Below are 124,732 nucleotides of genomic sequence, written 5' to 3'. Positions count from 1 at the left end.
GTCCAGCGCCTGTGCTGGCAGGATGGTCTCTTTTAGCACACTCTCATGGTGTGAGGACATCTCTCCTTCAACCTGCCTGCTAAGTCTCCCAGTCCTACCAGTCCACGGGCAAAGAACAGCAGGAAGATGGCAGCTCTGACACTTTGGATGTCTCAGGTTTATCACAGGAAGGTAATGCTGGAGGATCACCTCTGAAGAGAATGGGGCAACACATCCATCCACCTGCAATGCAAAGGAAGACCTAACTCCTGCGGTCAACTGCTAAGACAGTTTGGTTTGTGTTGTCTCCAGAAGACAGAAGCACCTCTGCACTTGGCCTTCCTTGATTTCTGTGACCTTGAACACCTGCAATGTGTGCCTTTCTGCAAAAACTGCTCCCAGTTCCTTCCCCCCACATACACACCACAGAAATACAATGCTTGGGAGAAGGCCAGCTGCAGGTCACCGTGCACAAGGGTACAGCCACCACTTCCATCACTGGAGAAGTCTTTTCCAAATTAGAGTAGAAATAAATCTGCCTGTGAGCTACAGACAGTCAGCAAATCTCCAAGGTTTCTCTCAAAGACTCATGATGAGGGTCATGATGTTTAATGGGATACAGAGCACACTCATAGCCCCTGGGAGGCAGTTCAGAGCCAGCCAGCCAAGTCAGAGTCACAAAACTATGGGGGCAAGGGGGCAAAGAGATCCCTGGAATAAGGGTGATCAGGGCCTACAGCTTCATGATCTGCAGCTATCTCCTTTGTCAGGAGGATCATTTTTACGTCTAGTTGCCCTGAGGTTTGTGCCAGACCAGGATTTGACATCCCTCTGAAAGAGAGTGGTGCTGAAGGCAGAAATTATTTAGGATCCTGTTACATTTCTCTTCACCACTCTTCAGAATTGCTGGAAGTTCCCTCACTGCTAAGAAAACTCTTTCCTTTACTGCAGCTCTAAATCACTTGTTCCAAAATGCATTTTGGAATCTCTAGTGATTTTCTGGTGATGTTTGGAAAGTATTGTTTGAAATCAGTAACGATCCCTGTTCATTAACATCTTTCAGGTGTAAGGGACCTAGGTGTTGCCTCACCCATGCAGAATGTTTCCGTGGCTACTGGAAGTAGGGTGTGCAATCAGCAAAGCAGGGTCCCCATTGGCACTGCCCATGAGGTGCACGTTGTCCCAGGCATCTGAAGTGGTTTGGAGAGCCCAGATACACAGAGTAGTCTCAGGCGTGATGCCGGGGCATAGAATCATGGAATAGTGTGGGTTGGAAGGGACCTTTGAAGATCATCCAGTCCAACACCCCCTGCAATGAGCAGGGGCATCTTCCACTACACCAGGTTGGTCAGATGAGCTGCTGTGAACCAAGCAAGGGAGAAAGAGGACATTAAAACAAGATGGGGGCTGAAATGCAAAACCTCAGTAAAATGGGGATCTCTGCAGCACCGGCAAAATTGGCAGCTGGGGCCAGTCTCCTGGTGAAACACTTGGCAGTCTTATTTTGCCAGCTCAAAATCCAGAAGGTGCTTTGGTACCCCAAAGAGAAGACACTGAAAGAAGCAGAGCCTTGCCTGCCTTCCTGCACCTCTGAAGGAAGCTGGCAGGGCTGAGGAGGGAAGGAGGAGCAATGTCCTTACATGCACCATCATTGAACATCATGGGACTTCTTTTGTGCTTAAACACCTAGTTGGAGTGAACAAGGGAACATTTTCCACCATCCTCTTCTTTATATTCTTTGAGATTCTATAGAGGGATCAGTTATCCTGATCAAGGTGTGTGCTATTGATCTTTCAGACTCCGCCATCCCTATTTGCAGTACTTGCTATAAGATCTCAGCTACCCTTTAATCTTGCCACACCTCAGCGAGTCAGAGACCAGCCAGGGTAGGATCTGATTCCAATGTTAGGCTAGAATTATTTGCTTTGAAATTGAAAACAAAATCACTGACCACTTGCAAATGAAATCAAGCAAGTCTTTGACAACAACATTTTTATTTTGAGTGGCTTGGATGGATTTTAGCATGGGGAAGGTCTCTGGGTTACCCCATCACATTATGTGCTTAATTTGGACTTGCTCCAGTGAGGATTTTTGGTGATTTTGTATGTCCTTCTCTGTGTTTTTCAGGATTGTGTACACATGGCCATTGTCCTGGGGATGGGATATGGTTCCCTCTGAATGCCTAATTAAGCTCCGATTAGCATTTCTTCTAGGAGCAGATGCAGCTTTTCCAGCCCAGCAAACAATGCCATCTGTTGTTCCCTGGCTGGAAGTTCTATCCCAAAGTCTGCTCTGCTTCTATATTTAATTGTGAAGTTTCCTGCTGCCAAAAAAGTAAGGTCGTTTAAATTTGGCATCAGGAGGAAAAGGCAGAGAGAGAGGGAGATTGGATTTTTATTGTTACTGCAGGGAATGCTAAATTGGTTTAATCTGATTGGCAGCTCTGCAGTCTGCCCTCCTGTGCAGGACAAGCCAAAGGGTGAAACCTTTGATCAACACTCCCACTACCACTTTGCCTCCTCTCCTTGATGTCAGGGCTGCCTCTGCAGGGAGTCTTCAGCAGCTTTTCCCACCTTTGCTCCCACCAGTTCCCTGGACAGCTGGATTTGGGGTGACAGCATGGTCCTCAGGCACTAGCACTCATGGCATTGTGCTGTGACCTTCTCTGAAGACTTTTGGCATTCACAACAGAGGAAAGTATTCACAAGCAGCCTAGTCTATGTTCCTAGCCTCAGGGAAATGCTGAATTTGCATGGCCTTGACCAACTCACTGTGACTGCCAGCAAGGAAGCCAGTTGGAGTACTGATTTTTGGGCATTTGTCAACTGGCTTCTGGTTTGAGACCCACTAAACTAATTTCACTCAGACCACTTAGCAGCCATTAGCTGGTTGTGACACGACCTGTGATGGACTGCAAACAATGACCTAGAAGAGGTCTTTAACCCTTTGGAGAGTGGGGTATTGTAGGATGGAAATGTTCAGGGGAAAATAGAAATATATATGCACAGAAGTCAACTTGGTTTGTTGGCCAGATTTTATCCCTCCTGCTACTTCTACGAACGTCAGCTACTTAGTCAGCTACCTCAGGATCTATATCTATGGTATAAATGGATAAAACCTGCTAGTGAACTTTGGCTAGGGTAAATCTCTTGACTCTCCATTTTTGGGAAAGTGAGGATGTAATGGGAACCATGCAATTAGTGCTCATTTCTGTAACAAGTTAAATCAAATGTTTAACTTTGCAAATGTTTAAATTTTCCATCCATAATAAATGTTATCCTAAACATGTATGGCCAAAGGGTAAACACTATTATTTAAAACTTTGGGGTTTGGTTTTTTTTTTTTTTCTAAATTTTTAAAAAATTAACTCTTCCCTTTGATGGTTCATGATGAAGGAAGGAATCTCAGTCAGCAGTTTCCCAACTTATTCTTAAAATGCCAACAAGTTGCAGAATCCTGTCTTCCCAGCTGGCTGACATCAACTACACATCACGTACATCAAACCAAAGGCCAATGCAGGGCATGATTTGTTTAATAACGCACGAGAATTTCCCCTTTACACTGAAATCATAACCACAGCACTAGTCCCTCACAAACCCTCAGGGATGCTCGAGGCAAGTACCATATGTAAGGAGTTGGTATTAACATTCATCATAAATTAAGCTTCTTTCCTCTACATACGCCTCATTCTTAAATCCTCTTTAACGAGAGATTTAAAAACATTTTAAAATGTCTGCCAGGTTTTTTCCCTCGCTATTAAGCATCCCCATTGTGCTGCCCCTGCCTTCTCAGATGTCTGGCTCCCCACCTCCTTCACGGTGTGGAGCTGGTTGCCAGTCTGTATGTCTGGTGTGCCCATCACTGCCCTGTCTGGCCTTCTGCTGCTCCCCGGGAACAAAAGATAGGATCCTAATCCCATCTGTTTGAGCATCTTAACACCAGATGTGTGTACTGCTACAGCACAGGATGTTTCCTGCAGTGTTTCCTGGGGCTGCCCTCTGTTTAGCTCTGTCACAGATGGAGAAGTGAGGGAGTTACACAGCTCAAAAGCTGGTGGGTGGGAGATAAGCGACAGACATTGTGTCTTAGAAGCATCTTTTCAGGTAGAGTTTTGCAGGGAGCTCTCCTAAGCTTTGTAGGTCCCTATGACAGGCAGCTGCCAGAATTCCCCCTGCCAGGTTGCAGAGGACAGGCTGGGTTCACCCACACAGGTTGCTGGGATGGCTTCCTGCTTTTGTAGCAGCACCCTGAAAGTGCTTCGGAATTAAGAAATATGGCCTTGCTTTTCTTCGCAGCTCTTTCATACTCTGGAGCAGCTGGGCGGAACCCAGCAGGAAAAGGGAAAATCAATTTAGTCTTTCGTGTCGTTGTTGTTGAACAGATGTGTTCAGGATGCCACCACACCCTCCTCTTGCACAAATCCCTGTCGTCTTCCTGAACAGCTCATTAAAGTCATTAGCAAGCTACAGGACAATTTTCAGCCTCTTAAGAGTAGGTGTGCTTGTAGCTGGGAAGACAGCAGCAGTCCAAGAGTTAAACTGTAATGAACCTGGAACAGCACGGATCCAAAAACCAGGAATTTGATACACTTCAACTTCTTCGGTGTACTTTGTTATTTACCGTGCACAGACTCTGCCAGCTGTAGCTGGCCCTTCTGTTTCAAGCCGGGAAGAAGAGAAGAGACTTTATTTTGTAGGTTTGGGAATTTTTGTTTCAGTATATCCCCATAGCAGCAACCGTCCAACTCCTCCCATGCCCACAGCATATAAAACTGGCCATGCAGGCAGCACTTTATGCAGTCACTGATGTGAAACAGGGACAAGAAGTGGTAGTTACTTCAGCGGGAAATGGGAGAGATTTCCTTCACTAGATGGGAAGGAAAAGCCCTTAAATAGTCCATCCCTGGGTATACGGGAGGTTCAGAACAATTTGAACCCGGATATTCCCATTAGCTATTATCTGAGGAGATACATGTAGCAGAACCATTAGTTTTTCACATGAATATTATTACAGCACATTTGTGACTGAGTATAAGGAGTAAGGCCCTGGAGAAATGGGGTCATGAGAGAAGATAAGGAACAGCTCTTCCCCGCCTCCTCTGTGTATTCAAAATTTCTGTAGATTAAAAAAAAACTTTTTAGCTTCTTTTTTCTGGTGGCTGGAGCGTTCCACATATCCCAGGGAAGGCACAGCCACTCACAGTGAAATTATCCAACAGGGCAGGTCTGCAGGTACCTGCTGTGCTTTGCTCTGGAGCAGGGGTTGGAAAACAGGGGTGGGATCCGAGGCCCTGCTGTTTCCAGCTGCTCTTGCCTTATGTGAAAATGTTATTGTTTTGAAAAAATGTTATTGTTTTGGAAAATGTTATTGTTTTGGAAAATGTTATTGTTTCTTAATGAGTTTCCCTGGCTCATCCCGCGGGTGTTGCTGAAGCGAGCTCTTCCAGGTCCCCCTCCTGCTCCTTCCAGATGACGGCACTGCCCCACGCGTGGTCCCCACGCAGGGACTGGACCCTGGCCAGGCTCCATCTGACCCCAAGCTGTGCCGCTCCCCGCAGGCAGCGGGACCCCGGGGGCGCGACTGGTGACCTCCACATTCCCCACGCACTCAAATTCTGCTGAGCCCGGCGGTTTCACACATCTGCCTGGGTTTTTAGGAGAGTTTCGCTGACTTTCCCTGTCCCGCTGCAGGCGTGGGTGGGAGGTGGGTGGGTGACATCACTCCGTGGGATGCCGATCCTGCGGGACACGCGCAGCCGGGGGGGCGCTGACTCAGAGGGCAAAGGCTGGGGCAGGAGGGACTGGTCCGTGCCATGGGGGCGACACGGGTGCCTCCACACAAGCCCGAGGGGCGGTTTTCCCCCCTCGTTCGGCCCCCTCGGGAGCGGAGAACGCTCGGCCGGGCTCACCCGGCCTTTAGGACCCGGGGCGTTACGGCTCGCACAGAGCCCGCCCACAAGTCGCCTCTTCTTTCTCCTATTGGCTGCTGCTCCCGAAAGGGGCGTGTCTAAGAGGCGCGTCACGGGCGCGGCGCTTGCTGATTGGTGGCGGCGGCAGCGGCCGGCCCCGCCCCCGCGGTCCCACGCGCGGCCGGTCCCGCCCGGCGGGGACATTGTGCGCGGGGAGCGCGGGGGCCGCGCAACGCTCCGCGCTCCGCCGCCTCCGTCCCACATCCTTCCTCCAGCCCTGCTGCCAGCCCTGCTTCCCTCCTCCGGCCCTGCATCCCTCCCCCAGCCCTGATTCCCTCCTCCAGCCCTGCATCCCCGCCCCCCGCGCCGGGGGCTTTGCCGCTCCCGGAGGTTTCGCTGTGGCCAAGAGAACGGTGAGTGATTCCCCCCCACCACCAGACCCGCTCCGGCCCCCTCCGAGCAAGGGGTTTGCTCGGGTGGGTTGGGAGCCTGGGGGGCTCGAGGATGGGCCGGACCTCCGGAGTGCCGCCCCCCCACCCGGTACCGGCCCGGGGCTCGCCGGGGTTCGGAGCATCGTGTGCCATAGGCAGGAGGCGGCAGGGAAGGGTTTAGGGAGGGGAAAGGCTTTTCTTTTGCAAAGGAATAAAGAAATAAATAAATAGAAAGCATTAAACCCAGCTATTAACCTTTTGGATATGAAAGTAGAGTGGCGTTGCTTTTTGGTTTTTTTGTTTTCTTTTTTTCTCCCCTCTCTCATACATATATATGTATATATATATAAATCAAAGCTGTGCTCTGAGGGACACAACTTCCATGGCCTCTGATGAAATCGGTTCGAGCAGCCCTGTCGAGAGAAGTGAGCAGGTTCGTGTGAGTGACTGAGCTGAACTGACAGAGGAGAATAAATAGTTCTTCCTGCCTTCGCTGTCCTCACAGTCCCCTTGACATTTAAACAACTTAGAAGCCTGTTTCGTAGTTGTTCTTTTGTTTCTTTGTTGTTGTTGATGTTTGGGGTTTGATTGTTTTATTTTATTTTATTTTATTTTATTTTATTTTATTTTATTTTATTTTATTTTATTTATTTTATTTATCTATCTGCTTATAGTTATTCAGATGGGGGGCTTAGACTAGCCAAATCTGTGCTTGGAAAATCTGTCCTCAGCCTTTCATAAGCAGACAGCCGAGTGTTTCATGCTGTTCCTGTGGAGAGCCCCAGTGTCAGGACAGTTTTCTGTTTTCCTTCCCTGGCGATCTCTGTGTGTGTTCCCTTGTGATCTGCAGGAGTGACTTTCGCAGTCCGGGTGCTGTGCAGTCTTACCCTGAACAAACCTCTTCCTCTCCAGGACAGATCCAGAACCACAAGAGAAACGAGCAACTCTATAACCTTTATACTTTCGCAACTTCCCTTGTCTTTCCTTCTTCCTTCCTGTGTCTTGTGACCCTGTTTTTTATTGAACTTACCTTAGGAGCAACTCGAGCTGTGTGTAACACGCCCCACGTGTTCCTGGTGGTGGCCAGCTGCTGCTGTTGGCTCAGCTGCTCTGGGGACAGTCTCCTTCCAGAGTTCTGAGCTCTCCTGTACTTTCTATTCTCTGCCCACCTCTCAAGGGCTCTGACTCCTTAGTTCCCTGGGACCCTTTCTGGGGCCTCTCTGTTTTCCTTGTTCTGTTTGCTGCTTTGGATCAAATCTTGTCTGAAAACACATTTTGTCTCCTTTGTGTCTTAAACCCCAACCATCTGCTCTGGTTTATCTCCGTGATAAGGCCGAGTGAAGCACTAGGGGAGGAGGCATAGGTGGAAGTTTGCTCTGCAGCAGGAAGGGGTGAGGTGGGCACAAGATTCTCAGGTCTGACCTGAAGTGAAAATTGCTGCAGGAGCAAGTTGGTTGCACCATAATATAGACGTGGGAGACTGTAGGCAACTTCAGCACGGAGGAACTTAAATGTCCCATCCCTTTTTTTGTTCATTTTTTTAAGTATTTGAGGATTGTTATCTGAAGTCCTCCTGCCTCAGCCTGTGTGCAGAGCGTGGTATCCTCTCATGCTGTGCTTGGGGCAGGTTCATGTAGCTCAAGCAGAGAGGATGGTGTCTCAGATGTGCTTTCTGAGAGGAGATAAGGCCCGTTGAAAAAGGTTTGACTGGAAGAGCTAGGCAAAAGAAATTTGTGAAGGTGACAACTTGAGAACAGATGATAAGATGTTGCATGACATGTATGCCACATGTGTGAAAATGAGAAAATGAGCACATGTCTGATACATAATGTGGTCCCTCCAGCTCTGGACAGAGTGCTGGACATGTTCTGGGGTGGGGACAAGGAGTGTGCCCACTTCTATGTGTACATATGCATGTGTGACTTAAGATGGCATTTTTGTCCCTATGGTGGTAACCAACCGCTCCCCAAAGCCCACAGGAGTTCAGGTCCTTCTTAGGAGTCAGAGGAGGTTTTGGGCAGTGTTAAGGAGGTGGAAGACAAAACAGGAAGGGCAGGATGTGGCCATCTGTGGAGGTGGAAGAGGACAATGCAGCATGTTGCAAGGTGGGGAGGGAAGTGGCAGCATTACAAAAGAGTGTTGAGCAGTACCTTGGCTTGGGTGTGAGTAGGTGGAGCAGGACAGGCAGAGCTGGCCGGGGGTGTCCAGGGCTGCTGATGCTCAGGGACTGTGGAAGGGGCAGGTTTGAAGCAGTGTCAGCAGTTGAACTGAGGGGGAGATTTACTCCCGCCTTTTACAGACTGTAATTGAATTGAGTGAGTGTAGCTGGCTCTGCTGAAGCAGTGGCTGCAGGAAAGCTGGCTAGGAAGCATTTAGCTGTAACAAGCCACTCCAAGCCCCCTGGCCTGACCTTTAACCACCAACACATCGGTCTGTCTTTGCTTATCAGCTTTATATCCCCGTAGTGACTATTAGTATCACTCCAGCCAGTACAGACAGCTCTGTCTTCCCTCCATCACTCAAGCCTGGGAATGTTGCATGTGCTGTAACCACTGTCTGTTTGCTGACCATTAGACTTTGCAAAGACTACCAGTTTTATATAGCAGCCTGTCAGATTGTGGTGAGGCAAATTTATTACCGCACCACACTGGCAATCACTCTGGTTTGCTTGCAGCGTGTGCCCAGATGCCCAGGACAGCCTGGGCTGCTGCAGTGCTCACACAGTGGCCCAGAACTTGCAGGGTGAGTGTGTGCTTTGATGCTGTGGGAGTACTGAAACGGAAGGAGATGGGTGTCAGATTTGTTCCTTCTGTCCAGAGCCAGAGGGCAATGAGCAATACCCTGCCTTGCAGCCCCAGACCCTTCAATATCTGTCAGTGCTTTACAATACAGTTGGGAACTGCTGTCCTCCGTGCCCATCAGCATCAGGGGCTAATTGCTTCAGAAGGCATGAGGGCCTCCCATCTCCATGGCTCTGAACTCCAGCCAGAATTGCAAATGAGCACACCAAACCTGGCAGTTGTACCGTGATCTCCTGCCTGGCAGGGGAGTGGGGACGGCAAAACAAAACCTCAGCTTAACTGGCCAGGCCCAAAATTACAATCCTGCCCTGACAGCAGGCAGACAGACCTGTTTGGTATGAGTGTCCGTGGCTTATGGTTAGCCTGGCCACCGGAGCACTGGGCTCTGCCAGCCTCAGCGCCGGGAGCTGGGCACAGCACGCAGAGAGTGGGAGGATCTGAATACGATCTCTGGAGTCAGCAACTGCTGTGGTTTTTCTGGTGTTAATTTGACGTGTACCACATCTTGTCTCCTAAACTCTCCCTGGGAAGTGGCATGTGGTTCCGTGAAGTACCAAGGGCCTTTTGCCTTTGCAGCACATCAGCAAGTTGGGTTGCTTGAAAAGGACTTTATCCTGCCCAGACGGGGCTGGGGTAGACACTGCAATCAAGCAGGCTGTTTCCATTCTGGAGCCTTTTTGAGTATGATCTGGGAGATGGGATTGCAAATGCTTGCCTCCTCTGCAGCCCCTCATTCATTCTGCAGAGCGACTGTGATTGATCTGGCGGAATGGGGTGTATTCAGGAGCGGAGCTGGAGGGCAGGCGGGGAGGACAAAACCCCACCGCAGCCTCTGAAATGAATCACAGGCTCTGAAAAGATCCGCTGGGGTTGAGGCGAAGCAATGAAAAGCCATTGTCTGGACCCTGGACTGTGGCTAAAAGCGTTATTTATCCCGATTTGGGTAGTGGTTGTAAGAGGGTGTGGTATTCCCAGGAGTGGCAAAGCCAACGTGCTTCATGATGAACAAGAACATTATGTGATTGCCTCCCAGGTAGTTCAAGAACCTTTATGGAGTATCTCAGTTGCAGAATGGCAAGTCCAATACCTGATTTGCAAATAAAACTGCATTTATTGTGTGCAAAGTGGATTTCCTATGGGTATTTTTATTGTGGTTGGAACATGATCGCCTTTGGCTCAGATTTGTTCATGTCATAGATTTGAGGCACTGCTGCGCCTTCTGCCAGTGCTTTTGCAAGACAAAACAAGAACCTCACTAATCGGTACAGATTGGCAATGCTGGTTTTGTTTTCTGTGTTAGGTGGCATTCAGGACATTCTTGTGGTGGCTTTGGACTCAGAGTGGGGATTGGGTTTAAAGGAAGTAATGGTGGGTACTAGTGAGAATGGGATATCAGAATATGAGTGGGATATGAAACTCATACCGAGTTTCTGAGACTGAGTTTCAAAACGTTCAGATATGCACCCGGATCTTCTCCAGACAATCTGATTCCTGGAGCCTACAGAATTGGGCTTGGAAATCCTCCCAGTTTCTGTCTGAGCCAACAGAAGGAGCCTTTCACATGGTCTTTCTGTTTTCTGTCTAGGATGTACAGGCTAGACTAGGAAGTGAGAAAATGAGAAGAAATGATAAGGATGCCTTCCATTCTCAAAGGCTGGGGCAGGATCAGAAATTCTGCGCTGGGGGAATGGAGTCAGCTGCCTTTCCTTTGCTTGCCTATTTGCAAGTATGATGAAACATGAAGAGTTTGTCAGGAAGGGCAAATCCAGAGCGATAGCCTCTGATTCATGGCAGTTATGTTGTCTGAATTCCAGTGTGCAGAATCACAGTTGCATCTTTGCTGCGTTAGTCATCTTGAGGAGAACAAGAACAAATTTGGCTGACACAGGTAAACCACTAAATTCACCAGAATTGCTGGAGATGAACCCAGCTTGTTAGACAGCAAAGTCTGCAGCCAGGCACGCAGGAGCATGGACAGAACAGAGAGCGTGCCTGGGAGATGGTGCGGTGAAGGTCCTTTGCTGCCCACCTGGCAGCAGCCCAGGCTCCACGCTCAACAAGTGTGGTGCTGCACTAAATGCCAGGTGCTATTTAATTCCTTTAATCTCAAGCGCTCTTTACAGAAGGGCATTATTAGTGTCGAGCACTTCAAGCAGCTCTAGGCTGTGTAGCTGACAGTCCAGTGTGTTATGCAAGGACAGGAAAATCATCTGAAAACATTGTTACATTTGTTCCTTCCCTCTTCTTGTTTTCTATCTCCCTCCCCCACCATCTTGTCCTGTTTTCTGCTGGATTTTTTTCCGCTTTTGAAGCTCGAGCAGTGTCTGAGTACGTGAATGTCTGCATGTAACAGATCCACTTTCTCAAACCTTTTGATGGTCTCCAGTGCTGGGAAATCGCATCTGAAACAGCTGTATCTGGCTCTGTGTTTGACAGTGTGTTTTCTCACTGCTCTTTCTTCTAAGCAGCTTTGCAAGGAGCTCTTCCCTCTGAAGAAAACACAGTAGGTGACTTTATGTTTCTTGTTTGCAACTCTCTACAGTAAAAAGGGGGAAGTTGATTCTATACCAGTAATTTTGGCCTGTGATAACGCTGCTGGCCTAAGAACCAGGTTGGAAAAGTCCAGATATTTGGGATGAGGGAGCAGGCGCATTTGTAATGGGTAGAGTTGAACTTTGGCTGAGTTCAAGATGGTGTTTCACCCCACAGGGTCGATATTGTGAAACGGAGAGAAAATGAAAATGGATTTTATTCCTGTTGTCTCTCCCTGCTTAAGGTGGGTCTGCTCTGGTTTGGAAGGAGCGACTCTAGGCTGTAGTGCAGCCCATACATGGAGGGCCTGTATATGTCTGACTGCTTGGGAATGAATCTCGGCTGCAGCATGAGCAGCTTCTTCCAGGTCTTCGGAGCTGAGCCAGCTGGGAACCTCACTGCTTATTTATTTACTTATTTACAGCTTTAAATAGTTCATGGTTGAGTGGGGCAAAAAGAAATGCGTTCTGGTTTCTGCTTCTCTGATTGGCAAACAGAAAGCGCCCAGTTTGAGATCATGGGATTTGGGCTCTTTGTTGGTGCTTAGCCAACCTTTACAGTCTTGGGAGAACACGTATAAATCCTGTAGTTTTGCCCTTCTTAGCAGAAATTATTCTTGATCCCCTGAAGTCCCACTGGGGAGCATATTCACTCTCAAATGTCCTCTTGAAGGAAGCAGGATCTCAGCTGGAAATTCCCTGCAGATAGTGAATGAATTTGCAGATTTGTAGAGAGGCTGGTGGTTTGAGATGGAGGGGAAGCCCCAAGCCTGGCTAAATATAGTTCATATATCAATAGTCCTTTTGAGCTGTCCTCACATGTGCAGTTCTTTTGTGGCTGGGGACAGGGCCTGATACAGCTTCAAAGTGTCTATCTAAGACGTGTTTGGATTTTTCAAGAGGTGATAAAGTGTTTCCCAAAGTTCTCTAGATGACCCATTCCAGCAGGGCTCTGACATGATGACCCACCAGCCTGAGAGGGGCAGCTTTCTCCTGGGGCATGGTTTGGAGGAAGCAAGAGGCTCTTGGATAGGAGAGTTGTGCTTCTTTGAGTGGGAGTTTGGCCAGTTCTGTGCTTTTGGATTTGCCCCTTATCTTTTTTAGCTTTGTCTTGTCCAGAGAGGTAGCTGGGGTTTTTTCTTCATGAACTGAGATTCGAGAGGTCTTTTCTCCCTGAGCAAACTCCTTCCCTCCTTCAGGGTTGCTGTCTGCCCTGTCTGGGTGAGTGGAAGGATTTTCAAAGCATCCTTATCTTACTCTGCTGGAAAAAGCCTGTCTTTCCTATCCTGGCTGTTCAAAGACTGCAGACAGCCAGGGGAATACTACAGCCAGCAGACATCGTTGGATAGCTGTCAAAAAGCTGATGCCCCTCTGCCCTCATCCATATGGAAGAAGGATTATCATCTGCCTCTGCGTGCAGTTAAGATCCTTTTAAAAGGTTATGCAGTAGATATTTATTTTTTCAATAACTGCCTTTCGAAGTTAAAAAAAAAAATGAATGCAGCATGGAGAAATCCAAGCCCCAGTTTGTTCAGGTCATGCCTTCTGCTATTCTCATTGACACAGCTGTTCCAGCGACAGCTTCCTGCCTGATGGAAGATGCAGCTGGGAGCTCCGATAACCCCTGAGCACTCGCAGAGCCGGTGGGAGCTTGGCAGGAGCCACTGACAGGTTGCTTTGAGTAAAATATTCCTCCTTCTGAGTGGCTCTGCTTTTTCTCTTCAGCTCAGAAGTTGGGTAAGGGAAGCAAGGAATGTGGTAGGGGCCAAATTCTGCTCTGCATGTGTCTGCTTCAGAGAAGTGCACACGTCATGGGTCCGGCCTGTTCATCGCCGCAGTTAAACATTGCTTAAATCGAAGCACGCTTTTGTGCACATCATGAAATTGTAGGAGATCATTTACCTACAGGCTTCTGAGGTTTGTAAGCTGCTAGAGTTTGGAAGAAACCCACCAGATGAAATAGCTGCTGCCTGCAGTTTCTGTTTTTCTAATAGGGGTGAGATGATGCCAAGGTCTCTGGTAGACTGAGAAATGTGGTGAGGTGTGTTTGTGAGGGGAAGGATTAGTACCTGCCACTTTTCTGCTTGTGCCACTCTGGCAGGATTCAAGAAGCCCTCAGAAAAAGCTGTCTGGAAGTTGCTGGAAAACCACAAGCAAGGCTTGCTGGGGAGATGGCTGCAGCCCAGAGGCTGCTTTAGTTTCAGTTTAGTGGTCTGTCTAGCCCTGCTCATCTGTGACCAGTAGCATCCAGTGTCATAACCTGGCTCTAGGAGAGGCCAAGGGGCTATGACTGTGACCTCTTTAGGTTTCAGACTTGCAGCTGCACTGGGGATCAGTTGGTGCTTGTAGTGGGACAAGGTGATATGAAGAGCAGTGCTGGGAACTGAACTGGAACCTGCCAATTTATTCCCTGAATGTTGGTCAATACACATAAGATAGAAATATTGTTTGCTAACAAGTTCCTTGGGCTAGATGTTTGATGGTAGAAGCCTGAGATTTTATATATATATATATATATATATATATATATATATATATGTGTGTGTCTGCACAGTATATGTATCTGTATGTGTATATATATATGTATAAAATGGCTGTGCTGTGGCTTTTATATAGACATTTTAATTTCTAAATGACCTGCTCTTTCTGTTCTGAGTAGTGATTTTTTAATCTTAGTGTCAGAAAAATCATTGCTGCCTCCCTGCAATCCTTGTGTTTGTTTCCATAGCTGTCCTATATACATGGCTTCATTTTTTGTGCATAAGGAAATCAAAGGGTAACACTGAGTAGCTGACCTGAGCTGTGAGCAAAGAAAGCAGAGGCAACGGCAGGGTGGTTTCTGAGGTTGTAGGAATAGGAACCTAAATCAATAGCTTTTAGCAGACTCATAAATGTTTCATTTGTATTCCTCGCTTCGGCGTTGACATGGGAATCCATATAACCTCCTAAATTAGTGTTGTTCCTGCGCTGGGTGTAGATGTTGGAAACATTTCCTTCAGATGCACTTCAAAGTGCTGTTCCATAATGGCATTTTGCTTCCTGTTTTGGAGCCTTAATTCTGCACAGCCTCCAATCAGGAGTGAAATGAGCTTGTCAGCCTCAACCCCAGGCTGCAGGGATTTGGTGATGGCATGTACATATCCAACCCAATTACCTGCGTCGATGCTCCTGCCACGACTCAGAGGCTGAGCAGGAATTGTGGCTGCTTGGGCAACCTGTCATTTCTGCATGGAGAAGCACAGAGATTTTTCCCTGGACTATGACACAGCCCTAAGGAATGAGTGAGGCCTTGGGAAGACCAACCTCAATAATTCATGGCAGTGGGTGGGGAAGGAGCGACATACCCACAATTGTTTGTCTAATTTGGACTCTCTTGGAGGTGCTGGAGAAGCTGGGGTAGGAAACATATGAGCAGAGCCTGAGTCAAGCAGCTTATCTGGCCATCCGCCTCTGCTTGAGGTCATCCACCCGTGGAGTGTGGGAGGGTTGTGCAGCTCCAGGTCATCGCCAGGTCACGGCTGTGACCTGTGGCAGCCTGGGAGCGCTGCGTCCGTGCTCCCAGCATTTCGTGGTTTCCCCTGAGACCCCCCAACACTGGGCTGGCGTGATGGAGAGCTCAGCCTGGCTGGGGAGGATAGGGTTGAATTGCAGCCCTTGTGTTTGCAGGGTAGAAAGGCCCTTGAGAAGCCTCAGGTTATGAAGAGGAACTTAAAAAAAAAAAAACAAAAACACATCCAACCAACATCAACATAAAGAACCCATCTGAAAAACCTTCCCCAGCTGTCTGGCTAATGGCTGATTTCTAAACATTTCAGTGGCTGGAGTAGAGGGACAGCAGGATGAGCCCATTTTTCTCTTTTTTTTGGGTTCATTTTTCATACCTTGGGACAATTGTGCTATGAACTTCAGTATTGACTTTCTTCTGTAAGAGAGGGCTATTTGCTTACCTGTCTGTCTGCTTTAGTCAGACAGGGAACAAAATACAGCTGGCTAAAATATTTTGGAGTAAATTACTTGCATTTTATCATCTAGGTAGTATTAATTTGATTACTCCAAAGGGGTATTCTTCTGCAGGCAAAGAACGGTATCAGGTAGCATTTAAATGAAATAGTAGCTAATAAAAGCCTTGTGTTTGCTTCTGCCTGTCTGGTAGAAGGCGTAATTGGGCTGTCTCTTTTGTTTTGCTCTGATGTGAATCTGTCCTGCAAAATGTTTAAATCATATGAAGTGTGTAGTGAGTTTCATCATCAGAAGCTAAAAGGAATGGCTTTGGTAAAATTTATTCAAAACTTTTGACTTGTGCTGGTAGTTAAATATTCCATAAATAAAACGTCTAGCAATTGCCTTTCCTAAACCTGCAGCAATCTATATGAAAATCAGAAGCCAGACTTGATTTCTGCTGAGCCAGGAACAGACCGATGCCCTTTACCCTGGATAGTCTGCTCTCTCGATGCTGTTTTCTAAGGAAAAATAACTCTTCTGTGGTTTGCCAATACCCTCTAGGGGCTGTTGAGACAATCTACCACCAAGTTTGGGGGTTGATTGCTTCACTTTGTTGCTCTGTTGCTGAAACCAAAGTGGAGAATTCCCCCCTTTACCCTGCTCTGCCTTCCCACCCTGTTCAGCCTGAGTTAAATTTTTTGGAGGATGTGAGGGTGCAGGAGGCATGGGCTCAGCAAGTCGGGGTGCAGGAGCACAGGGGCATCTGCTGGTGCCTCTCATTTGAGGTCCATTGGCAGCGTACCAGGGTTGGATAGCAAACGCACATGTTCTCCATGCCATACATCAGTAAGGACAAGGGAATAATGGTCTTCCTGTTTGTTCTCCCGCAGGCAAGAGCTCTGCCATCATGTCAGTCAGCGTCCACGAGAACCGTAAATCCCGGACTAGCACCGGCTCCATGAACATCTTGCTCTTTCACAAAGCTTCCCACCCGGACTGTGTCCTGTCCCACCTGAACACCCTGCGGAAGCACTGCATGTTCACCGATGTCACCCTTTGGGCAGGTAACAGGTCATTCCCGTGCCACCGGGCAGTGCTGGCTGCCTCCAGCAGGTACTTCGAGGCCATGTTTAGCAACGGCCTCCGGGAGAGCCTGGACGACGAGGTGAACTTCCATGACAGCCTCCACCCAGAGGTGCTGGAGCTGCTGCTGGACTTTGCCTACTCCTCTCGGATCATCATCAATGAGGAGAACGCTGAGTCCCTCCTGGAAGCTGGAGACATGCTGCAGTTCCACGACGTCCGAGATGCGGCGGCCGAGTTCCTGGAGAAGAACCTCTACCCTTCCAACTGCCTGGGCATGATGCTGCTCTCGGATGCTCATCAGTGCCGACGGCTCTATGAGCTCTCCTGGAGGATGTGCCTGGTCAACTTTGAGACTGTTCACAAGAGTGAGGACTTCAACAACCTTTCCAAGGACACTTTGCTGGACCTCATCTCCAGCGATGAGCTGGAAATTGAGGATGAAGAAAAAGTCTTTAAGGCTGTCATCCAGTGGGTGAAATACGATCTGGATGAGCGGAAGGCTTATCTCCCAGAGCTTCTGAGGAATGTTCGTCTGGCTTTGCTTCCTTCTGAATGCCTCAAAGAAGCCTTGGCTTGTGAGGACTTGATCATGGTGGATGAAAGGAACAAGCTTGTCTTGGATGAAGCTATTCAATGCAAGAAGAAGATCCTCCAGAATGATGGAGTCGTCACCAGTCCCTGTGCCAGGCCTCGCAAAGCTGGGCACACCTTGCTGATCCTGGGAGGACAGACCTTCATGTGTGATAAGATTTACCAGGTAGACCACAAAGCAAAGGAAATTATCCCCAAAGCAGACCTGCCGAGTCCACGGAAGGAGTTTAGTGCCTGTGCCATTGGCTGCAAAGTGTATATCACTGGAGGCAGAGGCTCAGAGAACGGGGTCTCCAAAGACGTGTGGGTGTATGACACTGTGCATGAGGAATGGTCCAAAGCTGCCCCGATGTTAATCGCTCGGTTTGGACACGGCTCGGCCGAATTGGAAAACTGCCTGTATGTGGTTGGTGGACACACTGCAGTGGCTGGAGTCTTCCCTGCATCTCCTTCTGTTTCCTTGAAGCAAGTGGAAAAGTACGATCCCATATCCAACAAATGGACAATGGTGGCTCCTCTGAGAGATGGAGTGAGCAACGCCGCGGTGGTGAGCGCCAGGCTCAAGCTTTTTGTCTTTGGTGGGACCAGCATTCACCGGGACATGGTGTCCAAAGTCCAGTGTTACGACCCAGCTGAGAATCGATGGATGATCAAAGCCGAATGCCCGCAGCCCTGGCGCTACACGGCAGCCGCTGTCCTGGGCAGCCAGATTTTCATCATGGGAGGGGACACGGAGTTCACGGCGGCGTCCGCATACCGCTTCGACTGCGAGACCGACCAGTGGACACGCATCGGGGACATGACGGCGAAGCGCATGTCGTGCCACGCCTTGGCCTCGGGGAATAAACTCTACGTGGTGGGGGGTTACTTCGGCACTCAGAGGTGCAAAACGCTGGACTGCTACGACCCTACATCAGACACGTGGAACTGTATCACGACGGTGCCTTACTCGCTCATCCCCACAGCTTTTGTCAGCACCTGGAAGCACTTGCCATCATGATGAGGGGCGGGGCTCGGGGGCTTGTATCCAGGAGGTCAATAAGGTAAGGGTCTTCTCCTCTTAAACTGAAACTCACTGTCTTGCCTCAATTGCGGCTGCACCCCCCGCGCTGGAGTCACGGGTTCCAGGTTGTTCAGGAGGTTGTTTTAGGGGCAGGGAGCATTTAAAGGTATGATGCAGAGCCAGGAAGCAGCAGCCAGTCCTGCAGTGCTGTAAGCTTAGCTAGCTCCCAGGGTTCTCTTTTTTCCAGCTGATTGTCCCTATTGTCTTTAGAGGTACATCTACATAGATGGTTGCAATCAGGCCATGGCTCCTTTCCCTCTTCTCCGAGGTAGCTGGATGTGGCAGAGTCACCCTTCTGTGGTTGGGTGGGGAGGGAAGGGCAGATGTGTTCACACGCCACGACACTCACCATGGAATACATCCTGTCCCTGTGCAGTTGAGGGAGTTAAGGTTTCTAAAAACACTTGAAGGTGAGTCCTGGGAGATACCAGGGCCACAAGTGCTTTGGAAACATCTCAGTAGTCCAATATTTTTGCTGATTTTCTGGGTGGTTTATTCAGAACTGATGAATATTTAGGCAAGTGACCCTTGGAATGCCGGCAAATCCTGGATCTCTTTTTATACTCTGTATTTACATTTCAGTGGGTAGCAGAAGCAAAAGCTCAGAAGCCACGATGCATTTGATGGTCCTAGTGTTTATTTATCATTCGAACTGTTGCTTGTTAAATCAGAACTTCTGAGACTTCTGCGTAAGACCTGAGTGGGAGGGAAGGGGTTTTGTAACCAGAAGAAGAATGTGTTTATCAGTGTTTTGGGGTATGTGAGAATAAGAAAGTTGGTGGAATCTCACGATGTCCTGTCTCATTCTGGTGCTCCAGTTCTCGCTTGCTCAGGGAAGGTGCTACTGCAGTGCCACTGGGATAGGACTGCTGGTCCTCTCTCCTCCCCAGTGGGATGTTTGGTTGCCACTCTGGTTCCCAGTGTAGCTCCATGGAGTTTTGCGTGTCTTCACCAACCTGCTGAGATACAGCTGGCCAGGCAAGGGCCAAAAACTCTTCTCACCTTGCCTTGTAAAAGCAGATAGTGATATGGGCAACAGTTGGATAGCATCATCTCATCAGGAGGTCTGTAACACCTCTTCTAGCTCTGTCTGCAGGTTTCACAGAGCGAGCAACACACACAGAGCCCTGCTTTGGTGGTCGGAGCCTACACCCCAGCCAGCTGTAGGAGCTGGTATGCATGTGGGATTGACAAGCTTCACTTACAGTTTTATTTGGAAAGTGGGGACTGTGGGGAGGGAAATTCTTCCACAGACTCATCAAAATCCACTTCACTTAATACAGGGAAGAAAGAATGCTGCCCAAACCCTCTAACACCCTCTCACTTCCCTGCTTCCCACTTGGTGTGGTTGGCGTGCCTGGGAATCACCCAGCGGGTGAAATTGCTGGCACCTCCCAGTGATCGTTTCTTTTGATGCCAGCTGGGAACCAAGGAGGAGTTCCTGGCACATCTGCTGGTTATTTGCCCAATGTGACCACCTGCTTTTCTCAGGTGGGAAAAAATCACCCAGGGCATTGCTCTGGCCTTTGTGAAACACCTGGTTTTGACATGGGTTGGACCACCATGAGGGCAGGGCGAGAGTGGAAAGGGTTAAAATGAGATCTGGGAGTGTTCCCAACACTGGAAGATAATGACCTTTCCAAATTCTCCTCCTCAGGCGTTGCCTAGCATCTGTCACAGTGGCTCAGTAATCTAATTAACTGCCACTTGGCTATTAAATATTGCACCAAAGAGTGTGAGGACTCCATCATTTTCAGCTCAGGTCAATGGGGCCTCTCTTTAAGAGACATCCTAGAGCTGAAAATTAATTTTCTCTGGTAGCAGATGCATCTGAATATTAAAGTTCAACACCAGCCGTGCTCCTGGGAATAGGATAGGGAATAGTTTGAGGTGGGAGTTGATTCTTCAGCCACTGAATAAAAAAGCCTCCAAAGTCACTGTGGTGTTATTTTCCTCTCCTTCCCTTTTTCCTCCGTACTGTATGTGGTTTGTTCAGACCTAATAAATAGATTGGGGGGGGGGGTTGCATAGATAGGTTTCCCCCCTGTAACCTGGAGCCTGAAACAGCACAAGAAAACTAGGAGCTGTAATATACCAACCTGTGAATTAAACTGGTGAAAAGTCACTGTGTGAGGGTTTTATGTGCTTTTTTGGCTTCGCTTCCACTCTTCGGTTAAAAGAAGTATTTAACATATACACGAGCTCTTGCCAGAAAGAATGTCTCTCCACATGATTTTTCTTTAGGTTTTGTGTTGGGTTTTTTTTTTGTGTGTGTGTGGGGGGGTGGTTTTTTTACTTATTTATTGTTGTGGCCTCAGCCACTGTGACAGCTCCTTACATAAAGCGCCAGGATGGGTGAGTGCATGTCTCTGATGTGCATGTGTTGCAATGCTGCACCACCCATGTCCCATGTACTTGCCTTGGCTGTCCTGGCTGTCCTTGGGTCAAAACTGGGCTCAGGAGCTGGGGTAACTGGCTCTAGGATCCTATGACTACACCATTGTCCTGTAGCAGGTCTGGCTGAGGTATCTTTTTGGCTTGCAGCTCCCACCATGGAAGGTGTCTGCTGCAACATCTGGATAGGCCCTATGGGATCCTTCTGCAAGCAGGGACATCCAGAAGGCAGGCTGGCTGTGTCCAAGTGTGCTGTGGGTTACCCCCTTGGATGGAGAAGGCTCAGGAGGGACCATTCCTCAGAGCAGAGCAAGCTGGGCTGGAGGGAAAAGGCCTGGGCAATCACATGGCAGGAAACAGTACTTTGTACTCATGGAAAAAACAACCTCTTGCCTATAAACTGGTCCCTGAAACCCAAATAATCTGTCCTCGGCAAACGTTGATCATAAACCACCCAGCCTGCTTTTCATTTAAAGCATAAAGCTGATCAGCTGGAAATGTTTCCTTGAGGGCATGGCCTTCGCCCTTCCCAGCTGGAGCTGGGGCACCTTTGGGCAGAGGTCCCAGCGGCCCTGCCAAGGAGGCTGTGTGACATTAATTTAGTGCTTATTACCTGCAGTTAATTCCAGGGATCAAGCGTGATTAGCAGTATGAAACGTGAAAGCCTGGTCTCCTCCCACCCGTGGCGGTGGAGCCGCGAGAAGGCAGAACATTACAAAAGGGAAATAAAATACTGAGCGCTTGGCTAATAAAGACTCTCTGTGTTTACAAAGACAAGCGCAGCCTGGCCAGGAGCCCAGAGGAGGATGCTGGGTGGTCTGTCACAGTCCTGTGCAGTGGCAGTTGATGGGGACAACTCTACACCTCCCCAGAGGTGACTTTGGGCTTCACCAGGAACAGGTTCTCCAAGCTGCCTGTCTCCACATTAAAAGTGGTTTCTCCAAACTGACTGTCCTGTGTGACGCTCTCATTTTCGTGGGGTGGGGAAGAGTCACAAATGGGAGCGGGATGGTTGCCTCAGATTGCATGGTCCAGCCAGGGAAGGTGAATTGGAAGAGGGAGTCACTGCATCCCTCTGTGCTACCTCCTGAGCCTCAAATGCTGCCCTGGGGTGGAGATGTTGGAATTCCCATCTCAAAACAAATGGGATGAGCCAAACCCCATCACAGTGAGAAGCCAGGGGTTCCCCTGCCCAGGGGTTCCCATTCTGGTGCTTTTTAGCTCCTCCAGAATCCTCCTCACGGTCTGGGCTGTAGGGAGGGGAGGCTGGTGGCTGGGCACTGCTCAGACACTTATTCCTGGGACACATCCAAAAGCTCAAAGCCCACTTTGTGGCTCCCACTGGAGCCCTTTGGTGGGATTGGCTCCCATGGGGGCTGTGGGCAGCATCAGCAGCTGGTACCTGCTGTTGGGTGGGTGCTGAACAACCGAGGCTGAAGGTTTTTAAGAGTGTTCTGGCACCTAAAATGAACTTTGGCCCCAAAGCTGCTGAAAGGATTTAGGCCACATGTCAGGCCCTGAACTGTATTCTGATACCACACTCACGCTGTGTCAGATCTGTTCAGTGGCTTTTCCTGATTATTATATTGCATCTTAGATAACAAGCCATTGCAAAGACACATTCAGTGCTGCCTGGTGTGGCTCCCTTTCACGTGCAGTAGCGCCCCGTCAGCTTTTGCCTTCCAGCAATGCCAGGATTTTGTTGCCATGCATCATTCTCGGCTCCATCCACAGAGCCCTGCTCACAGAAGGGCATCTTCCCATGCAAAAACCTGCGGACCTGCAAACAGCAGCCTGAAAAATGCCCAGGATAATCTCCTGGCTCCTAAACCCTGCCACTCACCTGCGCGCTGCTGGGGTGGTTTCTTGCAACCTGTTGCAACCTCGCTGGAGTTGCCAGAACAAAGTCACAGCTGGTTTCTCTCAGTGGCTCCTCGGGAAACCCATTTGCATGTGTATAATAGCAAGGCTGGATAAACAGGGATTGCAGATTTTTTTGCCACTGCTGCTCTTTCCAAGCGGCTGGTTGTCTCTGAAGCCAGTTTATCAGGCAGCATTGGAAGGGAGTGGCTGGCCTGGGGAGGAAAGTCGATGAAAATCAGGCTTTTCCTAACCCTGGGCAGATGGAAACGTGTGCAGTCTGAGCTAGGCCCCAGACTGGATTAATCAGCCCCTTGGAAATGTCAGTGATACGGATGTTTTTGGAGAAACCTGTGGAAAAAGAGAAAAAGGGTCTTTTTGTTTTGTCTGTTCCAGTTCTTGGGCCCTCGTCCCTGCCAAAAAAAAAAAAAAAAACACAACTTTTTTTTCCTCAATTTTTCATTCCCTTGTCATGTCCACAGGAGTTCCCTGCCCATCTCTGAGCCCTCCCCAGCTGAACGCCCTCTCTCCCCCTTCTCATGCTCAATCAGAGCACACTCCAACTCCCAATCAAGCCAGCTGCTTTCTACCTCCACCCATTTCTGGGATTCGGGGTGGGGGTTACCCCAGTAACTGCCAGTGCTCCCCTGTGTGGGCTCAGCCAAGCATCTCACCAGTTAATGAGCTTTCTCTTTCCTTCCCCAGATGCCAGAGTCACATCCAGGTCCCCTCTCTTGCAGTTGGAGCCAACAACACTGTGACTGAGCCCCCTCCTGTCGTCCCGCACAGGACTCCGAGGCAACTTTCACATCCCTTCCCGGCACCAGGAGTGGGAGGCACAGCCAGACCCTACTCTGGCATCACATCACGGGGCCACCAAGGACCACTCAGCCCCGCCACTGGCCATCATGCAGGGATGGCTCAGAGCCAGGAGCACTGGCTGCAAGGCAGGAGCTGGGCACGAGGGGCACAGGGGATGGCTCGTGGGCACCAGTGGGCCAACAGCACCAGAGAGATGGAGGCTGCATCCCTCAGCAAGCACTGCTGGGCAGCCTTTATGTGCTTTTCATTACTCAGTTGGAGGGTTAGAAGATTAATTTTTTTTTTTTAAAGGCAGCAAACTTGCTGTTGGCAATGCTCGCTGCTTGGGGGACTTGGAATTGGTTGTTAAGGGGAACAGGGGTGAGAGCACCTGGCCCTCCCCATCCTCTGGCCGCTCGATGAAGGAGATGGCTGTTGAAACATTAAAGCGTGGGAGCTTGGGGAGGCTGCCAGCAGCACCAGGTACTGCGGTGAAACAGGGCAGGTGCCTTTTGTTTTGCACTTTGGGCCTTTTAAATTTTTTTCCCCCCCCTTTCCTCGCTGCAGCCGGTTGCGATTTGATTGGAGGCCGAGTAGCTCCCCACACACAGCTGCTGGGGAGAGCACAGCAGCTCTGTTAGTGTGCCAAGGCACCGGCACCGCTGCTCAGATATTCACCAGATAAAGCCCACTGTGTGCTCAGAGCCGGTCTGCTGAGCTTCCCTCCGCGTGGGTGAGAGTGTAATTAGCACAGGAGCAGAAACAGGGGTGCAGCTCGTGCCTTGGGAAGGGGCATCTTGCCACCAGCGAGGCCTCAGAGGGAGAGCAAGTGGATTAGGGGAGCATGGCAGGGTGGGCAGGGGAGGGATCCCCCTTCTTCCTATGGCACCCCACTTCCTGGCTTCACTTTGCAGAGATGTGTTTCTTACTGCAGTGGTTGGGCTGAGGCTGCTCCAGGTTATCCACACATACTGGCTGTGGACTGTGTTTGGGATTATGCATCCAAGAGCTGTCAGCCTGAGTTGCTCCTCACTCATGCTGTGAAGGAGGGCATATGGATTTGGCATGTCAAGACAGGGATGCAGCTCCTTACTGGCCTCTTTAGGGCTGGCCACCACCAAGGAACTGGTCCTGCGCCAACCCGGCATCCCACTGCCCTGCACAGCAGACCTACAGAGGCTCCAGGCTTGCCTTTTGCCCCCTGGATTAGGCTGAGCTGTAGCCTGGCCAGCTGAATGATGCAACTCTCTGAAAAGCCTTGACACGGCTTCAAACAAACAAAGGTCTTTTCGGAGCAGCGGGCGCCCGTTGCTGCCGGGGAGAACACACGTTTTGCACAGCCAGTCTGCAACGCGCTGAATGACGTTTATTTACATTTTCTAGTCTTTTTTTTTTTTTTTTTTTTCTTCCCCTTCAGCTGCTTGTGAACTTTAATAAAAATGATGATCTGGGAAACCGTTTGTGTGTTTTTCACAGGAGTCTTCATTCTTAAGTAAGTTGGATTTAGGTCTAATAACAGGGCCGGGGACTAATAACAGGGTTGGCACTTGGTGGGGCGGTTCACAAACAGCCTCCGAAGCAACCAGCCTGGCTGTAATTATTATTGCTTCAGCGCTTGGGAAACTGAGGCACAATGTCAATTGTCTTGTCCAAGGTTAGTGGTAGATCTGGGAATAAATTCCAGGACTTCTCGTGTCCTGAGGACCTCGCATGTCTCATGCTCCATGGCTGCTTTTGCCCAGCTTGTCCGTGTCATGATTTTAGGAGAACTTGCAAGTCTGCGAGGTAATAATACCTGCCAAGTAGGTTGAGGGGCCCAGCAAAGACACAGCCGTACTCCTGCAGGGAGAGCCAGTAATTTCTAAGGAAGATGAAGAATTCATACTTCTGTTTTCCTTATTTGCCTTTGCTTGGCTCCTGCAGCTCCCAAGAAAGGGGCCCATTGACAGGAGAGATGGAACTTTCCAGCTGGGCCCCTGTCCACGCTGCTCCTCCGTGTGCGTATCTCCCCATCCCAGAGGAGCAGGGGACTGATCCCGCCCTGCTCTGGGAACTCAGGTCCCTGCTCAGGTCTGGGACCATGGGAGCATCGCTCAGAGCAGGGAACAGGCACCAGGCAAACCCGCGTTTGCCTCCTTTTATAGCAGGGGACAATTGGGTTTGGGAAGCAAAACTTCCTATGGATGTTACACATAAAGGGATTTAAAGCCTAAATTTCGGAGCTGTACAGGACAGAGGGACCATGCCCCCCTGCCTGCAGGAGCTGGATAGGCAGCAACATTAGCTGGCATGAGCTGAGCAGATGCAAATATAAGGCTCCATAGAAAAAGCTCATTAAAGAACCCTTTGGGAAACCAATTCAGGGTAGAAATTACTGTTTGATAAGCAGGAGGGGGGAAAAAGAGAAGGGGTGTGTGAATGAAATCGTCTATAGTTTTGTTGATTCAGGTTTTATATGTGACTATGGGACTTTAAATAGCAGCTGGGGAGGCTTTGCAATGGGCTTGCTTTGATATGAGCCATGCAGAGACCTGCTCTTTTGTATTTATTCTGGAGCTTTCCTGAAAGACAATTCAAAAGCCATCAGCAGCTGCTGTGACAGCAGCGACCTGTTGCTATGGAATTAAATGCAATGAGAAATACAAAGGTTTCTTGGTTAGCAGCAACAGAGTAAAAGGGGAGCAGGAGATGGAAATTGATGTAACAGTCAGAATAAAGCTACAGCCAGAACGGGGCTGGGGTTTAAAAGGGAGGTACAGGGGTAGAAATGTAAACCTGATTTGTTTTCCTTTTTTAAAAGGGCTTTTTCACCATCTCAGCAGGTCAGGCACAGCTTTGTCTGGGAGCGAGCACTTGGGAAAGAGTCCTGTCTGGTGGTGTTACAGGGATTGTGTGTTCCCAGGCTCCTGGGAAACATGCCCACAGGCTATAGCCAGCCCTCTCTGCGGGGTGTCAGAAGCTCAGACATCTTCCCCATGAGGTGCCAGGAACCTGGCATGGAGATTCCCTGGAGGGACAGGGGGGTTTGTCCCACGCCTTCCTTGGGCCCAGTCCCACGGAAGAGCTTGAGCAGGACAGAGCTCCACTCTACCCACCCTCTGGCCTTTTCTGAAGCCTGCCCTTGGGCTCTCCCCTCTGTTCCCCAGCTCTGTAACAGGTTGCTTCTCACTCTCCAAAAAGCACTTGGGAGGAGAGGACAGGGAGATGCTCGGAGATGGAGCTGAGCGGGCAGCTGGCAGGATCAGACCTTTCCTGGGCCCAGGCCTGCAGACTTTCATCCCGAGGGACTGACCATGGTGAACCTCCCCAGTCACAAAAGGCCAATACTTCTGTCTTCTTTAAATAAATCTCATAGTGCCTTACTGGTTTTTAAATATGCATTTTCCCAGCCTGACCCCAGCTGCCCTTGAAATAATACTGTTGTGCAGTGAAGCCCTGCAGGGAATTATCTTCTGAGCCTACTCTCCCTTTGTCATGGGAGTCAATTAAAAGCAGAGTAGCTGGTGATTTAATAGCTTCGGTGTCTGAGGAAACCCCACATCCATCCAGAGGCCAACTCTGGCATTTAAACACATAATTGGAGTGGAGGAGTGTTTTTTTTTCCAGCCATCCGACATGCTTTCAAATTCATCCATGTCTATACAGAGCACTGAAGCCTCGTGTCCTTCGCTTGTCATCTTCTGCTCATTAATTAATGCCCCAGCATTGCACATTCTCCCTGCAATATATCCCCATGTCAAATTGTTTTCCTATTTTCCCATGCACCTTTTCCCTTGGGGAAAACCCAGCACATTTTAGTCTCTGAAGAGGGTCCAGGCTCACAAAATGCCATGCATCAAAACGCTGCTCAGTAAGTAGCGTTTGAGTTAAGCTTCCAAGAGCAGGAGAAACCGTTGCCCCTAGCTCCCCATAACCAACTGGAAGTTTAAACTGGCACCAATCCCTCTTACTCCAGTGCAGAGCAGGAGCCCTGTGCCCTCCGGGCACAAGCAGCAGTGCTGGGGGCCCAAGGTGGGAGCCAGCAGCAGGGACTCTGAGTGGGAGCGAATAGCCAGGACTGAGCTCATTTATTCTCCCTTCCTCACAATCTCCCTTTTCTTTCCATTTCACCACCTCCTTATTTAACATCCTCAGCCGTTGTGCAGAACCCTCACCCTGTTTGCAGCAGTGTGACCTACTTTACCACCACGTCCCGACTTCCTCACTGAAATTGCGAGCTCAGAGCCCACCCAAGCCATTCAGCGTTTCTCAGCTGAATAACAGATCCAATTAGGTGGAAAAAGCCTGGCTTTTCATGCTGTCAGTGCCTGGACATCTCACTTCCCGCTTCCCCAGCACACGCGGCACCACTGATGTCCACGTCTCGCAGGCATCGCAGACAAGGACCCCTCTGTGTTTCGTGCCCCCCGCCAAATGAAGGTGGGGGAAGGGCTCCAGAGGACTGATCCTGGCTACCCAATGTGCCCTTTCATTCTTCCCGGCAATCTCTGTGGACCGCAGAGCTCAGGAACCAAGTAATTTGTGGATTTCCAGTTCTGGCTTTCTTGGGAAGCCCTCCCTTCCCCGCTGAGTTCCAGAGGGAATTGTCCTGGATCAGGCCAAGGTGGTACAACTTGTGCTTGTGAAGAAACTGCTGGCTCTTTCAGCCAGAATGTGATTTAATGACTGATAGAAAGACCTGTCTCTCAGTTCTGGCATCACAACCAGTCCTGTGGGTCTGTCCAGAGCAAACACTGCCCTTTGCTGCTGCCCTCATTCTCCTTTTCCACCCTAGCAGGGATCCTTCTCCCTACAGCCCCAGCAGGCAGCCAGTCCCCAGGCTGCTGGCTCTGTTCCACTTTGGGGGAATAACTGGTTGTTAAAGGGGATGAGTAGGAACAAGACAAGGTGAAAAAGGCTTAAGGCCCACTAGGAGAAGCCCTTTTGGCTTCTAACGTCCCTGGCTGGGTGGGATGGACAGCCATCCCCTGCCCTGAGGCCAGCCCAGCAGCACTGGGACTCGCTTGGCTTCCCAGCAGGTGCAGGGAGGCGGGTGAACACCCACCACTCCATTTCTGGGTCACTGTCTGGAGGAATTACACACGCACACACAAACAGGAGCTGCTTCCCACTTCCCGCCACCTCCCGGCCCCCTCTGCCCACGCTGCCGCCCTGCCGGGCTCACGGCTGCTCCTGGGCTTCCCACAGGGCTCTACTAATGACTCACCGCTCCTGCTCAGTTCTAATTAGGCTCCTGTCTAATTAGGCTCACTGGAAAGATGCGGCCGGTGAGAAACAGCCCTTTGCTGAAAGGAAAGGGGAAAGAAAGAGCATCTGGAGACGCCAAGTGCCGGAGGGAGAGACGCCAGGCTGAGGTCAGGGGGGACTGGGAATTGCCAGCTGAGCTGCAGCTGTGCAAGGGATGGACCATAAAGGAAAGAGAGCAAAGGGACTTTACACACGTTCCTTCCAGGGACCCTCCTGGGGTTCAGCCCTGCCGTGTTGGGAAGCAGGAAACAAACCTCGGCTCCATCCTGCTGAGGTGCCAGGATGTCCTTCATCCAAGAGCAAGGTCTGCCATTTATAGCCCCATGAACAAGTTATCGACATACAGAGGAGCCCCAGGATGCAGGGAGAGCAGGGCAGGGGGACCCAGTCCTGAACCTGCCCCATCCTCCCCTGGGCATCCTTGGAGCAGAGGCAGGAGAGCAGGCTCTGGAGCAAAGCCTTGTCTGGGGGTGTTTCAAGAGGTGTGAAGATAGCTTTAGGGGGGACAAAAAGGACACCCACTGTGTCTGTCCCTGTGAGGGCTGAGGGAGCTCACTTGTACAGGCTCTTGAAGTTGCTAGTGTCAAATATTATTTTCCACTTAATTTTAACATGGTCCAACCTCCTAAAAATCAACACATTTGCTATGTTTAACATTCCAGTAACTAATTTAACAAATCCCAGGTGCCTTTAATGGCAAAGCTAAGTCATTGCTTTACCATTCACCTTGTATCTGATCACAAGGCATTTCACTCACTCACTGCAGTAATTAGGGGTTTGCCTTTCTTTTTAATAAAACCTCCATGAATGAGTGGCCTGTCTGCAAGCCCCAGCCCAGCTTGCACCTGTGTCCTTCCAGACCTCCAGTTTCTCTCCCTAAAGCCAGTGCCAGAACTGAACCCAGCAAGGGCAGGGAAAGGAAAACATAGATAATACAAATGTTAAAGGTATCAGTAAACTGTGTTTCCAAGGAGCCTCTCCTCTGCCTGTCAGTGCTCCTTTTAGAGGCCCATCCCAGTCTCAGGATTCTGTGTGGTCCCTTTTAGGTGATTGTGCCAGTGAAAATCCAAACACATCCAGACAAACCCGCAGAGATCTTTTGTTCTAACATGGGATGCTAAGGAAAGGCTAAGGCTGGACAAGACGCCTGGGATGCTCAGAAACACATCATTCCTGCTTGGGGATCATCGAAAATAATCAACTGATATGATCTAGGGAGAATATCCATTTCATCATGTTAGCCATGCTGTAATGGCTCAGAGTATGGACAGCAGATGAAATTGTGGAAAGCTGGTTTAGGATACTCAAATTGCCACACAGAGATGGCCCAGAGCAGTAGGGCCCTTTGCTTCCTCCTCTGCCAAAGGCATTTTGTATTCCCTGCCCAGGCTTCCCCATGGCTGATGAAAATATAGGGGTTTGGTGTGTGTTGGGCAGGACCAGAGAAGCTCACAGTGCCTGATTTGCCCTGCACCATGGCCTTTCCCTGGCAGGAACTTGATTCAGCAAGGATTTGATTTTCTCCATGTGATTTGTCATCAGTAAATGTGCTCTCCCTCCTCCCGTGACCAATGCCCGTTGTATTGCAGGAGCATCTCACACTTGAGCAACTGCAGCAGCCGCTGCTGTTGTTTTACTGCAGGGATACAAAGGCTGGGGGTGCCCCAAGAGGTGCTTTTGTCATGCATCCAAGTTGCAGAGCCAAGAGGGGCCACAGGAAAACGTGCTCTTTAAAAGCCATACCCAGGAGAGGATGGTTTGGCAAAAGCTTTTATTAGTTTCAGTAAATAGGTGAGCTGGGACGCATGGGAATGCAAATAAAACCAGGACTACTGAGCAGCCGTTGAGATAAATGAGCTCTTTCATCTCCTGTCTCACACCCAGGAGCTGCTTGTCTCAGAGCAAGTGCTGCGTGACAGGGCGTAGGTTTGGGTACATTGACAGGACTCGGGTTTTCAGAACAGCACGTGTAACACAGCTGAGAGGAGGGGGGAAAATAACACACAGTGAGTGCCCTGCAGGCTAACAGGCACGGGAGGTGGGTTGGCATTCCCTAATGCCTGCTAGGGAACAACCCAGCACCTCAAGTAGAGTTCGTATCGATGGCCTGAAGGCTTGGATCAATACACAGAATCACAGAATGCTTTGGGTTGGAAGGGATCTTAAAGATCATCTTGCTCCAACCCCCTTCCACTAGACCAGGTTGCTCAAAGCACCATCCAGCCTGGCCTTGAACACTCCCAGGGAAGTGTCCCACATCTGATTTTCCTCAAGCATCCTCTCTCCTTCTTGATCCCACCTCTGAACAGAAGTGAATAAACAGATGGAAATTCAGCAATTCCTCAGACTCAAAATCAATACAGAGAGATGCAGGTCTGCAATACATAGGGTGCAGGTCCCTTGCTCCCTCTGCCTGGGGAGAGGAAGCTGGAGTCTTGTGCAGGATTAGTGGGACATGGGCATCTGTGAGCACTTCTACAGGTAAAAGAAATCAATGGTGGGGAAACTCGAGCCATCATGGTCCTCTGTGACTTCTCATCATGCTGCCGAGCAAACCCTGCTTTGGCTCTGTACTTCTGGCACCCTCTCCTGCCTGGACAGATGCCTGCGGGCACTGGGAACACCATGCACCTTCCCACAGAACCACAGAATGGTTTGGGTTGGAAGGGACCTTAAAGACCATCCATTTCCAACCTCCCTGACCATGGGAAGAGAAGAGGTTGCTCAGAGCCCCATTTAACCTGGCCTTGGACACTGCCATGGACGGGGCATCCACAGCTGCTCTGGAAAACCTGTTCCAGCGCCTCACCACCCTCACAGTAAAGAATTCTTTCCTAACATCCCCTCCCCAGGGGAGAGGAACTACCTGGACACTGGCTACAGCATTTCTGCTGGGTCTCTTCTTGTAGGGGATGTGGAAACATACAAAGAACACACTGCATCGTGGATCCTGTCCTGTCATGACACGTAGCATCTCTAGTTCTCAGCCAAATGAGCTAAACCCTCGGTGTCTAGGATCTGCCAGAGACCCTGAGCTATGTTAGGGGCTTACAGAAACTCTGTGCCATAAACCAGCACATGCAGCCCCCAGACTCCCATTTATCTCCTCTCCCAGGGCTGAAGTGGTGGAGAGAACAGCTGTGACACTTCCTCCTCTTCTAAAAGGATGAAAAGCCCTGTATGTGGCGGGGGGGAACCCAAGGAGCTGAATACCATCATGGCCATCTGTCCTTCAGCAAAATGCAAATCTTGTAAGAGGAGGAAAATAAATCAGAGAGTCCAGTGGGTGCAGACCAGAGTGGAGATGATAAAGGCAATGCAAACGTTTGATCACAGGTTAAGGTTAAGGCTGTTCATTCAGACTTGGTGCAACAAAGTCAACAGCAGAAATACCAAAGGTGTGGGAATAAATCAGGCAGAAAACTCAGACTCGAAATCAAATTTATTTAGAGAAAGAATGACTTCACAAGATGTTGATGCTGATAGCTAAAAAGGAAGATAAATAAAAGCTTGTTACAAAACCTAATGGTTTCCGGTAACTTACAGAAAAAAATGAATTTTACAGTCAACAACTTGCTCACTTTTTACATAATTACAAATTAACATACAACAAAATTAGGTTTTACCCTCTTCTTTAAAAATCTCATTTCTCAACTTTTTTTTTTTTTTTTACGGGTTCAACATGAAAATGCAAAGCGCTTTTTTTTTTTTTTTTAATAAGAAACAAACCAAAAGCAGAGGTATATCAGGTTATTATAATACACCTCAATGTTCTGGGAATTCCTCCAAGTGCATTCCATATTAGTACAAAATAAACACCAGGCTAAACTTTAACCATAGGCGAACTGAACTGGACATAAGATTTTTTATTTTTATGGGTTTTTTTTGAGTCAGTGTTTAATATCAATAGAGAAAATAGTAAAAATACTTCAGAGCACGGAAAGGATGGATATCTATAGACAGCTTAAATACATACGAAGCTCATAGCTGTATGCAAAGCAGTGAATGTTATCCTGTTCCCCCTCCCCCCAAGCAATGGAAGCTGAATATATTTGGGCAAAGCATCAGTGTCAGTGCAATGCTTGTGGAAGGAAAGGGCATAGAGCCCTGGAAATGCAGGTGGGAAGGGAGCTAGCATTACACTTCCCATCACTGAGGAGCACAAGGTGTGGAGATTTAGCCAGTTCAGCTCGCCTATTTTAAAAATTAGCTGCATCACCAGATGAAGAGTCATGGATTGCTGCCCCTTCTGACGAAAGAAATAGGAGTTATGCACAGCAGGGGTGATTTTTATTTGTAAGGGTGCCCTAAATTATGATAAATTCCCAAACCTGGCCAGCAGGCAGAATAATTTCCAGAGTTCTGTTTAACAAGGAATGTTCTGTGGGATTTGAGCAGATAGTCTCCTGTGCCCCCTGCCCAGTCCTCCTTTGCTCCGTGCCACAGATATCCCAGAAAGCTTCCTTGGAATTTGGCACCTGAAGAACCGCTTCTGACTTGGTGGCATTTGGAAGGACTGGAATTGAGTGTTTCAGCAACAGCTGTGAGATCAAGTAACTCAAGGAAGGTGCAAAGATGATTGGACTCTATGGATGCTCTTGGTTCGAAAGGCAGTACAAATCCACACAAGTTCATGGCATTACTGTGCTTCCCAGCAGCGGTCACACCTCAGGAGGGAGGAGTCCACCCTCAGCACTGGTGAGAGCTCCTGCCCTGGGGATGGCACCTGAGAGGTCTCCCAGAAGCCTGGACAGTAAATAACTTGGTGCATGGAAAGGGCCTCACTTCACTTATTTGGATGTATCCCCCACACATCTCCTTTGCTCTGAGCTTCTCCAAGGAAAAGGAGACAGAGGGCAAACCACTGGTGGAACTGCTTCCCTACCTGCTGTGAGGAAGGTGATGGTGAAGCTGCCATGGGCTTTCCCAAGGGATATACCTGAGCCAACAGAAGCCAGTTCTCTTGTCCTGCCATTCAACCCATCTGCAGTGGGACTGTTGTCAGATTCATACTCACTTTGGTCTAAAAATGATACAAGGAACTTGGCCCTTCCTCCCCTCTCAAAGCCAAACCAAACCAGGAATATGCCTGCTTGCAGCTCAGATTTTGCTGGAGATGAGCAATGAGGGAGGAGCAATGGCAAAACTGATTGTCTCCAGGTAACCAAAACAAAAAGGGACAAGACCAGTTCCATTTAAAGTGCTTTATGGCATCAAACCAACATCAAGTTACATGTTGAGATGATCACTTAATTTAAAGGAAGCTCAGGTCAACCCCACACAACTCCAACAAGTCTTCTCAAACCCTTTGCTATAGCTACTATTTATCACTGGGGTATTCTGACACCCCCAGCTAATACTGACCACTTCTGTACTTCATCTGAGCCCACAATCCCACTTTCTCTGGACACTGAAATCCCTCCTGTTTGGCAGTGGCAAAGACCAGGCCAAGAAAAGCCTAAGAAAAGCAAATCTGATTTCTGCCCTCCATGAAACACTGGCACAAACAGGGTCCTCTTCTCCCTCCAACAACATGGGCTTTGCACAGACATTTTTGAACCTGCTCTGTGTCCCAGGAAGTCAATACAAAACAAGGTGGTTTGGGTGTTCCAAATGGGATCAAGGGACTGGCTCTGGGAACCAGACAAAGCACCAGGCTGGGCTGAAGAAATAACAAGCTTTCAACAACTTCAGGATAGATGCCAGGCGTGGAACTGGAGCAAATGCAATTTTAAGGCCAGGAAGAGGAAAGGCTTTGGTGCTGTAAAGTTGGGACCATACTCCAGCAGACAACCCAAGGCAACCTGCCGGGATCAGAGCGGGAATCTGACTCTGGGAACTTATGCCAAGCCTTTCCAAAGAAAACCTGAGAGAGGAAAAATAAAAGGTTGAAGAGATAAAAACAAGCCCTTACCTTCCTAAAGGTGAAAGAAGAAGGAAGCAGTGTGGGAGGAGAGGCTCCATTCCAAAAAAGTGAATCATATAGTAACAGACATCCTCCAGGGACAAAGGTCTGTCCACCAGAGTTTAAGACACAAACAGCTTTGATATACATGATTTCTGGTCAGTGTATTTCTGACTCACACCTGTGGCTTCTGTCAAGGAACCACAGGGACCTCTGGAGATCACTTAGCAAATATTATTTTCACTTGGGGCACTGAATGCTCTTTTTGATTTGCACAGGTCAGGAGAGATGGTGAAGCCAGGCAGAGGCTCAGCCCTGCTGCCCTGGGTCACACATCTGCCTTTTGATGCCTTTCTCAGAGCCATGGGACATTCCTGTATTGTCCAAGATGTGCTGGGACTGGGGAAAAGACAGTGGGATAAAATGAAAAGCTCATAGTGGCAAAAGCTGTTCCAGACTGAGGGGAACTCTCAGGCAAACTGGGGCCCTGATGGCTGTTCACACAACAGCAAATGAGCCACGCACTGCTTTGGTTTCCAAAAATTTCAGCTTGGCACATTCATGTTTGTAGATGTACAAATAATAGGACAGAAGCTATTTTCCGAAATTGGTGGGTTTATTATGAAAAGGTAACACCACACCACCAGTACATTCCTCTTTCAGCTTTCCTTGGGTTCAGGAAAGGAGCTCCTTCCATCTCCCCAGAGAAGGAACCAGACCCTCAGATCACTGCAAGGCACTCCATGCTTTGCTTTTTTCTTTGCCTCCAAAAGGTATGAGAAAACCCAACCAAAACATCTAAACAAGGAAACTAACTGATAGGAGGAGCCTTGTCTGAAGTCACTGCGTTTTTTTCTGAACTTTTTTTGGCCCAAAGATGCTCTGCCTTAAAGAAAGCTCTCAGTTGAAATTGTGTAACTCTGGGTATGGCATGAGTTGCAAAGCAGCACTGCCCAAACCATGGTTTTGTAGGAACTAGGGAGATAAGAATATTTGGTTTACCAATCTTTTGGTAAGAAAACAAACCAAGAAAAAACAAACAAAAAAAAAGAAAAAAAAAAAAAAAAAAAAAAAAAAAAAAAAAAAAAAAAAAAAAAAAAAAAAAAAAAAAAAAAAAAAAAAAAAAAAAAAAAAAAAGGGGGGGGGGGGAGGGGGGAAGAGAAAAAACCCAAACCATCCCCCAAACAAAAGCAAAAAGAAATAAAAAAATAAAACCAAGTAAACTCCTTTTAAAAAAAAGAACTCTTTCAAATAAACAGAAAGATAAATACTTCTGCAAGCCCTGCTTGCAATTAAGAACAAGCACCAAATAATATTTTAAAAAATCAAAATACAAATCATTTCAACCCTTTTTCCTTTCTTTCCTTTTTTTTTTTTTTTTTTGAGTCTTAATAGTGTAGAGAGCTTCAAAAGCAAGCAGGTGCTTGAGGGTTCCTGCACTGACCAAGACAGCCCAGCCTAAGCATCCACCTCACCATCAACACTGCTGATACTCATCAGCACTAACTCTGAAAACTGCTGTGGGTTACCAGCTCGTGAGAAGCCAGAGAGCAAACTGAAATCAAACAACAGTGCAAGAAGAGAAATGGTTTGTTATTTTACAGAAAAGAAAAAAAAACCTCAGGAAAGGAAATACACTTGACAGCTTCAAACTCTGAGCAAACCCTTTTTTTGAAGCTGGTGGCGTCTTGTAACCATTTACAAATCCACTTGAGTTAGTTCTCCTGAGAGGGTTGGGAAGAACAATAATTTTGGAGAACAGTGTGGCTCCCTGCATTTCTCTTCCCCCGCTGAACACATCCCTGTATTCAACAGCTGTACAAACACCTCAGTTGGCACAGGGAGAGCTGCCCTCGGACCTTCCCCTTCTGCTGATGACAACACAGGGATGCACAGACACTTTCACCCTAGAGCCCACAGTGACCTGCCATGCTGGACCTTTGGACCTGTCCCACAGTGGTTTTGTCCATGAGAACATTTTCCTCCCCAGAAATGGTTACTAAGTGCACGGTATTGTACAGACACAGGAATAGGAGCCATCTCTTTGGAGTTGGCTCTGCTCGCAGCACGCAGGCCCCTGACCCACGATGTCTCACTGAAGTGCTCTGAGACTGCTGTTGTCTCATTCTGCCTTAGAAAGGAGCAAAGGAAGCTGACAAAATCCAAGGAAACAGAAGCCCAATGGTAACACGAGAAATGGGCTAAGAAAAATACAAATAACAGAACAAAGGTCCCTAAAAGCACATTTTTAGCCATCCCCCCAGGAAGTCATTAGGCTTGTATGGGGATGTCAAATGCAACTGGAGAACTCTTCCAGCAAAAAAGATAATCTTTGCTTCAGGAAAGAGTGAGCTGGAGCTCAAAGTGACTGTGTGAAAAAAAGGTTGTTTAGAGTTGTTCCCACTTGAACACTGTCTGTTCTGGCTCCCTGGGATCGCCTCACCAGCCTACCAAATTTCTCTTTTCTGCACCATTTTCAATATACACAAAGATATTCTACTTGGCTCTGGAAACAATCTGACATTTCAATCCTCTGTCCCATGGAAATCTTTCAGAATGACTTTTAATTTTTTTTTTTTTTTCTCCTCTGAGTTGTTGTTTTTTAACGCTGTTACTGCTTCCTGATGTAAGGTACCCTTCTGAAACCATGAGCACGAAAGGGGCGTGCAGGTTGCTGGCGTTACAATCAGAGCAGTAAGGGCAAGATATTTAATATCTACACGCTCCCTGAAAGTCATCAGGTATCATCTATCCCCAGGGGCCGACCTTGGCTGTAAGCACATCCCAGTGGATACATAGATACATATATGTATATATACAGTATATCTATATATGCCAGTGTGTACGCACCATTTGCAGAGTCCTAATCTTTTGCTAAACGCTTGGTTTTGGTTATGTTCCCCAGAAAAAGGGAATTTGAAGGCACAGACCCCTTAAGGCTATGTTCTCTCATCCTTTAGCAGTAAGAAGAGACTGAAAATGTCTATCCCAGTTCATTTAACCCAAGGTCTGCACAGAGAGACAGCACTATTTGCTGTGCAGTTCAGCCTCTGTGGTGGGAATTCACGCAAAACCACAGGAGAGAGGCCCTTATCCACCACTTAACAGACTTCATAACACGTTTTATTTAAAACCTCCAGATGCTTGTCCAGCGCAGGCACCAGCCGCATGCTGTGCAACAGGCAGGGGGATGTCCACGGTGCCAATGCCACGAGTGACCACAGGAACAGTCTGTGCTCAGCAGAAGATCTCCTCACCCTCTGGAGGTGCTTCTGACGAGTGAGAATCTGCAGCACAAGAAACAACAGGTGGGAATCGCTATGGGAACACAGGCACAGAGCAGGCAGAGCGGGACTTCCATGTGCACAGAAACCCCGCTGTCTGCCAAATCCACCGGACCCCTTAGAAGATGTTCAGTTCCCTGAGCTACCATGAATCACACCTTGTAATGGGTGAGTTTCCCTGTGCACAGGTTGGAAAGCATCAGTGAGTTAACGTGGATAAAGCTGGTCAGCTGACGGTGTGTGATCAAATTTCATGTGGGTCAGAGGTTTGAGGTGGAGATCTGAGTCCTAAGGCGATGCAAAACTACCAGACAAAAAAAACTGCAAGGGGTTTGTTTTTTTTTTTTTTTTCAGATCAAGAGGTAAGACAGACCAATTCAAGGGGAAGGCAGAGGCCATCAGAAGGGTTGTGGCTATCACTTCCAAACTACCACAGAGCTAAAGAAGACATCAATGCTTCAGGAGCTCCAACAGCCAGGAGCACCCCAGCAGCAGCTCCTGAAAGCACAGACACCAGAGCAGAACATTTTCCTCCTTGAAACAGAGCACTCTGAAAAATAAACTGAGAATTCAGCCTGTGGAAGTTGCTCAGGATGGGATGGGAAAGGGGGGAAGCAATGGGGAGAGGGTGTCCCTCTGACAACACCAGGGACTGCGGAATAGGCAGAAAAGCCCACAGAAGGTCATTTTAAGCTGGGAACTCCACTAATCACAGATGAGCTTCTCTATCCCTGTGTTACCATCCACATTTAAAGATAGGTTTTGTGCTTCCTTAAGTTCGCTGGCTGAAGGAAAACAGCTCAGCAACCCTGAAAACACACCTGTGACCTCCCCTAACACTCACCAGACTGTTGGGAGCGGTGTCCCCTGCCCTTTTTCTTCTTTTCCTTCTTCTCCTTTGGTTTGGCTAAACTGAAGAGGCGAGTAGGCATCTGGGTTTGTTCCTCAGCTGCCTTGTTAGTCTGGTTTGTTGTGCTAAGCAAATGGAAAGTGCTTTTCTCTTTGTGTGTCCTTGAAAGACTGTTCCTTTTGGGGGAGACAGACAGTTCTGCATCAAAGTGCCCTTGTTTAGGAAGGGAAGGGCTCTTCTGCTTGGAGGATTCATCGATGCTGGACTGGGAGGAGACTCTTGCAAGTTTCTCATGTAGACTGGAAACCTATAAAGGAAAAGTGTTTTATGAAAGAGGTAAGAGAGAACCTGGATAGGAAAGGTGTCCCAGACCACTCATATAGACAGAGATTGTTCTTGTGAACATCCAGCCCATTCACCAGCTAAAACATTGTCCCTATCCAGGCAAGGCAAAGAGAGAAAAGCCCTCTCTAAGATGAAAAAACGATGCATATAAAGAGTAACACTCCACTATCTTTTGCTCCTACATGTACTATGCTATGTATCAACAAGCCAAGGGCAAATATTCCCTAAGATCTCGCTACCGAGACTCACCCTGCATCGTTTGCACACACAGATGGTGGCAGGAGGCCAAGGAACAGTGTGCCTCTCCGGGAGGGGAACGCCAGCACACTAGAGCAGCATGTGTCAAAGGAAGCCTTCCCAAGCAAAAGATGAAAGCAAAAACATTTTTCCCGTTTTTTTTTTTTTTTTTCCCCCCTCCTAACGGCTGTCTCAGGATGTAATTGAGCTTGCACATTCAAAGGGAAGATCAAAACAACAGCCCAACAAAGCCTCGCTGAACCCTCTATTAATAGCTCTGCAATGTCAGTAAGATACCTGCCTCGAAAAGGTGTTTCCTTCTCCTAAATCCCTTAAGCATCACAGGTATTTTACCTCTCAGCCTCTCCCACATCATCCATGCCCCTCACATGTCTATGTGTGCTTGATGCTGGAACAGCTTCACTGGTTGCTCGGAAAACTTCTGGCTTGATCAGGAACTGGGTGGGAGGGAGCAGGCCCTCCTCTGGTGATTAGCTTTTCAGAGCTCACTGCTCCAAAATTAGTCCATTCAGGCACCAAAAATCATTTCCATTTGGCAATCCAACATTTATAAACTAATTTTGCTACAGCTCTAAGCTAATTACAGTCAGAATCAGTGAGTTACAAACAAACAAATGATCAACAGGCTTAAGGATGAAATTCAGCCCGTGTTTTGCCAACGATGCTTGCTCTCCTCCCCCAGACTGCTGCACAGCTATAAAGAAACAACTCCCAGCTTGCTGAAAAATGCACAGAGCAGGATCTCGGGGGGGGTGGGCTCTCTGTGCTTGTGGGCAGGCCAGGCACCAGAAGGCTCTTCCCAGCAGAGCCAGGGACCTTTGCTCACTGAGCCACAACCGGACTGCAGGTGCCCAGTCTCTCCAGGACAGGGACAATGCCCATCTCTTTGCTAGATATTGAGAATGCTTTTGCAGATGGATGTCAGCACGCAAACAGCCCTGCCCTGCAGTTACCAGCCTCACAAAGAGGCTTTTATGACAGCTGGGGAGTGCAGGTAACCCACAACGCTCAGGGTGTTTCTGAGAAAGATGTCTCCCTTGCCTGACAGTGCCCCAGAGCTCAGCCCTCATGGGGTGAAGGCCAATGTGAGGCAGGATCAGCCTCCTGGGATTGCCTGGGACATCTTCTCTGGGAGCCAGCCACCTCCTCTCTGCCATCCCCCACCACATGGCACACAGAAGTGGGCAGAACTCGGGCTGTTGTGGCCCCCCCACTGCTCAGCACTGGCCAGGCCCCCCAAATACTCCACATTGCACCAACACTGGCAGTGCCTCAGCAGCTCCGGAGGTGCAAGAAACACAGCTCTGCACATCACATGCAAGGAAAGAGACAGTGTGAAATACCAGGCCCCACATGTCTAGGGCTCGGCTGCCACCAGTCTATCCCTGCAGGCATGCAGCTGGCCCAGGAGCTGGCTGGGAGCTCCCTGCAGGGCTCTGCTTCCCGGGGAGCCCGGCCCTTGGCATCGTTTACCTGGTTGTGGTCAGGCTCCTGCCGCATCTGAGATAATCGCTCCATATCCTGCTTGAGCTGCACCTTCTCCCTCTCCAGCTGCTTCTGTGCCGTGCGAAGCCTCTCCAGGTCGAGCTGGTAGGCAGCCTTCTTCATCTGCAGCTCCTCTCGTTCCCGCTCCAGCTCCTGCCACCTTCTCTGGACCTGCTCCTCACGCTGGGCCAGTTGGGCCTCCTGCTCTGCCAGTTCCTTCTCCCGGACTTCCCACTCCTTCTCTCTCTTCCGCCTCTCCTCCTGGTGCTGTGTCTGCTGCTTCTTCAGGTTGGCCAACTCCTGGCGCTGCTTCTCCAGGTTGCGCTGCTTCTCCTGCTCCAGAAGCGACGTCGGCCGGAAGAAGCTTCGGGTCAGAGCCCTCTCGCTCAGAGCCAGCTTCTGGTCCTCAATGTAGGTGTCCTGCTGTAGCACAACGCCCTGGGAGAGCAGGCACAGAAATCACTGCAGCATCCTGAGGAGAGGCCCATCCCTGAAAACCCCAGCCTGCTGAACTGAATCCCTTCGTCTCCCACCAACTCAGCATGGCACTGCTGCCTTACAGCTGGGCTGCCAGACGATGCTGAAAAGCATCTCCCCCAGCAGCTTCCCAAACACAGGTGAGCAGCTCATTCCCACATTCCCAGCACGCTGCTGTGGGGTATCCAGCCGTGCAGGGATGTGACAGGCAGAGGAGAAGGGCTGACAGGGGTGAAGCACGACTGGCAGCTCGGGCAAACAGCAAGCAGAAGCGGGATGAAGGGCTAAGCCTACCTGCAAAGCACTGAGCAGCTTATGGAGGCTGGTAATGGTTTGGAGGACCTGCTGCGAGAAAACAAAAGCGTTGCTATTAGATCTCCCTGGGTGCTGGGGCAGGTGTACAGCACCCTCCTTCCCTCTGTGACCCACCGTGGTCTGACAAGCTGTACAGCCATCCCTCTGCACCTTCCTTTTTCTCCCTCTTCTGCAATGATTGCATCGTCCCCCAGTACACCAATACATCCCTTGGACATCTCCCAAAGGTGCCTGGCATCACCTCCCTCGCTTCCCTAGCTGTCAGTGCAGCAGGTGAAGAAACATCTGCAGAGGCACCTCTGTGGCACAGACTTCATGGGAAGTCCCCGTTTGTCATTGCAAACCATTTCCCACAGCGTCAGCTTGCTTAGGAACAAGCAGAGTAATTGGGATGAAACCCAACAGTTTGCTTAAAAATTTCAGGAAAAGAACTTCAAGGGGTGAAAAAACTCCTAGAAATCTTAAAATGAATGTGGGCTATTTGTACTGTTCTCCATCAGCTGACCCATACAAGTCCTACTGCCATTAGACAGAAAAGCTGCACTACAGCAGGTACACAAGAGCAGCAGGTGTGTTGTTGAAGGCTCTCCAAAAATACAGGTAAATGCAAACACCTTGTGCATCAACACAGAGCAACCTACTTTGGACTGATGCCCTATCCCCAAATTGAGCTTAGCTAAAATTTTCTCTGAATCTCTCATATCCTACAATTACTTAAAGAAGAAAAACCACTGCAGTATTTGCAGTAGCGATGCGATAGCCAATATTAAGAGAGCTGCTTCTTATTGTGCCATTAATGCTAATTGGAAGTTATGAATGTGTATCAAAGGGAGAATAGAAATCTAATTGCCCCAATTCACTGCACCTGCAACATAAAATTAAACTCTCTCTGTCTGCAGATGCACAATAAATACAGCCCTGTGCATCCTGGTGGTAATTAACCCTTGCTGCCTATAATCAGCACATATCATCCTGCTGGCAAGCAGATGACAATCAGCGAATTCCCTGCCTGAACATCCAAGGTTAAACAAATAAATGATGCAGTGGGTTCAGCTTAATGTATTTAAAAGTCTAGATGCGCTTCAGCAAATGAAATGTGTTTTCTTCTACATTATCACTTATTGAGACAAATTCTCTTCCCACTTAAAGGAAGGAAACAGCTGAGCAACGGAATCAATTCTTACCTCGTTATTCCTTTTCAACATGAACATCAGATTAGCATTTCCACCCTAAGACAAGATCACAAACTTAATATGAGGACAATGAGAAATCACAGCAAACGTAATCAGCTGAACTAATGACGTACCCATTAAACACCCCCTCCTCCTTCCATTCTGAAAGAATTCACACACTGGTTTTTAGGCAAGTTAAAATCATATACAATAAAATGTTAATTAGGTAACATTTTGTAGTTATGTGATGGATTGATCTGCAGCAAGAATTGGTGCAAGGTTATAGCTGACCTTATCATTTCAATAATGATGCATAATTAAACACATGCTTTGGCTGTTCTGCAGACAGATGGCAGGTAACTTGTGCCACTGAGGAATAAAACTGATTTGCAATAGTTTTCAAGTCAGGATTTTAGCTGTTTTGGTTGCATACTTGCAATTATATCTTATTTTTAACTTACTAGGACATTTCTAATTGTCAAGAAATTTAGGCATGTTTCAAGATTCTCTTGCAATCTGAACTCAGTGGCAGCAGATAGATAAACCAAGCCATACCTTCTTCAAAATGCTGTCTGATTCTGTCCTCCGAAGGTCCTGAGCCTCATCGCCTTCATCTTTCGCTCCACCTAAAGGAAGAAGCCAGCATTGACACTGGTTATTCAGCATCCTAAACCGCGGATGAACTTGCTGAAGTCTGAGACATTTAATACAGGAAACTCAAATGTTTCAGAAAAGGGGACACAGAGCTCTTGACACTTCAACTAAATGCATTTGCTCCCTAAATATACGGAACACATCAGCACTACCAGAAAAAGTGATGTGAATTTAGATTAAGATTGACTTTGGTTTCAGAGAACGTGCTGATAATTTCAGCACACTGCTATCAGCTGGTGCTCTTTCTAGCCCCTGCACTGCCATCTACTACCATGGAATACTTGCTGAGAAGACATGAGGCAGAGTAAGAGCAGATGGAGGATGATAACAGAATCATATCAGGGTATATTATTGCAGGTATAGTTTCAATGCCTCTCTTGTGCAAGTTAATTTACATCTGGGTCAGATACTGCTCTGCGACACCCTGTGTAATTCTATGCTAACAATTTATCATTAACCTCAGTTATCAGAAACCTGGATCTTCAAAGGAACACTGGACTTCTCTTTCTAGCTTCCCTCTGGAAGGCTCATACTGGTGCTCCCAAGCAGGACTGAACTGATCTGTGGGGACAGGAGGACTGTAACACTCCCCCTGTGTTGCCTTTCCACTCAGGGGTGGCAAAGGAGTCACACAGACCTTCCATCCTCTAGCTCTTGCCAAGATTCCTGTACTCCCCTTGCTAGCTGAGATGCAGCCCATGGGGAAAACCTGCACCTGCAGTGGTAACCTTCCAACTGCCACTATTTTAATGATAAACAACTTTACATACACCTGAATCTGCATCAACGTGAAAGACACCATACCTAGTGCAAAGGCCCTCTCCTCCCACCACCCCCCAGGCAGGCTTTGCTATTAAAGGCTGACCCTCAAGTTCTCCTAACAGACCTTCTCTCCTGCGCCACGTCCTGGGACCTTCCACCTCTTTGCAGGAGGAAACACCTCCCTTCTGCTTTGCTGGAGGGGAGAACGAAGGGGAGTCAGGTTATAAGCTTTGCCCGAGGTTTCACAGGTTGTGAACAGAAAAACTGGAGGTGAATGCCAGGTTTCATACCTCCTGGTCTCCAGCTGAACAAACAGGCCCTGCATTCTTTTCCCCGACTCTCCCAAGACCCTAGAACACTGAATTACAATCTAATTCAAAAGAGGGTATTTCTACAGAAAACCTAGAGCTGGGCAACAAACAGCCTAAGGTTGCCCCATTCATCATTGCAACAGAGAGGCACAACCCTAAACAAACCCCTCCGGTGTGAATGTATTTGTCATTATAATGACAAGGCCTGTGAAGGGCTTTGCAGCTTTCCAAGAGGGCTGGGAAAGCCTCTACATATTTCTCATGTCTGACTGTCTGGAGCTAACACTGCTCCTTTAATGCAGGAGGTCAGACGAGGTCCAACGATCCCAGTGCTGAGAGAGACACCAGCACAGCAAAACTGGTTGTATTGGGGAGCGTGAGCGAGACCACGGAGAAAGGAATTTGAGGACAGGGAAGCTTCTGATGACTTGGGCAAAGAAAGAGAGCATTGGGAAGCAGCCAGCTATGCAGTTGAAATAAATAGTCACACATTTCTTTGGGAGAGACTTAATTGCAGGAATAACACATGCAGTTGTAGGTGGAAAACAAATGCATAGAGAGCAGAGACAGGGGAGAAGGTGTTTGATTCAGCAATATCCTCATCCATTTGCAAATGCAACAGCACCAGGCTCCTGCTGGAAGATAAGTGAAGAACAAAGAACAGAGCTGTAGATACTACAATAATAACACGAAGAAACTAATTTACTGAGAAGCCAAACGCTTCCATGTGGCACACAAGAGTAAGGATGAGTTAGAGAGAACACAGAGAGAAAGGAGTGAAGAGTTCAGATGTTTAATCCCTGTGTAGCCACAGGTTCTCAGCTACTGTCATTCTACCTGTATGTAGGCTTTTTTTCCTAATCTGTGATTTAATCTATCAACTATTACTGTAGAGGACTTGTGAAACCCATATCACCAGCTGAAGTCCTTCTGAAGCAAGAGGATATGATGACATGTATTAGGAAAAAATGCTGATGTGCACACAGGTAACTACTCACCCTTGGAAGCATTCATCTGATGACTGTCAAATCCTCCAAAAGTTTCTGCCCTTCTAGGAAGAGAGATGGGGCCAACTCCTCCTTCCTGTTCCATGGCAGTGCTGCTGACCTGCTGTCCGAGGGCAGTGCCCAGGCTCCTGTTCACCAGGTCTTGCAGCAGTTCAACTGATAAAAAAACAACATTGTCTCTGTTAAAGGCCACCTCAGGCTTCTGAGCTATTTTGTCACTGCCTGAGCTCAGGTCAGAAATTCACATACTTGGCTGGCCCAAGAACCTGTGTTTTTGTGACAATGGTATGAACAGTACACACTGCCCCCGCAAAAACTCAGTCTGCCTGACCATTAACTCCAATTCCTGGAGCTCTGCACATGCTTCCATCTCCCTCTCTTCCTCCAGGCAACCTGATATGTTCTTACAACACCATCTGACTGAGTTTCCATCTACCCTTGCCTTTGTCAGACTTGACTGTCCCTTGCAGGCACCACAAGTGCCTGCTGGAACCCAAGTCCCACTCTCACATCTTGCTGAGACTGAAGCACAGCAAAAAGCCTGGACGGTCCAAATTTCAGCCAAGGATAAATACTGTGCTGCTTCTGACCCCGAAGCAGGTTCAATGCATGGTTGTTCTCTGTGCTGACTTTTCTGCCTTCTTTCAACACCCATTAATATCTGCTTCCTTTCCTGATCCTCACGACCTGTCCCTGAGACAATATCGTGAGTAGCAGTTATCGCCTCATCTGTGCTGTTATTCTGACAAAGAGAAGACTTCCCCTGAAAAACAGGTGCTTGAGAACTGACACTTTCACTGAAGCTGAAGGATCTGTTGGTTACTGTAATTTACATGTCACCTGACTGGCTCACCTTCATTTATTGCCGTTTTCATAATGGCCTCCCCTTTCGGAGCCTCTTCTGTGTTGGCTCTGAAGAGCAGCCTGGAGCCTGGCATTTCCTCCTGCACAGAACTATCTGCCATGTCCCGGAAGATCTTCGTCTTCTCCTCCAGCAAGAGCAGGATCTGCTTATCCTTCTGCTGAAGTTGTTCTGTGGGGGTGAACAGAAAACAAGAGATGAAGACAGAAAATAAAAGCTTCGTCAAGGAAACTTGAGCGATTCCTGAGATGCTGGCCCCATCTAGTGGAACCTGACGGTATGTGCTGGGTTTGGCAGCACACTCTGACACAGTATGACCATGCCCTGCACAATCCATGCACAGCAGTGGCACCCAGCAGGCTCAGAACAAAAATAATGCAGGGAAGGTGAGCCACAAACCAGGATTGCAATTATTTGCTAGATGCAGGGCTCTCAATCATTTGAAAAAAATTGTTGTTCAACCACAAAACCCAACTCAAAAATTCCTCTACATTTTTCCAAACCCCACTCCCCAGCTCCGTCCCAGGCAGGATTTTACCTTTCAGTCCTCTCACTTTTGCATCAGACAATTTCTTTTCAAACTCAGACTCACAAGGGACTCCTTCGTCTTCATCTCTATCCCTGGACAGGAGACAGGGATAGGCTTGATTATCACAGGAACACCACCATGTGCACCACCTGCCTCCCAAGAACAACTGGGTAGCTTACATGGTGTTCATTGTGTCCTGAATTATCTGTATCCAGCCATTACGTTCTTCTTTGGAGCTGGCATGGACTTCCACCATTTCAGGATCTTTTCCCCCCATGCTGATCAGGAACAAACCCTTCTCTTCATGAGCCACTTCCCGTACTATCAACTTCTTCAGAGAGATCACAGTGGATTTCTGGTCCTTTAGATGGAAAGAAATGGGTGAGGAGGGTGAACAGTGCGACTCTCCAAGTGTAAACTAATATTGGAAAGGTCACAATAAACTACAGCACTACAACTCTCAGGTTGTAAACATTTTCAGAACCTGTTGGCTAATTAAAAAATATAAATCATTTTAATGGGGTCAAACAACAGAGAAGGGTTTCCTTTCCTCCAACAGTTCTAAAGGAAAAGCAATTTCACCTCATTCCATTTCAACAAAGAATTAATTTAGAATTGACTTTGTGGTTTTGTAAACTCTACCATATTTTGCTCTGATTTCACTTCCTCCTGCCCACGCTCTCCCTGTCATTAATATCACAGCTCCTTACACTTGGGGCAGCTTGCTAGTGCCTGCTTCACACGCAGTATCTTCATGATCTCTCTCTGGGATAGAACAACATCTTGTTTCCAAATGCCACAAAACCTCTGCTGTTCTCAGAAGCTCACAGCCAACTCCTGGGTGTGATCTCGTGTGTAAGATGACATTCACTCTGTGTTATGGTGTCTGTGTAATCAGCCTGCTTGGTTACAACGTCCCTTTGCTGCTGTGTCATCCGCACACGAGTCAGCCCCTTTGGGCGTTGTACCAGATGCTAAAACTGGGGTGATTTGGGAGAGGTCCACTAGCAGGACTTGTGTGCAAATCAGCCTCTCCTGTGTGGGGCACTGAGCCTGTGCAGAGGGTTGGTGGGACTGCAATAACAAATTAACAGCTTTCAAAATGCTCAAAGAGTGGAAAGGTCACAAGGTTTAGCCAGTCTAGACCATGCCTGGAAGGCACAGCCCAACCTACAGGCTTTAGGCACTAGGTTTTCTTTAGCAGGTCAGTGTGCCCAGCCCTTGGCAGGGGCCTGTCCTCAAAAGCTAATATTTTTGCTCTTATGCATTACAAATATATTTCTCTGACGTTCATTTTCCAGCAGTAATGTTGAATTTACTGCACTTGCACTTCACCCCCACCGCCCCCCACAGCAGCTCACAATGTATCAGGATATTTCCTTCTGCTAAGGTTCATTTTTACAATGTTTGCATTATCTCCTTGCCCCCTCCCACCCCAACAACTGCCTCAATGTGCACAAACTGAAAAGCACAAGTGTATCGAGTGACAGGCAGCTTTTCAAGGCCAATTATCAGCTGTGCCAAGGCACTGCAGAAAGGGGAGATGGGGCATGCAGACACGTTTTCCTGTCGGAAAGAATGGAGTCTGCTCAGCAAACAAAAATGTTGCAAGAAAATTGAGTTGTTTAGCAGAAAAATAGCTGGCTTTGCTGCACAACACACATCACGGGCCTCTCACACAGAAAAGGAAGAAGGAGAAAAGGTCGAAGTCTTACCAGTGATGCAAACACATACTTCTGGTCCTTCTCCTGAAGGAACACGAGCATGTCAGAGAGGAGAACAGCCTGGACTTCTGCAAAAGAAGCAGCACAACAGTTAGTATAATCACACATCCCACCCCAAAACAGATTTCTTGTAATAACACCAGTTCTGGGGAGCATCAGGAATGGTTTTGCAAATGCTGGAAGCAGAATCATCCTCCCACTTAGTAGGAGGAGCGAGGGCAGCTCCTGGAGATGCCAAGTCATGTTAGCTCTGAACTGACTTTGCATTAAGCAGAACAAATCAGCATTTGGAAAAGCAGCAGGATTTGCTCTCGTCTGCCTGAGCAGGGGTGCTCCCCTCCTGCCACACGCTCACTAGCAGTTAAGACTTGGGCATAACAGCAAAAGCCAGAGACGTTTACTCAATAGAAGCTCTGTTTTCTCAAACAATCAATATTTTAGCCCTTGAGCAAAATATCTGCACAGGAAGTTTTGGGTTTTATGGTTCTCCTGATGAGTGGTTTGCAGAGTGTAAATTATCATGCAATAACAACATTTGTCAGCTGCAGTTTCTTTCCCAGGAAATACTGACTTCAGGAGCCACCACTAATTCTGCTCTCAGACAAACACAACTCTTGTCGGCTCCGAGGGGAGCCGACAGAGCCTGTGTGAGACACAGGACCTGGCTTTCTTTCGCAGGAGAAGGAAGCACAACCTCAAGCCAACAGAGGATTTTAAATCAGTCTTTTCCCAGAGCGCACACACAGCTTTCCAAGTCTCCTAATGACATATCATAAAGTTGCACAGCAACTACCAAGTGTAATGCCCCGCCCAGACCCCTCGGTACAAAGAGTTTTTGTGTATGGTACTTGGGAAATCTTGTGACAGAGAGGAAGCAAACCAAAAAGTTAAATCATCCCGTGGGTAAATGCTTCCATTCTGTTTTGGGAAGACAGGATCCACTCCAGAGAAAAGAACCAAGAAACTTCAAACAAAGCTGCAAAATTAAATCCAAGCTCTGTGAGGTTTGCAAAAGGTGGCCTTCGATTCCCTTTTTCTCTGCTCTGTGCACTTTGCAAGAGGGGAAATGCTAAAACTCTCTAAGAAATGTTCTTCCTCTAATTCTCTGTTCTGCAGTTCAAATCCTGCAAAACAGCATATAAGAATATAAGAACAGGCTGCCCTCCCTGGGTCTGCAGCTTGCCTGCATGACCTGTTTTCCCTAGGAGTTTGCACTACAGACATGTTTATGCATCTCTGTGACTAAGAAATGCAAATGGAGCCAGTGCTTATCACAGGATTTCACAACAGCAGCATAACTTGCTTCATCAGTCATCTAAAGGCAATAGCAGTCTCGGGTGCCTAGAAATCATCTGTAAACTTCCCGTTTCCAAAACCTCGAAATAAATGATACCCTGTATGGAATTCCATGTTATCACTGCATCCCTGCACAGCACAGCACCAGGCTCCCAGTCCCCATTCATGCCCACAGACCGTAATTTAATCAGCTAATGCTGGAGGGAGAGAAGGGAAGCCCAGCCTTCCTGCCAAGCCTGGGACACAGCCCTGTCTGCTCTTACTGCTGCCGTGGTCCCAGCTGAAGGGGACCACTGGGAGAGTTAGTGTTTAATTCAGGGGAGAATTTCAGTTCACAGCACCTTAATCAAACTACTTCCACCTAACAAACAAAAAGCAATTCAAGAAAACACTGACCCAACAAGAGGCAGCTGCAAGGACACCCGAGCCTCTCCTGAACAGTTTGCATCAGCAGAAGGCAGGACAGTCTCACCTTTTAGCCGTCCAGCTGCACTTCTTAGTGAAACAGGCCCATCTCGGATGAGTTTCCGATGCCTCAAGTCCTCTCTTGCAAACATCTGGCCACTCTTCATCCTCATGATGGACTTGCTGTCTGTCCGGTTGTAAATCTCACCAAGACGCATTTTCTTCTCATAATTGCTGACTTTGCTGTTGACTGCTGCAATCACATCTTTAACGAGGTTTAATGACTGACTCAAGTCTTCATGTTCCACTTCGTTTTCTTTAAAAAAGAAACAGAAACACCTCGATTTCACTTCATCTTTGCAGAGTCTTAACTTCCCAGTTTTACTTCCTTCCTCTCAAATTCCTGGATTATAACTTATATTCAAACTTATTACAACTTCTATTTAAATGAGATAGGATGCATTTTTCCCCCTTAAGGAGAGTTTCACAAAACCTTTCACATATATGTGGTTGAGGTTGGGGACTATTCCAATATGCTTTGTATTTGAGAATGGATAAAATATACAAATTGATCATATATTTTATCCATTACCAAAATAAACAAGCTGGGAAACTTCGGAGTCTAAGCATGTTGCTCCATAATTAGCTACAGACAGACTTAACTAAATCAAGGTACCTGAACAACTAATCCTAAATGGAGATATGGAACTGAGTTATCTCATTACAGCTGCGTGAGACAACGGTGACTGGATTACTTGGTAAGAAAATCTGCTTCATCTGAAAAGGATCCAAAGAAATTTATACTGGATGAACAAATACATGCTTAGAATAAAGGAACTGGTCCCTACCTTTGGTGTACTGCAGTATCCTTTGTAAAAGGACTGGGTACTTCGTGATTCTCTGCGTTACCAACAGGATACATTCAGGAATTCCAAGACGCCTCACCAGGGAGCTGCTCATTTTTTTCTAAGGAATAAAGGTGAAAATTTCATTTCTGTAGCAAAACGCTCACCAGAGTGCAGGAAGGGAGAGGCTTTTTCCATTCACCATGTCTGTCCTACCGGGTCCTACCTTGACAAATGCCTGAAACCGCTTGTCCTTTGAGTACAGATCCTTAAAGTAATTGACTGCCTCGTTGTGATGCCCGCAGAACTTGCCATATGTTTTCTTCATTCGCTCGGCACTGTCACCAGAGAACTGCAAGACATGAGACACAAGAGCTCCAATCTGCACCGAGCTCCTGGTGTGATATCCCAGCAGTGCCTGCCAGCCTCTCAACAGAATCTGATGAAACTAAATTAGTCCAAAGCACGCTAAATCAAGGAAGCAGATCTCTAGAAAGTAAAAGAGCCAATATGGGGAATTTACTGAGTTCACACCTACAGCAGAATTTGGGATTCTACTCACTGGGCTTAACAGCCAAAAACAAAAAAAGTCAAAACAGACAAAAAGAAGGCAGAAACCACGGATAAAGAAAAGCAAAATGACCCACCCAAAGTTAAACAGCAGATCAGTAATGTAGCCAAGAGACACACTGAACATATTTTGCTGTGAGCTCCTGCCTACACTCCAGGCTATGGTCAGACTGTTTTGTGCCTGTCAGCAAATGCTTCTCTTTCCCACAAAATGAACTAAATTAATTTTCAACTGTGGACCTTCATCTGAAACAGCAAAAAGTGCTTTAAAAAAAGCAGAGGTGGAGATTCTTGCATGTGGGAAGAGTAAAGGTGCCATCAGCTGTGACTATCTGACAGGCACAAACAGGAGGGAAGGAAAAGTGCCTGGTTTCCAGCTGTGTTCTCAGAACTGCAAGCATTTTCCAGCACTTACTTGATTCACTAGGATGTCACCTATCCTCTTGATAACAAAGTTCTTTTCACTTTTGTCTGCCAATGACTCCTTCTTCCTTTCCAGAATCCGCTGGAAAAAGTTACTGTGGATTTGCAGCAAGTTTTCCAGGCAGGGAAAGATCTTGTCAATGACTTGTTGATCATACTGCAGCTCCTTCAACATCGCTGCGCTGTACACATCGTTCATGATCTTCAGGGTGCGGACGTGATGCATTTCTGTCTGCATTAGCTCTGCGTATAGGATGGGGACAAGGTCAAAACCAAGGTCACTGTGGAGTTTGTGGGTTACAGGATAAGGAAAAGCTGCCGTGAGAAAGCTCCTCCATAAGTGGGCTCTACGTGGTTTCAGAAAACTTCATGTCAGCTATCGAAACATCAATCAATAGTTTCATGTGTGAGAGAAACAGTTTCATGTGTGAGAGCAGGGCAGAGGAGTCCCACAACAAAGAGCTTTGGACACTGAGGTCTGAACCTTCAGCCCTGGTATCTGCTCCTTACTAACTCACTGCCAGCCTCAGCATACTGCCCTTTTGCCATACAGGATGGCTCCTGAATCTGTCAGGAGAAGAATTCCTAGCTACCTGCTCTGCTGTAACTGAGTTTAAATGTCATCAGGAGACAAACGAGGAGAGGCAGTTTCCGGGAATTTTTGATGGCTTCTGGATATGTGAATTGCAGAAAGAAAGTTCTCACAGAATACATTACATTTCTAAGAACTGCAAGAATGAAACTATGGCTTCTAAGGAAACCAAGTCAATGTTTCCTGACCTTAAGTTCACTGACCTAAAGGGTCGCAAATCAACGTGTGTGGGAACATCAAGAAGCTATCTAAAACGAGTGAAAAATGAAGAGGCAGGTATCTCACCATAAATGACATCTTGCCGTTTGACAACATCTTTGTTCTGCTGCTGTAGGAACTTGCTGTCCACTACTTGGCTCCAGGACTCTGCCTCCAGCTGCTTGGAATCTAATTCCAGTTCTCCCATGAGCTGTCCTTCATTCATGTCTGCACCTTCACAAAGCAGTGTCAGTGCCATTAAGATGTGGGTAACTTGTCTTATTTGAGATTCCTGTCTATTCATTTAGGTCTAGGCTTTGTCTGTCACAACACAGAAATGACACACATTCTCCTTTCCTGACACAAATAATCATGTACTACATAATGACCAGGCTTTGAAAAGCATTTTTAAAGATTATTCCTTAGTTACAAAAAACTAGTTCACCATTTTCACACAGACCAAATTCTAGCTCAGATAATGTATTCTGAACCTGCAATGCAACAACATCACAGATAAAAAACCACAGCAGAGAGGAAATGTTTTTCCCTGAGCTAAATTCCAAGTAACTCAACTGTAACTGAAACCTTCTAAATGTTTTCCCACAATTCAACAAGCTAAAGTAATTAGTATATGTGGGTCTTTTTTATCATGTTGATATTCTAAGATTAAAATAAATGCACTTTAATTGTCCATTAGAAAGGAGAACACTTGCTGAAAATGGATTTTGTATTTCTGGAAAGTAGCATGGAGACCTTCCTTTTGCCATAAATGCCACGGGGGTCTCTTACCTTCATCAACCAGTGACTCCATGGATTCATTCACCCGGCTGATTTTATGTAAGGAGTCTGTTGACTGCGACAGGAATTTCCAAGTGTGTATTAAGCTGTCATCGTTCCCAACTCTGCTGAAAAACAGAACGTACAATATTGTTTACGGCATAAAAATCCCAGCCAAATGTACTTTCAAATAACCAGAAGAAATACAAATTGGGAAAAAAAAGCCAGCACTGCACGCTTACATACAGAAATGTGCTTTTGTTGGTTGTTTTCTAACTATCCACTGGGGCTCAAGAAGCTGTGAGAGGTACCATTCTGAGTGCTGGTGCTTCTATAAAGAATCACACCTGAGGTTTTATGGTTTGGATAACTCCATTTCCACTACTTTCCATTTTAGTCACATCCCATCCTCACTGCCCTTGGTGCAAGCAGTGCAAAAAATGCAACACCAAAGGCTATACACGAGTCCTTATCATTAGCTCTGAGAAAGGTGAGAAAAATGGACTGAAATATGTCTCACCATGACTAGCTAGGGCACCCAAACTGCCCAGAACACGCCAGTCCATGCTACTGCCTCCTGCACAGAACTGCTCAAAATGCAGGTAGGGTAGGAACCATAAAGCAGATTTTCTTCTATGATTTTTTTTTTAATTAATTACATACAATGCAGTCCAAAACCACCAGGTAGACTGCAGCTCTGTGCCTTCACCCCTGCTGTCATAGACAACAAAAGTTAATACTATACCTGAACTGCAAATGTGTGCTTGCACAGTATCCAGCCCAAGGCAAGAGAATTTCCCCCTGGATCCCAGAGCATCTCTAAAAAGTGGTCTTGAATCTAACCAGGCCAACTCAGACTCCTCTGAACTCATGCCATGACTGAACTAAACCAGACAATCTGACCGTGCAGAGGACACCTGATGGTATCACACATGACGTGGCTATTTGTGGCTTTGTGAACCTCTTCTGTACTTTTAGCACAAATCATAGTCCATGAATCTATGTTCAGTGAGATCTGCATTTCTTCAAGTTGGCAGCATCAGGTAACACACAGGTGCTCAGGTGTCCAGAGAGAAACCTTACCCTGCAATGTTCTGTATCGAGACACTTTTAGAAAGTGCTGTAGGCTGCTGGGATGACCTCCTGTTGTTGAACATTGAGGTGACGGTGCTTTCATCAGGAGTGAGGATTGCGGAGCGAGGGCGCTCCTTGGGCTGTGAGCCTGCAAGGGAAGGGTGGGAGAGGAGTCAGCCCATGCAACCGCCTTAACCAACTGCTAACTGTGATGGTGGTGATGACTTAAAGGATCCAGGCACTAAAATTCACTTCCTCTTCCTTCTAGAATCATCACCAGGGGATCTCAGCAGTTAAAAACGGCCACAGGAAGGAAAGAACACGGACCCCTGTGCAGAACTGACTGCCCTGCACTATGCTTAAAACTCCTAGGTGGGATCTGCAAGTCCAGAAATATATACTTGGGAAACTGAATTTAATTTTATGTGATAAATAATCATATGTTTTAATCTACTCTGTTGCTTTGTCACTCCCCTCAGCCTATAGTTATATGCACCTTGCTGTTTCTAGTCAAACTTTTTGGCATAGGTTTCTCTATCAGTATGCACCACAGAGAAAAGATAATCCTTATTTCATTATACTATCATTATCATTATAGATTACCTTTAACTAATCTTTTCACATTAATTCCGTTATACTTATCATTATAGATTACCTCTAACTAATCTTTTCACATTAATTCCAGATTTTTCCTTCTTCAGATCCATTTCTGCTTTCTGGAGTGGTATCTCTTGATAATTACCACAGTGATTACAACTGTATCACACAGTGTGACTCCATATGCAGATCTCCAAGCTATCACTTAACAAAGCTTATCACTTAACCTTACCAAATCATGGCACTATAAAACCCTTTTGGGCTATTTCACGCCTGTTCTTTACCCCTGGTCACACTGCTCTGCAGTGCAATGTGTACCTCAGCAAAGCCAGGAAAAGTTTGTCAGCATTCCTCCTACTCAAAATTAAACTTTTTATTTTGTCTACCTCAAAGCCTAAGACTATTTAATTAAAACAAAAATAACTGTATTTTGAATAAACATCCTCTCCACTTAATACTCATAGTTGGATTATTCCCAGTGTCAGATCCCCTGGACACAGCCTTCATCTTCCAGATTTTGTGGACTTACCAGCTGTAGGCATTCAGCAAGCTACAGCAGTCAAGCAGTCATTTAAAATCTGAGATGACTTTATGTTTGCTTAAAGCTACATGGACACTGCAGAAGCAGATGAACTCTGTACAGCTTCAGTACAACTTCTGAAATCTCAAATACTGCTTACCACACACAGAGGATGTTTTCATCCCTGCTTTGATAAATGCTTATCTTTCATAATATCAAGTTATCAGTTGTCAGAACAGTTAAGAGGGAAAGGAAGTTTTCTTACTTTTGTTTCTCATGGTTACTGTGGGTAACGAAGAGGTATCATGTGCCTGCAGCATCCCTCTTTGTGGCTGAAAGAAAAATGAATTTCACTGAAATTTCTCCCTCCTTTTTCCCAGCAATTTGCTCCATATAACTAAATTAAAAAAGTTATGTTTTTCTGAATTCTCTCAGAATAGAGCATTTTTTGGCAGTACGTGTATTTAGAAAAAGAAAAAGAATATATTGAAATGGGCAAAATAACAGGTGGAGAAACAGGAAAATGAGAAAGTGCTGATAATACTGAAGAGAACTGAAAATCATACTTTATAAACATTATTTAGCTTGGAGGATGAGGTTCCTTGCATTTGAGGTAAGCACAAACTCCGTGTGTTTCTCGTATAAACAACATATTTAATAGTTTTACGTGAAAACTCCAGCACAGGGCCTGAAGTTCTTTCCAACAAGCTGGAAACTTTGTGACATATGACAGAAGATGTTATATATCTGCATAAACTTTTTTTGTTTATTCAACAGAGTAGATGAACTCTCTTACCTTCATTTTGACCTTTGCACAAGAAGCAAAACTCTCCTTACAGCCTTTGTGAACAATTGCATTGCAGTCTGTCAAAAGTAAAAAAACCCAACCAATTAAACAAAATCACACAGAAAACAGGTCAGTTTTCACCATTTGTAATCTCAACTGTTAATTTACACAACTGAGAATTACAACTTTCAGGCATCATTGTGGTTTACACGAGAAGCTTCAAATACTGAGACAGGTTCTTCTCCAGGATAATTAGCCTTTTGTTTGTTATTAAGATTTCCTCAAAGAATTTAATACAAAATTCTTTTTAAAAATCAGTGCAAGGTTGAGCTGTCAGGGGTCTTAACCAGTGGGTCTTAAAATAAATTTAAAGAAAAAGGATAGGAAAATGATGGCATTATTCCTCTGAAAGTAAGGTGGGAAGCTGAAGCAGGAGACAGAAACCAACTGTAGGGCCAATATTTTCTCTGAGAACAGAAATACTGTTCTCATCAAAACATGGACTGTGAGATCCAAAAGACAGGAAAAAGCCAGAAAAATTCATTTACACAAACTCAGACATCATAGGCAAGATCTACAGCACAGAAATCTACAGGGTTTTACTACAGGGTTACCAGAAAATAGCAACAGGACCATGTGTCAGGTGACCATGTCTGGGAAGTTGGGACTTCCTGATGAAAACTGCATTGAAGGCACCGTTTTGGTCGGAAACCACAGCACCCACCATCAGCCTTTAACCCCAGCCCTTGCTTCTTATATGCCAGGGCAAAAGCTGTGTAGTTTTTTGGAATAGCCTCAGCCTGCCCAAGATCTCTGCCAGCAGATTTCTGGGAAAGGATAATTAAAACTACTCTTTTTTTTTTTTTTTTTTCATAATAATTGATAATAGGGTTTGAGGCTGTAACTCTGTAACTCAGCAGATAAAAGATCACAAATGCTCTCAGATGAGACTCAGTAGCTTAGAGAAAATTATTTCCAGTCATTCATGAAAACACTAACATAGATAATGAATTGTACCTTACATCTAAGTTACACTGTAAGTGTAAAATTCTGAATTATTTCTTGAAAAAATAAGAAAGGAAAAAATTCCATGTCCAGAATGACAAAATATGCTCACATTCCTAGTATTTTTTACATTTAGGCCTACTTAACCAAAGCCAGTAATTCTGATATTTTGACAGAGATAAGGGTAAGGCCATAGGGTGTTGCTAGTCTGTCATCTCACAATTTCCTGTGCAAGGCAGACAGAACAAAGAAACCTGCATGTTCTTGCAAAAACCCACAAGCACTATCATTTTTTCAGATCAAACAAAGAAGAGGGGCAGAACCTGCTTCTGGGGCAGGCAGTGAGACAATTCAGAATCACTAAATCCACACTCAGGCCTTGAAAGCCTGCAGGCAGCTCTTTAGTGTGTACCATTTGGCAGTACAACATCTGGATTTTTTAGATGGAAAAATCTGGTTTCAGGGACTTTATTTCACCTATTCAACTCTTTTCAGCAGGCAGGAAGTTCCTCCAACTCCTCTGTATCTCTAGTACTAATAATTAAAACCCCCCAAAACTTATTTTCTGCATTACTGATTGTAAAAAAAAAATAAAAAAGACCAGGCAGGAAGCTGTTAAAAGTTAGGCTTTTTTGCTTGCCCATTTGTTTCACAGTATTCTCAATCTTTTAGCATTGACTAGCTGTTTCAGGAAGATGGGGAGCATCACTGAAAAGCTGAGACATTGATTTAAAATGATCCAGTGTTTTAAAAGGCATTAAGAAAGAGTCATTCATAGGCAAGACAAAGCAGTGATGGTAGCACTGGTGTGCAACAGCGCAGGAATAAGAGAGCCTCTGCTGGTGGTTATCCACAATTTCCAAAGCATCTGATGGTTGATTTTAAGATGCAATAGGAGGATGGAGCACTCTCAGATGTGACATTTCAACCTGGGCCCTCATCAAACCTTCCTCATGGTATTCATTTCTTGTCCAATGCAGAAAACTTACAATAATTTTCCATCATATCTTGGAAATAAGGAAGGAACATCTATGCTAAAACATATGACATTGTTGGGTTATTTTAACTCATTAGAATATAGAAGAAATTAAATTGGGATAGATTTGATTTTCTAAGAGGCTTCAGAAGCTGTAAAGAAAGTTGAGTGGGGAAAGGGAGAGAATGCATTTGAGAGCTTATAACTGCTGATGTTTTCCATTTCCCATCAGGCTGACACAGAGTGTGTTTCATGAGAACAATTTTGCTGAAATCTCTTCCAGGAAACTCAGAACTGCCATTCAGGATTCAGCTGGCTGCCCCTTCCCCTGCTCACATCTACTAGGAGGAACAGAAGGCTCCAGCCTGGGAGCAGTTCCCACAAATGCTTTGACTTATCTCTAGGCTAGTGGAGTAAAAAATTACTAATAGTGAGGAAAGAAGAGCCCTGAGCTGCAGTGGGAAAATGACATTTTTGTCTGCATATTCTATAGCTTTGGGCTGCTGCATAAACCAGGCAGCATTCTGGGCTCGACCACACAAACTCTGCTGACCTTATCGAGCTACAGGCATGAGAAACTGTGTGATAAGAAAAGAGAACAAAATCACCAATCTGGCAGAAACCCTCAGATGTGTTTCCCGTCCTGCCTGGACTGAAGTGCACGTACTTCACACACACACAGGTAGTTGCCATTTGACCTGTGATGCAATTTCTTGTAAAAAGGGAGAAGAGGGTGAGTATTTCCTTTTTGTGTCATGGGGTTCTCAGTGAGGGCTCACCAAAGCAGTATTTCAGAGAACTAAAGCAATGCACTACAGATGGGTGGGACTTTTTTTTCCCATTGGAAGTAAAAGCCATGATCCAAGCCAGCTGTCCCCATCCTTTGTCCATCTTATCACAGCAGCTCAGGCCCAAGCCATAACATGCAGTTGAAATAAACAAAATTCTCCAGCTGACTGACACAGCCCAACAAGGGGTAGAAAACCCCATGGGATGATGTGATGGCTGAGCTCAAGCTTGGAATGAGGTTGCAGGACACCTCCACGCAGCCACGACTCACTTCAGTCCAGTTTCCACAAGGCAACATGCTGCTCCATGAATCACTATCTCCAAAGCCTCCCTCCCACCCTACATCCTTAAGCAAAAGGAAAAGAACACGTAAGGTTCGCATTTTCCATGTCAGGTTCAATGAAAAACAAAAGGAAAGGAGGGAACCTCCCCTGACTTACTTGCACAGTAGTACGAATCCTTATTGAAAGGCTTCATACAGTGGTAACAGGTTGCTTGGGCTACAACGGAGGTTGCAGTGAAGAGATGTCCATTTAACAGCTTCTTATCCTTTTCCTTCTCCTTGGAATCTTTGTCCTTCTCTTTAGTCTTCTCTTTATCCTTCTCCTTTTCCTGCAGTGAGAAAAGGACCAAAAGCCTTGTTAGTTTGCAAGGTCTATTCTCCAGTTACAAATTCCTCAATGTTTGCCTTTGGCACTGCGATGATATCGACCAGTGCACACCTTAACAATGGCCATGTGTCTGCACAGCTCTCTGTTAAAAAAAACACCTTACAGCCCCCATGGACGTGGATTTACATACTACTGACTCACAGATGTCTCACCAGCAGATATGAAACTCAGCCTGTTCTGAAGGCAGCTATTTTCTTTCACCTTTGTATTATTTTTGTTGGTTTAATGACTTTACCTCCTTTCTTCTTCTGGGCTCTCATCAGCCTCTTCAGTGTTTTCAATGAATTGTGTTAAATACAAACACCACGTGCAGTGTGTGCCACATTTTCAACACAGTTCATTTTTAAGGCCAACCTGTAAAGCTTGAGATTTGCAACTGCATTTTTAATGGAGAACACGAGCTCTTCCTCAGTGCCTGTATAGCTTTCACTGCCAGAATAGTTCCACCTCTGTTTTCCCTCCAACTACCAACTTTTTCAATAGTTACATGCAATCCCAAGTAATCATGTCAAGCTTTTTGGGAAAATGGATCTTTTACAAACTCTCCACGTATGGCACCACAGAAAAGCAGAGGAACAACAGCAATGCCATAAAAGATTCTCTCATCTTCCACAAACCACAGTTCAACCTCTGGGCTACTCAGCTTTGGAAAGATGACAAGGACAGCCAGCTTCTCCAACTTATAGCAGAGTTTCTGCTTACTTTTCTATTGCTACCTTAGATAGAAAACACTAAATACCAAAAATTTGAAACATTTTTCCCTGCAGCCTTTCATGGATTTGGAATTCTTCCAAGCAATTTTTAAAGGAAACTCCACAGAAAAACTCCAAATTTTAATTACAGTGATTCCTTGTCTTTCTATGTACCAACCTATAACCTGTTTGCCCCATGATTCAGCTCCAGTTCTGTACTTTAGCTGTTACTGTGGATTTCCTGGCATCTGAAAGAGAAGCTTAACCAGAAATTGCTAAAGGCTTCTGTGAGCTTATCTTTGCATTTTGTTATTTATATGCTATGTGTCGTCCGCCTAATATTGTCACAGCCTGAATATCAGGGAGCTGCAGAGCAGCCCATGTGAGCAACTGCCATGAAGTGGTTAAAAGAGGTATCGAGCTCTGCAGTCACCCGCAGGGAAACTGTTGAGCTCTTGATGACACACTCAAATAATGAGTAACTCAGCCTAAGGACTCTCCTCTCCTCTCCCAACACTTCCCAGGCAAAATGCCCAGTGTCGGAGTCTCTCCCTGCAAAGTGTCATAAACAAAAAGTCTATTTACTGGCCCCAAACGCTATTTTGTTCTGCAAATAAGCAAAGCTAGGAGCATTACCATATGGAACAATCCTGTCTGAAGCAGAAAACCTGCCAGGAAGAGTCTGTGTTGCATCTGTGTTGCATCACATCTCCGCCTCCTCTGAGCCATCAGCTTGGCTCAACACCCCACAGAAACGTCCACAGCCCCATCCTCCATCCACTGACCTGCCCACCTTTAACCATGTCCAGCCTGGCATGATTTAAGAACTTAAACTGCAGTTTAGGCCTTGGCTGATGGTACTAAGCTGATGCCTGGAGTTTTGCTCTATTGCCAAGTCTTGTGAAGCTCCAGGAGAAAAGATCACTCTAAGCTCAGGGCAAATCTTGTGACTCTCATGATGAAAGGAGATTTCCCATCCTACACTTTAAACCTCTACCTGATGTCTACTGCAAAGCCCAGTAATTCTGAAGTCTGGAATAATACCCTGCCTTCATGAAAATCACTGTAAAAAACATTTTAATTAAAGCTGAACGACCCCAGAAAAAAACAGGAAATGGGTGCACCACTTTCAGGGGAGGAAACAGCACACTATGCACAGGCTGCCAGCCACTCCACTGAAGGACAAGGTCTCCAAATGAGATTTTTTTTTTTTTTTCAGCTTTTTTCCTGTGACAGTTACTGGAACTTTATTCTTAAAAAGGATTGTAAAAAAACAAGACCATTTTCCTGAGCTACTGGAGCTTGCCCAGCACGATTTGAAGCTCGGCTTTGCGGCTGAACCCGACGTGCAGGAACAGACACGGCAGGTACCGCAAACCCAAAGGAACAGATCTGCAGCAAGCCGATCCCTCCCCCAAAAGAACCACGAAGCTCTTACCTCCCAGTGCTTAAGTCCCACCAGCTTCACTGTTATCTGAGGTACTTCTGCAAATCTATTCCATTTTATCGACATCCTTCCCCCCGGGGGGCAGGAGCGCTGCTCCCCACCGGCGCTAGCCCATCCCGAGGGCCGGGAGCTGCCGGCACGGCCGGCCGGGGGGATGGCAGGCACAGAGCAGTTGAGCAAAAGGGGGAGGGCGGGACGATTGCTGCTAACTTCCTTGAAGATGATTTTAGCTACTTTGCTGTTGCTTTCATCTTGCCCTACCCTAGCTCCCACCGCTCAAACGAAGTAAAAAAAAAAAAAAAAAGAAACCAACAAAAACCCCAACAACTTACAGGGCAGAAAAGGATGTGATTAATCTTTTAGAAGTCACAAGTCACTAAGAGACCACCCATTTAAAAGGCAGAGAGAGGGTAGCAAATCAAACACTCTGTGATGTTTGGGACAGAAAAAGAAGCGAATTTTAACATACCTCAGTGTTGCTATGCAGTACTTCAGCAAACAAAGTGCTGCAGAAGATGCCCAGACAGAAAGGTTTTGTGAGTTTGAGCTCCTCCTGCTCTGCACATCAGGAATATTCCCTGTCTCCTAATCCTTTCAGACACTTACAACTCCTACTATATACACTGAAACGCTGTTGGTGGTATAGCACTGCCTTATTACTGCGCAAGGCAAGGAAAAAGAGAAATTACTCATGCTAATTGTCGTCATTTCTCAGAAACCCTCTACCTTTTTTCCTTAATTGACAGAAATAGAGCGTGTTGTAGAGTTCACAGATGTGAATCAGGGCATGTTGCTAACAGCAAAAGATTCACTGCTAATCCCCAAATAACACCAAATACATGCCAGGCACAGGAAAAATCACACCAACAATCAGTATCCCCTACAGTTAATGCTCCAAACACCTCTTTATTTTTAAGGTTTTTTACATAACTGTTTACATGATTTTCCAAAAGAGCTGTTGCCATTAGAAGGCTCAGGTGTGCTTTATTTTCAAGTTCACCTTAGAACACAGTGCAGGTTTAGAGATAAGTAAAACCTAGTTGGAAAGAAGCTGAAGCGAAGCGTCCCTCCCTCCTGACAGCCCAGACAGCAGCAGAAACCAACTTCCTGTCAAACTTCCTCTTTTAAGGTTTGTTGTTTTTCTTTTTAATACTTATCAGTTTTCCTCAGCAGCTGTCATGCTGCTGAGAAATCAGTGTTCCCAAGAATTTTTTGGTCAAAAATTCCTTAGGATTTTTAGGCTGGAGCCTAAAAATGTAAGGTGTTTTTTTAGGGAGGAGCCCTAAAAAAGTATGACATGCAAGCATTCTACCGTAAGCAGAGAAGAAATTGTAATTTGAATGACATCCTGGCTTTTTAATTAGTAAAAATATCAGAATTGATTATCAGCTGCAATGTCTGTAGTGTGTGTTATTGTGGGGATTTTGGAGCAATTCTTTATCGACACTTTCGGATACAGTCATGACATCAGTGAAATCAGCCTGCACTTACTTAACAAAAGGAGAGCAAATTTCTGAAAGCAGTTCTGTTGCATTTTTTTATATGTCCCAACCAGATCTCTTATCTTTTCCTCTAGTTCTTGCTTTGGAGATTATGCGTCCGAAGGGCAAGAACCAGTTAATGAATTTCCACTCTCGTTCACAGTCTGTGTGAAATGCTCCTGAACTTCTCTCTGGCGTTTGCAACAGAAGTTTCTGTGTTAAGCAGATTTGCTTTTTGGCATTGTACTTTGCAGCAGGGAACGTCATTGTCTCAAAGCTGCTCAGCAGCAGCTCTGAGCCACTGGCACTCGTGGCTTTGTGTCTTTCAAGGCAGACCCGTAAAGAGGAACTGTGTGTAATTATACCTCTTGAGGGCCTTCCAACAGTATTTACCAACATATTAGATACACATCACCTAATGATACAATACACACTGCCCAAGGTGAGATAAGGTGCTCTGAGCTTGGTCAAACAAATAAAGAGAGGTGAGATGCAAGTAAAAAATATCCAACCAAGCCAAAAAAAAAAAAAAACCCCAAACACATATTAACCTTAAGGGGACAATCTAAGGCAACAACTGCCCATTTGTGTGAAGCATCTAGCATTAATGTAATTATTTCTGTAACCAATACAGTTCCCAGGAAATTCAGCTGTGCTGAGCAGCACTTGTCTTTCAGCAAATTAAATCCCAGGGTTTCAAGGATGGAAAAAAAGGTGAAAATATAAATATTTGTCATCACCAAAGGTCACTGTTTGAGCAATGTCTCTTGCAGTGCACAGAAACTTTGTGGCAAAAGTAAAAATAAAATGAAAACAGACCACACCCTTCGGCAGCCAAGTCCCTTCTTACAGCTCCCATCCTCATTTGATTAAAAACCTCTCAGGTTCTGTAAAAATTAGACTCATCAATCACTTCAAAGCCATAACTCATGCCAGAACACTATCTATCCTCTATAATAAATGAAGCTTCATTTTGTGTGGAAAAGAGTGAAAACAGAGAATCAAAGACTTGCTGAATCTTCAAGGTTGGAAGAGACTTCCAAGATCATCCAGCCCAACCATCAACGCAGCACTACCACTGTAATCCCCCTAAACCACACCACTCAGTGCCAAATCCACCACCAACATGGGTAACCTATTCCAATGCCTGACCACCTTAACAGTGAATTTCTTTTTCTAATACCTAATCTTAATCTCCTCTGACTCATTTTAAGGCCATCTATTCATATCCTCTTACTCAATCCCCATGTCCAGATCATCAATAAAGATGTTTAATAGGACTGGCCCCAAAAACAAGCCCTGGGGACACCACTAGTGACCAGCCACCAAGTTCCCAGAGTGTGTCCTTGGGCTCAGTTTTGGGGTGCTAGGATTTCCCATGTAGCCAGTCCTTGTTACGACATAGACAATCCTCTCCTCACAAAAGACAGAAAGGAAGTAAAAGAAGGTAAAGGAGAGAAAATTGGGCAACGGTTTAAATACCACCCTATGGAAACACAGAACTGAAATACAGAACTCATCTCTGCTGCCTGTGGGCATTTCGTGGCTGCATAAATCACAAGAAGCACTTACTTTGCTCTTCTTGCTGCTGGACATTTTATTCCTGAGGTAGCTGAAGGTGCGACTGACTTTCGTTACACCTTTGCCAGCGGGGACACTGCTGCTCTCTTCAGATATGCTGGAATCAAAACAGAAAAAAAGGTTGCTTGCATTTTTTTTTCCTTCCCCAAAGCATCTATTAAATGGATAGGTTTGTTTTTTTTTTTTTTAAGGAAAAATGCATTTATTAGCCAATAGCATCAAAGGTTGCTTTATGGTGTTCCACCAGAGAAGGAAAAGTGAAGACAAAATGCCAATCCAGTTGCTTTGAGTTAAATTTCAAGGAATCCTTATATCTGTTTTTAAGCAGGCCTTGCCATAGCACCCTCTGCTGCTCCCCTGCTCAAATAACCAGGAACTATTAATACTTTAAAGAGCAATCTCCTTCCAGAGAAAGGCATTTAATGAACTCTGAAAAGGCAGTGAGTGCCTTTAACAGAAACCACACTGCCTGCAAAGCCTCCCCTGAGAAATGAGAATACCAAGTAAAACCAACAATTATTATATGTATTAATTTAGGCATTTTTAGGATGCCAGTTATTTTCTGCCAGTCTTTACATGCACAAGCTCATGACTTCAGCTGCGGTGGAAGAATAAGGAAACAACTATTGCATTAAAGGACACAGTCTATCAATAGGAAGTACAACACAAAACAAAAGCAGAACAACAGAAATATAAATTAAATCAAGGACGAGAAAATAGGAGCAAGTAGAGGGGAAGAGCCTCCCAGTCATGAAATAAAGCTGAAGCCACCAGAGCCACAGAGACCAGACACCCAGGTCCCTTGGTGCCACAAATGTTCTTCCTCTGGGGAAGCACTTTTAAAAACACCAGGAAAATTATCTCCTCTGCACAACTTGCAAGGATGAAAAGTAACATACAAAAACGCGATTGTTTTGGCCTTTGTTACAGAGATACAGAGTGAATTAGCCACAAGGAGGAAGAACTACTTTTAGTGTAAAATATAACTCGGGGTAAACTGATGTTGTGCAACAATAGATAATCTAAAGTTATTAGCTATGCATAAACACAAAGCCTTGTTAGAAATGAGACCTAGAACAGACTTTCCCATTCTATGACCTCAAATATTCTTCAGCCTTTAGACACACACAAGACCGATGTTCACAAATCTGACAACTTCTGATTTCAGCTGTTGTTCACTGGTGCCAGGAAGGCTTTTGGGTGTCCAAAGCAGAGGCCACTGCAGGAGCCCCATCAGAAGAGATGTGATACCCCCAGAATACTGTACCTCTGGACTGAGGAACCCGTGGAGCCACCGAAGGACTGTGTACCTGGAAAAGATCGGAGGGGCAGGGGGTGACATGTTAGACTGCAGTCTTAGTCCACTGATCTTAAAAAACATAGTTTGCATATTTGGATGGTTCAAGAGGAAAGGGAAATGCTTTCCAGAAGTGAGTGTTTAGAATAGATTTCATGTGCTCAGGATAAAGCCTGTTCCCTGTATCCTTAGCTGCTCTCAAATTAGATGCTGAGGTGAAAGCCTGCTTAGTATTTTTTATCAGTGTTCAGCTATTAAGCAAAGGCCGTGCAACTGTTAAATCTGCTGGTAAATCAGGCTGTCTGAATCAAAACTGCCAATTCAATGACAATAGGTATAAATGAGAATGATTCTGTCACAATGCCTTTATTTATACACCACTAGAAAGAATCCATTGTACAACACATCCGGGTTTCATGCACACAACTTTTCTACTTGATGAAATTATAGTTAATTTTCCCATCAAAATCCTGAAGCACTTCATAAAGAGTAAGGGAAACAAGGGAAGCTTTATTCTGTTTTTCACAAAACGTTACCAGCCTGGGGCTTCGTCACAAAACACAGCTTGAGGAAAGGCTGAATTTCAACACGAAGCTGAAGCCCTGCCAATGGCACCAGTTCTCTTTATATCACGAGAAACCTGCCTGCACAATGCATTTGGAGCAGGTCTGGGAGCTGACACCATTTACCAGAACCATTGAAGAACACTGAAATGATCCAGGACATGGGGCTCTCCCTGGAGTAACTGGGCTTGCCAGGACTCTGAAAAACCCTCATACAAGCACTGTTTGCAGCCCTTTCTGAAGTTCAAGAAGCAGCATGACTATCACCTTATTAGGCTTCAGCATTTATACTGTAAGGGAAATAGTATTTTGGTTCAAATTCTGTTAACATATTAATGCTAAGGGTGAATGCAAAAGAGCTACTTTCCATTAGAGGCAAAGATGGTCCTTTATCCAAAAGAAGTACATTAGGAAAAACTGTGCACACAATATTATGCTTTAAATACAGATTTTCTAACCACCCATTCAAGTGCCAACACAGATAGAAATATCATTTCTTCATACTGAGAAACTAAAATACAGGCATACCCCATTACCCAGTCCCTGCTCGGGGATCTGTGTTTCCCTTGCGAAATCTTTCACCTCATTAATGATCTATCCCAAACACATCAAAGGTAGTAATACTGTAACATATACAAAATGAAGTCTACTATTCAATTTCCAATGGGGGATATTATATTTTTATACAATATCCACTACCTAAGCACCTACCAAGATCACACAAGTAATTTACAGACTCCCAAATCCCTGGCTAAAGCTCCAGTGACTCTGGTTCATATTTCAGTTATAGATTGCTTTTAACCTGAGTTAAGCCTCCTTAAAATTTCCTTTTTTAAAATCAATAATAAATTTGATTGGATTTAAGTATTTCCCAAACCTTTTTGTTTCTTTGCAATTAACATAAGAAATATGAACAAACGCTGAACCATGAGCTGTAATAATTTGATATTTGTGACTGGTTTTCAGCACCTGGAGAAAGTATATTGCATAAGAACTTCAATTATGTATAATTTATCTTTTATTGCATTAGTGTTTTACCATAAAAATGGTGGATTTTTGATTCTGGCAGGCAAAGTGGATCCAGATAAAAAATCAAGATCTGTTTATGATTTCATATTTTAGGTTATATTATAACATCATATAATAAATACTGCTGCAAGCTATAAAACCCATGAAGACAAGCACAGAAAAGCACACATCTTTCTCTCTCCAGGTTTTGTTCTGAAGCAGAAGAGGGGAAGGAAGGTTTATTTTCACAAGTTTTTCTTTCTTGTCACAACCAGGATCAAAACTGAAATGCTAAAACTGACCTCACAACTCACAAAAAAAATTAAGGTTTTTTTTTCCCAAAAGCCAGAACTGCTATTTATGTCCAATGAATGTGGATTGGAGTCAAATTTTGGTGTATTTATGTGAACACCTTTTAAGCATCACCCACCAAAATTATTTCATATGGTAGCTAGGCTCGAAACAATTTATCAAGACCTGTTATGCAGAAAGCAATGAGTGGATTAGGAGGTTGCAAAACAGCTTGCAACTCCCTAATTCTCTAATTAAACTTTTTTGAGTCAAGAAATCCAAAGGCCCCATAATAATTGTCCAGCCACCTGAAATCCAAGTCTTAAATATACCATATCATCACAAAAACTCCAACTAATCCTCCATACTCTAGAGAAAAACAGGCGTGGAGAGGTTGAGGAGCAGTAACTGAAATGCAAATGCAATCTCAATGTTAACACATCTGTCCTTTGATGAGAAATGAACCCTGAAGATGTGAAAAAATAAACTGATCTGGGATTACTACATGAAAAATGCCCACTGCCCACTGTCTTATGAATAGCTGTGGCTAAACCAACCTTCACATAAAGTCACCAAAGTACCCTCAAATATGAGGGAATAAAACATGTCTAAAGAGACTAACGTTTTTGTTTGAGACGATATCAGATGTTATTTTAAATGATCACTGTTAGCAGAAGCACTGTTGGAGAAGAGAAGATAAATACTGGCTAACATAAATATCCCCTAAAATTGTTAGACCCTAACCTGACTATTAGATATTACTTAATGTGTTAGATGCTTAAAACAAACAAAAATAAATAAAGTAATAAAAAATAACCCAAAACCACACATAAACACACACACACACAAAACCAACAAAAAAACCCCAAACAAACAAAAAAAACCACACAAAAAAACCCCAAACAAAAAACCACACACACACAAAAAAAACCCAAACCCAAAAGAACAAAACTCCCCAAACAAAAACAAAAAACCAAATAAAAAAACCCTATCAAACAAAAAAAAAATTCCAAATCCACCAGAAAGTTTAGCTGACGGTACTTTTTACTGTGGGGCATCACACTGATGCACAGCTGTGTGTTTACAGTTCACTTTCTGGGGACTATGAATTTTGAAAGGCAGAAGAGAAGAACAGAGCAAAGATGAAGGAGCTTAAATACGAAGTCCGTAATATCCCACCTGGGCACAAGACTTTCTTAAGGAAGGGAAAAACCCACAGGGAAGACTAGGAATGGAAAGGAGGAGAACTTAGATACCTACAACATGGATGGTGTTTTAGATTGTGATGTTGGAGATTGTTCTAAATTCAGGAAGCAACCAAAATGTGTTGGATAGGAAAGCAATTTTCCCCATTCCACTATGGACACAAGGAATGTGCCTGGTTTATTTCAACATGCTTAAGAAATAGGAAACATTTTTAGTTATCTTTGATAAGCCTATTAAAAAAGCCAAGAGGAGTCTAAATTACTTTAATTCACTCTTCAGCCTCAGTTGGGCTTCTTTTAGTAATAGTTTTTTGCAGGAGGAAAAAAAAGCTACCAGATAACTCTTGTCTGTTTCCCACAAAACTACTCTGATAATAATATCAGGACCTAGATATTGAAGATTTAAGGTGTTTGACTGCAGTGTGTGCTTTTTGCTTAGAAGGGGAACTGTGAAGTTGCCACCAAGATTTTCAGAATTTAATAATCAGGGTTTCACTCCACTTATCTTTCACTGAGCAATGTGCTCAGTCTTACCCATGGAGGGCAAGGATCTACCTCTGCTGCTAACTCCATGCCCTGCAACAAGCTCAAGGCAAGTTATTTTGGTTTAAGTAAAAAGGTAAAGATTATATTGCTGGTCAGAGTGGCAGGTGATGATATTTGCCACCTGGATCCAGACCAAAACTAAATGGATGAGACATGATGGTGCTGATATATAAGATCCTTTGGATTACAATCCTTTTATTCTGCCATTAGCTAGTATTCAAATACAGGACTAAGATAATGCTGTTAGACATCATGCAATGGAAAGGTTAGTTCAGTGTTTGCAAGGTGAAATTCCGAGGTCTAAAGCAGAAAACCAGATTTCCCTTTGTTTCCACCCATAACGGCTGCAACGCACAGAAAACGATTACTTACTATCCAACTCCTCCTCCTCATCACTGGAAGAAGAGCCAATAGAAAAGAGAGTTTTAGACTTAGGAATGAGTGGAGAGATGCTGAAGGAGAAGGAGATTCGTCTCGATGGTCGAGTCCGGCCCTGGGCTGAGAAGTGGGTTAACAGCAGACATTAGAGCATGCTTGGAAATGCATTTAATAATAAAAAGGAGAGGAAAGCGGCCAAAGCAAACTAAAACCAAAGCAAAGGAAATGTCTGCAAAGCAGCTGGCTCCAGAAAAGGCACAAGAAACAAAGAACTGAGAACGTGCAAATTCCACAAGGTGCAGGTTTGAGGATGCAGGTCTCACTGCATGCGTAGCTCGAGGCTCGAGGTTTTCCCTATTTTTGCTGGTATCTTTGTTTTATACGACCTCTTAATGAAGACTTATATGCAAACAGTTATTTTCCCAAACAGAATATCAAAAATAAAATGGGTCTCTGGACAAAGGGCATCAGCTTCACCGAAAGAACTGCCAGGGAATCAAATTAGACCAACTTAAGGTATTTGTTTGAAGGTGCTTTCTGCAGTTAAATGACACAGCAAAGCTGCCAGATATTAGCAAGGACAGTTTATCTGAAGTGCTGACATAATCTACCTGGAGAGGTTCTTGCCACTTCTATTTCTAAAAAAATCCCAGAATTTTGATAATGTTATGCCCTTCAAAATTTCCAGCTTTAAAGAGGAGACACTTCAGCTTCCACTCTTTTCTTCCAAAATAAAAAAGAAAAAACAAGCATCTCTTCTGCCACCTTCTAAAACTCACAGCCCTTGTTTTAAAGAAAATGCCTAAACATGAGAAAAGCTCCTCTGCACCTTATCTGTCCTTGTCTGGAAGATGCCTACCAAACACAGTGCCAAACTCAGGAATCAGTCTGCGACATCAAATCTCCAACAATTTATTTTTAAGAGCAAAACCTTGCATAGCAGCAGCTTTGCAACAATTCTTTGCAAGGAAACTCTTCTCCAAAAAGAGATGCAGGAGCCAGGTAGCCACTCTTCACTGAAAGAGGGATTCCCAAGGGCTGAATTTCCCAAACCTTTCCTTCATACAAGCACAGGTGGAAACCTCTGAGCTGTGACCTGATTGCTGGATACCCATCACTGACATGGGACATCAGTGTGACATCAGGAAAGATGACTGGGACAGGGTTGGAGAAACTCTGCCCCTGGGACAGGTCTGACCTAAGGGTTCTACCTAAGCATTTACAATTAGAAACTTCAGTGCATATATTCAGTCACTTTTAAGTCATTCCACGGATAAATCAATTCACTTGCACAACAGGGAAAACAGGCTAAAGACTTCATCAGTATTAAACTTCCAAAGAGAAAGAAGAAGCAATTATTGCTCTCTTTGAATAAAACATGTCCTTTCAGCCACACACAATGAGAATTTTTTGCATTGCTGATATCATACGCCAAAACTGAGTTCAGAATATAAAAATACTGTCCGAGGAACATCCAATGCAATGCAAGCAATGCAGAGCAAACTCCCCAGAAATTTTCCTTCAGCCATTAATCATAAATGCCAATGGTCCAGAGGCAATTTGACTAAAATGTGCACATTTTTCCAACATAAGCAGAACAACCCTAGAGGGACTCAATGTAAGGCATTTAAATTGAAGAATTCTTAGCAAGACTGATGCATTAATTTTGTTTAGACTGCCTTTCCAAGGAGTTGTTCTAATGTCCCAGACCTGAAGAACACGATTAGGCAACCCTGCTTTTTGTTCTGTAGTCTACTGTCTATTTAGACTAAAAAGTCAAGATGAACAATAATACTTTACTGTAAATTGAACCACCTTCTCCAGCACAGTTCAACTCCCATTTCAGTGGTTTTATTTATAGCAATTCCTGGCTTTATAACAGTGCTCCACACTGGAAATTTGCTATTCCAAAGCTGAAAGCATTCTTCCGAGCGCTCCAGCCAAGAGCTCTTGTGACCTCCCTCTATAAAATGCTTGAGGATTAACAGTTGTGAATGGCCACAACAGCTCTTGGAACATCTGAGAAATCAGATGGTAGTGTGGGATAGAAATGCAGTCTTGGAAACTGCTCCTGCCTCAACACTTGTGACAATAAATGGCAAAAATAAGAGAATTTCCTCCTTTTATTAATTTGGATTTAGGTTTTAAAGTTTTTGTGCAAGGCACATTGTTTTCTTCTCATTCAGACACAGTTGCAGGAATCGGATGGGTTTTTTATTTTTTTTTTAACACCTACCACAAAATTATTTCCATGAAATCAATTTTTACTCTTGCACAACTCTGAAATGTTCTGCTGAAATAACATGAATGTCAAACCCCAGTGATACAAGGAAGTTTATACACTGAGACCTTCTAAAAGGCACTAAAGCTACTTTACATGTCATATGGTCACAACTCAAGCAACACTATTCCTCTTTCAAAGTGACTGAGGAAGAATGAAGTAAAATCATATAATCATAGACTGGTTTGGGTTGGAAGGAACCTTAAAGATCCAAACTCCCTGCTATGGGCAGGGGCATCTTCCACTAGACTGGGTTGCTCAAAGCCCCATCCAGCCTGGCTGTGAATACACCCAGAGATGTGGCATCCACAGCTTCTCTGGGAGATTTACTGAAGTTTCTGAAGTCAGGAAGGAGTCAGGATTGGGAAGAGAACCCATGATTTAAATTTTGGAAGTGATTATTCCTTTTGGATGCTTACATCTAACCCCTCAAATGCATTGACTTTCAAAACTGCCTTCCTATAAAAATGAGGCTCTTCTGAGGAATCACAAATTAATGACTGAGAAAACAAAGCTCACAGGAGTGTTTGTAATTTTTAAGTTCAGCATCCCAAACTCACAGACATCTGCCTCAAAGCAGAAGAAGACTAATCCTGCTATTTCTTCCATAGCCCCTCTGGAGAACTTACTACATCTTCTCTTTTCCTTCTGTCTCCACGGGGCCACGGGACTAGGTTGGTTCCAGAAGAAGACAGAATAATCAAAGCTGCCTACCACCAGCTCTCAGGCCTCCGTGGCATTTTTAACCTCAATCACAGGACAGAGGGGAGCAGAAAGACAGCCAAGTTGTCCAACTCCAAGATGGAGGCACAAATCCTCCACTGTCATAAACCCCCACCGTGGGCCTGAAGGAAAGTGCCAAGGGAGACGGGGACGAGCCTCAGCCGTCCAGGCTCCCTCAGCCACCGACAGCACATTTTTGGGGAGCAAACAGGGTTATTTATGGTATTTGGTCAGCAGTTGGGTGCAATGCCAATACATTGGCTGCTTCAAAAAACAACAGTGAATGCCTTCTGCCCAAGGAGGGAAGCGGGGAGGCAGGATCCGGCCTTGGGCGGGACAGAGCTGCCCATGTTTTGGTTACCGTCGCTGGGGGACTCATCCGCTACGCCACATTCTTATTAATCACGGAATAATCACGGTGAAGAATTTTAAAACGTCTCCCACAAGGCATAATCCCTGTGGGTTTCCTCCAGCAAGCCTCCTCCATGAATAAAACGCCTTTCTCAAAGCACCTTTCCCTTGTTCAGCTTTGCAAGAAAGAAGCACGTTAATAAAGAGGAAAGATCAGAGACCATCACTAATTAACAAGACGTGAGCTAAGATGTCAGTTTGGTTTCTGGCTGGCAATTAATAAAATGAAAGCACGTGTAATGCAGCCCTTCCTAAGCACATCCAGCTGCAGCCTTCTGAATGACTTTTTCAGCTGAAAGAATCAATTCAGTCAAGTTGCAAAATTAAGTGCTTGTTATCGCTTCAATTAAGCTAAACTGGAAAATTTCAGAGAATCATCTTTTATTATTTTCTTCAGGAATGAGATTCAATAAATTATACCCAACTGCTCCAAAATATTTAACTCAAAATGAATAGCAACAAACTCCCCAAAGGAGATGAAGACATGGATTCTCAAGTTTCCATGTATCCACTTTCAAAAATCTAGACATAGGGAAATAAGATCTCACATGGAATTTACCTGACATCAGTGGAAGAAATTCTGAAAGGATGTAAAATTAAATCCTTTTTTTTTTTTAATAGCAAACTCAGTAAATCATAGTTTTCATAGCAGTAGTCTAATTTAAGAAAAAAAAAACCAAAAGAAACCTAACACAAAGAAATTCTAGGGATACACTGGGAAAAGCTAAACTAAACTGACTGAGTTCTGCCTTTCCACCCAGAATTCCATTCAGCAGTGAAACATATATTTCACATAATATGGGAAAGCAAGAGCAGCTACTAGCACATTCTGCCTTGGGAAGGTAGCGAGATATACTCAATAATACAGATGACAGCGTGGATAAGGGAAAACTGTGTTACTCACTGTCGAGCACTGGCTTGCTAATTGACATTAGAGACATGGATTTGGTCAGTGGAGATGAAGCAGCGGAGGAACAGAAATTAAATCCTTGTGGCTGTGATGTCTGATGTGCCTGCAGAACAGAAAAGAACCACACTGAGTCATTATGTAAAGAGCTACAGAATCATCCCAACTTCAGATCCCAGTTCAGTGTTCATGTTTACTGAAATTCTCACTTTGAAACAGTGAGAAATTTAAACGATCCCAGAATAAGATAATAGGTGAGAAAGTCAAGAACCATGAAAAATGTAATCAGTGTTGCACAGGTGAAATTTAACATTTTGTTTTGTCTTTTAAGTGTAAGACAATTATGCAACAGAGAGACTCTGGCTGCTTGATTTTCTTGCAAGATATTACTAGACAGATATTGTTAACTGTCTGAAGGCCACTGAAATTACTGTTGTGACTCCAACTCCTCAGCATAACTTGACTGTGGTTCAACATGGTGAAAGAAATCTGATGCTTAGCAGTGTGTTCCCAAAAAATGCCATTCTCCAAAGCAAAAGAAGACATGAGAGTTGTGATATTACAACTTGACAGGCCAGATCTCGTAAGACCCATTTATTGTCTTGATGTACAGCAGTGACTCTATGGGGTAAACAGACTGGATGGTTAATGATTCTGACATGAACACAGAAAATACTATGGCTGAAAGTTCTAACTCAGAAATCCAGGGTATTTATAGTATTTAAGACAATAATTACTTCTTTAATAACAATTAATAGGAAGTCTCATAATACTGTGGCTCATCTGTCCTTAACAGCTATCACAGACTTCTGATTCGGAGAGGTTACTCTGTATTTTCTTAACATGCAATTACTATTTTGCTTCAATGAAACTTTTGATTCTGGTTAAACCTACAAAAGGAAAAAAATCTTTATTTTCCTCCTATGATATGAAAATAAACTCGAAAACTTTAGCAGATAAATCATTCCTTGGTACGTGTGTGCATTTCAGGACTGCAGAAGGTAGCATAAGCATTAACTGCAGAATCAATTTTTCATTCAATCAACACCTTTGACTGATAGAATCACTATATCCATTCTAAAAATTAAATAACTTTTCCATAATTACTCATGCAATCGGTGGAAGAAAACTGGGAAGTTTCTTTTCTCACCCTAAGACTTTGCCCACCAACCATGCTGTCCCAAAGAACCCAATAGCAAACTTAACACAGATGGCGATTCCTCCATGTTAAAGATGGAAGATTTTTAATATTTTTTTAATACGTACATATATACATACACATATAGGGTGGAAGCCTTTGTGAGACTGTCACTTGGGAAAATAACTTTGAAAATGCTAATGTAGCATTTTGCTGATGTCTAACAATAGCTGGACAGTTTTACCTGGTGACCATAGTCTCTGATTTCTCCTTGCTCGAGTTCTTCAGTGAGCAGGACCAGGGACCCACACTGATTGCTGGTAAGTGGACTCCGCCTGAGGTCTTTGGAGCTCAGGGAAGAAGCCTCCAAGTTTGTAGAGGGCTTCTTGTTCTCACCAGAGTCGCCAGCAAGGCCTTCTAGGCTGTAACTAAAGAGAAAGCACAGAGGTTAGATGCTGACAAACTCCTAGGGACCAGTGTCTTTCAGCACAGAGCACCTTCCTGTGTAAAACACGTGGCAGTCACTAACTGAACTGTGCAGGGAGATGTTACTGATCAACATGTTACTTCTATTTTCTTCAGAGCAAACAGCAGCACCTTTGTGCCTCTAATGAGACACAGTAGTTGCTTGAATGACCATTCAAACTCCTGCTCAGGAGCCTTTCCTATTGTTTTTTCTCTTTTCTTCTTGAGTGGTGCACAGGAAAATCCAGAAACACCCCTTCTAAAGATTTTGGTATTTCCACATTTTTTTTTTCTAGCTTTTTATTGGGCTCTCCCTTGGAATAAAGCCACCCAAATTAAACTACCTTGAATAGAATGGTGCTGCCTGTCTGGGACCAACACCCCTCCCAGCAGCCACATCAGCTGCTGTAACATTCATCTCTGCAGCCACTGGATCTATTTTAAAACATGCCACTGTAAAAAGTTTTGGCACTGATAATGCCCCTCTTTCTGCCAAAGCTGGTTTCTTTTCTACCTTACCTGTCATCTTTTTCTTGAATTCAATAAATGTTGTCACCCCCTCTTTCACATGGGACTATTTAATCTTATAAATCTTGACCTAATATTCTGCTTCTGACACTCTTGCTCTTCAGGCTCAAGCATCAACAGACCCACTTAAATGCCACTGTGGGATCATGTGCAAGCTTTACAGATTCATCTCCCAGCATATGAGCACAATTCCATTGCTGATGTTTGATTTGATACTCACTAAGTCCTCCAAGGCCTACCTTGGATTTATATCCCAGAGCTGAGGCTAATCATGACACCTAAGTGGCCAACAAGCTGACATGTCAACAAATGAAAGGGAAAACACACTCTAGACTGTACAGATGATTTAAACAACTAGAGGAGCTTTAAATTCAGGTAGACTTGCAGAGTAGTGATTAATGTTCCGGAGTCCCTTAGAAGCATTAAGTGGTTGACAAATATGCACCTTGAAAGCAACAATTGCAATAAACATTGAATTAGAAGATTTAGTATATTCAAAAGACTTTTTTCATGGTAATTAATGAGAAAAAATGGCTGGTTGAAGCATTTATAATTTAATCTGCTTTAAGAAGATTGTAACTCATCAATGTGTATTTATAGCAGGCACTAAAAAGTTTATTCTAAAACACCTGTAGAGAGAAATCAGCCCCATTTCTACTGATTATTTAGAGCAGAAGAAAATTTTTTTCTTACATTCCAATGTGGTAACAGTGATGGTACACAGTGCAGAAAAAAATTACGTACTTGTGACAAAACCAGTTAAAACCTGCAAATATTGCCCCATAAAACAGTTATCAGTGGGTGATATTGTTCTGTAATTTGCTGATTGGAGTATATAGACCAAACGTAATTAAATCTGTAATAGGAAGGACGGATTAATTTTTTTTCTCAATATTTACTCTTCAGAAAAAGAGTTCAATCGTCCTACCCACAACCAGCAAGAACAGCCAGAGAAAAGGCTAAAAAGGTATAAAATTTGGGGGACTGGCTTCCAAGCAATATTATGTGTAAAGAGGTGACCTGCAAACATCAATCCCAACTCTGGGACTTTCTGCAGAAGATAAAACCTTTAAGTGCCTGGGAAATTTTCATCTGAGGTGACCAGATCGGTTTTTCACAGAAGGTTTTACATGATTAGCCTCTTTGAAGAAAAAACTAGATCTTTCAATTTACAAAGAACAAGCCTGTATGAACTTAAATCCTTTATGAGATTTATCTGGAACAGAGCAGCGTTGAATCATATTTAATCTTGTTCTGATTCTCTGGCTGACACCATTATCATTATGATCATTGCTGCGGAAAAAAACACGGCTTAAAGTCATCACAGAGCAGCTCAACCCAACAGTGCAGCTTCTTTAATGCTGGAGGCCAGTGAAAAGCAGCCACCACCTTCACCCTGCACCCCAGCTCAGAAGATCCATTCCCAAGACTAATGGCTGGAAAAAGCAGACCAAGCAAAACAAACACGTGCACTCTTCAGCCAGAGCAGCGGTGGGGGAGGCGATGCACGACAAGCTGACAACAGGGTGTTTGCAGGGCTCCTTTGCTGCTGCACATTTATTCATACCATACCTTCTACAAGTAAAGTCAGGACCCATGGCAAGGTACTGTACGCCTGAGGGACACCAGCTCAAACTAGGAACATCAAAAGAGGCAAAGAAAGGAAAAGGGTAGTGATTATTGGATTGTTATGGAACGGGGCAATGGTAAAAGACTCTCACTCTTACATATCTTGAAAAAAAAACCCAACCAACAAACTCAGTAATAATGCAGTAGCATACGCCTGGTTGCACGAACGCACCACAGTGCCCCAAATGCCCGAGGTCACCACAACACAGGTAGCAGGACAGCCCATGCTTCCCCCAAACCAATCCCACTGGTGCACAACGTACTGGAGAAACCACTCCTTGTGGGGAGTGAAGTTTTTTGGGAAAAACATGACTGAAACATACGAAAGCAAATTTTGCATAAGTAATCACACACAGCCATTGTGTTAGTAATGATTAGTATTTTCCTGGTAACTCTCATCCTCAGATCAGAAAAAGAATCCCTTATAGATATTTAAGTCTCCTCCACGGAAGTATTAACAACCTCAGGCTATGCTTGGGAAAAATAAAGAGAGACACACTCTTAAACGCTGCACAGCAAGTCACTGAAAGAGGCTGGAAGGGAAAAACAGGCTTGTCTTACTATTAACTTGGGATTAAATCAAGAGTGCTTCTGACTAGGAAACCTTTCAGCTCCCATACCCCAGAATAGTCCCGAAGTTGCATCATGAAAGACATAAGAAATGCAAATACAGAATGCAAATATTTTGGTTGTTATTTTAAACGTTGCTTTTGTTATTTTTACTCTGTCAGCTCATGGCCCAATTGCAGGTTTTGCAGACACAGAGAAATCCATCTTCTTGTCAGCTATGACATATAAATGATCCCTAAATCCTGGAAAAGCTGTCCAGGAAACATACATCGTCTGAAGGGAATTTTGCATCAGCACAGATCTGCCAGAGGAGCACTGCACAAGTCCTGCTCCCAGCCCCTGGCCTGGGATACATGCAAGGAGAGGACATGGGCAGAGAACGCTTTGCTCCAGAACATGAGCCTACAAAAAGGGTAAAACCAGTCTAAGTACCCCTAGGTCAGGAACTGTGAGTGCCAGAAGCCTCTGAGGGCACAGAGGAAGGTTTAAACCCACTAACTGCATGCCAAGTCTTCATATAATGTCCAGACACAATCTTGGAAACATTCTGTAAGGGTTTGACATTTGTGTTCAAAGGTGGAGTTCAAATAACTGCTACCTGTTTTTTAAAAGATGTTAATTGGGTGAGGATACACCCAAGTGCTAAAACTGCAAGGAAGAGAAGAGCAGAGAAGAGCAGAGGGAGAGAAGAAGAGGCTCCATATTTATGGAGGAGGAAGTTTGAAAGTGGTGTAAGATCCCAAAGAAGGAAAAAGACCATTTGGCAAGGGCTGTGGAAAGCACTCTTGCAGAATTACAGTCCTGCTGGGGAGCCACCCACAATCTGTTGGCAACACCATAAAAAACAAACAAGATCAGTGCAGAGCATACAAAACGCCTCTGCAGAAGACAACGTGGGGAAGGAGGGATGAGCTGTTACCTACATCAGCCTTGTGGGAGAGCAGAGACTGTTGGAATCACTGTCAGGCGGCTGTTCTGCAAGTGGGGTTAAGAGAGGATGGTATCAAAGTGGTTGGGAGGCCAGAAAAAGAGAGAGGGTGCTTATGAAAGAACTGCCACACATTTCAGGTACGACTAGGGATTTTAGGTTGCCTATTTGAGACACTTTCTCTATTCTACATGTAAGCTCAGTGTTTCAAGATATTTTGACCCTAAATATGACACAGCTCCTACAAAGGAGCCTTAAGAGATGACTGATAAAAAGATGTTCATTTGCATGAGCTGAGAAGACGAGAACTGCACAGCTTCCTCCAGAACAACTGATGCAAATAGAGTGGCTTCTTAGAAATAAAAAAAAACCATGTTCTTTCTTGTGCTTTTTTTCCCCTTGACTCTTTTTTTTAAGAGTTCTGTCCTGAACTGTACAGAACTGCTCGTAGGGCTTCATTTATGCTGACGCACAATAAGGCACAGGGATTTTTTTGGTCATAGTATCACGATAGTAATATTTTTTTCACATGTGGAAATGTGGTAGTTTGTTTACACACACATCACCCCACCCATTTCAAGGGAAGGGAAATACTGAGTTAACCTGCCGCAGGAGGAGAGGTAGCAGGCTGTGGGAGATGAGAAGAGGCTGAACCACTGAAGAGGAAAGGTTAAACTGCTATATTTTCTTTAGCAAAAAATGTCTAAGTGTAGTCAGTGCAGATCCGCTGTGTTAAAAATTAAGTGTCCTGTTTCATATATTAATAGACAACCCAAAGGTTACATGAGTGAAAATGCCTATATGCATTTTCATGATGGAAGAGGAGGGGAGGATCTGAAAAAACATGAAAGTTTGCTATAGAGAAGAAAAACACATGGAAGTAAAGAGAAAAACACACCTTACTTCCTATTTTTTTAGGAAAATGGTTATAAAAAGCATAAAAAGAGCAAAATTAAAGTCATTTAATAAAACCAGCTGCAGATCTGCAGAGTGTTCTCCGAACGTGAGATCCATTCCCTCCCCACGTGCCTCTTCTGCAAATATTGCCAGGAGACCCTGATGTGCTTTAAGTCCAAATCACACACATGCTCCCAGGTGAACAATCATTTTAACACAACTTCAAATCTTACACACAGCAAAGGCCAACTAAATGATATCTGAGATTTCTCCGAGTTATTAACGTATCATCCTGGAGAAAATGGCTTGGACTTGTGCTCTGTGGGGCACAGAAACTGCCCTGGGTCAGGCTGGAGAGGGAAAGCAGCCAAGCGAGATGCACACCTCTAATGCCAACACTTCCAGAGGTACTACGGGTTTACTAACATGAGAGTATGGAGTTAGTAGACATTCAAAGGCAAAACAGTTAGTTACATTAGTTGGCTTTGTACCTTCTCCTATGAATGGGAGGCTTCTTTATACCATCCCCCAGAACTCGCAATGAACTGAAAATGAATCATGGAGAGTGGTCAGCAGCTCAAATGGAAAAACATGAACAAATGGCAGCTCAAGGGTTAATATCCCTGACACACAAACAGAGGGAATGGACATACAGGGAAAACACAAAATGAAATACTAAAGGAAGTAATGAGTCTCTGTGTTCGTCCTCTCTATTACTATTAAATCTGGGTTTCGGTTTTTGCATTTTAGAGAAAGGAGGTTGCACGGGTATTGACCATGTTGCAACTTTGCTGCTGCCAAAGCCAGGTCAGTTTAAAGTTTAGGTAAGGCCAACCTCTTTGACAGAAGCTGTTAGCAACAGTGATTAACACCAGCTCCAGCTCTGCAGTGCTTAATCCACCAGTGGAAAACAGCAGCGTTTCTTCCTTCAGCCGGAACGTTGAACAGAATGCAGCACTGTTGAAAGACAGGCATTTCAAATCCCCTATGAATGTCAGGAATTAACTGAAGGATGAACATCCTTTTGTGGTAGCCTTGTTGGTTTTCTTTGTGTTTTTAATAGCAAAATGTAGACATGAGGATTATCTGTGAAATGCATTTAAGGAGAGAGGGGAAGCGGAGGGGAACTCAGCATCTTTTCACATTTAATTTAAGATTATTACCTTTTTTTTAGATCTTTTCTGTGAATAAACTTTTACGCTTGTCCCTCTTACAACAGGTAACACGAACAGTGAAAAAGGCCAAATCCTAAAACTGACTTTTTCCTATAGGTATTTTGGGTCCTGTATCAGGAGTTCTATTTAAGCTTGACTTAGTTGTATATTTGTCACGAGGGGAAAGACTGGTTTTAGTGTGGATGGGGGCTGGACCAGGCTGCAAGTCCTTTGCTGGGACAGGAGGCACTTCTCAGAGCTCAACTGATGGTGCAATCTGTCACCATCAGTGACAGACACCTCTTCCTGGCTCCACAGCCCAGTTGTAATCCTTGGTCTGGTTTTGGTGGCAATTACACTTTATTTGGTTAATTTTCTGCTCATTTAGTGAGTGCAAACCTGCTCACCTACAGAGCTGAGAAGTGCTGTGGGTGCCCATGGGAGGGGAGGGAGTGTGGCAGGTGCTGGGAGCAGCACAGATCCATCACATCAGCAGGACAAACCTTAGCTAAGGCTTGTTCTCCGTGCTATTTCACTTTAAAGGTTTGCAAAAAGCAAGTTACAATAAGGCCTTTTTCCCGTTCAGTGGAAAAGTATCTACTGCATATGAAATAAATGAATAAGGAAACACTCCAAATTTAACTGATTTCTATGAAAGTCACTTCTTTGTGCTTCACTTCCCCAGTATTTGTTATTGCTCACTAAGCAACCAGAGTCTCAACATCACAACAGCCACATATGAAAAGAACAAAGAAAACAAGAAAACAACAAACCAAATAATCCAAATTCCTTTCTAACAGAAGCATAAAAACAAACATGAACCAAATCAGCACCATAGACCCACCCAGCTTTTCTTTTTTAATTAACCTACGTGACAGCTATCCTTATGTAGCCACGGCTGTATCTGAGAACATATGAGAACAATTACTGTTCCTTTAACTCAGATTTTCTAACATTAACAATGAATGTATTTTTCCTTATCAGAAACAGCCTCCAAATCTGATGCAGCAGAATTTAACCCCATCTGTTCAGTGTTAGCAGTGATTGCCAGCTATGCACTTTATTACCCTCAGAAATCCTTATGCAACAAGTCCTACACTTAAAAATAAATCTCTGCAAATGAGTTTATGAGCTTATGGACTCATTCTGTCATAAATCTGCAGGTATGCCATATGCTGACTCTCTTGTAGCTTTAAAAAGACAAGTACCACCTAATTTATGTAAATATTACCTGAGGACCAGGAATGAAGCCCAAAAAAAGGTGACAGTGGTAGAAAACAATAATAAATCTTTCACCCCGTGTTACTTAGAGGGTCCTGAATGTTTTTCAACATTGACTTTAAAACCTGAAGGATATAGAATATTCCCTTACTGACACTCACAGCTCCTAACGGGTAAAGGATGTACACACATTCCTGATGGGAGGCTGCTGCCTCTCCCTGGATTATCCAAGCAGAACAGTAAAAATTTACCAGGAACCTGCTGTGAGTGGCCAGTTTTAATTTAATGTCATCCATCACCAAATGCAAAGACTCCCTTTCTGTTAAGAGCAGACCTGAGGCCATGAGGATGGCAGCGGGGCCGATGGAGAGCAGCACTGCACTGCACACCAGGACCTGCAGCCTCAGTGAGCTGCAGGGAGGATACAGCAACCTGGCCCTCCTAAAACAACTTGGGGTTTTTTTTTGGCATTAATACACATCAAAAACACTGGCCAAACCTCCACTGGATTCAGAATATGCAGGGTTTGACCCCAAGTGTCCAGCAAGCCCGATGCTGAACAGAGCATGGCAGGGAACCCTACACCAATTACTGCTTCTTGGTCTGCATCTTCCTTTACTTCATCTTCCCCACTGAGAAGGGGGAATGAGAAACTTTTTTCCCCCCAGTCACTTGGCACCAGAATCTACACACTCATGTGGCTGTTAACACCTCTCCCCTTCGCATCTTCTGAAAAAACAACTGGGAAAACTTCTCTTTTGAATCTTCCTGGACACCACCAGGGGCACTGGTGATGAATTAAGTGGGACTTACTGTCCATGACAGACTGAGGTGGAACCAATTCTGTGAAACAGGGATGACCCACCTCACCACTATGAAGAGCCTCCACACCAGGTTTTAAAAGCCTGGTGCCTGTGCTATGTCTTAATACAATCAGAGCAATAATGGCCGTGTTTATTTTGTGATAAACAAAATTTAACACTCCAATAATTCCCTTAGCAAAGCCCTTCGTATAGAAAGGGGTGATGACAATTCTAATGGAAGACCTGTCCCAAGGTAATTGCATTTACTCTGGAAAGCTCAAGCATTCTACAGGCATTAAGTACTTTAATCCTGAAAGTTAATTTAAGAAAAACAAACAAACATATCTTAGGAGATTGTCTTCAACCTTTGGAGTGAAAAAGAAATAATCAGAAGTGATGTCCTCACTCTTCTGTTTTATCATGCCAAGCCTAAAGCTCAAATAAATATGCATGAATGGTTGTAAAGTCAATCAAAGCAGCTCTACACTCACCTCCTCTGGTTTATTTCTGCTTCGTTGGTGGCATTCTTCCCCGGCCCCCAGCTGTGCCGACGGAAAGGAGACAGTGGCCGCATGGAGTTGCGTAAGACAGAGGAATGGGTGGGCACATCTGTGATACTGTCCAGCTCCTCTTCCTTCTCTCCTCCCTCAGAGGCCACCATGTTGGTGCAGCTGCCATCCAGGCTGTGCCTGTCCTTGGGCTGGGCAAAGTTCACAGCCGGTGGGAAGGGAAGGGACGTGTCGCTGCCCAGGGATGAGTTCCTCTCCAGGGACATGGTGTCATCCGCAGAGGAACTGGAGCTGGTGACGTCACATGCAGACTGCTCCTCTTCAGGCTGCTGTGGGCAAGAAAAAAATGAAAAATATATTAGAGTAGAATCACAGACTGGTTTGGGTTGGAGGGGACCTTAAAGGATGAGCTAGTCCAACACTCTGCCACGGGCAGGGACATCGCTCACTAGACCAGGTCGCTCTAAGTCCCATCCAACCTGACCTTAAACACTTCCAGTGAAGTGAATACATTTAGCATTTCAGATAAATGCAAATATTTTATATTTCACATGAGCTGAGAGATTTCTTAGTTGACAGCTTAAGGCAAATTAACCATCACAGAACCGAGACCTTTTGCTTTGGTTTCCAAAGAGGGTCAAATGCTCTGCAGGATGATCTCTTCCACCCTTGGCTGCCATAACCCTGGGCTCCCAACTCAGGTCCTCTGCCTGCCTTCCTCTCCCCAGTTCCACATTTTATCCTGCAGAGCAAATCCTGTTCCTCTCACCATTTCTGGCTAAACCTGCTATTGATCAAGGTGCCATAAAACTGCCAAAGGTTTACTGACAGCGAGTAACGGGGAACTGGGTCATCACAACTCCTGATGACAAACTCCAGCTTCTCCTGTGAGACCAGGATGGTCTTGTAGAGCTCAAGGCCATCATGCAGCACAAAAGGGACAATTACTCAGTACCAGAAAACAGATAGAAAAAAATAAAAGCTTAAATCTCTGTCTTCTGCTCCTTTCCATTAAGCAGAAAGTTAATACCAGGGTTTGCAGCATTTTTCAAATCCAACTGTAATTAAAAAATAATATTCTACAGGATCAGCCACCCTGTATTACAGGTCTTGAGTCATACTGCAATTTTTGGGTTTAGTGTGCTCAAAAAGCAGTATGTAGAAGCCAAATTGGTTCTCTCTGGCCCAAAGCCACACGCTGACCATACAGCCTGAGAAGAGCCCGTGTGCATTCTGCATTCCCTGTGGCTAACATAAAAAACACAAGCATCTCTCTGACATCACCTCCAGTCCGAAATGGTGTTTGCCCTGAGGGACTGATGTGGGAAGTTTCAATTTATCCTCCTGCAGAGCCCTGTGCCGTATCATTTAAAATAATAATAGTCAGAATGCTCTGTCAGGCCATGTACAACAGACTATTCAGCAAAGCCACAGCGGGTAATTGTCCTCAAGCAGTGGGCTCAGAGGGCTGGGCAGAAGCTGAGCACTGGAGGAGCTGCAGGCTGTCAGCTCTCATTTGGCAGAAGACTGTGGGCTACAAAATCCCATTCTCAGAGGGGAGAAATGGACACCAGAACCCATAGAGGGTGGGATGAACAGATGTAGTGCTGTCTGATGGATGTCCTGACCTTGGATCTCACCCCACTGACTTCGTTCAACCCCCAGCAGTGTTAAACACTCCACAGACTTTTGTTTTTCTGTGCTTTTTTTGATGGGCACACATTGTAAGCTAAAAACATTTTATTTAAATGAATAAAAAGAAACTAGGATGTTCAAAAAAGGTTCTAATCAAATATTTCACTATTTAGAGGGAAGCCCTGTTCACGTTTAGCTTTTTTTTATTCTTTATTTTTCAATAAATAGTTATGTTCCTAAGTTGGTTTAAATAAATGCTGTCACACTAATTCCCTTCTTACATCCCTCAAAGGGAAACAGAGAGAAAAAAATAGACAGCACCCACAACACAACACCAAAGAGCAATACACCTTTTAACACAAAATGCAAAAAGCAAAAAACACACACTAAAAATACATCCCTGCAAAAACATTCATTTCATGGTAAGGTATGTCAAATACTAATGGGGAATTTCTGTAAACTACATTCTATAAACTAGTATACTATTGAACTTGAAAGATTTGAGTAGGAGTGTAGGTTAAAAGAAAAGGGAACTGAAATGGATGCCCTGTGAAGTTTTTGATGTCATTTGGCATTATTCAAGATAATCTGATGTTTGTGTGAGTCATGATGAGAGCTTACTGAATTGCTTAAATACAGACAAATCAGGTAGTCATTATGTGGATAATACTCCTGCAGCAGAGGAAACAGTCTGCTTCACTTTTATGAGACAGGAAAATACTGTCAAACATTAGGTCAGGCTAGAGGGGACTCTGAACAACCTGGTCTAGTGGAAGGTTCCCTGCCCATGGCAGGGGGTTAGAACTGGATCATCTTTCAGGTCATTTCCAACCCAAACCTTTCTAGGACTCTATGATTGGGGCAGCACAGCAAAGTACAGGACAGTTTGGAAACACTCAACTGGGATGCAAATCTAGCAACAATAGTGCAGAACATCAAATTATATAAAGAGGAATTAGAGTAAAAGAGAGGAATTTTTATATCCCAGAAGAAAATACTGCTCCAGTTAAAAATGGAGAAGAAAACCCACTTCCCTAACAAGGAAACTTTAGGGCTTCTTTCGTAAAATGCAGTTCAAGGAGATATCTGAAAAAAAGGGAAATAAACATGGTCCCTTTTAACTTTTACCTTGAGCATCAGACTGATGACAGTGCAATTCCCTTGAACTTGTGGCCCATGCTTATTCCTCTAAAAATATTCTGCCTTCATTTCAGTGATTTTTTTTTTAAACAAAGAAAACAGTTAATATGAAAGAGGACTCTGTCTTCAAAATGCCAAATGTGGCTGACACATCTAAAACATCTATATTCTAGTCACCTCTGCAAAAAATTAGCTATCTGACCAAGGGTCAGTAAATATGCACTGCTCTTCAATCCTATTTGAGTAAAAAAAGACACTGTTTGCTGAAGTGGTTCTCTAATGTGTTCTTTTCCTACCAGAAAAATGAAACATTAAAGAAATATTAATTTTCTTCAATTTAGGCTTGCTGGATTGCACCTCAACAAATTCAACCCTTAACGGTGACCATAAACCTCATGGATGAAAACAGCTTTTACAGATTTTTGCTAATGGGCATTTTCTTTGCTCTCAGAAACAGCAGTTGGTGAGAAGCTAGTAAATAAAAATCAGATAAAGCATAAAAAGGAGTATTCTGAGAAAGAAAACGTGCTTCTTCAAGAACAGGGATAAGGGAAATCACTGGGATGGTCCGGGTATAAGACAACTTCTTCAGCTAAATCCCTCCACTGTAGGAGGTCTTGATAAGGGGAATTAAAATGCTCCTTCAATCATTTCACTGGTGACAACATGCAAAGTGCTGAGACACAAACTTTCTCTGTCACCTGATCTTCCACGTGACAAAGACATTAGAGGTGTTACAGTACTTTTAAAAAGAAGATGAAAAAAATTAAACCCTGGTATCCTGAAGTTTCCTTGGAATATCTTTACACTAAAGATATCAAGCCAACATCTTTGGTTGGCTTGACATATAATCCAGCAGAATCAATTTTTATTTGGATTTGCCTATGGCTCTAGGTTTCCTAAGATTAACCTCAATAGTGGCCTCCTATTAATTATTTATCATAACTTTTATGGTTTGGAGTGGAAGAGTCTCCCCCTTTCTGTTCAACCTTTTAATCCTTCAGGTTTGTATTTTCTGCAAGGCTATTGGGGGTTTTTTGTTTGTTTGTTTTTATGAAAGGAACAATAATTCAGAAAAATAAATGAAAAATATTTGTGTGTTTGTGTATTTCCTTCCGTAAACCAAAACAAATGCAGAAATTAAAAAAAACTCAAGAAAGTGATCTGCAGCCCCTTCCTTTGGAAATCATCTGTGGGCTCCCGACTCCCTTCCCCTGAATCCTTTCCCAAGAGGCACGTTAAAAAGCTTCCCAGGAACGCAGGATTTTCGGTGGCAGGTTAAAAGTTAAGATGAGCAAAGCCTATGAGCTCCACCCCAGGATGTTGCCAGATGATTGTGAGAGATGACCTTATGCAGCATTAATCATTCAAGGAGGAGGGTGCTGCAAAGCCTGCCCAGATGGCTGTCTGAGACGGGGAAGGAAAAGCAGGATGACGAGGACATGGCAATGGAGCACTGACGCAGAAAAAACAAAAGTCATAGACTTGGAAGCAATTTCTGGGTCTCAGTGACAGCCTCTAAAGTCTGAAAAACCAAGGCAGGTTATAGAGCTAAAGCTCCCTGAACCCAGCAGCTCATGTTACACAGCTCAGCACAATGTCCTTCAGGGAGGAAAAGAAAAGAGACAAGCACAGGAGAGGGCAAGGAGATGGTGCAAAGCACACACCAGGCACCAGGGACAGGGTAAGGTACCTGCAGATTTTGTGACCCCACAGACCCCAATTCTTCACGGTCCAGGGACAGAACCAGGGCTTACAATCTATAAATTTCAAGTGATGACCACGGAAGCAGCCCAAAGACCCTGAACAGACAACGGTTTGTTCTTCCTACAGTTTTTTTTATGTATTAAGCAATTAACAAAGGAGTTATTTCTACAATAAAAACCCCAACTCTTGCTCCACAGAAAGGAGAAACAAGAACCGGACTAGTAATAACAGTAATCATCGTGACACTGAAAGGTTTGAGATCCTCTTTTTGTTCATAAACATATTCTTTCTCTTCCCAATTTGATATGGAATTTGTACTATTTAATAGGTTTATAACTAATCAACTACGGCAAAAACATGCATCTTACAGTATTTTTCAGAAGAAAGATTACAGTCATCACTTATTTTAGTGTTATTAAAAATACGTATAATTTGCATTTCTACCAGCTGGGCTCAGTAGTCTAAAACTAAAAGAGATTTAATTAAGGAACAAGCTCACAACACTAAACTAGTGTCTCTGGCCCTCCTAGAAATAACTTCAAATGTAGAAACGGTACACAGATAAATCCTGAGAAAGGAGACAAGGAATCAAATTAGTCAGCCAAATGGAGACAAATAAAGCAAGTGAGGTTGAGATTAGCTTTGAATAACTTCCTAAACTCAACTCAGGAACCTTTTGAAGCCATTTGCAGACTAAGTTTGCAATCCACCACACACTGAGAGCAATGCAAAGGCTGCCAAATTAAGAAATTCTCTTTCTACAAATTAAAAAACTTCCACCCTCTGCACTCTCTCCACTGGCAACTGAAGATCTGCTTTCCCCACAGCCTCCTCCTTTCCCTGCAGCACCCCTGCTACATTGTATGACCTATTCTTTTTATGCTTTAATTTTCTTTCTTGCATTTGGAGGAGGTAACTTTCCACATATAAAAGGGGGGAAAAAGATAAAATTCTGTACAGTACAAAATTTGTTGTGTTCCCACAGCACTATTCTCCTGCACATCCCCATACAAGCATTAAATCAAGCTCAAATGGCAGTTGGCTCTTGGAATTTGGGCTGCTCTGCACAAGAAAACTGAAGACAAACAGCCTTATATTCCCACAATCCATGGTCCTGGATCCCTTTGAGAGTAAGATGGGAAAGGGTGAGGCTGGTGAGCTCTGTGCCCTACCACATGCATTAAGGATGACTTTACTGTTCATTTATAGCACATGAGATCATTTAGCCTGGGCTGTGGTGTTTCCCGTCCTGCTGGAAAATATTCGCCATCATCTGATTTGATTTCAGCAAACAGAATTTTGGTTTTTAAATATATTTCTCTGAAAGCACGTGTGAAAGCTACTCCAAAAGTTTAGTTTTTCAGAGCAGGAGATGCACCTGCTCAAACAGGTGAGCTGCAGTGTGGGATGGAATGTGTGACGGAGACATCAAAGTGTGTGATGGAGACCAACGTGATGGCTGCTCTGAAGAAGGTTCACATCCCCTTTGATTGTGCATCACTCTATTCTTTCTGGGTGTTTTTTCATCATCTGCTTACGGCAAGAGAAGTTTAAATAACCAGCAAGACAATTCTGAAAGAGCAAAAACCTAATCACCGTTTGAATAAATTCAGGCTGCTCTGATGCAGACACAAAAGGCTGATGCCAAAGACCTCTGCTCAGGAGCTTGACTCTGTCTCTCTGGTCTCTCCCACTCCTCCTCCTTCTCAGCCATGAGCAACACAAAGGGCACAGGGATGACTAAGGTTAATAATGACTTCTGCTGTTGATTTTAAGCAAACCTGAAAACATTTTCATTCTACTTGCACGCAAACAGGCATTAGAGGTATGTCGCCTAGGCAACAAAACTATTCCCTAGAATTGGCCTGAAGTATTTAGAGTGAGTGTTTCCTTCCTATCACACTGAATTTACAGAAAAACACTAGTTCCTCTGAGAATTACAGTACATAAATCTAGAGGTGCCAGCACAGAGGTCATCGTTTGCTGGAGAAAAGCTCTTTGTTACATGGGTTAAAGATGGATTTCATACCGCCTGTGCAATCCCTAATGACCTTGCAAGAAAATCCACCTTTTCAACTGTTCCTCTGGTGCCTGATTTACTTTTGGACAGACGAAATTACTTTCTTTTTTTTTTTTTAACACTGGGGGCTGCAGTTTTCGGAATTGTGCTGCAAGTAAATATATCCCTCATGTTGCTGCATCTGAGGAGGAGACCGGATCCTTCCCATCTCTTTCTTTCCAGGATAATCGTTTCCAGGTTTCTAATTCACCAGTGAAACCAAGGTGATCTGCATTTGCAGTATGGGTTTATCAGATCAGGCCTCGGAGGTTTTTTAACCATATCCCACCCAGGCTTTCCTACCTTTCCAAAGACAAGATCTTCCATCCCATCACCAGGCAAGGGGAAGAGGTCAGACTCGCTCCCGGACTCTCTTTTAAGGCCACCCTGTGACGAGGCACAGACACCACTCAGCCCATCCTCCAGGAAGTTCTCACATTCTGTGGGAGCAAAGCAGAGGGAGTTATGACCTGGTGCTTTCTGTAGCACCCACACATCCAGCTTGCATACTCTCAGTAAATTCTAGGATTTAAAACCAACAGTACACACAGTTTTATAAACTCTGCTCATCTCCCAAAAACATGCGTGCAAGTTCTCAATTTATTCAGGAGTTTAAAACTCCCTTTTTAATGCATCATTGAAGTACATGGTGCAAACTGAAATTCTGCATTAAACAGCCATAAACACTTGTAGGTTAAGGTGCTGATAAACATGCTACATATCAGGTATCCTATACAGGGGATAATGGAATGTTTCCCACTAATTGCAACAACTGCAAAATTAGGTTCATATTCAATACATGTAAAAATATAACCTGACCATATTTACTTTATTTCTCAATTAAAGAATCAATTCCCTCTACATGCCAAGGTCTTCTAATGCACATCTGGTTGACTATTTCATTCCTTCTTCTACACTTCTCACTGAAAAAGCACTAGTGTGACTTCCATGGCAGCCTTCACTTTCTTAAGATTCAAAAATTAAGTGATTTTTTAAAAACTCTCAGCTTTCATAACTCCTGATATTGAAATGTAAGCACGTCACACCTCTTCTTTCTCAAATGTTTCCAAGCTGTTTGCATTGGGTTGATCAGCAGCACAGAACTAGACTGCAGTCCCTGTGAAAACCCTTCCTTTCCAAAACCCTTAAGAGACGAGTATTTGCAAAAAAAAAAATGCCCGTATATATTTTCGTCTGTTCAGTCTTCAGGCAAAAGTATTAATGGCAATTTTGGCAAAACCTGAACGTTCTTTGCTCCCAGCTCAAAATACTTTCTAATTATTATTATTTTTTAATAAAAAAAAAAAAAAGGTGTCACTTTGCATCCTGCTCTAACTAAACATATCCAAAATGTGCTCTCTCGTCTGAAGAGGAGTCAGGGCAATAAAATATTGGTTCACTCTTAAATTACACTGGAATAACTGTCCTTAGTGATGTCAAGCTTAAACATCAATGCAAGGACAATAAGTTTGGGAAGCCTGAAGTCATCGCTTTCCCTTTCCCATCCTTAACCTGTGCCTGACAGCAGCTATCAAACACTCCAGTCACAGCCCAGCTGATGGGAGTGACTCCTCTGCTGGAGAAAATAATATTACTTTGACAGTGGTGGGGCTGCCCCCATTTAGGGTAGGGGGGGTCAGAGCCAGTCGGAAACCCCATTACGCCGTAAAGGAGTTTCCACACCACAGAGAATTGGAAAAGCACTTACTGGATACTGCAGCTGCTCCTGTTCCCCTTTTGGTAAACCTGGAAAATCTGAACTGCTTTTCCATCACCCAGGGGGAGAAGGGAGGGGGAAGAAAAGAAGAGAGTGGGGAAAAAAAAAATGAAGGGAAAAGCAAAGACAAGACGGAGCTGCCGTAAGGGAACGGGCCAGGGTGCCGGCCATCCAGCTGGCAGCCAGTAGAGCATGTCCACAGCCCAGACTGAAAAACAAAGGGGCTCGAGCCACATTCCAGTGGAAAATCAGCAGGGAGAGTCCAGATGTGCCGAGGGATGGATACCTCACCCTGATGATAAATCATGAGAGGCAGCGAAGCCTCCTCTGCTGGAGCCTTGCAGGGACAGAGGACATGAAGTGTTGGGGAAGGACAGTGAGGAGGCAGAGAGATGGGGTCACCCCCCCACCCCAGCTCATGTGTACTGAGAAACTCATTCCCAAACCCTCTCTTCCCTCAGCTCTCCTTCATTTTCATTTGGGGGTGTGTGTATCTTCTCTCTTTCTTTTCCACAGTTAGCTGAGCTCGTTTTGAGCTGCACAGACACTGCCCAATGCTGAGCTCCATCTCCCACACCTGCCCTGGCAGCCTGGTGACAGCACTGATGTGACACAGGGACTGTGACACTGACTCCTGGCGCACACACGCAGACACACACACACCCTGTGCACTGCACATGCTGGAGTTACAGCCCAGCTGTGCTGCTCTGCTCCTCTCAGGTGAAAACACAGTGATGATGGGAACGCATTTCTGCACATAATATAAAGGAAGAAAAAAAAAGGCATAGAAAAAAGAGAGAAGAAAATTTCCATACAACTCCCTTCTGTATATCCTCCAAACCCTTGCATCCTCCAAGCCAGGGCTGAGCCCTCCAATTCCATGCTGATAACTATATTTCTGCTACACTCCTCTATGCACCTAATTTCAAAAGTAGAAAATTAAAGGTTCCATTTTCTGGAGTTACCTTCTAAGATCTCACAAGCTATTTCAGCAGGATTATTCAGCACTTGAAACAGGCCTAATTCCTTATCAAGTAGTGTATTTTTAATTAATCACATTATAAAAGCTAACGGTTTTCTTGCTGTTAGGTATTACCACGTTCTTCTTGCCCTCTCCACGCTGCCCAGCACCACAGAGCAGCCAGAGGATGCATATGCAGTAACAACATTATTTCTAGAAGGGCCAGAACCTGCACATTAATCGACATAAAAATCTGCTCCTTTGTGTTTGTGCTACAGACATTTATTACTACAATTATTAATATAAATTTCTATATACAGACATCTAATTACATAACTATTATAATATTTCTATAGGGTGATATTGCATTAGATAACTAATAAGTGTACAACTGATACTGATCCATAAGAACACATGATTATAGATTTGGCAATTCAAATGAGTGCATGTAGTTTTGCAGATTAATGGAGTGCAATAACTCTTGCCTGAAGCATAAAAACCTAGTGCCAAAAGGCAAGGGATTTGAGGATACAGTTAATAAAGAAGCAGCATGGCAATACCACAGGGTCTCCTGTAAAAACACTCTTGAAACAGCTATTCACTGTTCATCTAAACAGAGCAATATTTCATTTTTTTTAAATAAAAAAGCACTTATTTAACTTTGATGGGAGCTAGAACTGCTACTTAGAATAAAACTCTTGAGTCAGTAACTGACATTAGGCCTTCTTAGCCTACACTCTCAAAAGATGTGGTTTGAATTTCACATTGAAACTCAGTCTTTTCTTTTCAAGTGTCTCAGATAAACTGAAGGAGATCTGGGTTAGACCACTGCTCCTAAGGACAGCAAAGCAAGAAGCTTCCTCTCTACGAACAGTTCAAGTAAAGCCCCTATTCAGGGCCCTGATAAATTACTGTTTGTTTTCAACATGCATAATCCAGTGAAGGAAATCCTTTTTTTTTTTATCTTGGACACCAACCCCTGTTAGAAGCTTGCCCAGACAAGATTTTCTGTCCCAGTGGAGGAGCCAGAAAGCCCCAGCCAGCACACAGGGCTGGGAGCTCGGCACGGCCGGTGGGCAGGGTGTGGGAACGATGGCTCTGAACAGCCTTCCTACTTCCTGAAGCCTGGAATCATGGCAACTTTCAGAGAGGGGGAAAAAAAAAAAATCAACCCATGATCTGGGTCTAAATATTGATTCAGAAGTTTGAATTTCTGACTTTTTTTTTTTTTAATTTTACTGTATTAGGGTTAAAAGTAGGTCCTTTTAGCTAAAAACCATGTCTGTAAAAACCATGTGTGTCCCATTGCACTTTTGAAGTTTATTCAAAAAAAAAAATCAAAATACTGCAGTACTTTGAATGCACAATTATCTGAGGAGGTGACACACCACACAGCTCCCTGCAAGTCAAGTGCTACAGCCATGTGCTAACAGTGACTCACGGCACATTCATCACACGGTGCCTTCAGTTTATGTGTTTTTCCCCGTCAAGGCAAGGATGCCAAAAATAAGAAGAACGAGAAGGATAGAGAAGGTGAGGAGAACGGCTGCCGGTCTGGAGCTGCCATCAGCACGCTGCTCACCTGGAGACTCCCGTGTCCGCTTGCGCTCCAGCAGGGAGGGATCGGGACATGGCTCCAGCGAGCACCAGCTTTCACGGTTTATCTGGAAAACAGACCAGAGCACATCAAACCAAGGCCACCCTCGCCAACACCCGTTAAGTCTCTTCTGCAATGTCCCTCTGCATCAACCAGCAGATACAGAGTTATGGCTTTATTTTTTTTCCCCAGTAGTAAAAATGTCAAAAGTAATATATGATTTTTTTAAATTTTTTTTTTTTTTAGCATCACTAAACAAACCATTAAAATATGGCAAGAAACTTTATTTCTCTGTGGAAAGTTTGATTTCAAGGTGGCTCCCACACAAAGAAGGAGTTCAGAGGGAGGCTGAGCCAGAGTTCAAGCTACTAGCTGAGGACTGAACAGCCCTCGCTTCAAATCCCCCTTTGATTTGTAGTGGGACTGCAAAATACTCCCCTGCTTTATGCCTCAGTTCACTACCAACAGAACAGCATTTCCTTACCACCCACATTGCTGTACAGACTATCACCTCAGAGATAGCAAGGTGCTCTGATGCTGTGGAAACGAGGGCTTGGGAAGTGCCCAGGTCATGGTGAGAACAAGAAGCAATTTGGGTTTGCATTAACTGAAATGATGATGATGATAGAAATGTCCATTTTAACACTAAGACACATCACATGGTTTTTTTCAACAGCAGCCCTTATCATCTTACCCTGTCCCTCACCCTTTCCATGGCTCCCAGTCTTTCAGCAAGGATGACTGATCTATTCTCGGCCTTCTCCTCCCTCTGCCTGTGCTTTCATCTTCCTCACTCAGGTTTTGCTGTCCAACATTTTGACTCTGAAGTCTGCTGAACTATCCATAACCCTTGGTGATCCAACACTTGCTTCCCATCACTTTTGTCTCCAGCCAGCAAACTCTGGAAGCCCCTTTTTGACTCTGCTTGATATATCAACTATTTCTTCTACCCTCTCTCTGGTTTTCCTTTTCTCTCTTGAAATAATTTCCTTTTCTCTATGTCAAATAGTGAATTTTTACTACTTACTTTTAGCCTCTGACCCATGTTCAAACCTCCTCCATGATCCTTCTCTATTTTTGCAGTCCCTTGCTGGATTCTCATCCTCTCACTTGTTGCCTTACTCCTGTGTTATGAAATGCACTGGTTTTGCCTTTTTATTATTTTTTTTTTCCCTTCAATAAAGAAAAACCAAGACTCTCCTACCCTTGACCCGATGCGATGCTTTGACTAATGACCCACGTCCTTGTTTCCTTTCTCACTGAGATCATGGAACTTGTTACCACAGTTGTTGGCTGATGCTCCTCACTGCTCTGGCTGCGTCCCCTGCCTGTCACCCGAGGGGCTCCTGCCAGCACCTCTGCTCACCTCCTGCTCTCCACTCCCCCTGACCTGTCAGCTACTTTCTACAGCACATTTTTCTTCCTCAGGTTTTGTCCTCCTCCATACTTCTGGGATGACAAAACAGGCTTGGAAGGGCCTCTGACAGGTCAGATAGTCCCTTTCTGCTGCTCCAAGTCAGGCTCAATTATCATCTGAGAGGTCTTAATCCAACGTGCCCTTAAAATCCTCCAGTGGTGAGGATGCCATGACCTTCTCCAGTCAGCAGCTCTTGCTGACAGAGATAGGGAAGGAGCAGAGAAGATCTGAGAGAGGAAAAATGAGCAGGAGTCTCTGTGAAGAGGTGAAGGAGACACTGTGCTCTGCTGGAGTCAGCTCTCAGGGGGACATCAGCGCACACCCCACATGGGTATCCTTCCCCACTTCCATCCAATTTTACAGGCTGTTTTGTTAAGATAAAATGTACACTTCCTAGCAGTTACTCACTGACTCTGCTCATACATATATATTATATACATTGATCCAAGATCCCATTACACCCCACTATGCACACACATCTGAGATCCCAGCCTTCCCTGCACCCCTACTCAACACACACACACCCCTGCATATTCATCTTCTCCCTTTTACATACAGCACATCTATATTAAACGAGAGGTAGAGAGAGAAAGAGAAGCAGTCTGAAGTCTGAGAAAGGTTTTTGTAAGCAAAAACTCAAAACAATGATTTTTTTTTTGTTTTCCAAAGGGACACAAATATGTTGATATTTTAACTGTTACATGGACAGTGGGTTAGTATTTGGATTCTTTCAACAGAAGACACTCTGTGTTCTTAGTGAGGCTGTGTGGTATTGAACCTTAGCAGCTAAACTTAATTGCAGAACTTATTCTTTTTTAGTCTTAAAAGAGCTGCAAAGTCAATAAATACCACTTTATGACTGTAAAATCAATAAATATCATGTTATTATCCTTTTCTCTCCATACAAAGCAGAACCTATTTGCACCATGGTTTATTACATTTTATTAAAGGTAAATCTAGAGGTTGAGCCTGAACACATGGAGAACAAATGCAAATGTGCTCAAGCCCACACAAATGAAGGAACTACCCATTTCAGATACAAAATCAAATTCTGCCTCCTTCTGACTGGCTTGCACCTAACTCCTTCCTCATCATATCGAGGCTGACCCTTCTTACTTTTAAACAAACCTCCATTAAGTTTAAAGGAGCTATTCCTCATTTTTATTGATGTCCACTAATGGAAATCAATAGTTAAACAACCCAATCAATAATTAGCAAGAAAGTAAAATATAAGGAGGTTCAAGCTGTCTGCTGAATAAACTATATTAGGGTGAATTAACATTATATTTTTGCCCTTAAGAGAACCAATTGAGTCATTCACTGAAAATGCATTATAGACATTGGCACTTTTTCAAAAAAGATTCGAGTATTTTTCCCATTTCCCAGCCAGCTCTCTCCTCAGCCCTGTGGCTTTGCCAAGTATTGAAAACGTCTGCTTTTTCTGTTAAAAAAAGTAATGAGAGAGTAACACTGAGGCTTAAGGTGCTGCTTCAGATATGTCTGATTATGTACAGAATAGAACATTAAAAACTAAATATTTATGTCAGTAGCCCTAATTCAGGAAAAATAATAATCACCACCATCAAAACACAAAGGAAACCACTACTATACACAAGTATTCCCTATGCCAAAACGAGCCCAGACAGGATTTGAGAGAGGTTTACTGTGTGCTCTCAGGAAACTGGGTGGTCTGTAGATACTCAAAACACAAACCCCACTATCCACAGCTCAACACTGATTACTGGGATCCCTCCTCAGCACCTGAACTCTGATTGTGTTTACTCAGGATTAGTGACTACAGGTACAAATAGTAAGGGCTGGAGAGGAAATTACCTTTACAAAAGCACCTAAACATCAGGAGCTGGGGAATGCACCAGTAGGAAGAAATTTGAAATGACGTTGTCTTGCAATTTTGTGGACATGTGAGTATTACACGTGATAAAACTACTCCTCTCTTCTTCCCTCAGTCTCTGTTTAGCTGAGAGAAGCCCAATGACAGGATCACAGGCTGTTGGTCCCAGAAGATGATAAAAGCCCCCCACACTCTCTGATTATATCCCACTGATTCCAGGCATCCCAAGTCTTTGCGGCGGGAGCAGAGGATGCCGTGGTGTTCTGATGGCACAGGGAATATGAAACAGCCTCTGGGAACAGAGTTTCAATACAGCTTTTGAAGAAATGCCAGGAGGGAACCAGCTATTTTCCACACAGAAGCCTGAATGTGTTTATCTGCAGCTCAGACACAGAATGAATCATGGAAGCACGTCCCCAGGCACAAAAGACTGAATCCCAAAGGATTTTCTGTTTGCCTGTGAAACACTAGCAGACTAAATGTTCAAAGAGGGCTTTAGGACACCAGCTGGAGCTGCAAGCAGCCAAGGGTTCGATTGCTCTTTCTGGGCACACACACGTATTTCCTGACTCTGAGACCTCTTCCTGCAGACACTGAATTTGAAACTTAATGTGACTTACTGGAGAAACCTCTTTGGATAAAAAAAGGACGGTGCTGGACAACCTGTGAGACAAACAGGGCTGGGGTGTGCTCTGTCTCGCAGCAATAATGAGTGATCCCAGACCCTGTTCCCAGGCTCTTCCTTCCCCTCCCCATGCACGAGGGTCTTGGCCAAGGAGTTATCTAATCTCCTGCAGTGCTTGAGGTCCTGTGTCGTGCCTGCCCAAGAAAACCAGAACTGGGACCTCCTTCTCAAAGACATTTCAAAAATATCTACTTCTGGCAGAGCAGTGTGCTAGAGGGTCTCTAGGAATGGGCATCTCAGGGACCAGTGGCCACCTGGCTCCCATGTACCTCTCCTACCTTTCCAACGTGGAAAAGTCCTTTTCTATCCCTCTGGCTTTATTTTAACTCTTCTTGCCTTCCATCTCACAACAAAGAGAATACAGTGACCTCTCAGGAAATCTTCAGCTATTTTAAAAGTTTGCACTTGCCAACCTCACTGGTAGTGATATAAATCAACACCTCCAGAGCAGAAGGAACCACATGAATTTAACTTTCATTTCCTAGCAGATCTCTAGAGATTCCTCTTCCCTCCATATTGTTTTAACTTTGTCCTAAATTTACAAGTTTCCATTTCTCTCCTTTTCTTTCTCCAGCTTCCTGACTAAGATCTACGTTGCAGTTAAAACCAGATATTACTGCACATAGAATACTTAGGAGACTAATTCTAGCTTCCTTAGTGTATCTTTAGGTACCTGCACACTTACTGAGCAGCAACTGACACATCAGGGAAGATTTGAAATATCCACTGTAGAACAAATACAGTAGAAAAAAAGCACAAAATTTAAAATTCAATAATAAATAATTTCTTTAATAACCAGAAATAATACAATGATTTAAAAAAAATTATGTAAACCCTAATTTTTTTTTTTGGAACTCCCTGTTCCTGAAAATTTCCTGTAGAATAGTTTCGTTGAGGAAATTTGTACACATAACTGGAATTCAAAGTTTATAATGAGCAACTTTTAACTTTACAATTCCATTTACGATGGAATTATCCAGTTGCCTCTAATTTCTGCACTAAAACTAAAGCAACAGTTGATTCACCCCCTTCACAAAAATCCTCCTCTCAAGATCCTCCAAACCTCTTTGAGAAAGAGCATGAAGAATGGGGCACCTGGGGAAGGAATTTCCTCTGTTTTCCTTCAACATCTGTTGCTGCAGAAGAACTCAACATACACGAAACTCACATAAGAGCAAAAATCACTGTTTTGGCAATCATCTTGCCAGACAATATTAAGAGCAGACATATCAATTTGCTTGCAAATTCCAGATTTATTTTTTATTTAAATTGTTTTGTAATATCCCTGTGTATTTTCTTAGCTTTGGGGGAAGATATTAACATGTGGATGCAGAACACAAAGACATTCTCCAGTGTATGCCAAAAGGCACAACACTTGCATTTCTGCAATGATTTCTATGGAGATTTTTCTTTTAGCACTGTGAATACATGACAGTGAGCTTTTTCCTTTACAGAACTGGTGACACCATATCAGGACAACAGTTTTTCAAGAAGGCCCAAAGTGACCTCACTCACAGCAACAAGCAAGCAGTGCTGTAGGAAACTACATTAAAGGGTTATACCAGAAGAGGCTCCTACAACCACAGGACATGTTACATGACTGAATAAATTAGCACTTTGTGGTGCAAGAGCAATGCTGAATTCCTAGAGTGCATTTTGTTCCCCCTGGCAATGTTCCAACTGGGAAAAGGAACATGTGCCCCAAGTACATTTTCCAGCCCTTGGCACTGGGATGTCCTCCACCAGCAAAATTAATAGTCCTGGTAATGACAAACTTTAATTAAGCTTTAAAAATAACAGCATGGGCTTTGCATAAAAACCCTCTCTTGACTAACTAACATGGGTGCAAAATTCCCACAAACATGTGTGTGCCTAAGGTGAAAACACATTAACTTCATTTAAGTTGTCCTTTCAGTCCTAATTCTACATGAGACACAAAGAGAAAAACTCAGAAACTGTCCACATAATTGTAAATACAATTCTCACCTTCTTCAATAAGCATATCAGCATGGACAGATACAGGAATAAAGTTCAGAACTATTTTAGGGCCACAAAGATTGATGGATACCATGTACCCATCATCTGGGGACGGCGTTTCCCTCAGACAAACAACCCCAAAGAAGGAATGAACTTGCTTATGTGTCAATAAACCAAAAACACAAAACAGGAAAAGCTAAGTAAGAAAACATACAGTGGAAGGAACCCTGGTTTCAGTTAATTTGGGGACCTTGTCCACATAGTACTTTTAGGATGCTGCAAATGACACTTTGCCTTAAGTGGGCAGGGCTCATTCCAGAGGATCATTTCTGCTGCTGAGGTAGAGCTATCAAAGCAGCCAGGGAGCAGAATAATTTCAAAATGCCTTAATTATTAATGCAGGTTTTAATTTCACGAATAATGTTCTGATCTTTAACTGGAAGCCAAATGGGATCGGTTCATTTGGAAAGCAGATAAATCAAACCTCAGAACCCCTGCTGTGAAAAAATATTACACCTACTGCCTACACTGAACAGTTTGAACATTCACATACAAAGGTAAAATGCAGACAGAGGCAACAAGCAATTATAAAACACTCCCAGTTGCGATTGCTCGGTCTCCCATTCCCAAAGTAAGCCCAGTTCTTATTTCCTAATTCTGTTCATCCACACTTGAACGCTTGTCTGACTTCACATGCATTTGAAAGGTGCCAGCCAGTGTGGTTTTCGTATTCTGTCCCTAGATAGTTATATTTGTGGTAGCAGGCACAACATAAAAATGAGACAGGGCTGCCAATGCACACATGGGCACATTGAGACTTCCCATTTTGGGCTTGCAATAACACAGCACAGACTGCTTTACCCTGCACGTAGCTGCTCAGAACTCAGCAAAATGTTCAGACAAGCAAGACATCCCACATACCCCACATCTTCTCCCTCATCTGCTACAAAGCAATCCCAGCAGGAGCAACGATGGCAAATTTTTATGTCATTTCTACCTCATCCAGGCTTCCCTGCACAATGGCAAACCACCCTGCTCAGGGACCAAGTTCTTCATGGTTGCATTGCTGCAGCAGCCAGTGAAGAACCTGGAATCATAGAATGGTTTGAGTTGGAAGGGACCTTAAAGATTACTCAGTTCCAAAGCCCCTGCCACGGGCAGGAACATTTTCCAAAAGACCAGGTTGCTCAAATCCCCATCCAACCTGGTCTGGAACACCTCGAGGGATGGGACATCCCACAGTTTCTCTGGGCAACCTGTGTCAGTGCCTCACCTCCACTAGAGTAAGGAATTTCTTGGTAGGATGAAGTCCTACCCCTGACACAGAGGCTGGGACACAGAGTAACCTGCTGCCTCTTGCTTTTTTCTCTGTGGGGAGGAGGAAGAAGCTATGTTAAAGCCAAAAATAACTGTGTGCATCAACCCTCAAAATTGCTGAGGTTGATTTTTTTCATAACTCCACAAGCCACTGTTTCAGGCACAATCTAAACATGGAAAATTTGAGCCTCAACACAGTGACCCTTCAGAAGACATGTGAGTTGCAAAATAATCAGTAGGAATCAAAACTCATTTGTGACTGTATCTACGAATGGTTACATTCAATGCAAACATAATCCCATCTATAAGCATTTAACACCTGAAATGACACAAGATCTTTGTTCACCACTTGTTCCAGCTGTCCTTCTCCACCAGCTGATTTTATTTCTTATGTCATGATTGAGTTACCATTCCCGGAGGTATTTAAAAGATGTGTAGACGTGGCACTTGGGGACATGGTTTAGAGGTAGACTTGGAAGTGCTGCTTAATGGTTGGCCTTGATGATCTTATGGGTCTTTTCAACCTAAACAATTCTATGATTACTGAGTTCCCTGTCGTGAAATGAAGCAAAGAATGTATTCATTTATCTCAAAGAAATTACAGCTTGTCCAAGTCAAACTGCAGGCCAAACTGAAAGCTGTTTGGTGCTTTGCAGGTATCTTGTTAAAATTTCATTCAGATCAAACACTCTTGATGGATGCGGTTTGGGTTTGCTTGGTTTAAGGGTATTTATTTGCTTTTCAATACTTGACACTTAGGCCTTGTCCTCTTAACTCCCCAAAATACAATTAGCTAGATAACGTACAGTTTTATTTCAGTATTTTAATTAAAACCAAACCCAACAAAATCCCCACCCCCAGTTCCCTCATTAAGGGCCTGATCCAACTCCCATTAACGTCAAGAGATGATCTGCCACTGACGCACTCTGGTGCTGGCTGGGATCCCTAGATCATCAAAATTTAATTTCATCTACCAGTTATGCTACAGAAACCAGATAAAACATGAAGAACAACTGAAAATCGAGCTAAAGTTGATTGTAACTGTAGCTGTCACCAGCACCCTCCTATTTTAAACATCTGCAGGCTGTACAGCCCGTGTTGGGAGCAGCAGTGCGTGCACACACACACACATATATGGACACTGAGTCATTTGCAGGGACAGACAGTATAACCCACAGTTTTGAAACTCAGCTAGGAAAATACTAGTTGGAACTAACAAGAGACACATTTTGTTATAAAATCTGAGCTTTGCTGAACAAAAACTAATTTAAGGAACTGATGACATCAGAAATACTGAAGTCAGACAATTCTAGTGTGTTACATTTCAATCCAGGCATTCAGATACTCTTTAGAAAGAGAAAGATTGTGTTTTTTATTGGCAACCAAGATTGTCAGGGTTACCAGGTCTTTTCCCAAGAATTATTAAACAGTCATTTCATAGAAGTAGAGTGTGCACAATATGTCAACATTTTTAATGACTCATAGGGTGTCTAGAGACTGAATACATGGGATTCAATCCTCAACCAGCATCACTAAAATAAGAGTTCAAAAATACTCCAAAAAAATTGAGCTGGTAGAAGAAACAACTTAGTTATTTGTGCCACCAAAAACCAATGGATACACTGAATTAAAGGAAAATAGTTTCATCCCTAAACAGAGCAAGTTAACAAAAGCTAAGTCTATTTTAATGCAGATAAAGTAGGACAAGGATCAGTTGAAAATAAATTTGTTATATGTTCTCATCCTGACTTGGAAACAAGAGCATGAAGCAAAAATCATAGAAGAGGAAGCCATAAGATCATGCAGAATCCCACTGCTTCAGCTAAGACAAGAAAAGAGAAAAAGGGAGAGGGAAAGGAAATGCTCTTCCAGGAGTTAAGATCTCTAGGTTGGGCTGTGTTTTGCAGTCCCTCTGGCTGCTCTCCTATTTCCATTCACTCTGCCAGGAAACTGCTGAAGCTCCAAAAAGCTGTTACGGAGACAGGACATTCCCAGACTGCCATTGTGCCATTTGGTGGAGCACTTGCTAATTTTAGATTAGAGGAGGAACACACTGGGACAATTAGCCAAGAACCACTCCTGGCTCTTGCTCCAACCCATCCTCAGACAAAAACTCACACCCAAACAACAAGACTGACAACAACACCCGTCAAACACAAACGAGAAACAGAGGCAAAGGAGGATCCACCATGCCTTTTTTTTGATAGAATACATCTTTCAGGGGGCATGTGCATTTCAACCCCAAAAGTGACCACTGGAAATGAAAACCTATTGCACCTCATGCAGAAAAACCACCTGAGAGGGTTTTAAATCAGGAGGGGACTGTCTAATGGCAGAGGGCAGGGAAGATGGTCAGGGAGCAATCCCAAAGAGCACATGCCACAGGAGATTATCTAGCTTCAGAGATGAGAATATTTGGCAAGAAATGGTTTGACAACATTCAAAACCATCTCCATGCTGAAGGGCAAGAGCTCTCCCACCTGCCCCTCCCATCTGCACCGCCCAGCCAGGGACACAAGTACAGCGAGGAACAGATCGATCCACTGGAGACAGGGAAAGGAACCCGTAAAGAAATGGCACAGAAACACCATACCTTTAACAACACAACATCTACAGTCCTGTCCACCTTGGAGATGTCGCACAGGCTGTACCGCCTCTTGTGGCGTTCGTACATTTTGTCCAAAAAGCCGGGAGTGGAGGGGCAGAGCCCACCATGAACCCTGGGCTGACCACGGCCAGGCGCGCTCCAGACCTCTCACATCCGTGCTCGGAGGAGTCCCCGTGTCTCGGCACAGCAGCCCGTCCGAGCTTCTCAACAGGAAAGAGAAAATCCCAGAGCTGCGACCGGCTGATAAAGTCTTCTCGGAACAGATTTGCTTATACAGGCAACGCAGGAACTTATAGCAAACAAAAGATATCTGAAGACAGCTTTATGCATATAGGATTTTTTTTTTTTTTGCAACTGCTAAGAATGGTATCAGCCTTCCTGTTATAGTAATAATAATAAAAAAAAATGTTTTCCAGACAACTTTGATATCCAAAAAGCACCAGAATGAAAATCCTGCCTGAAAAGAGAACAAAAGCCAGATGTGTGCAGCAGGAACCCTGACGCTCCGAGAGGAAAGGCAGAAGGTAGGCTCAGCCACGACGGGTCTAACTCAGGAAAAAAAGAGAAACAAAAAAAAAAGCCAATCACAGTATCCAACGTAAATACTGTCACCAACGTGTTTTGTCTTTCACGCCCTCATTCACTGAAAGAAACAATGAAAAAAGGTACTTTCCTCCTTTCTAGTCAGTCCACCGTTCTCAAGGCAGGAGGGCTCGGTTTTGCTTAAAGTTTAAATTTCTGATGACAGCACAGGGCAAAAGGAAAGAAAATAATGAAATAAAGCCACTCCCCTCCTGATTTGGGCTGGGACGTCACTACTTGCCTTTTTAGTCCTGCACCAGTGTTCTCCCAGCTTTCAAATTTACTGTGCAGTTGTGGGAGCATGATTCAGAGAGAGGAAAAAAAAAAAAGAAAAGGGAGTGGGGGAAGAAAAAGCAGCAGCTTTTCTTTGCCAGGCTCTTCCACCTCCGGCTGCAGGCACTTGATGTGTTTGCTCGGTCCAAAAAGAGACTGAGAGCAAAGGGACGTGTTTTCAGAGAGGTAAAAAGACTCTTCCTACTCCCTCAGGCCAGGTGAATCAAAGACAATTTCAGGGTTAATGCTTTCCCAAACCAGGAATGGAAACTTATGATTTAATCAGTGCACATGGAAAAAAAAAATTAAAAAAAAAAAAAAGGAAACCAGCCTTTTACTTTTTTCTTGGGTTTTTTTTGAAACACAGAGCAAAGGATTTCAACAACTTGTTGTCCAGAAAATACAATTTTCTCTCTTTTTTCCTAGCCTGAAAGGCAGAACTTTTTTTCCTTACAAAAAAAAAAAAACAACACCATAAAAAAACACCCTAAAGTTTTTCATGTTTCTAATGCTGGGCCAGCCCGAGCAACTCACTGCTCTCAATAGCTCATTCACATCAGCTGGGCCCTGCACGCTCACTGCCACATGGTTTCCTGTTTTCAAACTGCCCCCTTGCAGCCCCCTCTGCTTTCCACCCCACCCTGACCTCTCCAGGGATGAAATCTTTCCATACTTCCCTGGCTTTAGACATTCTCTCATTCACTGATTCAAAAGGGAATGGGGGCAGTTCAAATGGGGGAAAAAAAAAAAAAGAAAAAAAGAGAGAAGAAAAGGGGAAGTGGGGTCTTCTGTGACTGGGAGTTCGTAGCAACCAGAACTTGCTGCTTTGCTAAACAGAAAAGCTGAAAATGCAGGAATTTTTAATTGCATGCTGCAAAGCAGGAAACAGAATTGGAAACAGCGCTGATCAACCCAACGTTTAACTGCCGATCTCCAAAAGCTGTCCTTGGCAGCGCTGGGCAAACTGGCCCACCTCCTGTTGCTGGGATTTGCTCCACTCCTGGAGCTTAGTTAGGGGGTTGTAGGTCTTTTCATCCAGTCCCATAGGGTGGTCCTGGTGGTATAAAGAGCTTTGTAACCACCAGCTCAAACTCTGGAAAAGGTGACTCAAACCCTGAAGCCTACTGAAACAGATAAAAAGCATATTTTTCAGCATTTGAGTGCAGGATGAGTCTTCCAAAGGGGATCCAAACCCATCTGCTGCGAACAGGCACTCCAGCTCCTCTCTTCCCAGTGCTTCACAGTCTTCTGACTGCCCAAAAACATTGCACCACAGCCTGCCTGTGACTAACACAGGAACTGACTCCCCTCCACGCCTGTTTGGTAGGACACCAAAAACCAGGAGGTTACAGAACCACAACGTACTGTTTCGGGCTCCTGGATAAGACACCCCTGATCCCACAGTCAGATTACACAGAAGTAGAATTACCCTCCAGACGTGGCAGACTCAGTGAGCAAGCAAAGAAGGGGCATCTTTTCCTCAAACTTGGTGACACAGTGGCCACCCCCCATGCCAAGGTCCACCCTGGGCATCGCTCCAGGGCCGTGTCCTCACGCGCTGGATGGGCTGGGGACTCGCAGGGGATGAGCTCCCCCAGGTGAGGGACGCAGGTAAACTCTTACCTACTCAATGCAAGGTATCTCCCCCTGCTTTCACCAGGCTCCAGTCTCTCCCTCACAACCCAAAGCTTCATCTCCACCACACCACCCGCTGAACTGAGGAGGATCTCCTCTACGAGGCTCTCCTACAGCTACAATCGCTGGCTCAAGATCTCAGCCAATGACTCTGTTTTGTTCAACAACAAGCAGAGCTTCTGCTTTCAGTATTAGGACACACACGAAATGTGGTCGTACTTTGGGGACTTTCTGGAGGCACCAGTTTTCTCCACAAGTAATGAATCCCAGCAATCATGTGCCTGTCGAGATGAGGAATCAGAAATGGCTGTGACAGCATTCCAGCCCTTCAAACACTACCATAAAAGGCAGGGATTTCCTCAAATCTAAATTTACAAGACAGGAACCTATAAACAAAGTGTGTGAATTTAATTCAGGTGAAGGAATTTGCAACAGTCACCGTGCCTTAATGATGCTCTAATGTTTCATATTTTTGTTGCTCTAATTATGTTGCTCTACTGACGCTCTAATGTTTCATATTTTTGTTTTCAAATCAATTTAATTATAGTGGCTGGCATATACAGCCAAGATTTATCCAAACAACAATTGCACAGCTCTGTCCAGATGCTCCATTCAAAGGATTTCACCTCTGATCCACAGAGATCCCCTGGCAAGCAGAAAGAGATGTTCAGCTGCAGGGCTCAGGCAATGCCCACCTTGCAGAGGAAACTGCCAGGTGAGCATCCCTATGAACTGTGACAGTGCATCTTCCATGGAGATGCGAGACAGGTCCAACTTGTGGCTACACCAACAGCCTTTTGTGGCTCACATTATCTCACCCTTCTGGCAGGTAAGGAGAAACAAGCAAGAAACACCTCCAGACAAAGGAGATGAGAGAAATGCCAGGAGATGCAAAACTTTCATAGCAGGAAGTTTAAAAGAGGAGGTCAATTTTGGGATGGCCAAAAGCCAAAAGTAACCCAATGTGTGTTTCATGGGGCAGCAGGAACTGAAAGCTCAGGTGGAAGGTGCAGACAGGCGGCAAGAAGTGGCCAGGGAAGCTGTCAGATCAGTGCCAGGCTGGGTGACTCTGGGCACAGGACGTATCCCAGGACTTGGTGCATGTCCCTACCCTACCTGTGAATCAAGATGATGACCTGCCTTCCTCCATAATCATGTGTCTTGATCTACAGAGGAAAAGAATCAACACAAACAAACATATAAACCAACAAAAACCCTCTCTCCTTTTTTTTTTTTTTCTTCCTAAATTTAAGCTTCCAAATCCCTAATTTGTTCCAAGAGTTTTTTCTGTGGTTGTGTCCCTGGCTCACAGCCAAGATCAGGAGGCCGGTGATGACTACAGACACCCAAAGTCCATCTCATCTTCAATTCCAGACTTTACTGTTGAAGGGGGGAGAAAAACATAACATAAACAAACAGAAGATAATGTGCCAGACACACTCTCCCTTGGGAGACCACCACTCTCTTCCCACATTAGGTGGGGCTTTTGCTGCATTGTTTCAGGCTAGAAATCTTGCCTTGCACACAGCCTGACATCCACACAGCACAGAGAGCAGACACAGAACACAGACTGAGCCCGGACGGAGCAGAACAAAGATTTCCAGTCTCTTTTGTCCAGCTATTTAAGGCAGTCCTTGAATGCCATACAAGTGTTTAGACAGTATATAGTATTTATGCTCTGAAACACAATGAGCCAGACAATCAGAAGATAAAGATTAAACTAAAGAAACCCTGCTCTAACAAGTAAATAATTCTCTTTTTTTGGCAAGTTGCTCAAAATGGAGCTGAGACGTGAGCAGCAGCCCCGGCCACCGGCTGCTGATGCGACAGTTCTGGGCTCCTTATTGAAAACATCTGGAAGTGCTGAGCTGCTTTGTGCAGACAGGAGTTTGAAACTATCCAATCGTTTCATATCCAAACCAAAGTCCAGAGCTGCGGATTTCAAGGGAAGGAAAAGAGGGGGAAGGGAAAAAAAAAAAAAAAAAGGCACTTGATCACACCATATGATCTGTAACTCATCCAGATAAAACTCCTCCTCCACCCGCTAACAGACCTCTTAATGACAAGGAAATCATGGTTATCCTGAAACAGACTGAACTATTGTTATCTGTTTCAAATCACTTTTGCCATATCGTTATGAAACTCTGAAAATGATGCAATCTGCAGAAATACTCAGGCATATTAACTTTTTTCACCGCTGCTCTGATAGGAACTAGCGGAGCAGTAGATGAAAGGAAAATATTCTGCCCATTTTAAGCAAGTCAAACCCCAATTTTGGGCACTAAAACCAGGAGATAATAAATTCATCAGACAGTAAGAGAGAAGAATTACAATTTCAACTGCTCTTTTCTTAAATCAGCTTTTTGGAAAGGGTTTGTAAAATGCTGTGTTTCTGGCACTTGCATGGATAGACAAAACAAATTGCTTTTTCCTAAAACTAAATAAGGCAAAGGAAATCTGCACTCTAATGCTGCAAAGCCTTTAAGAGGAGCACATCCAATCTGGAAGGGAGCACATATCCATTGTGTCTGCCGGGAGGCAGCTCAGCCCCACATAGGAGAAGACTGAGCTGGATGCTCCAAGCAGATTTTGAAGCAGACCAGGCAGCTGCTGACCATAGCGAGCTGACCAGAGTGAGCACTCACATCACAGACCTTGGTAGAGATCCCTGGTTGAAGATAATGCACTTCTCATGTTTCCAGGAGCATTCCAAGACTGAGAGGAGCTTAGTGACTGACCTGCTCCTATCCCGCCTGTCTGTCTACATTCCTGTGTTGTGGTGGCACTTTGGGTCAGAGCTGCACCACTCTGGCCATGGCATGACCCACCAGTGTGCCACCTTCCTCAAGGGGTGGCCTTAAAAGGCTGGTTGTGATTTTTGAATTCTTCTGCAAGGTAGGGCATGGAAAGGAGAGGAATCATAGACAGGGACAAGGGTAGTCCCCCATGACCAGCCATCACAGGGATCCCATCCACGGCAAGCACTGTGCTGCTGTTAAGGGGGAAGGTCAGCAATGAAACAACAAACCTTTACAATCCTGGCCCTAAAACGCCTCGATATTCATCAGTTTTATTTAATCCTTGGGGCAAATTATTCACAGTACCAACAAAAAGTTTTATTCTCCAGCCTGGGCAGCCCTGACTCTGCCAAAACTTCCCTACTTAAATCATATCTTCATACAGAAGTCTGGAGAGAGACGTTTCCTCCCAGAGCAACACCGTGCTTTGGGATGACACAACTGAGCTGCATTTCACATCCAAACAATCCACCATCCAGCTGCAGCCTGCGTTTGAGCTCAAAGACAGAACCATCTAACAAACAGCTAAAGAGCCATGGGGGAATGAGGAGTGCTTGGAAAGCTGTCAGACATATGGATACATGGAGCGTGTGTTTTGAGAAAATACAAAAACACCTTGAGAGACCTTCAGCCACTTCCTGACCTTCCCCTTTCTAATATTTCTCGGAGACTCGGTGTACATTTTTCAGGAATTTCCATTGTCCAAATAACCTTCAGAAAAATGCTGAAGCTTTGGTCTGCCACAGAGCATTCCAGAGGAAGTCAACTGCCCATCTTACTGCTCCCAAATGGCTGCAGGAGAAACACATCCCACGCAAGAGATTAGCAACCCCTCAGCTGACTTTACATCACTTTGCAAGATCTAGTTCTTCCTTTACCAAAAATAACCGCAAATCAGGATGTCTGGCTGGCTGAAGTGCTGTGGGATCTTGGACCACGCCACAGATATTTATTTAGTGTGTTATGGGAGTTGAGAGAAATACTTCTGCTGTCAAACACTGGACATGTTGCTTTGCTCTGTGAGTTCCAACATCCTGAAGGTGGGGAAGGGAAAACACGAGTGGATAAAGCAGGAATAGTCCCCAAAACAGGTTGTCAAGGAGCACCTGAGCAATGAACTACAGAAGGAAACCAGTCTCCCAGAAGTAACCTGTGCAGCTCATCCCCTGTGTCCTCCAGGATGTCAGCTGCTCCCATGCTCAGGTACTTCCTTCCCACCTGGACATGGGGTATACTGACCTATAGATTGGGTCAAACAGCCAAAAAATGGCATCCTTCATAAAGAATAATACAATTTGCAACCAAGGCATCTGGATGGGAGATAATGCTTTGGCTTTCACAGCTGTCTCAGCCCAAGCTGAAGCTGCTGCTGAAGAAACAGCATTCACTTCTTTGATCTCATCCAACACTAATATTGGTCATGATAGCTTTGCTTGAGTTTGCCTTCACATTTTTCAGTTGCTGGTAACGAACATGTAAATTTTACATGCACACAATGAGCCACCCTGAGATTAGCTCAGTTAGAACAGTGCTAATAACACAAGGTTGTGGTTTTGATCCCTAGATGGGCCATTCACTCAAGCGCTGGACTCAATACGGGTCACTTCCAACTCAGAATATTGTTATTCTGCGATAATCTTTGCTAATTTGGTGATTCCACTCTAAAGGCAGGATTACAGTTTCCAGGATCTGGAAAGATAATTACATAAATGAAAGTATTTAAAACAGTGTACTGTATTTATAGGAGTTTTAAAGCCATCATAAGCATTATATAATTCACTTCAAATTGGTTTGCACAGGCCATCCACCAAATACTTGAAGGCCTGCTCAATCCACACAATACCCAATAAAGCAATATCTAGTAACTCATCCTACAGAGGAGTTGAGGAAGAGATCATCACATTTGCAAGAAAAAAGGGTGTATTTCTTTACCTATACAGTTCACAAATGTAAAAATCAAAGAAGTTTTTCATTTTTATGTCATTCATAATAAAAACCCTCATTCTGACGTGCTTGGGATAGATATAGGATGTAAGAAAGTATGGATGTATGCAAATTCAAGGAAGAGTAAAGTTCAACAGCTCAAGACATGAGGTTAAAAATTAATATGAGGTTTTGTGCAGGAAAGCAAACCACCTCACATTTCCAGACTGCAGGAAACATCACTGGCATTATGAAACGACAGCATGACCCCCCCATTGCTGCAGGCATGGCACAGGAGCAGGCAGACATCACTCCAGGATGCCTCACCACAACATGAGATCAGTGTCATGAAACGCCTGCTGGATGCTTCTATCTGAAGAATTATGTAGTTAGCCAAAAAAAGAGACAGGATAGCAGATTGTGTAGATGAATTGGCGGATAAAGCCCAACAAAAATGACGTATGGTATCTGTGAGTGAAATTAATGGACAATATAAAAATGACACATTTTGAACTGAGGAAATTATTCAGCTTTTGCCATTCTTTCATGCTTACAGTTAAAGTCCCTGTAATCTAACTGAAAAACAGAGACGGGTCATTCAAATGAATAAATCATGCCAGAAAATGATTCAGCTTCCCTTATTATTTTTTTTTTTTTCTTTCCCTTTTTAATTGAAGTCCCCAGGACTCAGCCCTTGGGAAGTCCATGCAACCCAGTGCATTGTCCTGGCCGGGCACTCCAGCATAAGGGAAAAAGTTATCTCTTCTTTCATCTTGTAACTGAAAATCTGGGAGGGGATGTGGTGGGAAAGCAGAGCACTGCACAAAGGCATCCATCATATTCCCAGGTCAGCTTTTTGCTGGGCTGCTAATGAAGGCAGTGGATGGAAGACACTGTGGCATTTGTTTTGCCCTTCCAGTTTTTCTGTTTGTGGGGAGGAGGATCTGAGCCCTGACTGCTAACTGAGATGCTCTGAGTGCAGCCAAGCCCCCTCTCCCAGCAAGAACAGAGGCTCCAGCTCACCCTCCTACCCACGCTCGCATCCAACCAATATTTTCATGCCCTCTCTAGGCGCATTTGGAAACTTGAAATAAAATCCAACGCAAACTTTGAGGGGAGGCACTTGGACTCTAGCTCCCGCCAGGGAGGTCTGCTTTAGGACCACATGAATATTCCTTTGCTCACTGTTTTATCCCTTTCCCTGGTAGTCCTCTGTGAAGAATATTAAACAAACAGGTCTTTACAGCTCAAGAGCCCAGGAGAGAATGTTGACCCCGCGGGAGAAACCTGGTTTTATCCATTTTTACCCCACTTTCACCCCCTTAGACTAAAGTTGTATATACAAGGGTAAGGATTCATTGGATCTACAAAGCCATCATTAATGATTACTGTACCAATCCATGCTAAATATGTTCTCCTCTTCAGCCCAATTTTAGAAAATATTTTAAAGGAATTTCAGGACATAAAACATATATAATTAACAGCCAGATATGTGGAAGCATCGCCTTTAGAAAGGAATTTTCTCAACTGTTGACGCTGCTCCAGAAATATAATAAAATATTTATTCTAAGGTTATAAACTAACATATGCTATGTCTCCTCTACCAGCTTTCCAAAGATCCCTCTACAGTAACATCTGTTATTGCAAGGATAATTCCTAACTGAAATAATGGATCCAAGCCCTGCTCTTATGCCTCTTTACTCAGTTAAAGGTAGAGAATGTCCCTGTAAACATGGTGAATGTCAAGCCAATACAGGGAAACCTCAGTCGCTCCCCTTTCTCACTCCCCACCTACTGCAGCTGCTGCATTTCCATATATTCAATGGCTTTATTAAATAGATAAATAAATTTAGCCCAATGGATGATGATAAAATATAAAAATGCAGCATTTATTGTATCTTGTGGTTTCCCTGAGTTATCCTTCTCATTCGGGCTGTCCTGGGAGCTGCAAATTTCTGTGCTGCAGATAAGGAAAATGGAGCATCTGAAATTTCTTGCCAGTGACTACAAGGCAAGTGTTGGTTTTGTTCTCTTATGAAGAAAGGGGGAAATGTTCTGAAGCTTTCTCTCCAGGCTAAAATCCAAACCATTTACAAGACTCAGGAGCATGAAAGCTTGCAGATAATCAGCAGGACTGACGCCAGTTCAATCAAAGCAAACCAGTAACAGCAACTGGGAGGAGTGCAGATGATGCAGCATCCTTCTGTATAGAAAAAACCTCCCTTTTTGATATGCAACAGTTAATTAATTTAACTATTTCTAGTTATTATTACTCAGCTAGTTGGTTTTGGCTATTATGTAGCACTACTCTCTTGTATTTCTCAAGTTTGCCTTTTGGAGAAAAAAAAAGGCAACTTCAAAACATGTAAAAATTAATGAAACCCATATGTGGGATACTGTCATTATTCCATGTTTATAAGGGGATCAGGTTTTGTTAAATGGGCTTATTTAATGCAGAAGCATAAGAAAAAATACCCAACAAAAGATCTGAAAGCTATTGAAGGCAAAATATTTTCTTTGTTAACCCAAGAAGCCAGTAACAAGCAAAAAGGCACAATTTAAATTAAAAGCCACTATACATTTTGGTGCAACTTTGTTTACAGCTTCTCTGACAGCTTATAAAGTTTTCCTACGTGGAGAAACATCTTCTACATAGATTTTACCCTTTTGACTCTTTTCACCTCCCCTACTGTATTTAAGCTGTGACAACCTAAAAATCAATGGCTTATGGAAACATCTGTTGATACAGGCACACGATTTAGACTTTTTTCAACAGCTGTTGTTATTTTATGCCCCCCCTTTTTTTTTTGGCTAGGTCCATCAGTAAGACTGGAAGAAAATGTAAGTTGGGCTCCTTTCCTGCCTTCGATCTCTCTTTAGCGGCTGCAGTCGGCACCTTCTTCCCTCCCCTGTACTGGGAGTTTGGGAGGGGGGAGAGGCTGACTGTCCCTAAAGTCTGATCTTGCTCACAAGCCTCAGACAAAAAATAAGGGAAATACAGCTCCCAAATGGGCACCTCTGTTATCTTGCTTACCTGAATACTGGCTTAAAATATCCCCTGCTGTGGCTGCTTTCTGCCCCGCACATGGGACTAAAAAACACTTCACTACCCAACCCTCAAACTCCCATTTCCACTTCCAACAGCACTCCACAATACCCCCCAGGTTTGTCTTGCCTCTCCCTCCTGCTATTCCACTGCTGGGATCCAGACATCTGCTGACATCCTCCATAAAAATAATGCACAATATATTTTAAGAGCCAACCTGCCAAAAGCTATTTGATGCTTCAGACAGCACAACTTACCAGACAGAGAACACACACTGCTCGCAATAAGACATGCATAAAAACAGAATGTACTTTTCTTGGGAGTCTAATGCTTACCCAACAAAAAAAAAAAAAACCAACAAATTCAACCAAAATATCCTATTTTCAACATTTAATTCAGCTGCTACTTGAAACAAAATGTTCCCACCTAAATTACGTTCTCTTGAAAGAGAAGAAAACAACTTATAAAGCTTTTAAAGTGCTCCAATTTTTTTCAGTGTACATTCAAACTGTCATGAGCCAGAGAAAGCCAATACCCCGAGCACAGATTTTTCTTTTCCCCCTTGCTCTTTTTAACAGAGAAGACTTGTTTAATCTTACCTTCAAATTTCTTATTTCTCTGCCATGCACTCCTAGAGTCTCTCGTCGGTTGTGCCAACCCTTGCCCAAAAGGACAGTAATAAAAAAAGCCTGTTTAAACAGAAACTGCTTATCTAAAGGAGGGAGAGCCGCAGGTTTGCAAGTGGAGGAGATATTTCAGCATTAAAGAATTCTAGGAGCTACTCCAAGACACAAATTTTTGTTGTCTGGTGAACTGTAAGGATTTAAAGCCCAGAAAGAAGCTTTTTATTTAGTCTATATACGTCGATTTGCAAAAAAAGGCAGAGAATCCATCTATGGCTCTCTGGGTGCTTTTTGCATTGTTTACAACATACAAAGAAAAGCTCAGCTTCCTCAAAGACAGAAAGCAAGAAATGAAGCTTTGACAAGCAAAATCAAACACTGTCCCCCAAAAATCCAGCTATGAACAAAAAGGCCTTTTGAGGTTTCCCTCCACATCTCATCAGAACAGATTTAAAACCAAAATTTACAGAATACCCTAAAACCCATTTCAGCCCATGCTGCAGGGAGCAAAGGGCTTTCTCTCTTCCCTTAGCTTTGTAACACCATGGGACCCCAACTACTGCCTCTCTTGAGTTCATCTGAAAGTAGGAATATCTAGACATGATGTAAGCAACCCTCCTTCTCTTTTAAAAGGCTCAAAAAGTTGTATTACTGTTCTATTTTACCCCTTGCATGCAGGCATTTGAAGCTAAAACTTATCTACCTCCTCCCGGGCAAACAGGTCTGTAAGTATTTCCTCACCTCGGTGAGCTAAAGATAAAATTAACAGTGGAACAAAACACCAAGAAACCCTTCTTTAATCTCAGCAGATTTTAAAAGCCCACCCCTGTCCATGCCTTTGATAAGAATCAGTGTGATCTGCAGTATAGTATTTTGGAGGAGCAGAAGAGATTTTAGGCTCCTAAACATAAGATCTCCGATTGAAACCAACGTTTCGGAGAACTGCACCTCCAGCCTTTGAAAATGTGTATTTTGGAAATATTCCTCCCAACCACTTTTAGGCATTTAATGTGTCCAGCTGTGTTAAGAAACCAAGCAAAAAGTTCAGTGTCAAGTAAGTCAGGATTATGATCTTTTTGTGATTTATGGAGGTAAGCACAGACTCAGACAGAAGAAAAACAAGTCACTTGATGCTAAGCAGACTCAGTACCAGGGCTCAGACTAATGAGTGAGTGAGGGCGAGGCTTCACGTTCCTGCCTCTTATCTCACCAGCTGGAAGGACATGAGGAAGGAGAACGCAGCCAGCTGGTACAAGACAGGCAGACCCAGCACCTTGGTACTTGCAAACACAGTATTAGTGTTTGAGTAGAGAAGATGGAAATGCTCCAGGAGAGGGAGGCACATGGTATTTGACAAAGCTGCAGGTAAGAAGAACATGCCCCCAAATAACTAAGTGCATAAATATGGAGAAACTACTATTAAGTGGCTGTAATGGGACCAGGGTATACATCAAGCAAAGTCTTCAGGGGGAAGGAATATCCAACCAGGCTGAGAAAACCATAAGCCAAGCACTGGACCTTCTGCAGATCTGAAAGGAGAGCTGCATAACTCAGGTTAAATACAGGCCAGCAACAATTTTCCTCCATTTCAAACTACACAAACAGAAGAGAAAGCAAACAAGGTAACCCAAAAATATTGGCTCTGTCTTTTGCATTAGTCTCTTGGGCACAGCTACCGCCTCCATTTTCACTGAGTACATCACTGGCACTGAGAAGATAAACACAGTAAGCAAGAAGGGAGGGAGCAGCTAAGTTCACCACTGCTTAAGAGAAAATCAGAAAGTTGGCTACATCAAATACGTGCTTATTTAGGCACAAATTTAATGCATAAGAAAAGCAGAAAGAGAAGTGGAAGGAGAAGAACATTATTAGCTGCAAGAGACCAAGTGCAAAAGAAAGGCTGGTTTAGAATTTGCTCCCATCTGCTAAGTCCTATACAGCTGATCGAGTATATTTTATCAAACCATTGCAAAACTCTGTCACATTCTTGTTACAGCCTCCATGCTGGGGTTATTCCAAAGCAGAAGTCCAAAACACAGACCATAGCAATAAAAAACGAAACTGGTGATGGAAAGAGGTAAGCGGCAGTGAGAAAAAACTCTCCTATATGTCGACCTGCTCTGGGATCTCAATAAAAAAGTCACTCCTGCCCATGCTTTACACAGGACCTGCCATTTGGAGACATCGTTTCTTTGGCATGACTGATGATTATTACAAGTTTTCTACCAAAACAGACAAATTTCATTTCCTTGAAAGCTTTGATGAAATTGGTACCACGATAGCAAGAACAGCTATGGCTGCCCACGGCCAAACACAACACCAAGGCACTGCTCTGTCCCTGGGGGATTTTAATTCTGACTTGCAGCTGCCTCAGCTCAGCCAAACCCACTGCCTCCCATACTTTTCCTTTAGATATCACATGCTTGGATACCAGAACGCTCAGTCCTATTAAGATATTTTAATCATCCACTGCAACATTACCCATCTATTCTTGTTTCACAGCCCTAAGCCTTCAAGACCTGTCCATCTTCACCAATCTGCTCTGCACTACTGCAAAGCCAGGGAGCCATCAGGCTGGCTCAGTGTGAGCAAGGATGCTGCACGGAAAGGCAAACATTTAGTTATCGCCCGGGCTTTTATCTCATCTCATGTTTTAACAGCAGTTTGAGCCCACAGACATTCAGCAACACAGCTCTGGGCCACACAGGGATGTGCACATGACGCTGAGCAGAAAAAGCAGAGATGCTGCAAGAAAATTCAGGTTTCCACCTTTGCATGAAAATGGTATAATAAGGGATGGCAGAAAACCTAAAATGGGTGGTGGCAGGGGAAAAGGCTGAGAACAGAAACAAAAAGGGAAATTTGTGAAAGTACTGCGAGGCTACATCCATTCTGATTCCATGTTTCCACGGAAAAAGTTTTAACAGTACTTTTTTTCTTCTTACTGCTACCATTCTTTTCATCCTTTGCTGGAAGATAAAGTCAGAAATGCCATGCCTGGATATTGCTAGAGCCTGCTTCATCAGCAGCCAAGATTCCCTGCTCATCTCTCAGATATCTGTCCCTATCTGTCCCATGACTCCTCACAAAACCCCAGAACAAATGTATGGGAATATAGTTATAAATCTATTTCTTGTATTAATGAGGTTTTCCTCTAAGGTGGTGTAACTTCAATGAACTGCAAAAAAACATAAGTCTACAGAAAGACATAAATGTTGGGTTCTCTACATCGTAGGGGGCCAACTCCGGCTTCCAAAATATAAGAATGGAATTAGACAGGTTCTTTCAGAAGCCTCCACCAAAAACTCCACATTTGGTCTCCCATGTTATCAACCTAATTTCCTCTACATTTAGACCACAAATTCAGTGTGCAGTAACCATGTCTAATGTACAACAGTAATACCACTGAACTTTCGGAGATTTCAAACACAAACAAAAGAACCCAGAGAATACAGATGCTGGACCATTCAAAAACAGCACAGTATTTTCCTTTTCAAGGTACAATACTCAGTGCCAGCACTCCCTTGCTACAGTAGCAGTCTTATGCATCCCTTATTTTATGGATCCATACTTTCATGACTGCATACAAAATGAATACATCTAACCACCTGAAGAGGCCTTAAAACGTAGGATTTTCTATACTGGAAATCCTTTAGGTCTGTATTTTACAAACTGGTAAAATCACGGAGTCCTGTTCCTTAAAAGGGCCTCTGAAAGCTTCTTTAATACAAAGATGTTAAGTAATTTGTATGAGTGAACCCCTTTGTCTGAAACAAGCTAAAAGTGAGCATCGGAGAAGATGTGTAATTATTACAAATTATTAATCTGTAATTATTAAACAGTTGTCCTTAATCTGATCCATCTCAAAACTACAGCAAGAATATACACACAGCTCAGCCTTCATGGCAACAGTGTTTGCAGATGGATAAATAAAACTCCAGGTAGCTCTTGATGCCTTTAACAATGACTGTGAAAAAACAGAGGGATAAACTTCCTTTGCAGCTGACACTGGGAGGATGGCAGAGCCAGATGTTTTATTAGAGAAAATTAGGAAATGATGAAAAACCAGACTATCAGGCAGCAATCTTTGCCTGCAGTTGGCTGAAGGGGGAGGCGTAGGGGAGGAGGATTAACTCACCATCTCCAGAGATGAGTGTGGGCTGGCACAAGCCCTGTGGCCACAGCGAGCGGCGGGGGCGGCGCGGGCGCCTTCATGTGCCCCGTCCTGCCGCAGGCTCGCGCCGAGCCAGGCCTGGGAGCAGCATCTCTGCGCTGAGCCGCGGATTTGGCTCGGTGTCTGCGTTCCTGCTTCTCCCGCTAACATCCATGAATCCTGTGACTGAGCTTGGAAACTACTGTCCCAGGCTGAGGATTATCAGCGCTCGGGAGGAAAAGGCATCGGAACCGCGGCACCCAGAGAAATCAAGTGTAGGACAAAAACAAACCTTCCGCAGTAGTTGTATAAATGCCTTCCTGCTACAGATTTCAAAGGCCAAACAAGAATCCCAGCTTGGTTTTTTTTCCTTTTACTTTTCTTCCCCCCCCTGCTTTTATTCTTGCTCCCTGCAGTTTGTGCAGCGATGCCCAGAACAGACAGTGAAACCCGAGGTGATGTATCCTGCACAGTGATGAATTTACTCAGGGCTGACCATCTGACACAATTTCCTCCCAGATCTCAAAGCCTCTGCTTTGAGCATGCTGGGCAGAGACAGGATGCTTGTGGGTGTGAGAAAGGGCCTGGCAGATGACTAGCCCAAAGCCATGACCTGATGGGGGGGTGTGTGTCACCCTTTAGTCCTAATGCCAGGCTTAGCGCAGGCTCCCTTTTGGCTGGTTTTTTCCATGTTTACTGTAGTTACAGGACAACATTTACAAAGAGAGAGTTACACAAGCGATTTTAAAGAGGCAGGGTAAGGACACAGCCTATTGTTAAGGCTGCACTTTCCACCACCAGACCTGGCTTCCATTTGTTTCCAACACTTCTGCCACTTGCTCTGAAATTGTCCATGACGTTGGGAAGCTTCCCATGCTGTTCTGCAAGTCCTTTGGAAAACAGGGATTTGTAACTCCCATCCCATAGTACAAACATGCAAATGGAGAAAATGGACTTCAGTGTGCACAGACAATCTGAATTTTGGCAGATCTTCAGAGTGAGTAGATTGTTAAAATAATCAATTCCTAAGAAAATAAATTAGAGCCTGGATAACTAAAATGACCCCTTGTCTTGGGTCACCAACAATGCTCAGTAGTTGTGAGCCACAGAGCATTTCTCTACCACTTGATCTGACCAACAGCTGGCACTGGCACTAGAAGTGGATGTCACTGTACCCTTGAAGAGAATTTTCTCCATTTATCTGCTGACCTCCAAGAGGAGAAACATGAAAGACTACACGTCTAGAGGAGAAAAAAATCTCTGGATCCTTCACACCTCCTGTCCTTCCAGACACTTATCCCAGTGCCGTGTGGGTCTCTCATCTCTCCTACAAGCCCTTTGCCAGCCAGTCTAGTGCATTCCCTCTTCCCACCTTCTTCTCCTGGAGGCCTGCCACTCCAGTCCCCTTCCTTGCACACCCTCCCAGGCTCCAGCCAAGCTGCTCCCTCCTCTTCTCCCTGTTCAGCAAAGCACAAACCTGGGGGCCTACAAACCAAAACCAAGGGGCAACAACAGATCTGAGGCTCTGTCCTGACAGAGCATCATCTATCTTATCTGTAACAACTCCCCGGGAAGGAGGTTTCCTTGCCTGCCTAGGTGGTCTTGCAACAGTTTTATGATGATAACAGGATGTTTTCTCAACATCCAGCTTAAATCATCCTGGCAAATTAGCAAATGAGTAAATTAAGGTGCCATGGATATCCGGGACTTTAATAACGACTATTACGTGCTGGCAGACTGCTAGATTGCACAGCGGTTTTCTTTTTGTTGCACTGAATAAATTTAGTTCTTTCAATCTCACATTTCCTCATCTCTTCTCGTGGTTTCCTTCTGGACACTCTCCAATACACCCATGTCCTCCTCAGAGCAGGGCACCCTAAACTGGATTTGATGACACTGATGACGGCTCCACAGGGCCACACATGAGTAACTCACCTCCCGCACCTTATGGAGGACACTCCTTCAATATAACTCAAAACAAGATTTGTTTCTTTTGCAATAGCCTCTCACTGTTGATTCATTTGTAATCCACTAGAAATCCTGATTTTTTTTCTACTCATCCTTCTCCAGCTTAAACCTGACTTGGTAAATGTGCATTTTGATTTCTCCTTCACAAATGAATCACTCTCTGACTTCTTTTATCTCTTATCTGGATGTACTCTCCAATTTCTTAAGGTCACTCTGAACCCTGACCCTATTCTCCCAGCTGCCTGCAATCCCTCCCAAGCTGATGTCATCTGAGTGTTATAAACATAGCTCCATCTTCCAAATCATGACTGAAAATATTGCAAGTTTCCTCCCAGAAAGTGACCTTGCTGATATATCACACATTACTGCACTACTTGGATCAGTGGAGAGATGAAAGAGCAAGTTTTTTTCAAGCTTCACTCTCTGTGAAGGTATTTAGAAATGTCACATTTATCTAGCAAGCTGCAACTTCCGAAAACACAGACATTAATTCCTGTGATAAAGGTAGGATGCATTAAATTCAATAGGAACTAACTAATAAAATTAATAAATGCAATGGGAAGACTATTTCCCAGTGAACTCCGTTCTGGGGTCAGCCAGCTACACTTTCTCACTCACAAGCTTAGACAACCGAAGCCACTGGATGAACCCAGCAGTGCAAACTTATCCATCCTGCCACGTGAAGACAAAGATTTAGCAAATAATGGATCACAACCAATTTCTGGGATCAACACAGGAGAAGCATATCAGGGTACAGTTCATTTAAAACTGTTGCTTTACTTTTATAATGCTGGAACCACCAGGCGCCATTTTAAATTATTTTAATATCGCAGCATGCGGAAGCCAAACCAAATTTCTCATCGGAGTTAATAATTATTAATTTTTTTAAAAAATGCTAAACTCTAGTTTTAATATGTCACATCAAATGCTTATCCCAGCTCTACTCAAGATTCTCAAACTAAGCAGGAAGATAAGGACCAGGGAAGTCTCTGGCAGGACGAGCCTACTTGAAAGGAGCTTAGGAAGTTCTGGTTACTGAGTTTCTGTAGCTGTACAGATATAACCTCTGAGAAAACATTCTGGCAATTAAGGAAACACACTTTAACACCCATTTTAATTGGCAAAATAATTTTTCCATTATTTTCTCTTCAGTGCTTATAACCCTACAGACCATTATTTTCCTGAACATTTTTCAGCAGCAGCTTTTCCACGATATGCACAAGAGCATCTCTCAGGCAGAGTCTTCTGAAATAACTTTAGGGGAAAGTCTGAGAGCTGGTACTATACATGTAATATGGCATCATGAATACATCTAATTCTAAAAACTCTTCATAATTTTTAATTCTTCAGAACCCAGCTCAGGAGTTTTCCCCCTTCTCTTCCCCGTGTGCTCAAGCTACTGTCCTTCAGCCTGACTGTACTATACAAGTTGCACATTTTAGACTCCAAAATATTTGTTTCCATAACTTGTGCATCTGAAAAGCTCTCCACATCGTGCAGAGTTCTCATAAACCCCATAAAACAGGAGTTAATACAGTTCCCAAGACCCAAAGCTGCCGACAGCCCTGGTGAGACTGCAAAATACCTGCAGCTCCTGACCAGCTGCAAGCAACAACATTTCTATTTGCAACAAGTTAAGAAAACCACTTTTTACTAACCACAAAATGGCTCTGTAATAAGAAGGCAACAAGCACCTGAAAGACTTCTGGCTACAAAAAGAGCCAGCACTAAATAAAGCAGAGACAGGACGTGGCAGGAGATGCACACTGTGCAGTGGCTCTCACCGGCCAGCTCCGGCCCAGCCTACCCGTGTGAATGGAGCTCTATTTATAAGCCCTCCACTCCTTTTTTTTTTTTTTTTTTTTTTTTTTTTTTCAAATGACCTTAATATAGTGCAGTTGTTATTTTGTTTCTGTTGAACTTAGCAACAGGAAACCCTGTCAGTCCTGCAGCAAACTTTCCATTCCCCTGGCACTCCCATTCCTGCCTCGGAAAAGCCAGATTTCTAAAGAGGTGTTTGACGAGGCGGGAGGGAGAGGGAGAAGAAAGCACACACACAAAAATCAAAATGCCCGTAAAACATGCAAAATGGAAGCCAAATGCAGTAAGTTTCTTTTATGTCTGTTTGAAAGGAAAAGGCAATGTCCTAATTTGCATTTTCTAAAGATATCTTAACTTACCACCAGATTCCTAAGTATTGTTCAGGAATACCTTTAATAAGAGGTCAGTAAAAATAAAAATAAAAAAAATCATCAGCATCTTCACACTCACATATTCCAGTAATGACAGACTTCCTTATCAGACAGT

The 124,732-nt window shown here is 44.4% G+C and overlaps 2 protein-coding genes across 4 annotated transcripts; one reads left to right on the top strand and one right to left on the bottom strand.

Annotated features, from left to right (window-relative positions):
- The first annotated feature begins 6,257 nt into the window (after positions 1–6,257).
- KLHL25 (kelch like family member 25) lies at positions 6,258–24,830 on the top strand. 3 transcript variants are annotated; one of them, XM_027884956.1, is made up of 3 exons: positions 6,258–6,300; positions 16,483–18,312; positions 23,292–24,830. In XM_027884956.1, the coding sequence occupies exon 2, from the start codon at positions 16,500–16,502 to the stop codon at positions 18,267–18,269; it is 1,770 nt and encodes a 589-aa protein (XP_027740757.1). In that variant the 5' UTR covers positions 6,258–6,300; positions 16,483–16,499; the 3' UTR covers positions 18,270–18,312; positions 23,292–24,830. The 3 variants fall into 3 exon arrangements, with proteins under 3 accessions (XP_027740757.1, XP_027740760.1, XP_027740759.1); XM_027884959.1 differs by lacking the exon at positions 23,292–24,830 and adding an exon at positions 21,346–21,498; XM_027884958.1 differs by lacking the exon at positions 6,258–6,300 and adding an exon at positions 11,865–12,871.
- Positions 24,831–37,640: 12,810 nt separating this feature from the next.
- AKAP13 (A-kinase anchoring protein 13) lies at positions 37,641–105,506 on the bottom strand. Its single transcript, XM_027884965.1, has 30 exons — positions 105,410–105,506; positions 95,554–95,635; positions 91,597–91,733; positions 84,735–85,078; positions 76,293–76,476; positions 74,908–75,016; positions 70,577–70,708; positions 66,568–66,610; positions 65,292–65,397; positions 59,869–60,040; positions 56,668–56,735; positions 56,137–56,203; positions 54,764–54,902; positions 53,693–53,805; positions 52,991–53,137; positions 52,106–52,356; positions 51,347–51,472; positions 51,124–51,241; positions 50,343–50,591; positions 48,566–48,642; positions 47,030–47,211; positions 46,860–46,942; positions 46,313–46,492; positions 45,451–45,615; positions 43,281–43,351; positions 42,738–42,782; positions 41,533–41,583; positions 40,750–41,199; positions 38,668–38,980; positions 37,641–37,826 (listed from the first exon to the last, which is right to left on the bottom strand). The coding sequence occupies exons 1-30, from the start codon at positions 105,488–105,490 to the stop codon at positions 37,777–37,779; spliced, it is 4,335 nt and encodes a 1,444-aa protein (XP_027740766.1). The 5' UTR covers positions 105,491–105,506; the 3' UTR covers positions 37,641–37,776.
- Between the last annotated feature and the right edge of the window lie 19,226 nt (positions 105,507–124,732).

Source organism: Empidonax traillii, unplaced genomic scaffold, assembly GCF_003031625.1.
Source record: "Empidonax traillii isolate 1590-97213 ecotype Southwest subspecies unplaced genomic scaffold, ASM303162v1 scaffold158:size1480230, whole genome shotgun sequence".
In the NCBI taxonomy this organism is placed as follows: Eukaryota; Metazoa; Chordata; class Aves; order Passeriformes; family Tyrannidae; genus Empidonax; species Empidonax traillii.
The sequence above is the reverse complement of the archived record's forward strand: the minus strand, read 5'-3'. Positions and strand labels throughout refer to the sequence as shown.

Bases quoted from the DNA above. Each gene is read 5' to 3' on its own strand.
- KLHL25 (XM_027884956.1), top strand. From the start codon at position 16,500: ATGTCAGTCAGCGTCCACGAGAACCGTAAATCCCGGACTAGCACCGGC.
- AKAP13 (XM_027884965.1), bottom strand. From the start codon at position 105,490: ATGTACGAACGCCACAAGAGGCGGTACAGCCTGTGCGACATCTCCAAG. The intron at 56,736-59,868 runs GTAAGTCAGGGG...TACTTTTGACAG, and splicing joins GGATTCGTACTACTGTGCAA to ACTGCAATGCAATTGTTCAC. The intron at 41,200-41,532 runs GTAGGCTTAGCC...CTGCTCTCCCAG, and splicing joins AGCTGCTCAGTGCTTTGCAG to GGCGTTGTGCTACAGCAGGA.